General features: G+C 44.1%; 1 protein-coding gene and 1 long non-coding RNA gene across 5 annotated transcripts; one reads left to right on the top strand and one right to left on the bottom strand.

The window, feature by feature from the left end:
* Positions 1 to 3,138: 3,138 nt before the first annotated feature.
* On the bottom strand, positions 3,139 to 24,843 carry LOC132407047 (uncharacterized). 2 transcript variants are annotated; one of them, XR_009516361.1, is made up of 4 exons: positions 24,696 to 24,843; positions 24,084 to 24,266; positions 13,422 to 13,600; positions 3,139 to 4,535 (listed from the first exon to the last, which is right to left on the bottom strand). It is a non-coding gene; the product is annotated as an uncharacterized LOC132407047 (long non-coding RNA). The 2 variants fall into 2 exon arrangements; XR_009516360.1 differs by lacking the exon at positions 24,696 to 24,843 and adding an exon at positions 24,478 to 24,667 and having other exon boundaries at positions 3,140 to 4,535.
* On the top strand, positions 24,264 to 118,617 carry LOC132407045 (cadherin-10-like). 3 transcript variants are annotated; one of them, XM_059993286.1, is made up of 12 exons: positions 24,264 to 24,465; positions 37,876 to 38,053; positions 41,703 to 41,994; positions 47,680 to 47,799; positions 51,756 to 51,923; positions 58,746 to 58,924; positions 62,887 to 63,128; positions 77,341 to 77,474; positions 91,302 to 91,414; positions 95,194 to 95,302; positions 101,945 to 102,196; positions 114,944 to 118,617. In XM_059993286.1, exons 1-11 carry the CDS (start codon positions 24,434 to 24,436, stop codon positions 102,163 to 102,165), a joined length of 1,788 nt encoding a protein of 595 aa, XP_059849269.1. In that variant the 5' UTR covers positions 24,264 to 24,433; the 3' UTR covers positions 102,166 to 102,196; positions 114,944 to 118,617. The 3 variants fall into 3 exon arrangements, with proteins under 3 accessions (XP_059849269.1, XP_059849268.1, XP_059849270.1); XM_059993285.1 differs by lacking the exon at positions 114,944 to 118,617 and adding an exon at positions 112,471 to 112,641; XM_059993287.1 differs by lacking the exon at positions 114,944 to 118,617 and adding an exon at positions 110,186 to 111,650.
* Positions 118,618 to 120,668: the final 2,051 nt, after the last annotated feature.

Raw genomic sequence — 120,668 nt, 5'->3', positions numbered from 1 at the left:
ATCCCGCCCTCCACAGGCGGGAATGCTGTAGGGGGCACGTATTCACAGTCCCGTCCCGCGAGTGGGCTTTTCCCCTTGCTGGTGAAGCAGACTTGGCGCCCTTTTTGGAACCGGCCTCTATGCCGGCTCGCGCCACTTTGTGAGCCGGTTCGAGTGCGCTGGGAAGTGGGTCGCCACATAACCCCCCCCCCCCCACCTCCAGAACTGGCAATACACCCCCCAATGTCCACAGTCTGGGTCGGACTCTGTTTGGGAGGTCGGCCTCTGCGCTGCGGTGCCGGAATCTTGACCGGCTGCGCCACGTTCACATGGGCCGGTTTAAGTCGGTCCACTGTGAAGACCTCCTCTCTCCCCCCAATGTCCAGCACGAATGTGGACCTGTTGTTTCTGATCACTGTAAACAGCCCCTCGTAGGGCCGCTGTAGTGGTGCCCGATGTCCGCCCCCTCGTACAAAAACGAACTTACAGTTCTGCAGGACTTTGGGTACGCAGGTCGGGTTCTGCCCATGCTGTGAACTGGGTATGGGGGCCAGGTTACCGAGCCTCTCGCGTAGTCTGCCCAGGACTGCTGCGGGTTCTTCATCTTGCCCCCTTGGGGCTGGTATGAACTCTCCTGGGACAACCAGGGGTGCGCCGTACACCAACTCGGCTGACGAGGCGTGCAGATCATCTTTGGGCGCCGTGTGGATGCCGAGTAGGACCCAGCGAAGCTCGTCCACCCAGTCAGCTCCTCGCAGGCAGGCCATGAGAACCGACTTAAGGTGACGGTGGAAACGCTCCACTAGTCCATTCGACTGTGGGTGGTAGGCAGTTGTGTGGTGCAGCTGAGTCCCCAAAAGGCTGGCCATAGCTGACCACGGGCTGCAGGTGAACTGGGCACCTTTGTCAGAGGTAATGTGGGCCGGTACACCAAAGCGAGATACCCAGGTGGCAATCAGTGCCCGGGCGCAAGATCCGGAGGTGGTGTCGGTGAGCGGGACCGCCTCTGGCCATCTTGTGAACCGGTCCACGACTGCCGTGTTGGATGCGTCCACTGTGAGAGCTGTAGGGACGTCCATTCTGGGGTGCACTAGCATCATGGCGTTTGCCAAGGCTTCTTTGGTTTTAATGAAAGCGGCGGCGGACTCCTCATCCCAGGTAATGTCCTTGCCCGGACCCAACATCAGGGCAAACGGGGCGCATGATCCGGGCAGCTGAAGGGAGGAAGTGGTGGTAGAAATTGACCGTACCTACGAATTCCTGAAGGCCTTTGATTGTGGTGGGTCGGGGGAAATGGCGGACTGCGTCTACCTTAGCGGGCAGAGGGGTTGGCCCGTCTTTAGTAATCCTGTGGCCCAGGATGTCGACGGTGTCGAGCCCGAACTGGCATTTGGCCAGGTTGATTGTCAGGCCATACTCACTCAGTCGGGCGTGGAGTTGACGGAGGTGGGACAGATGTTCCTGACGACTGCTGCTGGCTATGAGGATGTCGTCCAAATAGATGAAAGCGAAGTCCGGGTCGCGTCCCACCGCGTCCATTAACCGCTGAAACGTCTGTGTGGCATTCTTTAGGCCGAACGGCATGCGGAGGAATTCGAAAAGGCCGAAAGGGTTGATGAGTGCCGTTTTGGGGACGTCATCCGGATGCATCAGGATTTGATGGTATCCCCGGACGAGGTCTACCTTGGAGAAGATCCGTGCACCGTGCAGGTTTGCTGCAAAGTCCTGAATGTGCGGCACAGGGTAGCGGTCCGGTGTCGTTCAGTCTGCGGTAGTTGCTGCATGGTCTCCAGCCCCGTTGCTTTGGGCACCATGTGCAGGGGGGAGGCCTATGGGCTGTCGGACCGCCGGATGATCCCCAATTCCTCCATCCCCTTGAACTCCTCCTTTGCCAGTTGGAGCTTGTCCAGGGGAAGCCGCCGAGCACGGGCGTGGAAGGGTGGTCCCTGGGTCGGGATGTGGTGCTGTATGCCGTGTCGGGGCATGGCTGCCGTGAACTGCGGTGCCAGAACCAATGGGAAATCCGCCAGGATCCTGGTGAAGTCGTTGTCGGACAGCGTGATGGAGCCGAGGTGAGGGGCCAGCAACTGGGCTTCTCCCAGGGAGAACGTCTGAAAGGTCTCGGCGTGGACCAGTCTCTTCCTTGGCAGGTCGACCAGCAGGCTGTGAGCTCGCAAAAAATCCACGCCCCGGTGCGGTTGGGCTACGGCGGCCAGTGTGAAGTCCCACGTGAACCTGCTGGAGCCGAACTGTAGCTGCACCTGACGGGTGCCATAGGTCCTTACTGTGCTGCCGTTCGTGGCCCTCAGGGTGGGACCCGGTGCCCTGTTGCGGGTGTCGTAACTCGGAGGTAAGACACTGATCTCGGCTCCGGTGTCGACCAAAAAGCGGCGGCCCAACCGCTTGTCCCAGACATACAGGAGATGTTTCCCAGGAACTTGTAGGGCGGGCTACAGCGGTGGGCTTCTGCGCCCAACCACTGGTGGTAGAAGCACCATTGTTCATTGGCCTCCTCACCCCTGCCTCTGGAGTTAGCGGGCTCTGTGGCCAGGCCTGGTCTGGTTTGCTGCTGGGAGCATGGCCTGGTGATCTGTGCAACGGACGCCCCACTCACCTTCTTGGTTTTCCACAGCATGTCCGCCCAGGCCGCCACCTTCCAGGGATCGCTGAAATCTGTGTCAGACAGCAGCAGGCGTATGTCCTCTGGCAGCTGCTCCAGGAATGCCTGCTCAAACATGAGGGAGGGCTTGTGACCTCCGGCCAGGGAGAGCATCTCGTTCATCAAAGCCGACGGTGGCCTGTCTCCCAAACCATCCAGCTGCAGTAAGCAGGCAGCTCGCTCGCGCCGTGAGAGTCCGAAAGTCCTTATGAGCAGGGCTTTGAATTCTGTGTATTTGCCGTCCGCTGGGGGCGACTGTATGAACTCCTCAACCTGGGCAGCTGTCTCCTGGTCGAGGGAGCTCACCACGTAGTAGTATCGTGTAGCATCTGAGGTTATCTGCCGAATGTGGAATTGGGCTTCTGCTTGCTGGAACCATAGGTGAGGTCGCAGTGTCCAGAAGCTTGGCAGTTTTAATGAAACCGCATGAACAGATGCGGCGTTGTTCATCTCCGGTCCAAATATCGTTTGGGCCATCGGGGTCACCAATTGTAGCGGTGTGCTACACGCAGCGCTAAAATAACGACACGGAGTTGGTGAGCTGCAGTTGCAAAAGAGATTTATTCAAACTTCGCAGCCTCGCTTTAAAGCCTTCCTGATCCCGCCCTCCCCAGGCAGGAATGCTGTAGGGGGCGCGTATTCACAGTCCCATCCCACGTGCGGGCTTTTCCCCTTGCTGGTGAAGCAGGCTTGGCGCGCACCGCTTTGTGAGCTGGTTCGAGTGCGCTGGGAAGTGGGTCGCCACAACCCCTCAATTTTGAGGCTGTGCCCTCCAGTTCTGGATACTCCCACCAGAGAAAACATCCTCTCCTCATCCACCCTATCTTATCCTTTCAACATTTAGTAGGCTTCAATGAGATTCCCCCACATTCTTCTGAATTCCAGTGAGAACAGGCCCAAAGCTGCCAAACACTCCTCATGTTAACCCCTTCATTCCTGGAATCATCCTCGTGAACCTCCTCTCTGCAATGACAACCCATCCTTTCCACATTGCTGCACAAACATAACATGCCCAATACTTACTGACCTTAACTTGTACGTCTCTTTGGAATGTGAGAGCACTCGGAGGAAACCCGTGTGGTCGTGGGAAGAATGCAGACAGTGTTGGGCTTTGAACCCTGCTTGGTGAGTGCGAGCACTGTAAAACGGTACACAAGCCATTGGGCTACTGTGCTACCTCTTGGCTTGTTCCAACCTCTTAAATGATAAACATGGCTAAGGATGCCAGTGGTCTACTTGGATCCTGATGATTAAACCCAAGGTTCATTCAGAAGTCAGGAAAGAGGCACAAAACTTGTTGCTTTGCAATTATTTCATTAAGCTTTGATAAAACAGGGAGCCAAGTCTGTGGGTATATTGCAGGGAAAGCTAAGATCAAGAATTTGAGACTAAAATAGAGCTGGTTTGTGCTTAGCTATTTTATACCCATAGATAAGGAAAAATTCCATTCAAATTTGTAGATAAGAGTTAATCAATTAGAAAGCCATTATTCAAATAATACAGAACAAAGAGTCTTTCAGGGCTTTCCAGAATTATACCAATATAACCACTAGGGTTTTATTAAACTTTCATATACATATATAATGTCCTAGTGGTGGAAATATCCGTAATTATATAAAATACAAGTAGACAATTATTGGCGTGCCACAGTAGCGTAGCGGTAAGTCTGACCTTTATGGCTCTGGGTGTGCCGCAGTTCAGAGTTCAATTCTGTAAGGAGTCTCTGTATGTCCTCCCCTTGGAATGTGTGGGCTTTCTCCAGGATCTCCGATTTCCTTCCACAGTCTTGGTTATTGTAAATTGTCCCATGATTAGGATAGGATTGAAATTGGAGTCGTCAGGGATTGCTGGGCTGTTTGGCTCAAGAACCCGGAAGGGCCTATTCCATGCTGTATCTCTAAGAAAAATAAGATATTTTAAGTCAGTAAGAAGCTATCAATTAAACAGTCTAATCTGAGAATTAAATATTCAGACACCAGTATTGACACAACCCTTTTGAGTTAGTAACAATGGCCAGCCTGGGGTGCATATCCCATTGAAACTTCATCCCCTTACCTCAAATATATACCTTCTGGTATACAACATTCTGTCCCAAGAAAAAGCCTCTTGATCTCTGAATGATCATGTAGCCAATGGCTTACTTCCACTGGATCACCTACCAGCCAGAGGATTACTCGTGGCCAGCTAATCGTTCGATCCTTGATTCATAATAAATCCAACAGTTGATCTGAGCATATTGTATAAATCCTTATTTTTATTAAGGTACTTTACACTTGAAGGTATCCAATTTACTAGGTTAACCTGCTCATTAATGCAATTATCTAATCATCTTGCAGCAGCTCAATGCATAAAAGCATGCAGACATGGTCAAGAGGTTCAGTTGTTGATCAGACCAAACATCAGAATGGGGAAGAAATGTGATCTAAGTGACAGAATGATTGTTGGTGCCAGATAGGGTGATTAGAGTATCTCTGAAACCGCCAATCTCCTGGGACTTTCACGCACGACAGTCTCTGGAGTTTACAGAAAATGGTGTGAAAAACAAAATGAAAAATATCTCATGCAATGAATGGCAGTTTTGTGGGTGAAAACACTTCGTTAATGAGAGAGATCAGAGGAGCATGGCCAGACTGGTTCAAGCTGACAGGAAGGTGACAGTAAATCAAATAACCACTCGTTATAACAATGGTGTGCAGAAGAGCATCTCTGAATGCGAAACACATTGAACCTTGAAGTAGATGGGCTAATCAGCAGAGGACCACAGGAGGTATCTAATGAAGTGACCACTGAGTGAACTTCTTAAGTGTTCAGTGAGCTTGTGTTTTTCACAATTCCCCGTTCAATGTGGAAGGCCTTTACTTCACTGAGCAGGAGGCAGTGACTGATTCTGGGCTTGTAAGGTAGGGCAAGGTGGGAGTTGTGCTGGAGAGGGGCACAGCAAAATGTTTGGTGTCAATAATAGTTGGGGAGGGAAGAAGATGTCCACCCAAGAACATCGAACACTACCGCACAGTACAGCCGCTTTGGCACACGATGTTGTGCCAAACTTTTAACCTACTTTCTAAGATCAATAACACTTCTGTCCTGCATTGCCCTCTATTTCTCTCTCTTCCATATGGATTCTCTTAACTCTCCCTAATATATCTGCCTTTATACCACCCCTGACAGAGCATTCCACGCATCCAGCACTCTTTAAAAACTTACCTCTGACACCACCCCCCCCCCCATACTTTCCTCCAATCATCTTGAAATTGTATTAGCAATTTCTACCCTGGGAAAAAGGCACCAGCAAGAAGCACACCTCCATCAAGTCACTTCGCACACTCCCTCACTCCAAAGAGGAAAGTTCGAGTTTGCTCAACCTATCCTCGTATGACAAGCTGTCTAATCCAGGCAGCATCCTGAAAAATATCTTCTGCATGCTCTTTAAAGCTTCCATATTCTTCCTATAATGAGGCACCCCAAACAGAATGGAATATTTTAAGTCACACGAGTGAATCTGCAGATGCTGGAAATAAATAAAAACACAAAATGCTGGCAGAACTCAGCAGGCCAGACAGCATCTATGGGAGGAGGTTTCTGATGAAGGGTTTTGGCCCGAAACGTCATCACTACCTCCTCCCATAGATGCTGTCTGGCCTGCTGAGTTCTGCCAGCATTTTGTGTTTTTAGAATATTTTAAGTGCGGTCTAACCAGAGTTTTATACAGATGCAATGTTACCTCTCAACTCGTGAACTTAATCTCCTAACTAATGAAGGCCAGAACCCTGTTCGTTTCTTGTGCTGCATCCTTGAGGGATCGATGGACATGGACCTCAAGATCCCTCTGTTCCTCCACACTGCCAGAAACCCCGTTATTAACCCCGTATTCTGCCTTTGAAAGGGAACCACTTCACGTTTTCCAGACTGAGCTCCGTCTGCCACTTCTGAGCCCAGCTCAGCATCCTATCAAAGTGCAGTCAGATTCAAACCAGATGACAGCATCACTTCCTGCAAGCAGATTGGCCACAATCTGCAGTGCAAACTACCACTGGTAATGGAGTTGGCTAAATCGAGAGATTTCTCACTGCAGAGAAACAAGGGATCCCGGCAGTTTCTGGGGATTCCCGTACTCTTGCCCCTCTTTCCACCTTCATATTCTGGCTTCCTCCCCTCCCCCCTCTTTTCCAGCCCAGTTGGAGGGTCTCAGCCTGAAACATCAACTGTTTTTCCCCTCCATAGATACTGACTGACTTGCAGAGTTCATCCAGCATTTTGTATGTGTTACTCTGGATTTCCAGCGTCTCTTGTGTTCGAGTCACTGAGTTCCTCATCTTCGGTTACACATTTGCCGTCAGTGATTCCTTGACCCTCAGGTTACTTCTTCAGAGAAACCTGCAGAGCTGGGAAACTCAGATTTCAGGTATTTATGAATAAAGTTCACCTAAATCTTGTGGTTTGTTGTTTGAAGTGTACAGGAATTTTAAACCATCCTTCAGCCCTTTGCTTCTTCCACTTATCACCAGCTAGCTTCTCACATTATTTCCAATTTCCCCCCTCCCAGCTACCTACCTCTCAACTGGAATCACCCATCACCCACCCGTTATTGTTCCTTTCCCCCCCCCACCCTTTCATTCTGACTTCTCCCCTCTTCCTTTCCAGTGCTGATGAAGGGACTCTGCCTGAAATGTTGACTGCCCTTTCCCCTCCATAGATGCTGACTTCCTCCAGCGTTTTGTGTGTTGATCTTTATATACTCCTCAACATAAATTCTGACTTGGGGAAATATTTTACACTTGTGGATTATTATTCACTCTGCATCTTGATGTCACAATATTTCACATTGGCTTAGAGTGTTGGTCAGCATGGACTCGTAGGGCTGAAGGGCCTTTAACCATGTTGCGTTGCTTGAAAACTCAAGTATAATTAAGAAATTTATTTTAATTTTCTAAGCCTTTCAAAAACATTATTTCACTCTTAGAAATGTTTAAAATTATACTTAGATGATGTATTTGTTGTTTGTGCATTCTTTTTGGTAGAGTTGTGGATGAAGATGGGGGAAGCAATGGGTAGAGGATGGGGAGGGGAGATGGAGTGGGTGGAGGTGGGGTGATGGGTGAGCTCCATCATGGGCACTAGCCTTCCCACCAGCAAGGACATCTTCAAAAGGAGATACTTCAAGAAGATGGCTTCCATCATTAAGGACCCAAATCATCCAGGACATGCCCTCTTCTCATTGCTACCATCAAGGAGGAGGTACAGGAGCCTGAAGATACACACTCAATGCTTGAGGAACAGCTTTTTCCCCCTTTCCCACCAGTTTTCTGAACGGTCCATGGACACTGTGTTATGCACATATGTGTGTATATTTCTCATTGTACCTTATAAAATGACAAGCAGGGTTCGGGGGTATGGCAGCATGTGGAGTGCTGGGGAGGGGATTGTGGAAGTGGTGGTTTGAAGTTGGGATGTTGATAGGGGAGGTAAGATCATTAGACACAGGTGCACAATTAGGCCGTTTGGCTCATCGAGTCTGCTCTGCCATTCCACCATGGCTGATTTATTATCCCTCTCAATCCCAGTTTCCTGCCTTCTCCTGGTAATCTTTGACACCTTGACTAATCAAGAACCTACCAATCTTTGCTTTAAACGTACTCAATGACTTGGCCTGTCTGTGACAATGAATTCCACTGTTTAGAAAATAATCTATACCTTTATTCCTTCCACCAAAGTGCATGACCATAAACTTCCCAACACTGTATTCCAGTTGCTACTTCTTTACTTACACCCCCAATCTGTCCAGGTACTTCTGCAGACTCCCTGCTTCCTCAGCGCTACCTGCCTCTCCTCCTATCTTTGTACCATCCACAAACATGGCCACAAAGCCTTCAATTCAGTCATTCCATCAATCATTGACATAGAAAATAGGTGCAGGAGTAGGCCATTCGGCCCTTCAAGCCTGCACTGCCATTTGGAATGATCATGGCTAATCATCCAACTCAGAACCCTGTACCTGCTTTCTCTCCATACCCCCTGATCCCTTTAGCCACAAGGGCCATATCTAACTTCCTCTTAAATATAGCCAAAGAACCGGCCTCAACTGTTTCCTGTGGCAGAGAATTCCACAGATTCACCACTCTCAGTGTGAAGAAGTTTTTCCTCATCTTGGTACTAAAAGGTTTCCCCTTTATCCTTAAACTGTGACCCCTCATCCTGGACTTCCCCAACATCAGAAACAATCTTCCTGCATCTAGCCATTGACATGCAACATGAAAAGAAGTGGGCCACGATAACAGCCTTTCATTCATTGTCACCAACAGTAAGGAGTTGCTTATTGACTTAAGGCGAAAGAAACCAAAGGTAGTGTCAGCATGATAAACTTATATAGATGCGTGGTGGAGAGAGTATTGTCTGGTTTCATCACAGGCTGATATGGAAACAGCAATGCCTTTGAATGGAAAGTCTTATGAAAAGTGGTGAATAAGTCCCAGCCCATCACAGGTAAATCCCCCTCTGCCATTGAGCATATCTACATGGAGCACTGTCACAGGAAAGCAGCATCCATCATCAAGGTCATTCTCCCTCTTCTCTGCTGCCATCAGGAAGAAGACAAAGCTATCTCAGGGCCCACACCACCAGGTTCAGGAGCAGTTATTAGGCCTCATTTGACAGGGGGATAACTTCACTCGCTTCATCATTGAACTGTTCCCTGTGGACTTGCTTTCAAGGATGCGCCATCTCATACTCTTGATATTTATTGCTTATATTTTTGTATTTAACAGTTTGTTGTCTTTTGCTGATTAGTTGTTTGTCTATCCTGTTGGGCTTGTGCAATCTTTCACTGATTCTATGATGTTTCTTGGATTTACTGTGTATACTTGTAAGAAAATGGTGATATCTATGTAATTTGATTACATTACCTTGAACTTTGGTGAGGGTTGTGGTGGGATGGGGGTGGGTATTAGGCATGACAATATCCTTTGGGGGCTCGTGTTTATTGGGTTTGGGAGGAGCATTTTGGGCTCTTGTATAGGATGGGATGGAGTGGGAGAAAGGGAGGGTTGCAGTAGGAACAATGTGGAGGTGGTGGGAGGTGAGGGATAGGAAGGTGATGGGCAATGATATTGAGGATCTTTCCCTCCTCATTGGATCACTTTAGGTAGGCACCTGGTGCCTGTCTTGGCAGAAGTGACCCCAGTGTCCCATCAATGGAAACAGAATTTGGGAGGAGCTTCTACAGTGAGGTACAGATAATTATACCCTCCTCCAACCAACCCAATCCACCCCTCACATTCCCTCCACCAACCCATTAACTCCAAAGCCATTGTCCCCATCAGCCAATGGTTGTGTTCCTCAATACCATTCCACCCCTCACCCTATCACACTACTGACCCAACATCATCCCTCCCTCTCCCATGAACACAATCCACCCCACCCCTCACTCCATCACACTCCCTCCCCACCAACCCAATCCAACCTCTCACCCACCCCATCCCTCACTCTATCACTGACCCCTCAGCCCACCACACTCCCTCCCCACCAACCCAATCCACCCCTCATCCTATCAACTGACTCCTCACCCCATCACACTACTGAACTACCATTATACACCCCCTCCCCACCAACCCAATCCACCCATCATTCCATCACATCCCCTCCCCACCAACCAAATCCACCTCTCACTCACTCCATCCCTCAACCCTATCACACTACTGAACCACCATCATCCCTCTTTCCCACCAACCCAATCCACCCCTCACCCCACCCCACTCCTCACTCCATCACCTGACCCATCACCCCATCACACTACTGAACCACGATCACACCCATTCCCCACCATCCCAATCCAACCCTTCACCCACCCCGCCTCCCTCCATCAACCCCTCACCCACTCCACATCATCCCATACACCCCTCACACTCCCTCCACCACCTCACCATCATCTACAAACACTCATATTCATACACATCCACACACACACTCACTCACACAATGTTCACACAGACATAGACAGACTCACACACAATGTTCACCCACACTCACTCATTGCTTGTGCATAAACACACTCTCTCTAACATACACATTTATATACGTGTGACCGATGGAATACAGTGTGGGATGACATTGTAGAGAGTTCAGAGGAAGTTGCTGAGAATGATCCTGGGAATGAAAGGGTTACCAATGACAACTGATCGATAGTTCTGGGTCTGAAATTCAGAAGAATGTGGGGTGATAACATTGAAACCTATCAAATATGAAAAGGCCTCAGTAGAGTGGATGTGGAGGGAATGTTTCCTATGGTGGGGGAGTCTAGAGTCAGAGGGGACTGCATCAGAGTAGTGGGATGTCCATTTAAAACAGAGATGAGGAGGAATTCCTTTAGCCAGAGAGTGGTGAATCTGTGGAATTCCTTGCCACAGGCAGCTGTGAAGGCCAAGTCTTTGCATATATTTAAGGCAGAGGGTGATAGATTCTTGATTAGTCAGGGCATGAAGGAATTCAGGGAGAAGTCAGGAGATTGGGGAAAATGGATCAGCCATGACGAAATGGTGGAGCAGATTTGATAGGCCAAATGTTCTAATTCTTCTCCTGTATCTTATGGTCTATATAAAAGTATATGTATTGTGTGTGTGTGTGTGTGTGTGTGTGTGTGTGTGTGTGTATATAAATACATATATATATATATACATACACACACACTATATAAACTGTTCAGAAAACTGATGGTGGAGGGGAAGAAGCTGATCATAAAATTTTGAGTGTGGGTCTTCAGGGTCCTGAACCTTCTCCCTGACAGTAGTGTTGAGAAGGGAGCAAGTCCTGGTCGGTCTGGAACTTCAGTGGATGCTGCATTCCTGAGCCGTTTGAAGATGTCCTCAATGGTTGTACCCATGATGGAGCTGGCTGAGTCTTAGGACATGTCCCAGATTGGAAGGCTCCTTAACAAAGCCAGGAGAGATAAACTTCTTGATAAACGTGGGAACTTGGATCCGCTTGTAAAATCAGAAGTAATGAGCCTATGTGTTATTTTTCATTCAGATTTGAATTTTAAATCCCACATAAAGAGAGAGACCAGAGCAGCATTTCTACACTTTAGAAATATTGCAAAGGTACATCCATTTCTCTCACATAATGATGCTGAAAAACTAACTCACACCTTATATCGAATAGACTAGACTACCGCAATGCACTTTTTACCGGTCTTCCAAAGCAATCTGTTGGGAAACTTCAACTCATTCAGAACACCACTGCTAGACTTCCAACTAAAACCAGGATGAGCGAATTGCATTCCCGTTCCAGCTACTCTGCATTGCCTTCCTGTATCTTTTAGAATTGATTTTAAAGTTCTCTGATTTGTTTTTAAAGCTCTCAATGGTCTGGGACCAGAGTACATCAGAGAATCATTTTTGTTTCCTAATCCTGCTTGAGCTTCCTGCTCTTCTGCTGGTCTTTTAAATTTAAACAAGCTCCCTCGAAAGATAACTGGCAGCTCAGCTTTTTTGAGTTGCACTCCTGAACTGTGCAATTCAATACCAAAGGAATGCAGACCCAACTGACACTTTTAAACATCAGCTCAAAACCGATTTATTTAACTTTGCTTTGAACTAGCATAATTTTATCTTTTATTTTCATGTTTACTTTTACATTTATTTCTATTTTTTATTTCATTTTTCATATTTGTATTTCTATCTCATGCAAAGTACTTTGAACTGCATTATCTGTATGAAAAGTGTTCTATAAATACATTAACATCTTCATTATTATTAGTGATGGATTATTGATAATAGTGCAGATGAGATTGACATCCAGCAAACATGAACGCCTTTGGTTTCTCGGGATGGAAATGTCAAATACCAGCGGGCATCGCTTTTAAGGAGCCTCGCAAAGTCCAGAAGTTTAATTTTACACTGATTTGTTTCCACTAACTTTACACATAGTGAGTTCCAAAATATAACCTGACTCTGTACACAATATTTTTCCTCAAATTCCACCACACCCTCTCCAACTCCACCTTTTGTCATAGAGGACTACAGCACAGAAAAAGGCCCTTTGGCCCATCTACTCCATGCCAAACTATTATTTTGTCTAGTCCCATTGATCCACACCTGGACCATAGTCCTCCATCCCCTTCCCATCCATGTACCCATCCAAACTTCTCTTAAATGTGAAATCAAACGTATATTCACCACTTCCACTGGCAGCTCGTTCCACCGTTGCACCACCCTCTGAGTGAAGATTTTACTTATTTAGAGATACAACATGCAACGGGCCTTTCCAGCCCACTGAACCCACCTACTTATCCCGAGCCTAATCAGAGGACAACTTACAATGACCGATTAACCCACTAACCGTCTGTCTTTGGACTGTGGGAGGAAACTAGAGCACTCAGAGAAAACCCATGCAATCATGTGTTCCCCTCCTGTTCCCCTTAAACACTTCACCTTTCATCCTCAACCCATGACCTCTCATTCTAGTCTCGCCCAATCTCAGTGGAAAAGCCTGCTTGCATTGTCTAGGCTCACGTCAGCTCCGGTTGGTTTGGAAGTCACAGTAAATCTGTGCCCTCCAGCCACTGGGGCCATGTCGTGTGTTATTTATGGTCTCCAAACCTTTCATTAACTCCTCCATGGATGCTCCCAAACCCAGCTGTGAAAGGAGGAGGATTGGGCATAGGGCCAGGAATCCCAGAGCTACAGAAACGTCATTCGAAGCTCCAAGGACTTCATCCCTGGAAGAGGAAATACTTACACAGGAAGACATATGAAGTTGTGTGGTGAAAGTGAAAGCCATAAAGATGACTAACCTGCAACCCGGGAGAGAAGACTCTGGCGAGCTTCTATTGGCAGCCAGTAGGGGTGATGGGCTTAAGAAGAAGATGAAGCCTTTCATTACATCCGTCAAATCTTTCTGAATTGTGTTTGGCGGCGATGGAAGTTCCAGTGACCGGCCAGCGGACTCACACCTCCTTCCTCTTGCCTGCGCCTGAGGGAGCAGGGATAGAGAGATGAGGGGGAGGAAGGTGCAGCCGCATTAACAACATATGCACCACTCTCTTTTCCACTTATTCCTCCTGTTCACAGAGCAGCAAGTGTGCAGAGGCTCCAACGTCCTACTGTTCCCCCTAAGCAAGACCCTGTTGGGTAATGTCAGTGGGAAGGCCAAGGTGGAGATGCGTCTCAACCAAAGGAGATGTAAGGCACTGCTTTCCTCCACTAGCCTGAAGGTCACCCTTGGGCAAGGTGTAGCACCTGCTTAGCCCCTGATCAGGGTCACGAGAAACCATGGGAGCAGGTGAGGGAGGGTCGTATGGGCAGCTGGTACATATCACAAACCTTCATTATGTGACCGATAACGCCAGGCAGACAATCTCTGAAGAGTATTGATGATGGCTGGGGTTACCCATCTTGTAAAGATGCTGCCCAGAAGAAGGCAATGGCAAAATATTTTTGTTGAAAAGTTTGCCAGGAACAATCATGGTCATGGAAAGAGAAAAGAATAAAAGCAACAGAATGGGAGCGGAAAGTGGGGCATGGGAGAAAGGGAAGGAGGAAGGGCACTGGGGGAGATGAGGAGAAGAGGTAAGAGGCCAGAGGGCAGAATTGAACAAGGAGGAAGGGAAAAGAAAAAGTAAATACAGTAAATAAAATAATTTACCAGGAGAAATCAATATTCATGCTATCCTTAAACTGTTGTCTGTCCACCCAGCACTGGTCCCACAAGAGCTGCACGGGACTACAGATGCGGGAATCTGCAGTGACAAACAACCTTCTCCCACCCCAACCCACCCCCATAGGTTTAGTTCCTCCTGAAAAACGTTTGGTGCTCTGGTCTCCCATGGGTGCAGGAGTCATGAGCTCTGATCTGTGTAAGTGCTGAGTTCATGGAGGTGCTTTCCTACTGGATGTCAGACCTTGAACATCAGGATGGGAATGGGAAACCGGGAAGATCTGCAGACAGACTATGAACATCAGGATGGGAATGGGAAACCGGGAAGATCTGCAGACAGACTTTGAACATCAGGATGGGAATGGGAAACCGGGAAGATCTGCAGACAGACTATGAACGTTGGGAAGGGGATGGGAAACCGGGAAGATCTGCAGACAGACTATGAACGTTGGGAAGGGGATGGGAAACCGGGAAGATCTGCAGACAGACTATGAACATCAGGATGGGAATGGGAAACCGGGAAGATCTGCAGACAGACTATGAACATCAGGATGGGAATGGGAAACCGGGAAGATCTGCAGACAGACTATGAACGTTGGGAAGGGGATGGGAAACCGGGAAGATCTGCAGACAGACTATGAACGTTGGGAAGGGGATGGGAAACCGGGAAGATCTGCAGACAGACCATAGATGGCACATTAGCATAGCAGTTAGTGTAACTGGGGTGTATGGGGTGTCCAGGGAAGGGTAGCACCTCTGATGAAGGGGCTTGTTGGGTCCATTCTGGGCCAGCTCACTCACCTTTGGTCCCCACCAGACAGTCAGCTCTCACCTGTGGGTGCAAGTAACTGTTTGCGTGCAACAGCTGCCACACCCCCGGTACACCACTTCGACAGGCAAGCTAAACCAGGTGAGGGTAGCCGGTGGGCCTTGAACCCCAGTGAGACAGGGACGTGTCTCTCCTAACATGTGAAGACAGCTCTGGCGGACTGGGTGGATGAGGTCTACAATGAGATCCAATGGCCAGGAAGACGGATCTGCAACGCTTCGTGGAGAGTGAAAGGCATGACAAGGCACAGAAGACGTCATGGTCATCCACTGCAAACATGCCTAGTCGTACCACGGGACTTGGACTCCCAAGGTCGAGAGGGTGGAACTGCCCCAGTACAACGGCTTTTCACTTTAAAACTCTCCCTCACAGGACTCCTGTCATTGTTGGATATGATGGACAACCATGGTTATAGTGCCAGTGATCCAGGTTCGGTTCCCACCAATCAATTCCGTAAGGAGTTCTTACGTTCTCCCTGTGACCACATGGATTTCCTTGCACATTCCAAGGACCTACAGGTTAGTAGGGTACTTGGTCACATAGGTGAAAGGACCTGTTACCGTACTGTGTCTCTCAATAAAGACCCTTTCTGCTGCTGTGGGAGAGGTTTTCATCAACAGATCCTCCCACTGGTATTCATTGCCTTCATCCCACCAAGCACTTCCCCAAACCCACCACCTCGACTACAGAGTCATGAAGCACAGACTCAGGCCCTTCAGCCCAATTCATCCATGCTGACCACGATGGTCATGTAAGATAGTCCCATTTGTTTATATCTGGCCCCTGTTCCACTTATGGTCATCCATCGTGTCCTATTTGCTTATATAAGACGTAAAACCATAAGACAAAGGAGCAGAATTAGGCCATTCAGCCCATCAAGCCTGCCCTGCCATTCTATTATGGCTGATCCTAGATCTCACTCAAGCCCATACACTTCCCTTCTCCCCAGATCCTTTGATCCACTGACCAATCAGGAAACTATCAACTTCCACCTTTAATATACCGACAGAGTCAGCCTCCAACACAGTCTGTAGCAGAGCATTCCACAGGTTCACTACTCTCTGTCTAAGAAACGTCCTCCTTACCTCTGATGTAAAAGGTCTCCCCTCAATTTTGAGGCTGTGCTTCTAGTTCTGGATATTCCCACCCTAGGAAACATCCTCTCCACCTCCACATTATCTAGTCCTTTCAACATTCGGTAGGTTTCAATGAGATCCTCTTGTATTCTTCAAAATTCCAGTGAGTACAGGCCCAAAGCTGCCAAATACTCCTCATGTGTTAACCCCTTCATTCCTGGAATCATCCTCGTGAACCTCCAATGACAACACATCCTTTCTGAGATATGGGGCCCAAAACTGTTGACAATACTCCAAGTGTCGCCTGACTAGTGTCTTATAAAGCCTCAGCATTATCTCCTTGCTTATGTATTCTATTTCCCTTGAAATAAATGCCAACATTGCATTTGCCTTCTTTACCACAGACTCAACCTGCAAATTGACCTTCTGGGAGTCTTGTACGAGGACTCCCAAGTCCCTCTCCACCTCTGATGTTTGAACCTTCTCCCCATTTAGATAATAGTCTGCACTATTGTTCTTTTTACCAAAATGAATTATCATATATTCCTAACACTATATTCCATCTGCCACTTTTTTGGCCATTCTTCCAATATGGTGAAGTCCTGCTGCATTTCATTGGTTTTTCAACACTACCAACCCCTCCACCTATCTTCGTGTCATCCGTAAACTTTGCCACAAACCATCAATTCCATTATCCAAATCATTGTCAAACAATATGAAAAGTAGTGGTTCTAATACTGACCCCTGAGGAGCACCACTAGTCACTGGCAGCCAACCAGAAAAGGCCCCTTTTATTCCCACTCACTGCCTCCTGCCTGTCAGCCATTTCTCTATCCAGGTCACCATCTTCCCTGGAACGCCAGAGGATTTTATTTTGTTAAGCAGCCTCATGTGTGGCATCCAATCAAATGCCTTCTGAAAATCCAAATAAATGACATCCACTGCCTCTCCTTTGTCCACCCTGCTTGTTACTTCCTCAAAGAACTCTAACAGATTTGTTAGGCAAGATTTCCCTTCACAGAAACCATGCCGACTTTGACTTATTTTAACATTAGTCTCCAAGTACCCCGACATCTCATCCTTAATAATAGACTCCAACATTTTTCCAACCACTGAGGTTGGGCTAACCGGCCTATAATTTCCTTTCTTTTGCCTTCCTCCCTTCTTAAATAGTGGATTGACTTTTGCATTCTTCCAGCCCTCTGGGACGATATCAGAGTCAAGCGATTCATGTACGATCATGCCCAATGCATCCGTTATCTCTTCAGCAACCTCTCTCAGGATTCTGGGACGAGTCCATCTGGTCTAGCTGACTTATCTACCTTAAGACCTTTGCATTTGCCTAATACTTTTCTCTTGCAGTAGCAATGGCACTCTCTCCCACTTTCTGACACTCACAGACCTCTGGCACATTGATTGTGCCGTCCACATTGAAGACAGATGCAAAGAACCTAGTAAGTTTGTCTGCCATTTGTTTGTCCCCCACTACCACCTCACCAACGTCATTTTCCAGTGGTCCAAAATCAACTTTCACCTTCCAATAACTGAAAAACTTTTAGTATCCTGTTTCATATTATTGGCTATTTTTCCTCATATTTCATCTTTACTCTTAGAGCTTTTTTAGTTCCCTTCTGTTGGATTTTAATAGTTTTCCAATCATCCAACTTCCCACTCACTTTTGCTACCTTATATGCCCTTTCCTTGGTTTTTATGCAGTCCTCAACTTCTTTTGTCAACCATTGCCTCCCCCTGCCATTTGAGAACCTCCTCTTCTGAGGGACATATCTCTCCTGTGCCTTGTGAACTAGTCCCAGAAACTTCAGCGATCTCTGCTCTGCCGTCATCCCCGCCAGTATCCTCCTCCAATCCACCTGGGCAAGCTCCTCTCTCAGGCATCTGTGATTCCCGTTATTCCATTGTGATACTGATACATGTGAGTTATGCTTCTCCACCTCCAATCGCAGTATGAATTCAATCATATTATGATCACTATCTCCTAAGGGTTCTTTTACTTTAAGATCCCTAATAAGATCTGGATTATTGCACAACCCCCAATCTAAGATGGCCTTTCCTCGAGGAGGCTCAAGCACAAGCTGATCTAAAAAGCCATTTCATAGGCATTCAACAAACTCCCTCTCTTGCAATCTGACACGGACCTGATTTTCTCAATACCCTTACGTATCAAAGTCCCCCATTACAATGACGTCACAACTGTCATTGGTGAGTATTACCAAGGCATTCTATCCAGTCTGGTCTTGTGCACACTGTTCCAGCTGCCTTGGACTGAGTCCAACATATGCAATGTTAGCTATGTCTGAACCTCTTGCGAGGCATACCTTGGTTCCTCTTGCCCAGAGATAGCTCACCGTACAGTAGCTGTTTGGGGAATCTGGGTCCCCGTGTGATTGACATGTCCTGTCCATCGAAGCTGGTCTTTCAGAGTCACAACCTCCATGCTCACCGTCTCTGCTCCGTCAAGGATTTCCAGCTTTGTAACTCAGTCCTGCCAGGATCGGAAGCCTCTAAACCTTTTCTCTCTACGTACCTGCCCAAGTGTCTTCTAAACGTAACTGTACCCCCCTCTAGCACCTCCCTGACAGCTCGTTCCACACGCCACCACTCAATGTGAAAAAGTTGTCACTCAGGCGCCCTTTAAATCAAAGATCAAATTTATTCACCACATACATTTACATTGATTAGGAATTAACCGTGGTGTGGTCATCAGGGTGTGACATGCAACTAAAACAACTTCCAACAATTCTAAAGAATAAAGAATTAGTTAAAAAATGAAGAATTAAAAAATGAGGGATGTGGAGAGCATGTTTCCAATAGAAGGGGAGTCCTAATCCAGGGATCACCAACCTTTTTTGTACTGTGGACCGGTTTAATATTGTCAATATTCTTGTGGACCGGCTGACGGGGGGAGCGGGTGTTAATCATGACCGGATTACAATGATACTGGAAGGAGGTTCCTTATGTCCAGTCTCTTCTGCAATTTAGTTTACGTGGCTATCAGCACTTGCTTCTGTCCCACTTGCTCACGTCCTCACCTCCAATTAAATATTCAGCCTACCGTCCTCCCCTCCGTGCAATACAGCGCCCACCAATTATTAATGGCCTCCCCTATCTCACGTCAAATAAACCCAAGCAAATAAGCACAGCCCGACTGCCAGCTGCCATAATGGGCTGAGAGACCTCTAACGATATTAGTAACTGGGCCGCTCAGTCACTGCCCACACTGCCAGCGCTAGCATCACGCGCTGCGCGGTTCAAAATTTTTTAATCACGATCTCTCGCGGAACCCCTAGCGAACTCTCATTGAATCCTAGGATTCTGCGGAACACCGGTTCAGAAACTCTGGTTTGGACGGACTGTAAGAATTTAGCTTATGTCCAGGATGCCAAGAGACTTATCTCACGAGAAGCCCAATGGGCGTCGTTTTTAACCGTTTTGAAGAATCTGGGTTCCAAGAACCTAAAGTCTGATGCCCTTCTGGGCAAATTGATCTCCTTCAGTCGATAGATAAGCCGGAATCGATAATTTCGGAGAATAAACTTCTGGCTCTTGTCACTTGGGATATTGACTCCCACGTCAGCCGAGCACTCGAGGGGAGTACTCTAGTTCCCAGTAACGTTCCGTTAGGTCGCCCTTTTGTGCCACCCGACGTCCTCAGATGGAAGCATGCGTCCAAGATAACAGTACACCCTGGGATTTCATGCATCCAAGATAACAGTACGCCCTGGGAGCTCACGCACCCTAGGATTCATAGGAAGACGTTACTATGGCCTGGTATTAATAGGGAGGTCAAGTCATTTGTCCAAGCCTGTGACCTGTATGTCATTCCAAATATTGAAATTTTCCTCCCCAGGGTCTTCCCCATCCCCTCCCGCCCCAGTCCCACCTCTTGCTGGATTTTATCACTGCCCTGCCTCCTTCACACTCCTCCACTGTTATTTCAGTCTTGGCTGATTGATTTTCCAAGCCCAGTGAAGTTTTCCCCCTCATTAGATTGACCACAGTCCTTGAAACTAGGGAACATTTATGGCAGCAGGTCATTGGGTAGATGGATTTCCTTCCTGCATTGCCTCTGACAGAGGTCCATGTGGTAACTTATACTTTACGAAAAGACCACTTGACAACTTGATGGCCAAAAGAGCATCTTTATCTGGGATGGCAAATGATATTTACAATACAGAGGCTTTCCGGTACCTCGTGTGGCATGGGTGGTGGAACGATATACAATGCACACTGGGAGTAAAAAGAGCGGAAGTAAAGACCCCGCCAACCCCGGATCCCGCCTCTTGTTACCAACAGCTTCCTGATTAGTATTAACTTACTTTTAATAATACTCACATTACAACACTTCTCCCCCTTTAAAATCCAACATTCCCCAAATATAGAAGAACTGGGAAATAAAAACAGTGGTGTCATTAGCAACAGGTTACTAATACAAAACACCTAAAAAAAATGGCAAATTCAACATTCAATCTAACAACAAAAGAAACTATCCAATCAAAGATTCAGTCTGTCAGGAGGTTTGCGAGGGTGCTGCGTTCTACGCATTACCCCCGGTGACCCAGCAGGCACCGCTGGGAGGGAGTTTTGGGTGGATCTAGAGTTGGGGACACGAGAGGGGTCTGCGTGTCTGCATGAGATTGTCCATCCTCTTCAGGGGACTCTGCCCCCTCTGCCAGTGTCTGTCCCTCTAGCAAAGTCACTGGTGGACATGCTTCCCCAGTAGTCTGTCTCACCATTGGAAACTCCATGGAACTGTCTGCCTCTGAGCCGGAATCATGACGCAGGCGCACATGGTTCTGATGTCTGCGGAAAACATGCCCATCAGTCAGCTTAACAACATAGGAGACTGGACCACTCTGCTTAAGAATAACCCCAGGTAGCCATTGCTGATTGTTTCTCATATAGACATTGTCATCTGGTTCTAACTGTCTGTCTCGCGCATGTTGATCATGTCCCTCCTTCTGCTTTTCCTGCTTTCTCTCCACTTTTGTCTTCTTGTCTGGGCGCAGCAGGTCCAATCTTGACTTAGGCCTACGCCCCCATCAGCATCTCTGCTGGAGTGCGTGTGGTCGTAGTCTGTGGAGTGAGGCAGTGTTTAAACAGGAAATGTGAAAGCCAGGTACTAAGAGAGGCCCCTGTCATCCACTTCAGACCTTCCTTCACTGTCTGAACAACCCGCTCAGCCAAACCGTTTGAGGCTGGGTGGAAAGAGGCCGTCCGAATGTGACGAATGCCATTTTGCCGCATGAACTCACTGAACAGCTCACTGGTGAACGTTGGGCCATTATCAGTGACCAGAGTGTCAGGCAACCCGTGGACTGCAAACACTTTCCTGAGCTTGTCTACGGTTGAGGGGACTGTGATGTTGCTCATGATGTGAGCCTCGATCCATTTGGAATGCACATCTACCGTTACAAGAAACATCTGCCCCATAAAGGGGCCAGCAAAGTCCAAATGTAGCCTAGACCAGGGGCAGACTGGCCACTCCCATGGGTGCAAAGGAGCTGGTGGTGGCATGTTCTGACTGGTCTGACATTGCGTGCATGATTTTACCTTGTTCTCCAGATCCTGATCCATTCTTGGCCACCAGACGTAGGATCCTGCAAGGCTTTTCATTCGAGACACCCCTGGATGAGTCTCATGAATTTCCTCCACAACCTGTGAACGGCCAGGGGGAGGCACGATGACCCTCGCCCCCCAGAAAATGCAGCCATCCTGCAGACTCAGTTCCGTCTTGCGCTTGGCATAAGGCCTCAGTTCCTCTCCTTCCACAACTCTGGGCCAACCTTGTAAAAGGAAAGTCTTGACTAGAGACAGGACTGGGTCCCTCTCTGTCCATTGCTTGATCTGGGTCACCTTTACAGGTGTCTCGGACAGTCTCTCCAATGAAAACACAGTCTCTGGAGGCACATATGTAGTAACAGGCGTCTCAGGTAAAGAGAGTCGACTCAGCACATCGGCATTTGCATTATCCCCACCCGCTCTGTACACGGTAGTATACTGGTAGGCTGATAATGTGAGAGCCCAACACTGTATCCTGGCTGAGGCTAGCGGTGGGATGCATCTGGTCTCCCTAAATAGGCTCATCAGTGGTTTATGGTCTGTATAAATCGTGAATGCACGTCCATAGAGGTACTGATGAAAATGTTTGACCACAAAAACAATGGCTGGACCTTCTTTGTCTAGCTGTGAATATCCCTTCTCAGCAGCCATCAGGGTACGTGAAGCAAAACCAATAGGCTTCTCTGAACGGTCCTCCGTTACGTGTGAGAGAACTGCCCCGACTCCACAGGGCAATGCGTCGCATGAAAGGGTGATCTCCTTGTCTGGGTCATAGTGAACGAGCAGCTTCGCTGAGTGCAGGAGTTCTTTCACTTTCTTGAAAGCTTCCTCCTGCTCTTCACCCCACCGCCACTTAGTGTCATTGTGAAGCAGCTTATACAGTGGGGCCAAAACCTTTGAGAGGTCCGGAAGAAATTTGCCACAATAATTCACCATGCCCAAAACTGATCTGAGTTCAGTGACGCTCCTGGGGCTTGGGGCCTCCTTGATAGCTCCCACTTTTTCCTCCACTGGGCCAAGCCCCTCAGCTGTAATCTTGTGTCCCAGGTAGGTCACACTCGGAGCCAGGAACACACATTTTCCACGTTTCAACCACAGCCCGACATCTGAGAGTCTCTTCAGCACCTGTTCTAAGATAGCCAGATGCTCCCCCTCCGTGGCTCCTGTGATCAAAATATCATCAAGATACACTTCTTGATGGAATCCCCTGAGCAAAGACTCCATTGTCCTTTGGAAAATGGTGGGGCTAGACGCCACTCCAAACACCAGGTGATTGTATTTGAATAATCCCTTGTGCGTATGGATGGTGACGTACTCCTTTGAATCCTCGTCGAGCAGCAGCTGTTGGTAGGCGTGGCTCATGTCCAGCTTCGTGAACAGCTTACCCCCTGACAGGGTAGCAAACAGGTCATCCGCCCGTGGCAATGGGTACTCCTCCAGCTTAGAGACCTGATTCACCGTAAGCTTGTAGTCCCCACATATCTCACCGTTTAATCTGCCTCCAAAACTGGAACAATAGGAGCCACCCACCTTGAAAACTGGACGGGCTCAATGATGTCCAGCCCCTGTAAACATTCCAGCTCCTTCTCAACTTTGCCTTTCATGGCAAAGGTCACTGACCTGGGCTTAAAAAAACGTGGTGTGGCCGCAGGGTCGACATGGAGTTTCACGGTCACGCCCTTCAGCGTGCCCAGCTCGTCCCTGAAAACGTCTCTATACCGCTGCAGGATGTCCTCCGTCGTGCGTGCATACTTAACTTCATGCCAGTTGAGCCGGATTTTGCAAAGCCAATCACGGCCCAAAAGAATGGGCCCACTGCCCTTAGTTATCACCAGCCTGGCTTCAGCCTTCTGGCCCCTGGCTGAAATATCCACATATAACACCCCTAAATGAGGTATGGGCTGCCCCGTATAGGTCCTGAGTTTGAGCTTAGACGGCCTGATATGGGAGGCAGGTTGGACCCCCATGTCCTTGTCACCAAAAACATGTGGTAACTTCTACTTTACGAAAAGACCACTTGACAACTTGATGGCCAAAAGAACATCTTTATCTGGGACGGCAACTGATATTTACAATACAGAGGCTTCCAGGTACCTCGTGCGGCCTGGGTGGAGGAACGATACACAATGCAGACCGGCAGTAAGAACCCGCCAACCCCGGATCCCGCCTCTTGTTACCAACAGCTTCCCGATTCGTATTACTTCTAATAATACTCACATTACAATAATACTCACATTACAACTTACAATAATACTCACAATAATACTCACATTACAACTTCCGTCCAAGTTTGGCAAGCGTTTTGAAAACTTACCGGAGCTACTTCCAGCCTTTCCTCCGGTTTTCACCCGCAAACGAATGGTCAGGCCGAAAGGACTAATCATAAATTTGAAACGCACTCTTCGAGACCTTGTTTCTTGTATGACCATTTAATCTGGCCAGAGATTTCCTGTAACACCTGTCAAGTCAAACTTGAGTTTCCAGAACGTATTGGGACCTAGAGGCAAAAGAAAACAAAATTTAAAAGTAAGAGCAAGAATTCAGTGGGAGACCTGAGGGCGGCTTCTGCCCGGAACATCTGGGCGGACCCCGCAGAGTCACAGCGACAGTCCAGGGAGCAGCGCTGGAAGTTGCTGAACTTTGAATAACTTTGGAGACTGTTTCATGGAAAAGAGCGCGGCTGTCGCTGCGTTTGGGTAAGTGCTAACCTCGCCACGGGGATCATAGCACTTCTCGGAAACGGTGCGAGGCTCGCGAACCTTCCAGAGGGTTCGCCCGCTTTGAAACCATAACGGTCGGAGGCCATAACGGGTCCGTTCGGGGTGGGGTGGGGAGTTCTGTCACAACCGGGGGTTGTCTTTAATGGAAAAAAAAACAAGGGATCTTTTTTCCAGTCAGTCTATGGGTTGTATTTTCTCAGTGTAACCTTGTGGGTACGCAGTGTTCCTTGCATTGTTTGCATTTTGTATCTAAAATGCCTGGTGGTCGTGGATCCTTGTCTGGAGAAACTCTTGAGTTCTGTATGCCATGCGTGACTTCAGTTCTTCAAGATTCTGCACTTTCCCTCAGTTTTGCTTTGTTGGCTAATTTCTGTAGTGAATCTTTTGTTAACAGTAAACAGTTGACGTTTTGGGCTGAGACCGTACAGCATTGGCTGACTGGCAGGAAGCAAAGGGAGCCTTTTCTGACTGGCTGCCAGTGACTAGTGGTGTTCCACAGGGGTCTGTATTCAGACCACTTTTTATGATATATGTCACTGACATGGATGACAGAATTAATGATTTTATGGATAACAAAAAAATAGGTGGAGGGGCAAGTAGTTTTGAGGAAGTAGAGGGGCAATGGAAAGACTTAGACATTGGGAGAATGGTCAAAGAAGTGGCAATGGAATCCAGTGTCAGGAAGTGTGTGGTCATGCACTTTGGTAGAGCTTGCCCAGGTGGACTGGAAGAGGATACTGGCGAGGATAACAGCAGAGCAGAGATGGCTGAAGTTTCTGGGAATAATTCTCAAGACGCAGAACAGATACGTCCCACAGAGGAAGTTGTTCTCAAATGACAGGGGTAGGCAGCTGTGGCTGACAAAGGAAGTTAAGGACTGTCTAAAAGCTAAGGAAAGGGCATATAAGGTAGGCTGCCAATGACTAGTGGTGTTCCTCAGGGGTCAGTATCGGGACCACTGCTTTTCAAATTGTTTGTCAATGATCTAAGTAATAGAATTGATGGCTTTGTGACAAAATTTACAGAATAGACCAAAATAAGTGGAGCTGAGGAAGCAATGTGATTGCAGCAGGACTTAAACAAATTGGAAGAGTGGGCAATGAAGTGCCAGATGGAATTAAGTGTTGGAAATGTATGGTAATGCAATTTGGTAAAAGGAACAATAGTGCAGACTATTATCCAAATGGGGAGAAGGTTCAAACATCAGAGGTTCAGAGATCTGAAGGATTATCCAAAGTGGACTGTTCGTTTAAAGAGAGGGAGCAGACAGCGTGTGTGCTATTTCAGGGAGAGAGAGAGAGCAACAGAAAGTCTGTGAGTTGCCTTGGAAACTGAATGCTGTCTATATGATGGACAGCTGGTGTTCACACTTGTGGAATATATATACAAGGTCAGCTGGCTTTGTAATCAGACACACGACATGTCAGACACCAAGGAAGACACTGACACCGGTTGAGCTTTGTGTGCCCACGACAAAGGTGGGGTTTTTGCTCACAGTGTGGACAAAGGAGGGACCGGTGATGAGCTCTTGGTGTGTTTAACCCTGGTCTGGGTTGATAACTTCACCACAGATGACGGTCTCCTTTTTGTGATCACAGTCGGTGACTTTAATAAGTTTCGGGAGCAGGAGGACGACGCGGAAGATTTGATGGTATCGGCATTAGGAAGACAAAACAATTCTCTCTCTCTCCCCAACTCTATTCAATTCAAATTCCAGAACTGAACATACCACTGTAAGACTGTATCATCTAATCACCTGAGCTGGGAGAAGCTTGGGAACTTTATTTACTGACTTATACTCTGCTAACCTGTTTTGCATTATCTTGTTTTGTATTACTTTATCAGTAGTTACTAATAAAATAGTGTTTATAATGGAAGACTCAGGCTCCAGGTGTGTCCATTTCTGCTGGGCCTTTTTAACCCATTACGGGGTACATAGCAGTGGGACTTGGGACGTCCACTCTATCTCGTCAGCATCTATACGTTTTGTTACGTACCCCGTAACTGGGTCACTTACCAGCAAAGATAGAGAGGTCCGTTGAAGTCTGATGGTACTATTTTTAATAGTAGTTATTGATAAAAGTACACAAAAATAATATCAATGCAAACGTACAGATAATATACGTCATCAATACTAAATCTAAAAGCACGGGTATAACAATAATCAATAAGAGATAGCTCTATCGTTGTCTAGGGGATAATGTATTGTCCGATGGAAATATAAAAGTCGCTCAAGTTCATTCAAGCTGCAGCTTTTTGTTTGGAGAGAAAGTCGGAGGTTTACCTTGCCCATTCCTTTTATGATGTCAATCCTTCGAGAGTCGTTGGGGGCTGATTTCCCCTTTGTGGTTAGCTAAAGCCGTGCTTTAAAGACCCACCAATTCCGAGGCAAATGGAAAAGGACGCACGTGGGCTTTTCCACCGGCTTTCGCTATTACGCTGTTACAGGAGTTCTAGCGTTTCTTCTGGTGCGTCTGAAGGGGCTGTTCCCCAGACCCTCTTTTATCCTGACTCACAGGGTCTCAGATGTCAATCAGGTTGGGATGATGCAATCCCTCCACCAACCCCCCCCCCCTCGGTTCATTGCCTGGGGGCTTCGATGCATTGTACAGGATTCAATACACAGTTCTGTCTCCAAGAGTCAATAGCCGTTATCAATGGTTCCGCCTTTCGGAAGCCAGGACACATTCCAACTCTTTGTGGATTCTGCATGTCTTTCTCTCATTTCCTGGGTCTCCTGAACCGACTTAATAGTGATCTTGCGATTCTCAAAAAGGAGGGGGCCATGGGCGTAACCCCCTTTCTTCAACACATTTTTTACCATCGGAAAAAAACAAAGTAATACAGAGTCTTCCAGGATTTTAGAATCTAACACAATACCAAAGTTTTTTTTTTCTACAGAGTAATACAGGTATACATTCAATTCAGTATCTAGATGGTTACCGATTGCATTGTCACTTCCTTTAATACCTTAACATCTTGTACCTTACTAAAGTCTTGTAGCATCAGACTCCAATTTAGTAACCAACTATTTGTAGGTCTTATTTTTCTTGAGCAAACAAAAACTAAAGAGTTGTGATCTTAGCTTACAGGTATACTCCAAGAGTTCATGCAAATACTAATCTTTATGTTGCTTTCAAACTTAACAGGCAGGCTTCCATGGGGTTGTCTTTATTATTCACATGCTTTATCGAAATCCCGTAAAACCGGCTTTTGCTATTTAAAAATGGCGTCGCCATTAACCCTCGCCTCTCTTCCGGTTAATTCCCACGTGGGGAGCTTGGGCACCCTGGCGAAATAGGCTTTCGTCCGCTCCTTCCATAGGAGTTATTTTATCAACAATGTGTCCCAAACTTAGACCATCTTCTGAATTTCCACACAATTCTTTAATTTTACGCAAGTTGCTAGTTTTCTCTTCAGGACCCTTCAGGCTATTAGTTTTCAGTTCGAACTCTTTGTTCAAACAGCATTTCAAATTCTGCCTTTTCACACCACACTCTGGAATAACAATAACTTGTGGGGCCCTGTTACCTTCCAACTCAACCTGTAATTGATTCGCAGGCTTTGTGGTACCGCACCATTGCCTGGTTGCTGCCTTTGATATCAATCCAGCCTTTAAATTTTCTTCATTCAATTTGGGAACTACATATTTCCCTTCTCCTTCAATAATAATATTCATCTCCCCACTTTTGATCTCCGCATTAACTTTTAACACACCTTTGAGCACAAACACTTGGGAACTCTCACTTCCCACTATTACCAAGGTTAACCCTTTCTTCACTGAACCAAGTCTATCCGACCCACAAGGATTGCATTCCTTTTCAACTGAATCAAATACCTCAGACTTTTTCTGAGCTCCATTATCTTGGATACACTCAAACGAGACATTTGCCTCTTCCAGGCTTTCAATACCCGTACTCGGTCCAAATTTTAAATTCCGCTGATTCTCCCAGCTACTCTCTGGGCAACTCCCTTCCGGAGTAAACTCAACCCCGCGGGCTGAAACATCCTCATCTGCCACCCCAGCAGACTTCTTCAAGGTAAGGGCACCCTGTTCATCTAGGACTGCCCTCATTTCATTATCGGGAACACCTTTAGAATTTTCAACTTCTTCAAACAGTTCTGCCAAACCAGACAGATCATCCATGTCCAACTCTGGACCTTTTAACAGCTCTATCTGTTTCTCATCTTTATTTTCTGCCTCTAGAACTTTTCTCCTTGCTAAAGGCAGGTCTACCTCCTCTCCCTTACTCTCTTTCACTTTACTACTCTTCATTTTACCACCCTCTAAACCCTCGTGGTACAGGGTCGGTAAAAATGTCTCAGCCAAATCGATACTGGCCGGATTTAAACTGCTCCCTTTCTCAGCTGCCTTTCTCGACATGCTGCGAGTGATCGCGCATGCGGGATAGATCTTGGAATCTAGGGGCGGAGCCTCCACTGGCTGTCTGGTCAGCGCCATTGCTGACCAAACCTTACCACCGGCTAAATCATTATGCAGAAGGACGTCCGCGTTAGTTCTCGGGAATTCTGATCGCACCTCTATTTCAACAGGTCCAGAACCGAGCTCACAATTCAGAATGATCCTATGCAAAGGTACCATTTCCGTCCCTCTTCCTATTCCTTTCACAGCTACCATTCCTGTCTTGCGACCAAAATCTAGTACCTCACTGCTGATCAAGGATAGTTCAGCGCCCGTGTCTCTCCAGATCCGCACAGGAACTGGTGGGTCTCCCTCCCTCACAGACACGGTTCCGTTTGACATACAAGTCTCAGACCCTTCTCGTACTCTGTCTACCCGGGGCTCTCTTGTTGATTTACTTATTACCACGGCACATCCAAAATGGACTGCTGCTTTCCCTTTTCCTGTCTCCTTCCTCGGAGCAAAGCACCTAGATGCAATATGTCCACCCTTTCCACAATTAAAACAGGTCAAGCCCGGAAATTTCTGGCCGTCTGGCCTTTCCCCCTCAATCTTACCACTAGCTCCTGGCGGGACCTCTGCCTCAGGCGGAGGGCTTTCTCTATCGTTCCCACGGTCTCTTTGTGAACTTTTATTGGAGGAAGACTTTGTCTTGTGGGTTAGGGCATATTCATCTGCAAACCTAGCAAAGTCTGAGATGGACTTATTCGGCTTCTCATTCAAATACATCCGGATATCCTCTGAAACACCTTTAAGTTCCTCAATCAGAATTATCTCCCTGAGACGCCAATAATCCTCGTCCACTATTTCTGCTGTACACCAACGGTCCAAGAGCACACCCTTCTCATAGGCAAACTCAGTATACGTCTGATTCCACCCTTTCTTTAAATTTCTGAACTTTTGTCTATACGCTTCAGGTACTAACTCATAACTCTGGAGAATGGCCACCTTTACTTTGTCATAACTCTCCTCCTCTTTCTCCTCCATGGACAATGCTGTATATGCCCGCTGTACCTTCCCTTTTAACACACTTTGTAACAACGCCACCCACTGCTCTTTGGGCCACTTCTAATTCACTGCCACCTTTTCAAAAAGCAAGAAATAACTATTAACATCCGTCTCCTTGAATGGAGGTACTAACCTCAACTCCCGACTAACATTAAACCACTCCTCTCGGTCTGACCCTTGATCTCTCTGCCCTTGCCTTAACTTCTCCATCTCCAAGTCATGTTTCCTCTGTTTCTCTGCCTCCCCATACTCTCTCTCCTTCTCTTTCTCAGCTGCTTCCAGCTATTTTAACTGAATTTCATGCTCTCTTTGTTTCTCAGCTCTTTCTTGCTCCTTCTCAGCTGCTTCCAGCTGCTTTAACTTAATTGCATGTTCCAACCTTAATTTCTCCAACTCTAACTGAGCCGTCCCACTAGCTGGTACCTTTTCAGGGATATCTTCAAATAACTCAGCTGCAAGCACATTCTTCCCACTATAATACTGAGTTATGGCCCTTCGCACCTCCCGCTTTTTCATGGACAACCTCACCTCTGCGAGGTTTAGCCCTTTTGCCAGATTTATCAAGTCCGATTTGGTGGCCGCCTCTAGCGCCTCTAGAGTCGGGTTTTCTATAAATTCATCCACATCCATCTTTGCTGGTTTCCTGTCTGGCTACCCGTGTAACCAGATCCAATTTTGGACTTACAAGCCCGATTCACTGGCCTCCCAATTTGGTGTCAAATCCCGGACGAGCCCCCCAATTGTTACGTACCCCGTAACTGGGTCACTTACCAGCAAAGATAGAGAGGTCTGTTGAAGTCTGATGGTACTATTTTTAACAGTAGTTATTGATAAAAGTACACAAAAATAACATCAATGCAAACATACAGGTAATATATGTCGTCAATACTAAATCTAAAAGCATGGGTATAATAATAATCAATAAGAAATAGCTCTATCGTTGTCTAGGGGATAATGTATTGTCCGATGGAAATAAAAAAGTCACTCAAGTTCATTCAAACTGCAGCTTTTTGGTTGGAGAGAAAGACGGAGGTTTAACTTGCCCATTCCTTTTATGATGTCAATTCTTCGAGAGCCGTTGGGGGCTGATTTCCCCTTTGTGGTTAGCTAAAGCCGTGCTTCCATGGTAAAGACCCACCAATTCCGAGGCAAATGGAAAAGGACGCACATGGGCTTTTCCACCGGCTTTCGCTATTACGCTGTTACAGGAGTTCTAGCATTTCTTCTGGTGTGTCTGAGGGGCTGTTCCCCAGACCCTCTTTTATCCTGACTCACAGGGTCTCAGATGTCAATCAGGTTGGGATGATGCAATCCCTCCACCAACCCCCCCTCCCTCGGTTCATTGCCTGGGGGCTTCGATGCATTGTACAGTATTCAATACACAAGTCCGTCTCCAAGAGACAATAGCCGTTATCAATGGTTCCGCCTTTCGGAAGCCAGGACACATTCCAAACTCTTTGTGGATTCTGCATGTCTTTCTCTCATTTCCTGGGTCTCCTGAACCGACTTAATAGTGATCTTGCGATTCTCAAAAAGGTGGGGGCCACGGGCGTAACAGTTTCGAGTGACACTTCTTCTGATGGTTCTTGGGGTTTTAGACTTGGGGCTATTTGCACTTTCTAGAGTGGCTGAGCATCCCCACTGTAGAGTGACAGTCTCTTTCACTGCAGCTGAGGTGGTGGAGGAAGGTGCTATGGTGATGTATCTCTGGCTTTTCTTCTGGCTCTCTTATTGATGAACATTTTGGTCCTTGCTATCTCAGCACGTTGTACACGGCTTTTGACTGCGGCCCTCCATGTCGTCCTGTCTTCAGCTGTCTCCTCCCAGGCACTGAGGTCGATGCCTGCCAGCTTCATGTCGCGCAGACATCCCTGTAGTGGAGACATAGTCTTCTTTGTGGGCGGTAACCCTCACTCAGCTCGTCACACAGCACGTCCTTGGGAATGCGTCCCTGGTCCATCCATTTGACATGACCCAACCATCTGAGGTGTCTGTGGCTGAGTACTGCATCGATGCTGGAGGTGTCAGCCCACTGCTGAACCTCGGTGTGGGTGATTCTGCCCTGCCGGGAGATGTGCAAGAGTGGAATGAGTTTAGCCTCTTCTCTGGGTTAATGTGTGGCATCCAAGCCTCGCTGTGTAGAGGAGTGTGAACTCACACAGCTTGGCCTTCTTTGTCAGATGTCTCTCGGTCAGCCCAGCCATGGCAGCTGCCGCTTTGGCAATCCCACTGTTCAACTCTGCTTCGAGGGACTGGGAACTGGTGATGGTCAACCCGAGAGAGGTGATGCAGTCAAGAGAGCAACCATCAACAGTGATGTTTGGGGAGATTCTGCACCCTGGGCCATGACGCTTGTCTTCTTCAGACTGATGGTTAACCCAGACTCCTTGCAGGCGTGGGCAAAGCAGATAATCAGTTGTTGGAGTCCGCCTTCAGTGTGTGACATCAATGCTGCATCATCTGTAAACGGTATCTCACAGGTGTTGACTGTCCTAGCTTCGGTCTTAGAGTACAGGCGAGTGATGTTGAACAGCTTGCTATCAGCTCCTGTGTGAAGGTACTCTGCGAAAGCATGGAGAAGAAAGTTCCAGAGAGGGTCGGTGTCTGGACACAACCTTGTCTCATTCTGCTGGCATCAGAAGTCCCTTCATTGAAGCAGACAGTGCTGTGCATGTCTTTATGGAAGGATGATATGAAGCTGTGTAGTCTTGTGAGGACAGCCAATCTTTAGCATGAGTTTCAAGAGACTGCTTCTGCTGATGAGGTCGAACACTTGGTCAGATCAGTGAAGACTGAGCACAGTGGGTTCAGCTGACGAGGTCGAACACTTGGTCAGATCAGTGAAGACTGAGCACAGTGGGTTCAGCTGACGAGGTCGAACACTTGGTCAGATCAGTGAAGACTGAGGACAGTGGGTTCAGCTGACGAGGTCGAACACGGTCAGATCAGTGAAGACTGAGCACAAGTGGGTTCAGCTGACGAGGTCGAACACGGTCAGATCAGTGAAGACTGAGCACAGTGGGTTCAGCTGACGAGGTCGAACACGGTCAGATCAGTGAAGACTGAGCACAGTGGGTTCAGCTGACGAGGTCGAACACTTGGTCAGATCAGTGAAGACTGAGCACAGTGGGTTCAGCTGATGAGGTCGAACTCCTTGGTCAGATCAGTGAAGACTGAGCACAGTGGGTTCAGCTGACGAGGTCGAACACTTGGTCAGATCAGTGAAGACTGAGCACAGTGGGTTCAGCTGACGAGGTCGAACACTTGGTCAGATCAGTGAAGACTGAGCACAGTGGGTTTTCCTGACGAGGTCGAACACTTGGTCAGATCAGTGAAGACTGAGCACAGTGGGTTTTGCTGACGAGGTCGAACACGGTCAGATCAGTGAAGACTGGGCACAGTGGGTTTTGCTGACGAGGTTGAACACTTGGTCAGATCAGTGAAGACTGAGCACAGTGGGTTCAGCTGACGAGGTCGAACACTTGGTCAGATCAGTGAAGACTGAGCACAGTGGGTTCAGCTGCTCTCAACACTTCTCCTGCAGCTGGCCCAGAGAGAAGCTGATGTCCACTGTCATTCTGCCTGCTCCGAATCCGCACTGGGACTCTGGGTAGACAGATGCAAGGCTCTGATGTCGTGCCAAGATGACGCTGGCGAACACTTTCCCCACAATACTGAGAAGAGAGATGCCATGGTAGTTGTTACAATCACTTTGGTCACTCTGGATTTTGTACAGTGTGACAATGTTGGCATCTCACATGCCATGGGGGGCATGGCCTTTCTCCCAGCAAAACACAGAAGCTCGGGTAGATGACGTAGCAGGGAGACTTCCTGTTCTTCAAGACATCTGGGAGAATTCCATCTGGCGTGGGTGTCACGTGTGCTGGTGCAGGGTTTCACAGACCAGCAGCTCGGGGGGTGTCACGTGTGCTGGTGCAGGGTTTCACAGACCAGCAGCTCGGGGGGTGTCACGTGTGCTGGTGCAGGGTTTTACAGACCAGCAGCTCGGGGGGGTGTCACGTGTGCTGGTGCAGGGTTTTACAGACCAGCAGCTCGGGGGGTGTCACGTGTGCTGGTGCAGGGTTTTATAGACCAGCAGCTCGGTGGGGGGAGGTGTCACGTGTGCTGGTGCAGGGTTTTACAGACCAGCAGCTCGGGGGGTGTCACGTGTGCTGGTGCAGGGTTTTACAGACCAGCAGCTCGGGGGGTGTCACGTGTGCTGGTGCAGGGTTTTACAGACCAGCAGCTCGGGGGGTGTCACGTGTGCTGGTGCAGGGTTTTACAGACCAGCAGCTCGGGGGATGTCACGTGTGCTGGTGCAGGGTTTTACAGACCAGCAGCTTGGTGGGTGTCACGTGTGCTGGTGCAGGGTTTTACAGACCAGCAGCTCGGGGGGTGTCACGTGTGCTGGTGTAGGGTTTTACAGACCAGCAGCTCGGGGGGTGTCACGTGTGCTGGTGCAGGGTTTTACAGACCAGCAGCTCGGGGGGTGTCACGTGTGCTGGTGCAGGGTTTTACAGACCAGCAGCTTGGTGGGTGTCACGTGTGCTGGTGCAGGGTTTTACAGACCAGCAGCTCGGGGGGTGTCACGTGTGCTGGTGGAGGGTTTTACAGACCAGCAGCTCGGGGGGTGTCACGTGTGCTGGTGCAGGGTTTCACAGACCAGCAGCTCGGGGGATGTCACGTGTGCTGGTGCAGGGTTTTACAGACCAGCAGCTCGGGGGGTGTCACGTGTGCTGGTGCAGGGTTTTACAGACCAGCAGCTTGGTGGGTGTCACGTGTGCTGGTGCAGGGTTTTACAGACCAGCAGCTCGGTGGGGGGAGGTGTCACGTGTGCTGGTGCAGGGTTTTACAGACCAGCAGCTCGGGGGGTGTCACGTGTGCTGGTGCAGGGTTTTACAGACCAGCAGCTCGGGGGGTGTCATGTGTGCTGGTGCAGGGTTTTGCTTGTTTCCAGCAGCTCGGGGGGTGTCACGTGTGCTGGTGCAGGGTTTTACAGACCAGCAGCTCGGGGGGTGTCACGTGTGCTGGTGCAGGGTTTTACAGACCAGCAGCTCGGGGGGTGTCACGTGTGCTGGTGCAGGGTTTTACAGACCAGCAGCTCGGGGGGTGTCACGTGTGCTGGTGGAGGGTTTTACAGACCAGCAGCTCGGGGGGGGGGGGGGTGTCACGTGTGCTGGTGTAGGGTTTTACAGACCAGCAGCTCGGGGGGTGTCACGTGTGCTGGTGCAGGGTTTTACAGACCAGCAGCTCGGGGGGTGTCACGTGTGCTGGTGCAGGGTTTTACAGACCAGCAGCTCGGGGGGGTGTCACGTGTGCTGGTGCAGGGTTTTACAGACCAGCAGCTCGGGGGGTGTCACGTGTGCTGGTGCAGGGTTTTACAGACCAGCAGCTCGGGGGGTGTCACGTGTGCTGGTGCAGGGTTTCACAGACCAGCAGCTCGGGGGGTGTCATGTGTGCTGGTGCAGGGTTTTGCTTGTTTCCAGCAGCTCGGGGGGTGTCACGTGTGCTGGTGCAGGGTTTTACAGACCAGCAGCTCGGGGGGTGTCACGTGTGCTGGTGCAGGGTTTTACAGACCAGCAGCTCGGGGGGGTGTCACGTGTGCTGGTGCAGGGTTTTACAGACCAGCAGCTCGGTGGGGGGAGGTGTCACATGTGCTGGTGTAGGGTTTTACAGACCAGCAGCTCGGGGGGGGGGTGTCACATGTGCTGGTGCAGGGTTTTACAGACCAGCAGCTCGGGGGAGGTGTCACATGTGCTGGTGCAGGGTTTTACAGACCAGCAGCTTGGGGGGTGTCACGTGTGCTGGTGCAGGGTTTTACAGACCAGCAGCTCGGGGGGTGTCACGTGTGCTGGTGCAGGGTTTTACAGACCAGCAGCTCGGGGGGTGTCACGTGTGCTGGTGCAGGGTTTTACAGACCAGCAGCTCGGGGGGTGTCACGTGTGCTGGTGCAGGGTTTTACAGACCAGCAGCTCGGGGGGTGTCACGTGTGCTGGTGCAGGGTTTTACAGACCAGCAGCTCGGGGGGTGTCACGTGTGCTGGTGCAGGGTTTTACAGACCAGCAGCTCGGGGGATGTCACGTGTGCTGGTGCAGGGTTTTACAGACCAGCAGCTCGGGGGGGGGGGGGTCACGTGTGCTGGTGCAGGGTTTCACAGACCAGCAGCTCGGGGGGGGGGGTGTCACGTGTGCTGGTGCAGGGTTTTACAGACCAGCAGCTCGGGGGGGGGGGTGTCACGTGTGCTGGTGCAGGGTTTTACAGACCAGCAGCTCGGGGGGAGGGGGGTGTCACGTGTGCTGGTGCAGGGTTTTACAGACCAGCAGCTCGGGGGGGGGGGGGTCACGTGTGCTGGTGCAGGGTTTTACAGACCAGCAGCTCGGGGGGGGGGGGGTCACGTGTGCTGGTGCAGGGTTCTTTTTCCTGCGGGCATACTTAGCAGATCTATAGAACAGTAACTATGAACTGTAGATATCAGGAACTGTTAACTGTAAACAAACTATGGAAATGCTGATAAAAACAAATAGCAGTAAGTAATGAGCTTGAAATAACAATATAACAGAGTCCTTAAATGAGTTTGGCTATCTCCCTTTGTTGAAGAGCCCAGTGGTTGAGTGGTAGTAACTGTCCTAGGCTCCTGTACCGTCTCCCTGATGGCAGTGGTGAGAGAAGAGCAAGACCTGGGTGGTGAGGAACTTTGATGGATGCTGCTTTTCTTCGGCAAAGTTTCATGTAGATGTGCTTAATGGTTGGGAGGGTTTTACCCGTGGTGTACTGGGCCGAATCTAATTCATTTTGTAGGATTTTCCACTCAAGGGCATTGGTGTTCCTGCACCAAACACAGCCAGTCAGCGCACTTTCCAACACGCATCTATAGAAATTTCCCAAAGTTTTTGATGACATGCCAAACCTCCGCAGGCTGTTGAGGAAGTAGAGGGAGTGTCGTGCTTTCTTTGCGATAATATTCATATGATGGATCCAGGTCAAGTCTTCTGAGATAGTGACACGCAGGGATTTGAAGTTATTGACCCTCTCCACCCCGATCCTCCAATGATTACTGGCTCATGGACCTCTGGTTTCCCTCTCCTGAAGTCTACAGTCAGTTCCTTGGTCTTATTGACCTTGAGTGAGGAGTTGTTCCTATTACACCACTCAGACAATACAGGCCCAGAACCATCAAATGTTGCAACTTTATAAAACTCTGGTTAGGCCACGACTGGAGTATTGCGTACAGTTCTGATCGCTCCACTATAGGGGCATATTGAGGCTTTGGAGAGGGTGCAGAAGAGGTTTACCAGGATGCTGCCTGGTTTAGAGGGTGTTGCTATCACAAGAGGCTGGATAAATTTAGGTTGTTTTCTCTTGAGTGCCAGAGGCTGAGGGGGAATCTGATAGAGGTTTATAAAATTATGGGAAGCATAGACAGGGTGGACAAAGAGTATCTGTTTCCTAGGGTTGAAATGTCCAGTGCCATAGGGCATGCATTGAAGGTGAGGGGGGTAGGCTCAAAGGGGAAGTGACAGTTTTTACTCAGAGATCATGGATACCTGGAATGCACTGCCTGGTATGGTGGTAGAGACATTACAAACTGTTAAGAGACCTTTGGATAGGCACATGGATGTAAGGAAGATGGAGGGATAATGACAGGTAGGAGGGATTCGCGTTTGGGTGTTTTTGGCTGGTAGGGGACAACATTGTGGGCCAAATGGCCTATTCCTGAGCTCTACTGTTCTATGTTCTAAATGCTGCCATGGGAGGGACGAGTGGGCAAGGGAGTCATATAGAGAGTGATCCCTATTTAAAGTGGAGAGTAGGAGAGGACAGGGAAGAATCTACATATTGGCCTTTCCAACGATGCCCATTTCAACAAAACGGATGAGAGAAAAACACACGGTTCCATTGTGACCTCTGGCAACCACTGTATAGTTTAAAGTAACCTCTGCCCTGTGTTGTTTCAGGTTTGTAATCAGCATGTTCAGAGCGGGTGTCTCGGTACTGCTGGTGATCTGCTCTGTGGGCTCTGCAGCAGGGCAAGGCTTCGGACTGAGCAGTAATAACAGCAAGTCTCCATCGGACTGGATTTGGAACAAAGTGCACTGCTGGGAGGGCATGAAAGAGCCCATACAGATTGGAAAGGTGAGTCTACTCAACCCCAATCCGCTGCTCCTGTTCAGTCAAGAGTAAGTTGGTAAATGGGTAAATCAGTTCATGATTCTCATTTGTACTGAGGGGCAGTAGAAAAACACACACAAAATTCTGAAGGAACTCAACAGGTCAGGCAGCATGTATGAAAGTTAAAAAGTAGTCAATATTTTGGGCCGAGACCCTGCATCAGGACAGGGGAGAAGATGCCAGAATAAAAAGGTTAGGGGTAAGGGAAGGGGATAGCTAGAAGGTGACAGGTGAAGCCAGGTGGGTGGGTAAGGTAAAGGGTTGAGAAGAAGGAATCTGATAGGAGAGGAGAGTGGACCATGGGAGATGGGGAAGAAGGAGGGTACCAAGGGGAGGCGATAGGCAGGTGAAGAGAAGAGGTAAGAGGTCAGAGTAGGGAATAGAAGAAGAGGGACGTAGAAGGGTAAGATTACCGGAGGAATTTATATTCATGTCATCCGGTTGCAGACTACCCAGAGAGAATATAAGGTGTTACTGCTCCACCCTGAAGGTGGCACAAGAGGAGGCCCTGAACAGATATGGCAGAACAGGAATGGGGATAGGAATTAAAATAGTTGGGCACTGAGAAAATCCACTATTGGCAATGGAGTGGAGATACTCACCAGGAAATTCTGCTTTTGGTGGATGGAACAGAGGAGGTCACCGCTTTTGCAGTGTAACAACATTTTTGCATGCAATTTTTGAATTGAATTGAATTGATTTTATTACTTACATCAACATGAGGAATAAAAATCTTTACATTACATCTCCATCTAAATGTGCAACGTGCAATTTATAGTAATTTGTAATAAGTAGTATGTACAACAGGACAGTCAGTATAGCATAGAAATATAATTGTATCAGCGTGAATTAATCAGTCTGTCTGGTGGAAGAAGCTGTCCCGGAGCCTGTTGGTCCTGGCTTTTATGCTGCGGTACCGTTTCCCGGATGGTGGCAGCTAGAACAGTTTGTGTTTGGGGTGACTCAGGTCCCCAGTGATCCTTTGGGCCCATTTTACGCACCTGTCTTTGTAAATGTCCTGAATAGTGGGCAGTTCATATCTACAGATGTGTTGGGCTGTCTGCACAGTCCTGTGATTGAGGGAGGTACAGTTCCCATACCAGGCAGTGATGTAGCCAGTCTGGATGCTCTCAATTGTGTCCTTGTAGAAAGAAATTGCATTGTCTGTAGGAGAAAGGGAGTGAGTTAGATTTGTAGAGCAAGAGACTATTTATGGTATGGAAAGATGAATTAGCAAATTGAAAAACACATAAATACCTAACAAGAAATAATGTCAGTAAACAAACTACTTTCTTTGTAATTTATAAGCTGTAGTAGGTTTAGGAATCATGTCTGTGTAAACAATTTATATTTTCTAATGGAAAAGTGAGGTGTTGGGAGACACTTGACACTGGTTCCTCAATGCGAGCATGGATGCAGATTTTTTTGTCAGGAAAAAATCTGACACTGGCCTGGAGTCAACTGGTTTTGTACACTGACCTGCAGTTAACAATGACAAAGTACACCTTCAATGAGGTCAGGAGCAGGAGGTCAGAGTCCCATGAGCCAGTCCTCATCAGAGGTGGAGAGAGTCAGCGGCTTCAAATTCCCAGGTGTTTTCATTCAGATGATCTACCCAGGTTCCAGCACATCAGTGCCATTACAAAGAAAGCACTTACATTCTTAGAAGTTTGTGAAGGTTCAGCATGTCGTCTAAAATATTGACATCTTCTACAGTGTTGGAGAGTATATTGGCAGGTTGCATCATGGCCTTGTATGGAAACACCAAAGCCCTTGAACTTGTTAGATCTCTGTTTATTTCCTGACCCTTGGGGTTCTTCCAGAACTCAGGAATGATGTGCAGTCTTATTTCTTACAATCGTTTATTTTAGACTACAAACAAGTATACAAAATGATGGTGCCTCTGAAAAAATCCATCATTTTTATAGATGAGAAAAATTCCTTCGATAAACTAAACCAATCAACAGTTGCACAATTATGTCATGTGGGTAATGTGCTGATACTTAGCCAATGAAAAATGAGGAAGGTGATAAACCGTTAGTTTAGCTGCTGTACTGCTTTATGCAAGTAAGTGGGGATGAATCACTACACACTGTGAAAAATACATAAGTTTATTAAAAAGGACAAATCTTGGTAAAAGTATTATTCAAAAACAATGGTTTCCAATAAATGGAAATGTCTACAAAATGTAGTGCAACATAGAAAGTGCTGGAAGATCTCAGCAGATCAAGAAGTTCTGGCCTGGTCCTGCTGCGTTCCTCCAGTATTTTTGTTTGTGTGTGTGTGTGTGTGTGCGCGCGCGCGCGCGTGTGTGCGTGCGTGCGCTGCTCTAGATTTTCAGCATTTGCAAAATCTCTTGCATTTAAACAGTAGTGGATGTGACTCATGGTAAAGCCTCTCCACCATTGAGCACATCTACACAGAGCGTTGTCACAGGAAAGCAGCAGCATCCATCATCAAGGACGCCCACCATCCAGACCATGCTCTCTTCTTGCTGCTGCCATCAGGAGGGAGGTACAGGAGCTGCAGGACCCACATCACCAGATTTAGGAACAGTTATTACTCTTCAACCATTTGGTTCTTCAATCAGAGGGATAACTTCACTCAATTTCACTTGCCTCATCACTTCCAAGGGCTCTTTGATATTTATTTATTTATTTATTTATCTATCTATCTATCCATCCATCCATCCATCCATCCATTCATTCATTCCTTCCCTTTCTGTACTTGCACAGTTTGTTGTCTTTGCACATTGGCTGCTTTTCCGTCCTGTTGTCGGGTCTGTCACTGATTCTATTGTGTTTCTTGCATTTGCCCACAAGAAAATGAATTGCAGGCTTGTATATGGTGAAATACTGTATCAGTAGAAACATAGAAAACCTACAGCACAATACAGGCCCTTTGGCCCACAATGCTGTACCGAACATGTACTTATTTTAGAAATTACCTGGGGTTACCCATAGCCCTCTATTTTTCTAAGCTCCATGTACCTATCCAGGAGTCTCTTAAAAGATCTTATTGTATCCGCCTCCACCACCATCGCTGGCAGCCCATTCCATGCACTCATCACTCTCTGGGTAAAAAACTTACCCCTGACATCTCCTCTGTACCTACTGTACTTCCAAGCACCTTAAAACTGTGCCCTCTCGTGTTAGTCATTTCAGCCTTGGGAAAAAGCCTCTGACTATCAACATGATCAATGTCTCTCATCATCTTATACACCTCTATCAGGTCACCTCTCATCCTCTATCACTCCAAGGAGAAAAGGCCGAGTTCACTCAACCTATTCTCATAAGGCATGCTCCCCAATCCAGGCAACATCCTTGTAAATCTCCTCTGCACCCTTTCTATAGTTTCCACATCCTTCCTATAGTGAGATGACCAGAACTGAGTACAGTACTCCAAGTGGGGTCTGACCAGGGCCCTATAAAGTTGAAACATTACCTCACGGCTCTTAAACTCAATCCCACAGTTGGTGAAGTCCAATGCACCGTATGCCTTCCTAACCACAATCAACCTGCGCAGCAGCTTTGAATGTCCTATGGCACTTTGATAAAAATATTTGATAATAAATATACACTGAACTTCAATTTTTTAAAATCCTATTTTCCAGATCCAGTCAGTTTGGCACAAGGAAGGAAAAACTAAATATCAAATCCAGGGTGAGGGAGCCGGCACTATATTTAAGGTGGACCCCGACACTGGCGATATTGTTGTCTATAGAGAGCTGGATCGGGAGACGAAGGATCATTACAAATTACAAGGAACTGTGATTGACAAGAAAACTTCGCAGCCAGTTGGCCCTGTCACCAACTTTACCATTCAAGTAATGGACATCAATGATAATGCACCCATATTCATCAAAGATCCATTCAATGGAACCGTCGCTGAAATGTCCAGCAATGGTAAGGACCTGGCCACATCCACAGCAGTCAGAGAGCAAATGAAGCTTGATCTACTTGCCCCTCCATCAATCCCCAGGGCAGGGAGATTACAGGTTCAAAAGCCAGTACAGCTCCTTCCTGGGGCTTTTATTGTTCAGACCGTTTTTGGAGTATTCTGAGCAGTTTTGACCCCTTATCTAAGAGGGGAACTGCTGGCATTGGACAGGGTCTAGAGCACAGGTTTGTAACCCTTTTTGTGCCATAGATGCCTACAATAACTGAGGGGTTTGTGGACCCCAGGTTGGGAATCCCTTGTCTAGAGAGAACATCAGAGAAGCGGCTGGGCTATGGAGACCCAGGAAGGCGTTGGACCCATCCGCAGCTGACAACTGTGGAAGTCTAAGGATCTCCTTTCCCAACGCACTCACCTCTCCTCCAGCTTAAAATAAGTATCACAGGAGTGGAATGACTATTTTTGTATAGTTCCTGTGGGGATCTTCAATGTTCCCATTTAGAACTACTAGAGCTGAAATCTGTAGTCACAGGTACGGCAATAATCAGAATTGTTTCAACCCAGTCAGTAAGCTACAACTTCAAGCCCTGTCGCCATCAGATTTCTGAATGGCCCATGAACCCGTGAGCCCTACCTCGCTATTATTGGAAATATTTATTTGTGTAACAAATAGCATTTTATCTCTGTTAACAGAAAAGAACAAATTTCACATCAGATGTCAGTGATAATAAACCTGATTCTGGTTCTGATAGTGATACCAATCATCTTAGACAGATTCATATTGAAATTGTTTTATTATTGTTACATGTGCCAAGATACAGTGAAAAACTTTCCTTGCATTGTATTTATACAGATCGGATCTTTACAAAGTGCATTGAGGTAAAACAAGGTAAAATAATAACAGAATGCAGAATAAAGTGTAACAGCTACAGCCACAGTCCAGGTAAATGCTAAGGTGAAAAGTGGAAATGAGGGTGTGAGGTCAAGAGTCTACCTTAGATCAGAAGACCATAAGATATAGGAGCGGAATTAGGCAATTGACCCATCAAGTCTGCTCCACCATTCCATCAGGGCTGATTTATTATCCCTCTCAACCCATTCTTCTGCCTTCTTCCCTTTGACACCCTGGCTAATCAAGAACCTATCAACCTCCACTTTAAGTATACTCAATAACTTTGCCACCACAGCTGTACAAGGGCAATAAATTCCACAGATTCATTACCCTCTAGTTAAAGAAATTCCTCCTCAATAATAGAAGACATCCTTGTTCTAAATGGCTGTCCCTCTCTTATGAGGCAGTGCCTTCTGGCCCTAGATTCACCCTCTAGGAAATGTCCTCTCCACATCCACCCTATCTAGGCCTTTCGAGAGACTTCAGTGAGATTCTCCCTCATTTTCTAAATTCTAGAGAGTACAAGCCCAGAACATCAAATGCTCCTCGTACATTAACCCTTTCATATATACAGAAAGGTGCCAGAAAAGGGCCAGCACCATCATGAAGGATCCCATCGACCCTGCTCATGGACTGTTTGTCCCACTCCCATTAGGGAGGAGGCCATGAGCATCCATGCCAGAAACAAAAGATGCAAAAGCAGTTCCTTTCCCCAAGCAGTAAGGCTGATCAACCCTTCCACCCTCTAACTCTACCACTACTTCATTATTTCCTGCCAGTCACCTTACAACCTAGCGTCACTTTATGGACGTACAATCATTGACGTGAAAAGAAGTGGTTCCAATATTGACCCCTGCAGGACACTTCTAATCACTGGCAGCCAACCAGAAAAGGCCAACTTTATTCCAATTCTGCCTCCTGCCAGCCAGTCGATCATCTACTTCCTACCCATGTAATACCATGCGTTTTTATCTTCTTAAGCAGCCTGATGTGCAGCACCTTGTCAAAGGCCTTCTGAAAATCCAAGGTAACAACATCCACTGACTCTCCTTTGTCTATCTTGCTTGCTATTTCTTCAAAGAATTCCAACAGTTTTGTCAGGCAAGATTTCCCCTCAAGGAAACCATGCTGACTTTGGCCCATTTAACCATGTGCTTCCAAGCTCCCCAAAACCAAAAGCCTCCATAATGCACTCCAACATCTTGCCAACCACTGAAGCCAGACTTCACTGGCCTAGAATTTTCTTTCTTCTGTCCGCCTCCCTTATTAAATGTGGAGTGACATTTGCAATTTTCCAGTCATCCAGGACCATTCCAGAATCTAGTGATTCTTGAAAGATCATTACTAACGCTTCCACAATCTCTCTAGCTAACACATTCAGAAACCTGGGGTGTAGTCCATCTAGTCCAGATGACTTAACTGCCTTCAGACCTTTCACCTTCTCCCTAGTAATAGCAACCACACTCACTTCTGTCCCCGGCACTCTCCAACCTCCCGCATTCTGCTGGTGCCTTCCAAAGTGAAGAATGATGCAAAATACTTAAGTTCATCTGCCATTTCTTTATCTCCCATTACTATCTCTCCAGCATCATTTTACAATGATCTGGTATCCACTCATACCTCTTCTACTCTTTATACTGTATATCTGGAAAAAAATGTTGGTATCCTCTTTTATATTGGGTAATTTGCATTAATTCATATTTCATCTTTTCTCTCCCCATAACTTTTTCAGTTTGTTTCTGTTGACTTTTAAAACATACCAAATTATCTAACTTCCCACTAATTTTCACTCTATTATGTCTTCTCTATTCCTTTGATTTCCTTTGTCAGACATGATTGCCTCAGCCTCTCTTTTAGAATACTTCTTCATCTTTAAGATGTATCTATCCCACGCCTTCTGAATTGCCCCAGAAACTCCAGCCGTGGTTTTCTGCCATCGTCCCCTTCCAATCAATTTTGGCCAGCTCCTCTCACATTCCTCCGTAATTCCTTTTACACCATTGTAATACTGATGCATCTGAGAATTCCTTCTCCCTCTCAAACTGGAATGTGATTTCTATCATATTGTAGTCAAAGGCCCCTAGGAGTTCCTTTACCTTAAGCTCTCTGATCAATTCCAGTTTATTGTACAACACTCGATCCAGAATGGCCTTTCCCCTAATGGGCTCAACCACAAGCAGCTCTGAAGAACCATCCCATAGGCATTCTGCAAGTTCTCTCTCTTGGGACCCAGCACCAACCTAATTTTCCCACATTGAAATCCCACATTACTATCATAACATTGTTCTTTTTACATGCGTTTCTATCTCCCCTTGTAATTTATACCCCACATCCTGGCTCCTGTTTGGAGGCCTGTATGTTACAGTAGGATAGAAACTGTCCTTGAAGCTGGAAATATGTGTTTTCAGGCTTTTGTATCTTCTGCCGGATGGGAGAGGGGAGAAGAGGGCATGACCAAGGTGGGTGGGGCCTTTGATTCTGCTGGCTGCTTTACTGAGGCACTGAGAAGTGTGGAATGAGTTCATAAGGGAAGGTTGGATTCTGTAATGCCCTGAGCTGTGTCCACAACTCTGCAGCTTCTTGCAGTCACGTGCAGAGCAGTTGCCGTGCCGACCCTTAATACACCCAGATAGGGTGTTTTCTGTGGTGCCTTGATAAAAAATGATAAAGGTCCACAGGGACATGCCGAATTGTTTTAACCTCCACAGTACCGTGGAAAAGCTTATCTTGCACACTGCTCATACAGGTCAATTCATTACACAGTGCATTGAGGTAATGCAAGGTAAAAGAATAAAATGCAGAATAAAGTGTTACAGTTACAGAGAAAGTGCAGGCAATAAGCTGCAAGATCATAACGAGGTAGATTATGAGGTCAAGAATCTACAATGCCTATAAAAAGTGTTCAACCCCTTAGTTTTCATGTTTTATTGTTTTTACAATGTTGAATCACTTTGGACTTCATTTGGCTGTTTTGACACTGATCAACAAAAAAAAAGTCTTTTATGTCAAAGTGAAAACAGATCTCTACAAAGTGATCCAAATTAATTACAAATATGAAACACAAATAATTGACTGTATAAGTATTTGCCCCCCTCCCCTTAATATGACACACCAAAACATCACTGGTGGGGCCGATAGGTTTTAGAAGTCACATGATTAGCTAAGGTGTCCTATCTATATATTAATCTGTGTGTAGTCAAGATGCTTCAATTGATTGTAGTAAATGTACACCTACACTTGGAAGGTCCAGCTGCTGGTGAGTCAGAATCCTGGCAAAAACTACACCATCAGGACAAAAGAACACTCCAAGCAACTCCACAAATAGTTTTTCTATGTTTCTATGTTATTGAGAAGTACAAGTCAGGAGATGGATACAAGAAAATTTCCAAGTCACTGAATATCCCTTTGAGTACAGTTAATTCAATCACCAAGAAACGGAAAGAATATGGCACAGCTGTAAATCTCCTTTCAGCAGGTCATCCTCAAACACCGAGTGACTGTGCAAGAAAGAGACTAGTGAGGGAGGCCGCCAGGAGACCCAAGACAACTCCAGAGAAGTTGCAGGCTTCAGTGGATGAGATGGGAGAAATCGCTCATACAACTGTTGCCTGGATGCTTCATCAGTCACAGCTTTATGGGAGAGTGGATAAGAGAAAGCCAGTGTTGATAAAAGCTCACATGAAATCTCAGCTAGAGTTAGCCAGAGGAGACTCTGAAGTTAGCTGGAAGAAGGTTCTATAGTCTGAAGATACCAAGATTGAGCTTTTTGGCCATTTGATTATCACTGTTTTTGCCGTAAGCCAAACACCATCAAAAACACACAGTGAAACGTGGTGGTGACTGCATCAGGTTGTGGGCTGTAGGAGACCCTGGAAGTCTTGTAAAGTAGAGGGTAAAATTAATGCAGCAAAATACAGGGAAATCCTGGTGGAGAACCTGATGAAGTCTGCAAGAGAACTGCGACTTGGGAGATTTGTTTTTCTGCAAGACAATGACCCCAAGCATAAAGCCAAAGTTACACAGGAATGGCTTAAAAACTAACAAAGTTAATGTCCTGGAGTGGCCAAGTCAGAGTCCAGACCTCAATCCAGTTGAGAATTTGTGGCTGGACTTGAAAGTGGCTGTTCACTCACGTTCTATGCAATCTGACAGAGCTTCAGCAGTTTGGTAAAGAAGAATGGTGAAAAATTGCAGTGTCCAGATGTGCAAAACTGACAGAGACCTATCCACACAGACTCAAGGCTGTAATTGCTGACAAAGGTGCATCTACTAAATACTGACTTGAAGGGGTGAGTAATTATGCAATCAATTATTTTGCGTTTTATATTTGTAATTAACTTGGATCAGCTGTCTTCACATTGACACAAAAAAGTCCTTTTCTGTTGATCAGTGTAAAAAAGCCAAATTAAATCCACTGTGATTCAACGTTGTAAAACAATAAAACATGAAAACCTCTGAGGGGGGAGAGTGAATACGTTTTATAGGCATTGTGTCTTATTGTACTCGGGGATTGTTCAGTAGTCTTGTGTTGACACAGACATGCCACACTTCTTTACCCTCCTCAGGAAGTAAAGGTGTTGGTGAACTCTCTGGGCCATGACATCAATATGGTTGGACCTGGATAGGCTATTGGTGATATTCACACCTGGGACCTCAACAGAAATCAGAAATGATAGAAGATGGGAGTTTGGTATATATGCATTGAGTATTTCCCTGTGCCAGAGGTGTCTGACTGTGGCAGTTCGGATCTGACTATCATCAGCTTATGGCAGTTCTGATTTGATTTCTTTACCCACCACAGGAACCTCTGTTCTGACTGTCAGTGCTCATGACCCAGATGATCCAACAGTTTACAAAAATGCCAAAGTAACATACAAAATTCTGAGCAAGCAGAAAGATTTCGTCATGGACCCACACACTGGTAAGTAGTACACATGATCTGATCAGAGCATTTCTGTCTGATGAGCAGGAAATGAACTGGAACTATTGATTTAGAGATACAGTGCAGACTAGGCCCCCAGGGCTTTCAAGCCACACTGTCCTGCAACCCAAGCATAATCATGGGAGAATTTACAATGACCAATTAACCTAATAACCAGTGCTTTGGACTGTGGGAGGAAACTGGAGCACCTGGAGGAAACCCACACATTCCATGGGGAGGATGGGGATGGGGTTTTGGGGTTTGCTGTTCTTGGTGTTGTTTGCACAAACTGTTTGGTTTTTTTCACAGGGATGGGGTTTTGGACTTTGCTGTTCTTGGTGTTGTTTGCACAAACTGTTTGGGCTTTTTGCACGAGGATGGGGTTTTGGGGTTTGCTCTTCTTGGTGCTGTCAGCATGATTTGCTTTTTGAACTTGGGAACGTCGGTGTGTTTCTTTGAATTTTTTTTATTTTGTAGCTGTGTGGCGAAGACGAATTTCAGAGATGTACACTGCATACATACTTCGGTAATAGATGTAGCTTGAAGTATTGTGCACAGCTTTGGTCACCGTGCTATAGGAAAGATGCCATTGATCTGGAAAAGGTGCAGAGGAGATTTACGAGGATGTTTCCACACTGGCAATATTGTGTTCAGTTCTGGTTGCCACGTTATAAGGCAGGGATCATAAGATGCTGCATTTCGAGGGGATGCAGAGATTTACCAGGGTACTGCCTGGATTAGAGGACATGTCTGATTCAATACAGTGAATAAGGGACTATCTAAAACAGACTAGACAATACCAATTTTGACATTATTTCCCAGCCATTTAAACCTCTCCGCACTGCCCAACAACCCACCAATTTAAACCTAGTTTAATCGCAGGACAATTTTCATTGACCAGTTAACCCAGTAACTGGTAAATCTTTGGACTGTGGGAAGAAACCCATTCAGTCACAGGGAGAACGTACAAAATTTCTTATGATGGATGCCGGAATTGAACTCTGAGCTCCCACACACCAAGCTGTAATAGTGTTGCATAAACCACTATGCTACCGTGACACCCATGTGTTTTCTTATCAGTGACTGATGCAGTACCTCCGTGTACAATCTGTACTTACACTAATACTGAGGGGCAATGAGCAGGCATAGGTCACAGGTACACAAACATCCTTCAGCTAGCGCTGCTCCAGGTGAACGAGGGAAGGTGCAGCATGTTGTCTGGACTAGAGAGCATTCTTAAGTGAGGGTAGGTTTGCTGAATGAGGGCTTTTCTCTTTGGAGCAAAGCAGTATGAGAGGTGACTTGATAGAGGTGTATAAGATGATAAGATCAAGGGGATGGACAGACTTTTTTCCCAGAGTGGAAATGGCCAAAATGAGGGGGTATAATTTTGAGGAGATTGGAGGAAAGTATTAGGGGGATGTCAGAGATAAGTTTTTTTACACAGAGTGGTAGAGATAAACACTTTCTCAGTATTTTCCATCTCTTTTTCCGCTACTTATTTACTTTTTTAAAAATATATTCTTATTGTAATTTATAGTTTTTATTACTATATATTTTAAAGCACTGATGCCACGAAACAATAAATGATGATGATATTAAACCTGATTCTGATACATTAGATAGATGTAACTTGTAGATAGGCATCTGAATGATAGAAAAATGGAGGGCTATGTGAGAGGGAAGAGTTAAATTGATCTTTAGAGTAGGGTAACGGCCATTGCCTTGGGGCCAAAGAACCTGTACTGTGCTGTAATGGACTAAGTTCTATATTTGATGTTATAGGCACAATAAGGAGATGAGTTATGGAGATAGGTAGAGTATGCTGGGACTTTATTCCTTAGACCACAGCAGAATGAGGGGTGATTTAATCTGATGTAACAATCATTGGGACATAGATAGGGTGAACGCACCTGCAGCCTATTTAAACCTAGTTCTCATCCACAGTTCTTGGTCATTCCTCGAGCCAGCCAGCCACAACCAGCTGCTCTGAGCTTTCACTCTCCCTGCCTAAAGCTGACCTTGTTGCTTGTTGTGCTTTCCTCTGTGCCCATGGTCAAATTTTTATACAATCAGTAGCTAAGTAGCCAGGATAATTATCACACTGCAGTCTGCAAGACATTGCTTCATGTTAGTTGGTTAGTGAGGCATCGGTTACTTCATTCACAGAAGGTAGATATTGCTGGCAAGGCCAGCATTTATTATCTATGCTGGGTACCTTTGAGAAGATGGTGAGCTGCGTTCTTTGGGCCATATGGAAAAGATTGGAACTGGAGGCCGGTTCAGCTTGCTGCTCCACAAGGTTTACTCACCTCCATGCTGAACTGAAGCTGTCGCCTGCAACGAACAGGCTACTGGGTTTGCAGCAGTGATATCTGGCTTCGCAAATGTGGACTCGCTTTCATGAATTTCAGTTTGCACAATTTGTTTTTTTCTGCCCTTGGGTGTTAGATGGTATCTTTTTTTAATGGTTTCCTTGGGTTTCATTGTTTTGTGGCTGCCTGTAAGGAGATGAATCTCTCGGTTGTACACAGTATAAATACTTTGAGATTAAAGGTACTTTGAAGTGGAGGTCCTCCCCTGGTGTTATTGGGCAGTAGAGTCCTGGATTTAGACCCAGTGTGGAAGTTGCGGTAAGGCAAGGGTCAAAAACAACGTCCAAATAAGAATAGGTTGTGAAATGCACCCAACAACTCAGGGACAAATGCTTTACCAACTCCAAAATGTCACTGGTTGTCAGCTTGTAGTTTCTATTGACTTTTTACATTTCTACTGTGAATGGCGATTGATCTTGCAAGTAAAGAATTCAAACATACATAATTTACCAAATGGTCAAAATCCATAACTGGTAAGCTAATTCTGTATAGAAATAGCAGTTTTCAAGTTCAAATTCAAATTCCAGTTTAATTATCATTGAACCATCCATGAACTAGCTGGTGGTGTTGTGGGTTCCACACCAGAGTTTGAGGCGACTGATCTGGCTGTCTCCTTGCATGCTTTCCATCTGTGCTGAGCGTCGAACTAGCAACCTGGCCGCATAAAAGAGCAGACAAACGCTAAAGAAATGGCAAGGTTGCTGCCTGGCGCAGAGTGGAACAACAAATACAGGAATACCAATGAATATAGCGAAAAGAAACAGCGTTCCTCCGCGGCCAAGGTGCAAAACACAGTACCAGATGCACACAGCACAAAGCACACATAACCCGTATAAGATAGCAATTAAACATACCATGGCATACGCACGCATGCAATCCAGCTTATCATTTCACCAATCGAATAATGGAGGGCAGCAGCACCAGAAGAGGCCAGCCCCCCCCAACCCAGCATAGACGTCGCACTACACCTCCTCCGACATCTTCTGTCCTGGCTTCTGAACAGTGTGGATGACAGGGACCATGCTGTGCTCCTTGTGCACGAGTAACTAAAGTATGTCTGAGCCATTTGTGAGCATGCATTCTGGGCACAGTTATTTCAGTTAATATCGATGACGACGCCAGCAGTGAATGATAGCTTCCCAAGGTAGGATGCTGTTTAACTTGGAGTGGACATGTGTTCCATGCACACGCTGACTTTGTCCTTCTTGGTGAAAGGTTGCTGGTTTGGGGAGATAGTGGATGAGTGACTGCAGTAGTTTATCAATAATATACACTGGTGATGGGGCGGGGGATGCAATTGAATGGGGCGCCAATTAAACAGGCTGCATTGGCTGGGCTGGTGTCAGGCTTCTTGGCCAACTTGTGCCAACTCCACACGAACAGAGGCCGGGGTTGAACCCGGGTCTCTGCAGGCGAGAGACAATGGCCCTGCCAACTGGTGAGAATGTTGAAGCTTCTTGAGAACTTTCTAAAGTTTTTACATAAAGATGGCCTTCCTTTGCAGAAAGTTTTGCCTGTGAAGAATCCCACATTCAGAATCATAAAAGGAAACTCTTAATTAATATATTTTTTTTAACCTAGGAATCATATATGTACACAACTCAGAACTGGACAGAGAAACGAAGAAAAATTATCAGCTGGTAGTACAGGCCAAGGACATGGAATTTGAAACAGGAGGAAGGAGTTCTTCAGCAACTGTGTACATCTCTCTGACCGACATCAATGACAACGCACCCTACTTTGAGAAAAGTACGATCTATTTCTGACTACTGGTGACCAAAGTCAGGGACATAGCATGCAGCATCTCCTCATGCATGGCAGACCTTAACTTTAGTTCCACTGCTGAAATAATTTGTATCCACAGCTGAGAAATACTATAGAATTCAGGCTGTCAAAGTCCAATTAATACCCCAGCATTCCAAAATCACTGAGGAAAGATAAAAGCAGAAAATGCCGGAAACAACCAACAAGTCAGGAAGTATTTCAGGCTGAGGATTTTTAGCAGTGTGGAGGTATGAGGGATCTTGGGGTCCAAGTTCATAGATCTCTCAAATTTGCCGTGCAAGTTGATAGGGTTGTTAAGAAGACTTGGTGTGTTGGTCCTGATTCGTCGGGGGATTAAGTTCATGAGCCACAAGGTAATATTGCAGCTCTATAAAAATCTGGTCATACCGCACTTCAAACATTGGAGAGCCTGCCTTAAGGTTAAGTGAGCTAGGTCTTATAAAGCAAAGGAATTTGAGAGGCAATTCGATAGAGGTATGCAAGATGATAAGCTACATAGGGTAGCAACCAATGCCTTTGTCCCAGGGTGGCAATGGCTAATAACAGTTGACATTCTTTTCAGGTGATTGGAATATCAGAGGTAGGTGTTTTCTTCCACAGAGAGTGGTGAGTGCAGAGAATGCTCTCCCGGGCTAGTGCTAGAGGCAGACACAAAGTACAAAGTAAATGTATTATGGAAGTACATATATATCAGCAGCTACAACCCCAACATTCATTATCCTGTGGGCGTGCTCAGCAAGCCTACAGAATAGTAACTATAACAGAATCAATGAGTGGCCAACAAACTAGGACCATAAGACACAGGAGCAGAATTAGGCCACTCAGCCCAGCGAGTCTGCTCCACCATTCCATCATGGCCGATCCTGGATCCCACTCAACCCCATACACCTGCCTTCTCACCACATCCTTTGATGCCCTGACCAATCAACTTCTGCTTTAAGTATACCCGCAGACTTGGGCTCCACTGCAGTCTATGGCAGAGCATTTCACAGATTCACCACCCTCTAGCTAAGAAAATTCCTCTTTACCTCTGTTCTTAAAGGTCACCCGGGAGTCTTGCACAAGGACTCCTAAGTTTGATGTTTGAATTTTCTCCCCAGTTAGATAATAGTCCGTACTATTGTTCCTTTTACCAAAATGTATTCTCATACATTTCCCAACTCTGTATTCCATCTGACAATTTTTGCCCATTCTTCCAAGTCCTGCTTCAATGACATTGCTTCTTCAGCACCACCCCTCCACCTATCTTTGTATCATCTGTAAACTTTGTCACAAAGGACTTTCAACCAGAGTGCAGAAAACAACAAATTGTGCAAACACAAAAAGAAGAAGCAATAATATCAATAAATAAGCAATAAATATCGAGAACATAAGATGAAAAATCGATATTAAGGATTTTTAAGGAAGTCTTAGCTAGGCATATGGATAAATGAAAAATGGAGGGTTATGTGAGAGAAGCATTAGATTGATCTTGGAGTAGAGTAAAAGGCCATCACAACATTCTGGGCTGATGAACCTGTACTGTGCTGTACTGTTCTGTGTTTTGTGTTCAAAAGGACATTTCACGTCAACAGATTTTTCATGTTCCACTTTTGATATCCAATCTAAGTTCTCTGGTTTAAGGATATTAGACCATAAGACATTGGAGCAGAATCAGGCCAACTGGCCCATTGAGGCTGCTCTGCCATTCCATCATGGCTGATCCTTTTTTTTCTATCTCCTCCTCAATCCCAGTTGCCTGCCTTCTCCCCTTTAATGCTATGTCCAATCAAAAACCTATCAATCTCTGCCTCAAATACACCCAATGACCCGGCCTCCACAGCTACATGTGGCAACAAATTCCACAAATTCACCACCATCTGGCTAAAGAAATTTCTCTGCACCTCTTTTATGAAAGGAAACCCCTCTATCCTGAGGCTGTACCCTCTTGTTCTAGTCTCTCCCACCATGGGAAACATACTTTCCACATCTACTCTGTCTAGGTCTTTCACCATTCGAAGGGTTTCAATGAGATCTCCCTCCCTGTCCTTCTGAATTCCAGCAAGTACAGACACAGAGCCATCAAACGTTTCTCATTCGATAACCCTTTCATTCCTGGAATGATCCTTGTGAACCTTCCCTGGACCCTCTCCAATGCCAGCGCATGTTTTCTAAGATGAGGGGCCCGAAACTGTTCACAGTACTCAAGGTGAGGCCTCACCAGTGCCTTATAAAGCCTCAGCCTTGTTGCCCTATTACAGATTGCCAGGTCTGATGTGGTGGCCATCACTCAATCGTGGTTTCTAGTTGGGAGCTGAATTTCCAAGGTTACATGCTATATAGGAGGGATAGGAAGGTAGACAGAGGGGTTGGTGTGGCTGTACTGGTAAAGAATGGCATCAAAGCAGTAGAAAGACGTGACATAGGATTGGAAGATGTTGAACCCTTGTGGGTTGAGTTAAGAAACAGCAAGTGTAAAAGAACTTTGATGGCAGGCCTTCCAACAGTGGCTGGGAGGTGGACCACAGGTTACAACAGGAAATAGAAAAGGCGAGTCACAAGGGCAGTGTTATGGTAGTCATGGGAGACTTTAACATGTAGGTTGATTTGAAAAATCAGGCTGGTAATGGACCTCAAGTCAGTGAGTTTGTTGAACGCAGAAGAGATAGCTTTCCAGAGCAGTTTGTCATTGAGCCTACTAGGGGATCAGCTATACTGGATTGGGTGGATTGTAAAGAACCGGAGGCAATTAGGGAGCTTAAGGTAAAGGAACCCTTAGGAACCAGTGATCACAATATGATTGTGTTGAACTTGAAATTTGATAAGGAGAAAGTAAAGTCTGATGTAAAGTCAGTATTTCAGTGGAGTAAGGGAAATTACAGTGGTATGAGAGAGGAGTTGGCCAAAGTATTTGGAAGGAGCTGCTGGCAGGGATGTCAGCAGAGCAGCAATGGTGTGTGTTTCAGGGGAAAGTGAGGAAGGTGCCAAAAATGAAGAAATATTCAAATAGCAAAATAGTACAACCGTGGCTGACAAGGGAAGTCAAAGCTATTGTAAATGCAAAAGAGAGGGCATACAACACAGCAAAAATTAGTGGGAAGATAAATTTTAAAAACCTACAGAGAACAACTAAAAAAATCATTAGAAGGGAAAAGATGAAATATGAAAGCAAGCTAGCAAACAATATCTAAGTGGATAGTAAAAGTTTTTTCAAGTATGTTAAAATAAAAGAGAAATTAGAGTGGATATAAGACTGCTAGAAAATGAGGCAGGAGAAATAACGGGACAAGGAGATGGCTGCTGAACTAAATGAGTATCTTGCGTCAGTTTTCACTGTGGAAGACACAAACAGTATGCTTGATGTTGTAGTGTGTAATGGGAGAAGTGGGTGCAGTCACTGTTACAAGAGAAAAGGTACTCAAAAAACTGAAAGACCTAAAGGTACGTAAGTCACCCGAACCAGATGAACTGCACCCTAGGGTTCTGAAAGAGGTAGTGTTAGGTTGAGGTGGCATTAGAAATTAACTTTCAAAAATCATTGGACTCTGACATGGTGTCAAAGGACTGGAAAATTGAAAATGCTACTCCACTCTTTAAGAAAGGAGGAAGTTAGCAGAAAGGAAATCATAGACCTATTAGCCTGACCTCAGTCGTTGGGAAAATATTAGAGTCAATTGTTAAGGGTGAGGTGATGGAGAACTCGGTGACACAGGACAAGGTAGTACAAAGTCAGCATGGTTTCCTTCAGGAACAGTCCTGCCTGATGAATCTGGTGAAATTATTTGAGGAGATTACAACTAGGATAGATAAAGGGAATGCAGTGGATATTGTATATATGGACTTTCAGAAGACCTTTGACAAGGTGCCACACATGAGGCTGCTTACCAAGTTAAGAGCCCATGGTGTTACAGGAAAGTTACTAACATGGTTAGAGCATTGGCTGATCGGTAGGAGGCAGCAAGTGGGAATAAAAGAATCCTTTTCTGGTTGAGTGCCAGTGACTAGTGATGTTCTGCAGGGGTCGGTCTTGGGACCACTTCTTTTCATGCTGTATATAAATGATTTAGACAATGGAATAGTTGACTTTATTGCTGAGTTTGTAGATGATGCAAAGATTGGTGGAGGGACAGGTAGTGTTGAGGAAACAGGTAGGCTGCAGAAGGACTTAGACAGATTAGGAGAATGGGAGAAAAAGTGGCAAATGATATACAATGTTGGAAAATGCATGGTCATGCACTTTGGTAGGAGAAGTAAAGGTACGGACCATTTTCTAAACAGTGAGAAAATCTGAAAATCTGAGATGCAAAGGGACTTGGGAGTCCTTGTGCAGAACACCCTAAAGGTTAACCTGCAGGTCGAATCAATGGTGAGGAAGGCAAATGCCATGTTAGCATTCATTTCAAGGGGTTTAGAATACAAGGTAGGTAGTGGTGTGGAAGTGGTGTGTAGGTAGTGGTAGTGGTAGGAAGTGAGGTAGGAAAAGGCTTAGAAGCCTTATATTCAGTTGGGAGGAGACTTTCTGTGTGTGACTACCAACACAGAAGACATGAGCTGCACCAAGATGTGGACACTGGACCTCTGGTGTGGAGATGTGTAGAGATTGGACCTCTAATGATGCAGACCGTAATGAATATCGATGCGGTGAGATGAACCTTCAGTGGAACTGTGAGCTCAACAATTCAGACTGTTCCCTCACCACAAAACAAGGTTAAGGATGAGAATGAAGCGAGTTTGTCAATCGGCTAAACTTGCCCAGCATTCTACTGAACCAAGAATATTTTGTTTTGTGGAAAGTCAAAGCAGTTGTGTGGGTCAGGGTTCGTTTTGGTCTGATAGAGATACACATCACTACTGGTGTATTCACTTTGACTATAAGATGTAGGAGCAGAATTAGGCCATTTGGCCCATCGATTCTGCTCCACCATTCCATCATGACTGATTATTTATCCCACACAAGCCCATTTCTTGCCTTCTCCCCATAAAACAAGGAGGAACCTATCAACCTCTGCTTTAAATATACCCATTGCATTGGGATTTGTTAGCATTGGAATTAGGGCTTTTCAACAAGTGATAAAGATCAGCTATATTTATCACATGTTCATTGAAATACTGAAAGATGAGTTGTTTCGTGCCCAGTCAGCGGGGATGCTGGGAGTAGCCCACACTTTGCCATGCTTCCGACACCAACTCAGCATGCCCACAGCTCACTAACCTGAAACATATACCTTTGGAGTGTCGGAGGAAACACACAAAGACACAGGGAGAATAGTCAGACTCCCTACACAGAGTGACAGAATTTAAACCCTAATCAGTGATCGTTGGCACTGTAAAGCAATGAGCTAACCACTACGCTACTGCGCCACAAGCAGTGATGATACAAAGTAATTTATCAAAGAACTACATATACGACAGACTAGCGCCATGGCAGATTGCAACATCCAAACAGCCAACTGTTGCTCTCCCCTCTCGCTGTTGCAGGAGTGATATCTGTCTCTCCCCTCTAGTGCGAGAGAGCCTGTCTGAGATGTCGACGTGTTGGGATGGACAGTAGTTCTTGCTGGATTCTAGATTACGGTCTCTGGGGGCTTTGCTGCTGCTTGTTTGGTGGGGGGGGGGTGATGCTTTTACTGGAGCAATTGGGGGAGGGAGTGGGAGGAGGGTTAATGCATTTGATCTATTGCATCTGGTGCTCTCCTCTACATCCGCGAGACCCGACACAGATTGGGGGACCGCTTCGTCGAGCGCCTATGCTCCGTCCGCCACAACAGACAGGATCTCCCGGTTGCCACTCACTTCAACTCTCCTTCACATTCCCGTTTGGATATGTCCATACATGGCCTCCTCTACTGCCATGATGAGGCCAAACTCAGGTTGGAGGAACAACACCTCATATACTGTCTGGGTAGTCTCCAGCCCCTTGGTATGAACATTGAATTCTCTAACTTCCAGTAATTCCCTCCCTCTCCTTTCCCCCATCCCACTTTCACTCTGTCTCCTCTTCTAGCTGCCTATCACCTCTCTCATGATTCTGCCTTCTTCTACTACCCATAGTGCTTTCCCCTTCTTCACCTCTCCTGCCTATCCCCTCCCTCCTTCCCCTCCCTCACCCCTTGATCTCTCTTCTGATTGGTATTTCAACCTCCCCCCACCTTCTTTATAGGGCCCCTGCCCCCTCCTTCTTTAGTCCTGACGAAGGGTCTCGGCCCGAAATGTTGACTGCTCCTTTCAACGGATGCTGCCTGACCTGCTGAGTTCATCCAGCTTGTTTGTACGTCTTGATTTGACCACAGCATCTGCAGTGTACTTTGTGTTGATGCATTTGATGCTGCTTTTGCATGGGAGGGGGATGAAGGGCTTCGGGGGTCTAACGTTTTCAGTCATTCATTCTTCGGGGATATTTTTTCTGTTTCATGGATGTCTGTGAAGAGTAGAAATTTCAAGTTGTAAACTAGACATTCTTTGATATTAAATTGAACCATTGGACCATGTACAGTAATGTCCTGAGATTCATTTTCTTGCAGGCATTTACAGTGGAACAAAGAATCAGAAGTACAATAGAATGAATGGAAAACTACACACAGAGTGATGATCAGTGTCTCCTGCCCCGTAACCCACTTACCGTCAGTAAACAAGTACTTAGTATTTTCCAGTCAAGCCCCAGCCCTGATTAATGTGAGCAACACATAAAATGCTGAAGAAACTCAATGGGTCAGGCAACAACTATGGTGGGGAATGGACAGTTGACATTTTAGGTCAAGAGGTCTCTTTTATGGGTCTGAGTAATGTGGAGTTTTGTTGTCTGAGCAGGCGAATATATCTATAAGGTGCCAGAAAACACCTCGGTTGGAGTTGAATTTGGACGAGTGGAGGCAAAGGATCTCGATGAAGGAGAGAATGCGAAGATTTTGTACACAATTGAACCTAACAAAATGCTTCAGATCACAACCCATCCAAGTACACAGGAGTGTGTGATAATGCTAAAAAAGGTAATTTTTCATTAATGATAAAATTCTAAAACTTATTCTTTACTGTCTCTGCCCAGAGACCGTGTAACAGGACAGTGTAGAGGAAGATTTATCCTGTATCAAATGAATGTTGTCTCTGCCCTGAGATTCTGTGACAAGGCAGAGTAGAGAGAGCTTTACTCTGTCTCTAATGGGTGCTCTTGGACTGTGTAGAGGGAGCTCTGTCCTACAGTTTCTCTGTGCTTAGATATGAAGATTTATGACACTGGAAATCTGAGAATGTGAAAAGGCTCTTTGCTCTGGGATGCTAAGAGACAATTTCATAGAGATCTTGAAATGAAGGGCGATTTTGATGGTGTTAGTTCAGAGGGAATGTGTTCAACTGAAGACCACAGCAGGAAACCATCAATGAAAGAGAGTCACCAGGAATCGCAGTGGGAATTCAGAAGAGATTTCTTTGCCCAAAGAGTGTGGGGAATATGGTATTCGTCCCACAGGGTGAGATGTGCAAGTGGAGATCTATTTAAGGGGAGCTTGAGGGAGATGGAAAGTGATGATTACCCTAGTATGATAAGACCATAAGAGGAGCAGATTTAGGCCATTTCACCCATTGAGTCTGCTTTGCCCTTTCATCATGGCTGATCTTCTCAGCCCCAGTCTCCTGACTTCTCCCCGTATCCCCTCCTGCTCTGGCTAATCAAGAATCTATCAACCTCTGCCTTAAATATACCCAATAACTCTGCCTCCACAGCCAGCTGTGGCAACGAATTCCACAGATTCCCCACTCTCTGACTAAACCCAAAATGGGAAAGACTGCCTTGGACATTAGCGTTGACTAGATGGGCTGCATGGGTTATTGGAAGCACTAAGAGGTGATTTTTTTCTTTGTTTTTGCTCATGGCGGGGCTATGAGACCGTAAAACTACGTCCTCTCATTTTAGACTCTGCTATTCTGGGAAAAAGATAAACCATCCACCCTATCAAGTTCAAGTTTATTGTCACCTGACTGTACATATATACAACCAAATGAAACAATGTTCCACCGGATCATGGTGCACCCACAAAACATACATCACACACAGACATGAAACAAAATTTTACCATAAATAAGTTAATAAAAGATAATTCAACGTGCATGTAGTACAGAGCACAGGTAAACAGTGAATGTATATACAACCAAATGAAACAACATTGACCAGAGTTATCATCATCATTTTGTGCCATGTGGTATGATGTGGGTGATCCATGGTCTTCCATTGGTCTTTAATCTGAGAAGTTCTAACAAAGTCTTCAAAACTTTTGTCTGTCCGTCTCCTCGATGTAACTCATGAATGTCATGTGCTATGACCCTAACTTTTTCTTCCGTTAATTTTTCCCGTCACTGCACCCACAAAACGTATATACAACCAAATCAAACAACATACCGTGACCGGCAGTCTTGGTCCTGATGTCCCGGTACTTCTTTCCTGGTGGTAGTGGGTCAGCGAGATTGTGGGATGCCTGGTAGGGATCCTCAATGATGCTCTGGGCCCCTCATCAGCAGCACTCCTGGTAAATGGCACAAACGGGGGGGGGGGGGGGGGGTGGAGGGTTGAGACGCAGGTAATCCTGTCGTGTGTGCCTTTCCTAATTTAATTAACTTCTAGCTATTCACTCCTCAGTCTTGGACACTGCAGTGAAATCAACCCAATTTTGTCCAACCTCTCCTTATGGCTAATACTCTCTAATCCAGACAGCATCCTGGTGAACCTCTTCTGCAGCCTTTCTAAAGCCTTCTTATCCTTTCTGTAATGGGGTGACCAGAACTGAAAACAACACTCCAGAAGTGGTCTAACCAAAACGGTATCATGATTCCTTCACCCTTGTACTCAGAGCCCCATCTGAAGTAGGCAAGCACACCAAACGCAACCTTCAGCACCTTGTCTACCTCGTTCTCCATATTCAGGGAACTATTCACAGTACTGTGCAAAAGTCTTAGGGACCCTAGATTTTTTATATGGCTTCAGATGGTATAGCCTCCACAGGTCCCTGTCTGGATTACCTGGAGAGAAAGCCAGAGTCTGCAGAACTGTGAACAACCTCACAGCCGATTTTCTTATAAAACTGTACAACAGTGTACCTAAGAGAACTGATGCAGTTTTTACATGTGCTTAAAACTTTTGCACAGTACTGTAGCCATATCCCTAGCTCCATCTGTTATACAAACAAAGCCCAATTGTTTGACGTGTCCTGACCTGATGTAACTTTTCCCCTACACCTGGGACATATTTAAGTTGATGTTGCTGAGACTTGTGGACCTGAGTTATAGGGAATGGTTGAGTAAGTTAGGATTTTATTCCCTGGAGTGTAGGAAAATGAGAGACGATCTTATAGAGGTATACAAAATTACAAGGGTGCAGATAGAATAAATTCCCCTGAGGTTGGGCAAGACCAGAACTGCAGGTCATGGGTTAATGGTGAGAGGGGAAATACTTATGGAGAGTTAGAGAGGAACTTCTTCATTCAGAGGGTGGTGTAATTGTGGAATGACCTGCCAACGGAAGTGGTGGATGTGGGTTCAGTTATAACACACAAGAGATACTTTATATTTCTTATTGTAGCTTTTAGTTACTTTTTATGTATTGCACTGTTCTGCTGTCACAAGAGATTTCACGTGATACAGAAGGTAGGTGATAATAAATCTGATTCTGTGAATTTGGATTGATGTGTGGATGGGGGGGGTATGGAGGGCTATGGTCAGGGTGCAGGATGATGTGATGAGGCAGAAGACCAGGCCAGCACAGTGAGATGGGCTGAAGGTCCTGTTTCTGTGCTGTATTGCTCTATGGCTCAACGACTACATGACTAACATAGAATAGTACAGCATGGGAACAGGCCCTTCAACCCATCATGACTGTGCTAGCCATGATTCCAAATGAAACTAATCCCATCTGACTGCACATGATCCATATGCCTCCACTCACACCGTCATTTGTGTGAATGCCTCTTAAATGACACATTGCATCTGCTTCTACCACCTTGCTGGCAGCCTGTTCCAGTCACCCAACACTCTCTGAGTAAAACAGAGTTGCCCCATACATTTCCCATTAACTTTTCCCTTCTCACCTTCAATCTGGACTCTCCTAGTACTTGATATATCTACTCTTGGAAGAAGACACGTTTTTCTACCCTGGTCTTGCTTCATAATTGTACATATATCTGTCAGGTCTTCCCTCAGCCTCTGATATCCCAGAAAAAAAATGACCCAATTCTGTCCAACCTCTCCTTATTGTTTATACTCCCTGGTCCAGGCGGGATCCTGGTCAGCCTCCTCTTCCAACCGGAAATCCACACACTTTGAGAGCAGCAGGACCGAAGTGTCACACAAACCTGCTTCCCTGGCCTAGCCAGAAGACCAGAGGACATGAGAGCAGAGTTAGGCCATTCAGCCCATTAAGTCTGCTTTGCCATTCCATCATGGCTGATTTATTATCCCTCTTAACCCCCATTCTTCCGCCTTCCCCATAACTTTTGGCACACTTACTAATCAAGAACCTATCAACCTCTTTTTTAAATATACCCAATGACTTGGCCTCCACAGTTGTCTGTGGAAATGAATTCCAAAGAGTCACCATCCTCTTCATCCCTGCTGGAAAGGGACATCCTTCTATTCTGAGGCTGTGCCCTTTGGTCCTGGACTCACTCACTATAGGTAACACCCTCTCCACATCCACTCTGTTGAGGCCTTTCAATAGTCAATAAGTTTCAATGAGATGCTCCTCATTCTTCTAAACTCCAGCAACTACAGGTCCAGAGCCATCAAACACTCCTCATACATTAACCCTTTCATTCCAGGGATCACTTTCGTAAATTTCATCTGGGCTCTCTCCAACGCCGAGGGAAATGTTCATAGTTGTCTCTTTAGAGAATTTGTTCTCCTGCAGTACAAATCTTTCTCCTTCATTGAATTGAGCTGAGCTGATCACTGCTTTCGATCCTACCAGCCCCTAGACTTTGAGACCAAGCGACTACACCGTGTGCGAGTGGAAGCAGAGAACCCCACGCCAGTGAAGGGGAAACGGTACAAGGACAGCACCACACTGGTGATCGAGGTGCTGGACGTTGACGAGCCTCCAGTGTTCATCCATTCTCCGTACCGCTTCCAGGTGCGTGAGAACCGGCCCAAGTCCACTCGCGTGGGACTTGTTTCTGCAGAAGACCCGGATCAGGCAAAGAATCGCATCAGGTGAGAGGTTAAACCACGATGCAGTCAACTTTCAAGTGCAAGTTCTTGTCTTGGGCATTCACCCAGGGTATAAATGTCAGGAAAGTTGCCTGTCTCCAACAGCAGAACACTATTGGTCTAGGTGCAGGTCAATGGGACTAGGCCGGGGGTCGGCAACCTGCGGCTCCCGAGCCATTTGTGGCTCTTTCACCTCTGTGCTGCGGCTCCCTGTGGCTTTGGGAAATAATTGGTCAGTATTTAATTAAAATGTATTTTATGTTAGTTTGTTAGCTTTTGAAATGTAATTATGGTGATCTTGTACAACCTAAGTGTAGCGACACATTTCCTGCCACATCCGAAACGGCTCACAATTAGCCAGCATTCCGGCTAAGGGAGATAGCCTACGGGGGTTTGTGAGTACGCGTCTTTTGCAGCATCTGCGTCCATGGGGGCTGGGTTGAGGGAGGCTTAAAAGCAAGGCTGTTTAGTTCGAATAAAGCTATCTTTGACTGCAGTTTACTGACACCGCTACGTGTTTTTATCGCTGGCTGTCCAGACGGAAAGTGCTGAAACGCTTTGTCGCGTGTCTGGAAGAAGTGAAAACTTTCCTGGGCAGCAAAGGGCTCACCTTTCCTGAGCTGGAACAGCCAGAGTGGCTGGAAAAGCTACACTTCATGGTAGACATGACAGCGCACCTGAACACGCTGAACACAGCTCTTCAGGGGAAAGGACGAACAGCCCTGCACATGTTGGAGGATGTTTTGGCATTCGAGCGCAAGTTGACAGTGCTTGCCAGAGATTTACAGAAAGGCACTTTGTCTCACTTCCCCAATTTGAGAGAGTTCAAACAAGGTCACGACATGATAATTTCGGAGTATTTACATTCTGCAATCATCGCAATGCAAACATCGTTTGGGAAACGCTTCTGTGAGTTCAGAGAGGAAAAAAACACATTATCCTTCCCGGTCACTCCCTTAAGCATCGATCCTTCCCTACTGAATACGACTGCATTGGCAGGTGTGAGTCAACCTGATCTTGAGATGGAACTGGCCGACATAGCCGACAAAGACATATGGGTGTCCAAGTTTAGACGCTTGACAGCAGACCTTGAAGATGTTGCCCGTCAGAAGGCCGTTCTTGCTCAGAAACACAAATGGAGTGATATTGAAAACCTCACAGATGACAGCTTGCGATCCTGTGTAAAGATGAAGGTGACATCATACAGCCCTGATGTGCAGACGCTGTGCGCTGAGGTCCAGGAGCAGAAATCCCATTAACCAAGTATGATAAATATTTTAATTGCCTATTATTTTACTTATATTCATATTTTTTCATTGTTCAGTGAAATAGTCCTTTCATTTTTCAGGATGACAGCTGGCTGACGTTATTTTTGGTTTGCTGCTGGCGGAAAATTTAAGTTCGGCGTTTTTCATAAATACAAGAAGGACTCAAATAGACATTGAATATTTTACTTAAAAGTAACTTTCAACCCAACGTCTTTTTTTCGGAGTTCAAAATGTTTTTGTTGCATGCAGAAATGTAATTTCGTTTTCTCTGCAGGAGTTCATCAATTTCATAAATGCAACACATTATAGTTTGTTTATACATAGCATAAAGGCAAAAAAAACGTTGTATGCAGTGTTATTTCATTTTAAATGTCAAACGGGTTTTGCGGCTCCCAGTGTTTTCTTTTCTGTGGGAAACGGGTCCAAGTGGCTCTTTCAGTGGTAAAGGTTGCTGACCCCTGGACTAGGCAGTTTAAAAAGTCTGACATGGACTGGAAAGGCCAAAGGGGCAGTTTAGTTTTCTAACACTCTGCACTGCAGACATGACAACTGAAAGTTAACATAAACTTAAATTACCTTGAGGCCCTCCGTTAGTTGGGGTCAACCATGGATGCTGCGTCCCATCTGTCTATGTGATATGCAAGCCAGAGCAGTATGGCGTACAAGCTGTCGCCAGTGCAGCAAGCCCTCCGTCTCCACGCAGCTGATGAATCCAAAAGAGATGGTGGAGACCGATACAGCTTGGCACCAGCCGTGTCACAGGAGTTTGCCAGTCGGCATAGAACTCAACGTAGGACCGTCGTAGGGACTCCAGCTCCGGATTTTTCCTCGGGGTTTACTCCTGAAGCTTTCCCCATGAGAGGGTATAGACACAAGGGAATGGAAGTTCGAGATCAGAGTTTTCCTTCATCTAGATGAGCTGCCGACAACAGCTGATGAGCCCCATCTGCCTGAGGCGGCTGGATTTAAGGCGCCAGTAACCCACCTTTGCCACTTCTCCAGTCAGTAGAGACAGTTCCGCGCACGTGAAGGCCAGGAACTGGATTTGGTTGTCAGAGGCTATTCGAGACGCAGGGCATTGAGAGCATTTAAGTTTCCCACTGCCCTCTAGCCCGGCAATGCAACCTTAAGGAACCTCAAATTAACCAAGTTAAACATCAAAGTTCAAAGCACATTTATTACCAAAGTATGTATAAATTGTATAACCTTGAGATTGGTCTGCTTACACAAAGCAAGAAAGTCGAAAGAAGACAATTTAAAAAAAAGACCAACACCCAATGTGCAGAGAAAGAGGAGAAAAATCATGCAAACAGTAAAATCAAGCAACAGCATTCTGAGGCAAATTAGAGCCGAATCCTGGAGCAACTGAAATCGGCCTACTGCCTCAGTCTCAGTTCATCATATAGCAGGGCAAATCGCTGTGAACCTTAATCAAACTAGTTCAGGTTGAGAGAGAGAGAAAAAGAAATCCTGTCCCAGAGTTTTTCAGGTCATTTCAAGAACCTGAGCACAAGGGATTCTGAACCTGAGCACAAGAGGTTGTGAACACAAGAGAAAATCTGTAGATGCTGGCAATCTTGAGCAGCACACACAAAATGCTGGAGGAACTCAGCAGCAGGTCAGGCAGCATCTATGGAGGGAAGTAATCCTGATGAAGGGACTCAGCCCGAACGTCAACTGTTTATTCCCCCCCCCCCCCCCCATAGATGGTGCCTGATTTGCCGAATTCCTCCAGCATTTTGTGTGTGTGGTTCAGAACCTGATGGAAGAGAGGAAGAAGCTGTCATTGAACATTGGGTCTTCAGGGTCCTGTACTTCCTGCCTGATGTAAATGGCTCTTTCTTCTTTAAGAATACAATATTCTCACAGAATGTGAATCACAGGGAAACAAGCAACGTAATTAAGGTGCTGCATGGAGTTGCAATTATTATTACTGGCCACTATACAACTCTGCTCTACACCCACATGCTGACCGAAATGGCCTAGCAACCTATTGTACTGTCCATGGTTCACCATCATTTTCTGATGAAAATATTAGTAAATAAAATATCCAGAATAGCAACAGAAGGTGCTGCAGGTATTCCATAGTTCAGACACAGGCAGAGAGAAAGAGGCAGGGGAGGGGAGGAGGAGGATGCTGATGTTGTTTACGTTTCAGACTGGCAACCTTTCATCAGAGCTGGAATATGTTGACAATTTTAAATTTCAAAAAGTGGGAGGGGAGAGGGAGAGAGAGAGAGGGGGGAGAGGGAGAGAGAGAAGGAGGGGAGAGAGAGAGGGTGAAAGGGAGAGAGTGAGGGAGAGAGAGGGAGAGTGAGAGAGAGAGAAAGAGAGGGAGAGAGAGAGGGAGAGAGAGAGGGTGAGGGAGAGAGGGAGAGAGGAGAGAGAGGGAGAGAGAGAGGGGGGAGAGAGAGAGGGAGAGAGGGGGGAGAGAGGGAGAGAGAGAGGGAGAGAGAGAGGGAGAGAGGGAGAGAGAGAGAGGGAGTGAGAGAGAGGGAGAGGGTGACAGGGAGAGAGAGGGGGTGAGAGAGAGGGAGAAAGAGAGGGAGAGAGAGAAGGAGGGAGAGAGAGGGAGGAGAGAGAGGGAGAGAGAGAGGGGGAGAGAGAGAGAGGGAGGGAGAGAGAGGGGGTGAGAGAGAGGGAGGGAGAGAAAGAGAGGGAGAGAGAGAGGGAGGGAGAGAGAGAGGGAGAGAGAGAGAGGGAGAGGGAGAGGATTACGTTTCAGGTCGATGACCTTTCACCAGAACTGGAATTAGTCATTGTAAAATTGAAAACGATGTGCAGAGACAGTAAAAGGGAAATGGGTGGGAAGAGCAGGAGGAACATGATGAAAGGTCACCCACCAGATCACTGACCCTTTCTCTCTGCACAGGCACGTACTGACTTACTGAATCATTAGACAGTAAGAGAAAGGAGCAGAATTCAGCCCATCGAGAGAGCTCTGTCATTCCATCACAGCGATTTATTATCCCTCACCCCATTCTCCTGCCTCCTCCCCATAACCTTTGACACTCTAACTACTCGTCCTCCACTGTAAATATACCCAATGACTTGTCCTCCACAGTCGTCTGTGGCATTGAATTCCAGAGATTCACTACTGTCTGGCAAAAGAAATTCCTCTCCATCTCTGTTCTAAATGGACATCCTCTATTCTTAGACAGTGCCCTCTGGTCCTAGACTCCAGGAAACATCCTCTCACAGTCCACTCTATCTAGGCCTTTCGATATTCGATAGGTTTCACTGAGATCCTCCCTCATTCTTCTAAACTCCAGTGAGTACAGGTCCATTTGTTGATCCTTCAGGAACATTTAGTCAAGACAGCTTCATTTTACAGTGTGCTGTTGTAAACGACCATGTCGGAGATAGAGACAATGACCCTGTCCCCTCACCCTCTGAACCATGGCCACTGTCAACTGCACTGGGAGCGAAATGGCAAATTTACATTTAAAATAAAACAAATTAAAAATCAGAGTTAGATCCAGGAAATGTACATTTCCACTAAAGGGGAAGGAGATTACTTCATGTCGTTGCTTGGCAGAGTGGCCATTCAGTTCTATACAACCAGGAAGCACACTGGAATATAAAAAAAACATTGAAAAGGAGTCTCGCACACAAAATGCTGGAGGGACTCAACAGGTCAGGCAGTAGCTGTGGAGAGGAACAAAGAGTCAACGTTTCGGACTGAGACCCTTTGTCAGGACTGGAAAGGGGAAAGAGCTAGAGGGAAAACAAAAATGGAACCTGATAGTGTACTTCATTAATTCACCAGAAACATTGGATTAAAACTCGTGAAACCATAAGACATAGAAGCAGAAATAGGCCATTCAGCCCATCATGCTACTCCACCGTTCCATCATGTTTGGTTTATTTTCCCTCTCAGCCCCATTCTCTTCTCTTCTCCCCATAACCTTTGCCACCCTGACTAATCGAGAACCTCTCATCTCTGCTTTAAAGACAGAGCCTCCACAGTCATCTGTGGCCGTGAATTCCACCGATTCATCACCTGGAAACCCCATCTGGAACTCTCTTCCAGAGATCTATCGTTCTATATATGAAACCCAAAATCCACCAATTAGATTCCAGTCTTTAATTCACTCTAGGGAACCTATTATTTTATATATAAACCCAGAATTCCTCGATTAGATCCCAGATTGTAACTCCTTCCCTGAGATATGTTGTTCCATATATAAATCTCAAAATTTATGCATGGAACAACTCACTCCTGGGATTCAGAACCTTTCTGTTAGAACTCAGACTGTAACACAAAATCAAAGTGTACTTTGTTGTCACGTGTGCAAGTATATTTATTTTCATTTTGAAATACAGCACAGTAACAGGTCCTTCTGGCCCAATAAGTCCACACTACCCAGTTGCACCCATGTGACCAATTAACCTACTAGCCTGCACACCATTGGTCTGTGGGAGGAAACCAGAGCACCTGGAGGAAACCCACACAGTCACAGGGAGAATGTACAGACTCCTTACAGACAGCGGTCTGACTCCTGGTCTGATCTCCTCTACATTGGTGAGACCCGACCGACAGTGCCTATGAAAAGTATTCATGCCCCCTTGCAAGTTTTCATTTTTTTTGTTTTACAACATTGAATCACATTGGATTTGATTTGGCTTGTTTGACGCTGATCAACAGAAAAGACTCTTTATGTCAAAGTGAAAACAATTTTTTACACATTGGTTTCAATTTATTACTACTATTAAACACAAAATAATTGATTGCATAATTACTCACCCCATTCAAGTCAGTATTTAGTAGATGCACCTTTGGCAGTAATTACAGCCTTGAGTCTGCGTGGATAGGTCTCTATCAGCTTTGCACACCTGGACACTGCAATTTTTCCCCATTCTTCTTTACAAAACTGCTCAAACACCTGTGTCTGGAAGCTCCCACTGCTGGTGAGTCAGTATCCTGACAAAAACTACACCATGAAGACAAGAACTCCAAGCAACTCCACGAGAAGGTTATTGAAAAGCACAAGTCAGGAGATGGATACAAGAACATTTCCAAGTCACTGAATATCCTTTGGTTAATTCAGTCATCAAGAAATGGACAGAATATGGCACAGCTGTAAATCTGCTGAGAGGAGGCCGCCTCAACAACTGAGTGACCGTGCAAGAAGGGGACTAGTGAGGGAGGTCACTGAGAGACCTGTGACAACTCTGGAGGAGTTACAAGCTTCAGTGGCTGAGATGGGAGAGACTACACATACAACAACTGTTACCCAGGTGTTTCATCAGTCGCAGTTTAATGGGAGAGAGGCAAAGAGAAAGTCACTGCTGAATAAAACTTATGAAATCTCAGCTAGAGTTTGTCAGAAGGCATGTAGGAGACTCTGAAGTCAGCTGGAAGAAGGTTCTATGGTCAATGAAACCAAAATCAGACTAAACACTAAGTTTGCCATAAGCCAAACACTGCACAACATCCGAAACACACCATCTCTACCGTGAAGCACGGTGGCAGCTGCATCACGCTGTGGGGATGCTTCACTGCAGCAGGGCCTTGGAAGGCTTGTGAAGGTAGAGGGTAAAATGAATACAGGAAAATCCTGGAGGAAAATCTGATGCAGTCTGAGAGAAATGCAACTTGGGGGAAGGTTTGTTTTCCAGTAAGACTGTGATCCCAAGCATAAAGCCAAACCTACCCAGGAATAACTCAGAAACAATAATGTCCTGGAGAGGCCAAGTCAGAGTCCAGACCTCAATCCAATTGAGATTTTGTGGCTGGACTTGAAAAGTGCTGTTCACTCACGATCCCCATGCAATCTGACAGAGCTTGAGCAGTTTTGTAAAGAAGAATGGGGGGAAAATTGCAGTGTCTAGATGTGCAAAGCTGATAGAGACCTATCCACACAGACTTAAGGCTATAATTGCTGACAAAAGTACATCTACTAAAATCACTGAATTGAAGGGGGTGAGTAATTATGCAATCAATTATTTTATGTTTATTAATTGGAATAAATTTAGACCAATTTGTAGAAATTTGTTTTCATGTTGACACAAAAGATTCACTTTGATTAGTGTCAAAAAACTGAATTAAATCCATTGTGATTTAATGTAAAACAATAAAACATGAAAACTTCCAAAGGGGGGTGAATACTTTTTTATAGGCACTGTAAACTGGGGGACCACTTTGTCGAGCACCTCCACTTCATCAGAAAAAAGCAGAATTTCCTTGTGGCCATTTCCTCTCCCATTTCCTGTTCAGACACAATAATCCATGGCCTCCTCTTCTGCCGTGATGAGGCCACTCTCAAGCTGGAGGAGCCAACTCATAATCTGTCTGGGTAGTCTCCAACCTGATGGCATGAACATCGATTTCTCCTTTTGGTAATGTTTTCCCTCTCCTTCCCTCATCTTCTGTTCCCTACCCTGCTCTCTTTCTTCTTTTCCTCAGTGGCCCATCACCTCACCCTGGTGCCCCTCCTCCTCCCCTTTCTCCCATAGTCCAATCTCCTCTCCTATCAGATTCTATCTTCCATCTTGCCTTTTCCACCAATCACCTCCCAGCTTCTTACTTCATCCCCCTTCCCCCACCCACCAGGTTTTACCTATCACCTTCTAGCCTGGCCTCCTCCCCCCCCCCACCTTATTAAGGCATCCTCCATTTTCCTTTCCAGTCTTTTTTTTGTAATTTATTTTTTTATTGAAGTTCATCATTAAACAAACATTTCCATAAGATGTATTTCAGACATTGTACATATATATATAATGTAATCATATAAATCACAAATCTCCACAAAGTATTTATCTGAGGTATACACTTATAGAAAAGAGTGGAAAGAAAAAACAAGCAAAAGGAAAGATCTATGTACAAGTAGGGAGTGATCTTTTGTTTTACAGCAGATTCATTGATTTGTGAGAATAAAATCAGGCCTATGAGGCATTATGTAGTTAAACCATTTTTCCCAGTATGAATCAAATTGTTCCAGCTTATGGTTAACAGATGCTGTTATCTTCTCCATTTTGTAAATGTCCATTGTAATTTCCATCCATGTATTTAAAGTTGGGCTCTCCTGTGATAACCACTTCATAGTAAGAGTCTTTTTACCAGCCACCAACAGTATATTCATTAAATATTTATCTCTTTTTAACCATTCTTAGGGTATATATCCAAAATATATGGTCTTACTCACTAAGGGTATTTCACATTTAAAGATGTCTTGTAGGGCATTGTGTATCCCCCTCCAATAGTTTTTGATAACAGGGCAGTCCCAAAAAATATGATAATGATTTGTATTTTGATTTCCACAATTTCTCCAGCAAACAGGGAGGTTACCATCATAATGGGATTTCTGAGAGAGTGTAATAAAATATCTTATCAAGTTTTTCCATCCAACCTCCCTCCATTTCTGTGAACTGGTACACTTCCATTGATATCTCCATATTGTTGTCCATTCTTCCTCAGATATAATTATCCCTCCTTCCTTCTCCCATTTTGTTTTAATGTATGAAATTGAATGTATTTTAAGATTTGACAACCCCTGAGACATGCTTGAAACGATTCTACTACCATTATCTGAATTATATGCTTTTCTAAAGAGCTCTATCAAGCATGTATTTGCCTTGGTTACATTTTTAAATGTCTTATTAACATATTGTTGCATCTGCAAATACCGATAAAAAATCTTGTTTTCTAATAAGTGTTTCTCTTCAAGCATTTCAAAACTGAAAGGTGTTCCTTCTTTTATTATGTTGCAAAGAACTGTTATTCCTTTAGCTGTCCAGACCTTAAATCTAGCATCCAATTTATTTGGTGTAAAATCCGAGTCATATGCACACCATTTAAGAATTGCAATATCTCCCTCTAGATTATATTCTTTTATAGTAGTTTTCCATATTTTAAGAGTCAATTTCACCCATGGGTTTTCAATAGTATTTATGTACCTTTGCAGGTTGTTATCAGCCAAAATTGCTTGTATGGGGATGGGAAGTACCCGCTCCTCAGTGTTTTTCCATTGAGCGTCATATGATGGGTTACACCAACGTATCACAGCTCTTTCCAGTCATGATGAAGGGTTTTGGCCTGAAATGTAGACTATTTATTCCCCTCTTTGAGATGCTGCCTGATCTGCTGAGTTCCTCCAGCAGTTTGTGCACGTTACTCAGTCATTGAAGTATTGCTAGTTGTGTTGTGTCTGTGCACACACATGGGAGATGACTCTAACTGGTGTGTTCAAATTGCAATGAGAGAGAGAGCACAATGCACATTCGCAGACAACAGATCATTATGTAATGCTGGGGGGGCAGGGTTATTATTCTAAAAGAAATAGTTCCATGTATTAAACTTGTTCCCCTTTAGATTAGTGCAACATAAAACCGTATATGTTCAAAACATTCAATTTCCCTTTCATAAACCCTTATTCCAAATAAACATGCTTTCACAGTAACAGTCCATAACTAACTTCACTATACTAAAGATTCAGTCTTTTGGGTTCTTTAAGGAAAGTGCCTTTGGACCTGTGGTGTGGCATCAGGTCTGGTAGGTATCTTGTCCAAGACAATGTTCTCGGTTTCTGTGTCACATTGCTGTCAGTGACGCGACCATCACTGAGAGGCAAGTCCGGTGCTGTAATCTGTCATCTTGTTGGAAGCAATCAGCTCACTTGTGTTCTTCGGTTGAGCATCCAGTATCTGGTACGTAACGTCTCCATGTCTGATGTCCAGTATCCACTGTGTAGATCAGTACCCACTTCTCATAGCTATCCTACCGGGTGCCACTTGATTTCTCGGTAATCATGCGCTAGGACTTCCTGTCCAATCTCGAAGCTCCTTGCTGCTTCACTTGGCAATGGGCTGAACTGTTCATTCTGCAATTCCCTCCATAGATCTGGTTTCAGGATGTCTACACGAGATTTCAGATTCTTGTTCATGAACAGCATTGCAGGTTTTTGATTTGTTGTCGCATGAACAGAGCTCCGATACAGAAAAAGGAAGTTGTCCACCTTCTGATGTAGAGAAATGTCCTCCTTGTCCATCGCTTCAATGGACTTCTTTAATATTTGGATAAACCTTCAGCTAACTCATTCATTGCTGTGTGGTGAGGAAATGACTTGAAATGCCTGATGCCATTTTTCTTCAAGAACAGTCATAATTCCTCTGACGTGTACTGTGGTCCAATGTCACTCACAATTTGTTCTGGTAAGCCATTTCTACTGAAGATGGTCCCCATAGCAGAGACAGTCTTTACTGAGGTGGTTGACTTTATTGGTAGAAGCTCTGGCCACTACGAATGAGCATCCACAGCAATCAGAAACATGGAGTCCATGAATGGCCCAGCAAAGTTAATATGTGCTCTTTGCCATGGTGAAGTTGTCCACTCCCACAGGTGTAACAGTGTCTGTTAGGATGCACTTTGAACTTATTGGAATCCTGAACAACTTTTGGCCAAGTCTTCAATCCGTTTATCAATTCCTGGCCACCACACGTAGCCCCGGGTGAAACTCCTCATCTTGACTGTACCCAGGAGTCCTTCATGCAGATTTTCTAACACTCTGGTTTAGAGGGAACCGCAGCATGTGATCCACACATCAGTGTTCTTTGACATACCAACAGTTGTTCTCATCTCATTGAGAATTCTGTAAGCATAGAATTACCATGAGCTGGCCATCCTTGCATGGTGATTTCATAGACTTTTGACAATGTCAGGTCATACTTTGTTTTGCTTTGTGTTTTGGAATTTGTTACAGGCCACTGGTCCACCAATGCTGTGTGGAACACCTCAATTGGTCAGAGTATGAAGACTTCTCTTCTTTAGTTGGTATAGTAGAAGATGTGACAAGTGTTTCTGTGTAGCTTGGTACCCATGAAGTCTATGTCACAGAGTGGTTAAGGCATTGGTCTAGTGATCTGAAGGTCACTAGTTCAAGCCTTAGCTGAGGCAATGTACTGTGTCCTTGAGCAAGGCACTTAACCACACATCGCTTTGCGATGGCACCGGTGCCAAGCTGTATGGGTCCTAATGCCCTTCCCTTGGACAACATCGGTGGCATGGAAAGGGGAGACTTGCAGCTTGGGCAACTGCTTTGCCCTGGCCTCAGTCATCACTGAAAATCAATGGACAGCTAAAGAAGATGTCATAAGAATGAGCTCTGAGGAATAGTGGCCAGCGTTGTAACCAGGTAGCAGTTGGCTCTGAAATTCCCTTTCAGGGTCTGAAAGTGGCCGCAAGGGGCTGATGGTCTGTTACTAGTGTAAACTTTAGTCCATAGAGGTAGTGGTGGAATTTCTTTATTCCCCATACAAGACTAAGGGCCTCTCAGTCAAATTATGCTTAGTTGTGTTCTACACTTGTCAGTGATCTTAAAACAAACACAATCAGGCGTTCAGATCCATCTTCCACAGTGTGTGATAAACTGGCTCCAGTGCCATAAGGGGATGCATCACATGCCAGTCTGATGGGCAGAGATGGGTAATAATGGGTGAGCAGTTCATCAGATGTTATTAGTCTCTTTGTTTCCTTGAATGCTTTTTCACATCTTTCTGACCATTCCCACTTTGCTCCTGTCTGAAACAGTGTGTTCAATGAGTACAGCACTGTAGCAATGTCTGGGAGAAATCACAGGTAGTAGTTTACAAAGCTCAAGTATAACCTGAGCTGTGACACATTTTCCGGTTTGGGTGCCTGGAGCATTGCTTCAAAGTTCTCTTGTGACTTCTATAAGCCAAGCTTGTCAATGACATGTCCACAGTTTGAGATTTCATTCTTGAAAAACTCACATTCTCTCTCTTTGCATGCAGACCATATTCTCTCAGCCTATTAAGCACTTTACCAAGGTTCTGTGGGTTTTCTTCATCAAGGTAACATTGTGTTCCTGGGATATCTTGGAGCACTTGGTCCATTCTCTTTGCCAAATTGCTGGAACTGATGCAACGGATTATACTGGAACAGTCCCTTGTGAGTGTTGATTGCGAGGAACTTTCTGCTTGACTCCTTGATCTCCATTTGCAGATAGTCTTGTGACAAGTCAATCTTTGAAAACCTCTCCCTGTCTGCCAAAGATGCAAAAATGTCTTCTATCTGAGGCAGAGGATACTGCCCGGTACGCAGCACTGGGCTGATGCTCACTTTGAAATCCCCACATAACGTGAATGGCTCTGGCCTTCCCTTTCTTGATCACTGGGACAATGGGCATGGCCCAATCACTCCACTCAGCCTTGGAGAGAATTCCAGACGCCTCTAAGCTCTGCACTTTAGCATCCACTTTAGGATGTAGTGCGTAAGGCACTGGACACGCTTTATGGAATGTTAGTGTTGCTGTTTCATGCGGTTGGATTCTGGCCTTGATGCCTTTGAGTTTACCAAACCTCTTCTCAAACTCCTTCTCACTAGCATTAAGCAGCTGACCAGTCTCTGCTTAGTGCTACTGTTTGGGCTGCATTTACCTGTTGATGTCACACTGCAAACTTTGACTGAGTGCCAGTCTAGTTGAATTTTTCTCAATCATTCACGTCTGAAACATGCTGGCCCTCCTCTGTTCAACACATAAAGCTCTAACTGCTGTGTTTGGCCTTTGCACTTACTTTCAGTTTGCCTTTGCGAGACTCTTTTTCACCCGTGTAAGTCTTTAGCACCACTGAGGTCTTCTCTGATGGGATCTTAGAAAATAGTCTGTTGTAGTCAGCTTTGAGCATTACGGACAAAGCTGACTCTATTTTCAGTTCCATTTTCAGTTTTACAACAGACACATCTATTGCAGCCCTGATAATTTTGTGATCTGCTTCAGTAATACTAAGTAGTTCTAGGCATGACAGTTCACCTTTGCCAGACTCTATGTTGTCTGATTCTGTTTTACATTCAGTAACTTCATGCATTTGCTTAGTTTTGCGTTTGAGATTTTTCACTTGCTTGTGCTTTTTGTTTGTCTTGCACACTCTCTCTATATGACCTTGTCTGTGACACTTCCTGCAGATATTTTCTTTGAACCAATAGTCATTCGCATCGAAGGGGATTTGCCATATGAATAACATTTTTGGCTTTTTGCACCATTTGGGGATATTTTGTGCATTTCACATTCTAACCTCCTTTTCTGTAGTTCTGTTGCATCCTTTGCTGCAGTATCTAATGATATTGCAATGGTCAATGCCCGTTCTGAGGTTAGGTCTCTTTCGGACAGTAGCCTCTTTGGAGTGCTTTAACTATGCATGCCACATACAATCCTCTCCCTTAATGCATCAGAAAGTCCATCTCTGAAATCACAGTACTGGGAAAGATCTGCAATGTATTCAGAAATGCTTTCATCCTTTGGCTGATTCCTTTTGTAAAATCTAAATTTCTCAGCTACTTTAAAACTGTCACAATTGTAAAACTGTCACAATTTTGTCAAACATCTTGCTTGTTGGCTTTTCAGGGGTTACTAGGTTGCAATATCAGATCGTACGTTCTTGGGTCCATTAAGCTAAGAAGAGTAGGGTCTTTGTTTTGCTCCTCCACGTTGTTCACATTACAATACAGTTCCATTCTCTCCATATACGACTCCCAGCCTTCATTAGCACTATCAAATTCATCAGCTTTTCAACTGAAGCCACATTATTTTCACCCAGTTACCTATTGTTGTATATAAATCAGTCGTGGGTATAAAGAGAGTAGAACAGTGAGCTAAGCAGCATTCCTGAGGGGTACCAGTGTTGATTGTCAGCAAGGAGGAGATGTGATTTCCAACAATGATCTCCCAATGAGGAAGTCAAAGATCCAGTTGAGAGGGAGGTACAGAGGCCCAGGTTTTGGAGCTTGCTGATTGGAACTGAGGGAATGATTATGTTGAGCACTGAGCTGTAATCAATAAATGACAGCCTCGTGTATACAGTATATATAAATCCCAACATTCATCAATTACATTCAAAGATAACACACTGTGACCTTGTTTCTTTACATTATGGCTTGTTAGATATATAATTTAACTGTTTTTAGTTTTGACAGTGTTATTTGTTCCCAGGTATTCTTTACAGAATGGGACAAACCTATTCAGAATTGATGATAATGGAATAATTTACACCAGCGAGCCACTGGATCGAGAAGAGGCTGCGTCGTACAGCATCACAGTGGCTGCCAGTGAAGTGGGCAAGAGTAGTAAGTGGTTTTCCCTACTGAAAATTCAAAGTAAATTTATTATCAAAGTATCTATATGTCACCATATACAACCCTACGATTCATTTTCTTTTGAGCATTCACAGTAAATACTGTTACGTATCCCGTAACTGGGTCACTTACCAGCAAAGATAGAGAGGTCCGTTGAAGTCTGATGGTACTATTTTTAACAGTATTTTTTGATAAAAGTACACAAAAATAATATCAGTGCAAACATACAGATAAAATACGTCGTCAATACTAAATCTAAAAGTGCGGGTATAATAATAATCAATAAGAAATAGCTCTATCGTTGTCTAGGGGATAATGTATTGTCCAATGGAAATATAAAAGTCACTTTAGTTCATTCAAGCTGCAGCTTTCTGGTTTGAGAGAAAGACGGGTTAAAACTTGCCCAGTCCTTTTATGATGTCAATCCTTCGAGAGTCATTGGGGGTTGATTTCCCCGTTGTTAGCTAAAAACCGTTCTTCTGTGGTAAAGGCCCACCGATTCCGGGGCAAATAGAAATGGGCGCACGTGTCCTTCCCACCGGTTTTTGCTATCATGGGATCGCTAGCGTTTCTTCTGGTGCGTCTGAGGGGCTGTTCCCCAGACCCTCTTTTATCCTGACTCACAGGGTCTCAGATGTCAATCAGGTTGGGATGATGCAATCCCTCCACCAACCTCCCCCTCGGTTCATTGCCTGGGGGCTTCAATGCATCGTACAGGATTCAATACACAAGTCCGTCTCCAAGAGACAATAGCCGGTATCCATGGTTCCGCCCTTCGGAGGCCAGGACACATTCCAACTCTTTGTGGATGCTGCATGTCTTTCTCTCATTTCCTGGGTCTCCTGAACTGACTTAATAGTGATCTTGTGATTCTCATAAAGGAGGGGCACCCTTCGGCCCCTCAGAGCTGTGGTACATTCGTAACACCCCCTTTCTTCAAAGCGTTTTCACCAGCGGTGAAAACGAAGTGATACAGAGTCTTACAGGATTTTAGAATCTAACACAACACAAAAGTTTTTTTTTCTACAGAGTAATACAGTTATACATTCAATTCAGCACCTAAACAGTTAACGATTACAGTATCACTTCCTTTAATATCTTAACATCTTGTACCTTACTAAAGTCTAGTAGCATCAGACTTCAATTTAATAACCACCTATTTTTATTTCTTCAGCAAACAAAAACTAAAGAGTTGTGATCTTAGCTTACGTGTATACTACAAAAGTTCATGCAAATACTAATCTTTCTGTTGCTTTCAAACTTAACAGGCGGGCTTCCATGGGGTTGTCTTTATCATTCACATGCTTTGTCGAAATCCCGTAAAACCGGCTTTTGCTATTCAAAAATGGTGTCCCCATTAACCGTCGCCTCTTTTCCGGTTAATTCCCACGTGGGGAGTTTGGGCCTCCTGGCAAAATAGGTTTTCGTCTGCTCCTTCCATAGGAGTTATTTTATCAACAATGTGTCCCAAACTTAGACCATCTTCTGAATTTCCACCCAATTCTTTAATTTTTTGAAAGTTGTTAGTTTTCTCTTCAGGACCCTTCAGGCTATTAGTTGTTAGTTCAAACTCTTTGTCCAAGCAGTATTTCAAATTCTGCCTTTTCACACCACACTCTGGAATAACAATAGCATGGGCGTCCCGCCATCTTCCAACTCAACCCGTAAGTGATCCGCAGGCTTTGTGGTACCACGCCATTGAAATGACTGGAGCCTGGTTGCTGCCTTTGATATTAATCCAGCCTTTAAATTTTTTTCATTCGATTTGGGATCTACATATTTCCCTTTTCCTTCAATAGTAATATTCATCTCCCCACTTTTGATCTCTGCATTTTTAACACACCTTCGAGCACAAACACCTGGCAACTCTCACTTCCCACTATTACCAAGGTTAACCCTTTCTTCACTGAACCAAGTCTATCTGACCCACAAGGACGGCATTCCTTTTCAACTGAATCAAATACCTCAGGCTTTTTCTGAGCTCCATTACTAGGTTCAGTACCACGTGCATCCACATCTTGGACGCACTCAAACGGGACATTTGCCTCTTCCAGGCTTTCAATACCCGTACCCTTTTCAAATTCTAAATTCCCCTGATTCTCCCAGCTACTCTCTGGGCAACTCCCTTCCGGAGTAAACTCAACCCCGCGGGCTGAAACAACCTCATCTGCCAACCCAACAGACTTCTTCAAGGTAAGGGCACCCTTTTCATCTAGGGCTGCCCTCATTTCATTATCGGGAACACCTTTAGAAGTTTCAACCTCTTCAAACAGTTCTGCCAAACCAGACAGATCATCCATGTCCAACTCTGGACCTTTTAACAGCTCTATCTGTTTCTCATCTTTATTTTGTGCCTCTAGAACTTTTCTCCTTGCTAAGGGCAGGTCTACCTCCTCTCCCTTACTCTCTTTCACATTACTACTCTTCGTTTTACCACCCTCTAAACCCTTGTGGTACAGGGTCGGTAAAAACGTCTCGGCCAAATCGATACTGGCCGGATTTAAACTGCTCCCTTTCTCAGCTGCCTTTCTCGACATGCTGCGAGTGATCGCGCATGCGGGATGGATCTTGGAATCTAGGGGCGGGGCCGCAACACTCACCGGCCGGTTTGTCAGCGTCATTGCTGACCAAACCTTACCACCGGCTAAATCGTTACCAAGAAGGATGTCTGCGTCAGTTCTCGGGAATTCTGATCTCACCCCTATTTCAACTGGTCCAGACACCAGCTCACAATTCATAATGACCCTATGCAAGGGCACCATTTCCGTCCCTCTTCCTATTCCTTTCACAGTTACCATTCCTGTCTTGTGACCAAGATCTAGTACCTCACTGCTGATCAATGATAGTTCAGCGCCCGTGTCTCTCCAGATCCGCACGGGAACTGGTGGGTCTCCCTCCCTCACAGACACGGTTCCGTTTGACATAGAAGTCTCAGACCCTTCTCGTACTCTGTCTACCCGGGGCTCTCTTGTTGATTTACTGATTACCACGGCATATCCGATAGGGACTGCTGCTTTCCCTTTTCCTGTCTCTTTCCTCGGAGCAAAGCACCCAGATGCAATATGCCCCCCCCCCTTTCCACAATTAAAACAGGTCAAGCCCAGAAATTTCTGGCCATTTGGCCTTTCCCCCTCAATCTTACCACTAGCTCCTGGCGGGACCGCTACCTCAGCCGGCGGACTTTCTCGATCGTTCCCACGGTCTCTCTGGGAACTTTTATTCGAGGAAAACTTTGTCTTGTGGGTTAGGGCATATTCATCTGTGAACCTAGCAAATTCTGAGATGGACTTATTTGGCTTCTCATTCAAATACATCCGGATATCCTCCGAAACACAACCTTTAAATTCCTCAATCAGAATCAACTCACTGAGATGCCAAAAATCCTCTTCCACTATCTCTGCTGTGTACCAACGGTCCAAGAGCACACCCTTCTCATAGGCAAACTCGGTATACGTCTGATTCCACCCTTTCTTTAAATTTCTGAACTTTTGTCTATACGCTTCAGGTACTAACTCATAACTCCGGAGAATGGCCGCCTTTACGTTGTCATAACTCTCCTCCTCTTCCTCCTCCATGGACAACGCCATATATGCCCGCTGTGCCTTCCCTTTTAACACACTTTGTAACAACGCCACCCACTGATCTCTGGGCCACTTCTGATTCACTGCCACCTTTTCAAAACGCAAGAAATAACTATCAACATCCGTCTCCTCGAATGGAGGTACTAACCTCAGCTCCCGACTAACATTAAACTGTTCCTCTCGGTCTGACCCCTGAACTCGTGGCTCTTGCCGTAACTTCTCCATCTCCAAGTCATGTTTCCTCTGTTTCTCTGCCTCCCTTTCCTTCTCGGCCCTTTCCTTCTCTTTTTCAGCTGCTTCCAGCTGTTTTAACTGAATTTCGTGCTCTCTTTGTTTCTCAGCTCTTTCCTGCTCCCGTTTCACCTCTAACTCCTTTAGCTGGAGCGCATGCTCCCTTTCTCTCTTGGCCCTTTCCCTCTCTTTCTCTCCCTCCTTCTCAGCTGCTTCCAGCTGCTTTAACTTAATTGCATGTTCCAACCTTAATTTCTCCAACTCTAACTGAGCCGTCCCACTAGCTGGTACCTTTTCAGGGATATTTTCCAATACCTCAGCTGCAAACACATTCTTCCCAATATAATACTGAGTTATTGCCCTTCACACCTCCCGCTTTTTCATTGACAACCTCACCTCTGCGAGGTTTAACCCCTTCGCCATATTTATCAAGTCTGATTTGGTGGCCGCCTCTAGCGCCTCCAGAGTCAGGTTTTCTATAAATTCACCTGTCTGTTTCCTGTCTGGCTACCCGTGTAACCAGATCCAAGTTTGGACTTACAAGCCCGATTCACTGGCTTCCCAATTTGGTGTCAAATCCTGAGACGAGAACCCCAACTGTTACGTACCCCGTAACTGGGTCACTTACCAGCAAAGATAGAGAGGTCCGTTGAAGTCTGATGGTACAATTTTTTAACAGTATTTATTGATAAAAATACACAAAAATAATATCAATGCAAACATACAGATAATATACGTCGTCAATACTAAATCTAAAAGCGCGGGTATAATAATAATCAATAAGAAATAGCTCTATCGTTGTCTAGGGGATAATATATTGTCCGATGGAAATATAAAAGTCACTTTAGTTCATTCAAGCTGCAGCTTTCTGGTTTGAGAGAAAGACTGGTTAAAACTTGCCCAGTCCTTTTATGATGTCAATCCTTCGAGAGTCATTGGGGGTTGATTTCCCCGTTGTTAGCTAAAAACTGTTCTTCTGTGGTAAAGGCCCACCGATTCCGGGGCAAATGGAAACGGACGTACGTGGCCTTCCCACCGGCTTTTGCTATTACGGGATCGCTAGCGTTTCTTCTGGTGCGTCTGAGGGGCTGTTCCCACAGACCCTCTTTTATCCTGACTCACAGGGTCGCAGATGTCAATCAGGTTGGGATGATGAAATCCCTCCACCAACCTCCCTCGGTTCATTGCCTGGGGGCTTCGATTCATCGTACCTGATTCAATACACAAGTCCGTCTCTAAGAGACAATAGCCGGTATCAATGGCTCCACCTTTCGGAGGCCAGGACACATTCCAAACTCTTTGTGGATTCTGCATGTCTTTCTCTCATTTCCTGGGTCTCCTGAACTGACTTAATAGTGATCTTGCGATTCTCACAAAGGAGGGGGCTACCCCGCACCCTTCGGCCCCTCAGGGCTGTGGTACATTTGTAACAATACTCATAATAATAATATTAATAGTAATAATAATAATAAATATATATTGAGAACATAAACATTTGGTGTTTACTGCTAAACATCTCCATGCTGGAGTCTGAACAGTCCCTAAGCCATGAAAATTGGCTCGTTATTTATTTTGGGACTAACTTTTGTCTTGTACTGTATGGTTACCGCAAAACAACAATTTTCATGACACAAGAGACTCTGCAGATAATGGAAATCCATCATAACACACACAATATGCCGGAGGAACTCAGCAGGTCTGGCAGCATCAATGGAGAGGAATAAACAGTTGATATTTTGGGTGATACCCTTCATCAGAGCTCAAGTCTCACCCGGAAACATCGACTGTTTATTCCTCTCCATAAATTTCATGACATACCTTAGTGAGATTAAAACCTGATTCTGATTCAATGCTCACTTGCCCAGACACCAGAGAGACATTGATATATATATATCTGAAAATGGGCCCGCCATGTCCTTGTCATGATATAACGCTTCTCTCATGTGAGAGTGGTTACTCGTATTCATTAACACGAGAGACTCTGCAAGAGTCAGCTGGAGACGCTCATGGAGTGAGTACTGTTTTGGATTCGCTCCATAACCTTTACTTTTTTTTAACCTTTCATCACCCTTATTCAGTTTATTTTTACCTATACCGAAAGTTTCTTTGTTAATTTTTTTTTTGAACTTACTGCCAAGAGTTTGTTGTGAACTTTTGAAGATATGCAAACAGAAATGTCTCTCAGGTCTAAGGGATGGGATCCCGGACGTAATCCGAACGGTAACGGAAAGAAGCAGGCTCCGCCACAATTAACTTATGAATTGTTTATGGAGGTTTTGGATAAAAAATTTGATGAACTACAACAATTTTTTAAAGAAGATATAAAGGCTTTTCAAGAGTACATGGTTAAGACGGATTCAGTAATTAAACAGCAACAAGCTCTTATTGCGTCTCTGCAAGAAGATGCTCGGAAGCGAGATTTGACATATTGAAAAACTGCAACAGGATTTAATTTCGACCATTAAGCTGATGGAAGCCCTTAAAGCCAAGAGTGACGATTTTGAGAATCGGTCCAGAAGACAGAACTTACGTATACTTGGTCTTCCAGATAGCATAGAAAAAGATGACCCTTCGAAATATTTTGCTCAACTTTTAAAAGAAGCGTTTCCGACGATTTTCCCGAATAACCCTCCTTTATTGGATCGGGCACATAGAATTCGGCGTCGATCACCGAGTGCTACAGACAAACCTTCGGTGGTAATTGTCTGGTTCCATTATGTACATGACAAAGAACAACTTATAAGGGCAGCTCGTCGGGCAGGAATGATTAAATTCAAAGAATTCTGCTTCCGCCTGGTCAAAGACTTTAGCCCTGACCTTTTAAAAAGAAGGCTTCTTTTTAAACCGTTGATGGCTGAATGTTATGAGAAAAATCTGAAACCTGCGCTCCTATACCCTGCGAAGCTTCGAATGCTCCACGACAGGTTTTCATTTCAACTTCAGAAGCGAGAAATTATCTGGAGGAGAACTTCCCTACTGCTACAGACACCGGTCTCTAATAAATGAACGATTCTGATCGTGTAAGATGGTTCTCGATCTCTTAAACCAGAATTAAAATCTGGTTATTGGTGTAGGTTCATCCTATACTTTATACTTAAAGTGTGTTTTCGTCATATTAATTGTTCTGCCTTATACACTTAAACATTATACTACATTCTTGTCCATTAACTTTGTTCCTTCGAAGGTATATTTTTAATTCTTTGAAGGTGAATTTTTCTTTGATTAAGATGGTGGTTTTTTGAAAAAGATTTTTGGTTTTGCTTAAGATGGCGTTATTTTTTTTCTTTTTTTCGTCTTCTTCCTACAATGCATCGCTTATCATAGCTTAAGTATTTTTTGTTTTGTCTGGGCTAGAGCCCGATTTATAATTTTTTTTTTAGTGACTATATTCTTATTTTTTTTACAACTAACTATACTTAGAAATATGGTTTTTATTATAGCGATTTCAATTTCTAAAGTTGGGGTGATTCTTTCATATATATCCTTTATATACGGAGTGTTCTTCAGCTGACATGGGGGTAGAATTAGTCTTACTTTTTCCTTTTTTAAGTCATATTTTGGCTTTTTCTCTTTTTCTTGGGGGGTGGGGGGATGGTCTGTTTTCTAATTCTAACTTTTTTGCATCAGTTTGTGTTAGTTTTTTTATTTGGGCTGTTTTTGAACTTCAAATATGTCTGTGTTGTCGTCACTTCCGGGTCTTCTCTTTACTTTTGTTCCTCTTCCGGGTGCATGAGTTTATAAGTTGGTTAACCCTTTCTATACCAAAGGGTTGATTTTAGAATTATGGCTCAGACCATTAATTTTGTGTCTTGGAATACTAATGGTTTAAATCATCCAATTAAACGAAAGAAGATTTTCAAAGTATTCCAAAGACTTAATGCTCATATCATTTTTGTACAAGAAACTCATGTGAGGAAGGAGGACAGATTTCGTTTTTTTAGATTTTGGCGGAGTCAACAGTATCACGCAAATTCGAATGCTAAAGTAAAAGGAGTTTCAATTTTTATTGACTCCTCTATTCCATTTGTTCAACATGATATTTTTTCTGATCCGAATGGTAGATTTTTCTTAATTATGGGTTTACTTTGTAATAAAAAGGTTGCTTTGGTTAATGTTTATGCTCCAAATGTGGATTGTCCTGACTTTTTAAAGTCCTTATTTACCTCTTTACCCAATCTAAGTGAACATAAGTTAATAATGGGTGGTGATTTTAATTGCTGTTTAAATCCTTTGATGGATAAATCTTTCTCTATTCAGACTTTACCTAATAAGTCGGCCACTTGTATTAACTCTTTTTTGACTGACAATGGAGTTTTTGATATTTGGAGATTTCGGCATCCTAAAGACAAAGAGTTTTCTTTTTTCTCACATGTTTATCACTCTTATTTGAGAATTGATTATTTTTTTGTAGATTCTTGTTTTATTCCATCGGTAATCGGTTGTAACTATGATATTATAGCTATCTCTGATCATGCTCCATTATTACTTTCTATGAAATTTACGGATACAGCTTCTAATGCCAGACAATGGCGATTTGACTCTACCTTATTGCAAGACTCTGACTTTATAAAATTTATGGAGGAGCAGATCGACTTCTTCTTTTCAACTAATTCTACAAATGATATCTCCTGCGGAACACTTTGGGACACTTTTAAAGCGTATATACGTGGACAGATTATTTCTTATTCTGTTGGTTTGAGGAAACGTACTAAGATGGAAACTCTTTTATTGGTTGGTAAAATTAAAGAGATTGATAAGAAATATTCAATTGCTCCTAGTAAGGAGCTTTACAAACAAAGGGTTGAACTTCAAATGGAACATAGTTTATTACTTACATCCTCGATTGAAAATCAACTAATGAAAACTAGATCTGATTTTTATATACACAGTGATAAATCTGGTAAACTGTTAGCTAGTCAATTGAAGAATGCTTTGGTTAAACGTCAAATCACTAAGATTTGTCAGCAGAATGGGAATCTGACTGTTAACCATGATGAGATAAGTAAGGCATTTCAAGACTTCTATACCTCCCTGTATCAATCTGAATTTCCTCAAGATCATAATACCATGTCTGATTTTCTTGGGAAATTAAATTTTCCAAGATTATCATCCGATGATCTTTTAATATTGGATACTCCTATTACAGATGTAGAAATTAAAGGGGCAATTTCCTCAATGAATTCTGGGAAAGCACCGGGTCCAGATGGTTATACAGTTGAATTTTTAAAAATTTTTTCCGCTACTCTTTCCCCTTGGTTATGTAAGGTTTTTGAGGAAGCCATTAGATTGGGGAATTTGCCACAATCTTTTTATAGAGCTTCCATTTCTCTAATATTGAAGAAAGATAAAGACCCTACTAACTGTGCTTCCTATAGACCAATATCTTTATTGAATGTAGACTCCAAGATTTTTTCCAAGTTACTGGCATCTAGATTGGAGAAGGTATTACCCAAAATTATTTCAGATGATCAAACCGGTTTTATTAAAAATCGCTATTCTTTTTTTAACATTAGGAGATTGTTGAATATTGTTTATACTCCCTCACATGACGCTTCAGAATGCGTGATTTCATTAGATGCGGAGAAAGCATTTGATAGAGTTGAATGGCCTTACTTATTTAATGTGTTGGAGAAGTTTAATTTTAGTCCGATATTTATATCATGGATTAAATTGATTTATCATACTCCAGTAGCCTCAGTGTTTACCAATAATCAAAGATCTCCCTTTTTTCGCCTATTTCGGGGCACTAGACAAGGATGTCCTATTAGTCCATTACTATTTAACATTGCCTTAGAACCTTTGGCAATTGCCATCAGACAATCACAGGATATTTTGGGTATTAGTCGTGGGACAGACATTCATAAGTTATCTTTGTATGCAGATGACTTATTACTATTCATTTCTAACCCGGAGAAATCCATCCCAGCAGTTTTATCATTATTGGCTCAATTTAGTGAGTTTTCTGGGTATAAGTTAAATCGAAATAAAAGTGAATTGCTTCCTTTGAATAGACGGGTCCCAATTTATGGAAATTTACCTTTTAAATTAGTTAATGATTCTTTTACTTATTTAGGGATCAAAATCACAAAAAACCATAAAGATTTATTTAGATTTAATTTTTTACCCTTAATTGATCAGATTAAAGATTTGTTTACTAAGTGGTCACCATTATCTTTATCCCTAATAGGTAGGATTAATGCTATTAAGATGGTTATTTTACCTAAGTTTTTATATATTTTTCAAGCGATACCAATTTTTATCCCAAAATCTTATTTTACTAATGTTGACTCTAAAATTTCTTCATATATACGGCAGAATAAAAATCCCAGGTTAGGTAAAATATATTTACAGAAGACAAAAAAGGAAGGCGGGTTAGCATTACCTAATTTTAGATTTTACTATTGGGCAGTTAATATTAGATACTTGTTATGTTGGTTGAGAGATGGGGTTGGATCTTTTGGCCCTCGTTGGGTGAGTTTAGAAACTAAACCTGTATCAGCTTGTGCTCTGGGTTCTATTTTAGGGACTTCTCTCCCCTTTGCTCTTTCTAAATTGCCGAAACGAATTGACAACCCGATAGTTAAACATACTTTGCGTATATGGTTTCAATTTCGGAGATTTTTTGGGTTGACTCAATTCGTTTTAAATAGTCCTATTGTATCTAATTGTTTTTTCCACCCTTCTATTATAGATCAAGCCTATTCGGCTTGGAAAACTAAGGGATTACTAAGATTTTCTGATTTATTTTTGGACAATTGTTTCATGTCTTTTGAGCAATTATCCAACAAATATAACTTGCCTAGGTTTCATTTTTTTAGATATTTACAGATTAGACATTTTTTAAGTTCTGTACTCCCTACGTTTCCAAATTTGTGCCTTCAGATATTTTGAAGAGCTTATTTGAATTAGACCCTTTTCAAAAAGGGCTTATTTCAAAACTTTATAATATAATTATGAGATACGTTCAGAGCCTCTTTATAAGACTAAAAAGGATTGGGAAAGAGAGCTTAGCCTTATTATTTCTAGTGAGAATTGGGATGGAATTCTTCAATTAGTTAATACATCATCGTTATGTGTCAAACATTCATTAATACAATTTAAGGTCGTAAATAGGGCCCATATGTCCAAGGATAAATTAGCTCACTTTTACTCTCATATCAGTCCTATTTGTGATAGATGTCATTCTGAAATTGCGTCTTTAACTCATATGTTTTGGTCTTGTTCATTTTTGGAGAAATATTGGAAAGATATTTTTGATATTATTTCTGCGGTTTTGAATATCGATTTACAACCTCATCCTATTACCGCAATTTTTGGTTTACCAATGTTAGACTCACTGCATTTATCTTCTTCTGCCCGTCGAATGATTGCATTTCTAACTCTGATGGCTAGAAGATCTATATTGTTGAATTGGAAGGAAATTAACCCTCCCACTGTATTTAATTGGTTCTCTCAAACTATGTTATGTTTAAATTTAGAAAAAATTAGAAGTGGTGCTTTTGAGACTTCTATTAAATTTGAAAAGTTATGGAGACCATTTATTCAACATTTTCATATGATGTAATATGACCCTGTTCCAAGTTCATTTGATTTCCCAGCTTTTAGCTTATGTATGTTGAGAGGACCGGAAGTGACAGCATTGATGAATATTTATTTTTGTGAGATATTATAAACAGCCCCCCCTTTTTTTTGCTTCTTTTTTCTTCTATATTAGTTATTAGATTAGTAGATTAGCTCGTTTTGCATTATATATATATATATATATATATATTTCTTTCTTTTTTCTGTTTTTTTTATATCATATATTATGAAATATTTAGACTTACCATGTTCATACATATATTGTATGGCTTATGTCTTGGTAAACTCATTTAGATTGTAACTATTATGTATGTTTTTTTTCATATGTAATGGAATTTATATGTTGGTAATTTCTTTATCAATATATCATTTGTATTCTGTCCATATTACTAATAATAATAAAAAGATTTAGAAAGAAAGAAAAGACTCTGCAAAACGGGAGATGGTAGGAATTACCGGCAGGCAGAGAAATTGATGTTCGTGCCATTAAGTTGGAGGCTACCAAAATGGAATACCAGGTGTCTTCTCCTCCAACTTGGCCTCATCATGGCAGCAGAGGAGGCCCTGAATCGACATGTCAGTGTGGGCATGGGAAGTCAAGATGAAATGGGTGGCCGCCAGGAGAACCTGGCCTTTGTGGCAACAGAATGAACCTGTTTGATGAAGCAGTCCCCCGTGTCAGGTAGACAGTCTCACTGACCAAGGATGGATTTTGACATCTTCCCATCGGAATCAGATTTATTACAAAGAAAAGAGATTCTTCAGATGCTGGAAACCCAAAGTAACACACAAAATGCTGGAGGAACTCAGCAAGTCAGACAGCATGTCTGGAGACGAGGGAACAGTCAACATTTCAGGCTGAAACCCTTCATGAGGACTGGAAAGGAATGGAAAATAAGCCAGAATAAGGAGGGAAAGGGGAGGAGCAGGTGAGACCAGGTGAGGGGAAAGGTGGATGGGTGAGGGAGGTGAAGTTGAAATAAGAAGCTTGGAGGTGAAAGGTGGAAGAGATAAAGGGCTGAAGAAGAAGTGTTTAATAGGAGAGGAACGTGGAAGGAAGGGAAGGAGGAGAAGAACCAGGCAAGTGAGGGGAAGAGAAGAGGGAAGAGAGTAACCAGAGTGGGGAATGTAAAAAGAGAGAAGGGGAGGGGAGAAATAGCCAGAAATTCGAAGTCGTTCTGGTTGTTGGGGCTGGGAGCTGGCCTTGCTGACGAGTACACTCTGTCACGATGTGCGCAGGCAATGTCGGAACCCAAGTCTGGAGGAAAGACAGACTCTGATGCAGAGATGGCGACTACAGTTTATTCATAATAATTCCCAAAAGCATTGGTGGCTCAGCCCAGTGACACTGTGAGAAGTAACATTCTCTAAACTAGGACCTGGCAATTAGTGCAAATCGGGTGTCTGCTTAAATAATACAAGTAACCTGCATCCCCTGCTCTATCAAAATAAACTTATGCAAGTTTATATAGAAAGCACAAGGAGAGCAGATTACAAAGAGCAGGTTGCTTGTGAAAAACACAAGGAATTCTAAATGATTAACAACTCTCATTAAACAACAATTAATTAATTCAGGTCCTCTCAAAACCTCAGAGCCCACTGCTCTCCAGTGCCCCACGCAGGTCCAAAGCGTTCACTACCCACTCACCTTGAAGTGACCTGCAGTTATCCCTGGAACCGATAGTCCTAGAACACAACTAACCTTTATCCTTTCACCTTCTTTAACCCACAGGACAAAACAGAGATATACTGTGAGCAATCAAAACTACCCAACGTATCACCAGAATCAGCCTACCTGCCCTCAAGGACATACATACAGAAAGGTGCCAGGAAAGGGCCAGTAGCATCATGAAGGATCCCACCCACCCTGCTCATGGACTGTTTGTCCCACTCCCATCAGGGAGGAGGTTATGTAGTATCCAAGCCAGGACCACCAGACTCAAAAACAGTTACTTTCCCCAAGCAGTAAGGCTGATCAATACCTCCACCCACTAACTCCACTACTACTTTATGATTTCCTGACTGTCAGCCTAGCACATTACTTTATGAACATATAATCTATCAATGTATAGTACTGAGCTCTAATGCCCCTCCCTTGCACAACATCGGTGGCGTGGAGAGGGGAGACTTGCAGCTTGGGCAACTGCCGGTCTTCCAAAAAAAAGCCTTGCCCGGGATTACGCCCTGGAACCCTAACCTTGTATATATCTAAGATTTTTGCACAATATTGCATATAAGTTATCTTATGTATTTATATTTATTGTGTTCTTTATGGTATTGTGTTTTTTTGTGCTGCATCGGTTCTGGAGTAACTATTATTTTGACCTCCGTTACAATTGTCTAAGGAAAAGACATCAAACAATGTGCCTGTTGTTACTGCAGATGTCTGGACATTTCAGAATGCTTCTCTTCATTTGTTTTACAGATTCGGTATCCAGTACATCTGTACTTATTGCAGTTCAGGACGAAAATGACAACGCACCAACGCTTGCAGACAGTTACTCTCCCCAAGTGTGTGAGAACGACCCAATTGGAACTGTAAGTGGAACTTGTGTGGAATGGTAGCACCGTGTTAGCACATTGCTTTAAACTACCAGTGATCGCCAATTACTCTCTAATCCAGGCATCAGCCTGGTAAACCTCTTCTACACCTTTTCCAAAGCCTCCATGTCCTTCCTGTAGTGTGGTACTAGATCTACACTCTCCAACCAGCTGCACAGGACAGCATGATAGAGGGATGTCACGGTAGCAGAGTGTTAGTGTAATGCTTTAGAGTGCCCCTGTATGTCTTTTGGCTTTCATTTGGGTGCTCCTGGTTCCTCCAATGTTCCAAAGACATACAGGTTAGAGTTAGTAAGTTGTGGGCATTCTTATTTGGACTTGGAAGCCTGACGACTCTTGGGGGCTGCCCCCAGCACATAGATAGATTATGTTCATAAAGTAATGTGTTTGTTGCTGATGCAAAATGACACATTTCACTTTATGTCTCGAAGCTTCAATGTACATGTGACAAATAAAGCTAATCTTTCCTCTTCCTTTTTTTTATTATTGGGTACTGCAAGATCTACAACCAACCACTCACCTCTCCATCTCACACACTCTCTCCCTTTGCCCTTGCTCCTGTCTGTCTCTTTCAGTTGGTCTTCCCCGCACTTTACCCCCCACCCCCGCACCTGATTTTGCCCCATCTCTGCTCACAATAAATCTCCGATAATATACTATGCTTAGACCTTGTTGGTAGCGCTCTGGCAGAATTACCAGATTATTGGATGTCATGCCAATTACTAATCCAACAAGGGCCTCTGCCTGAAATGTCGACCGTTTATTCCCATCCACAGATGCTGCCTGACCTGTTGAGCTTCTCCATCCATTGTGTGTATTGCTCTAGATTTTCACCTCGTGTCTATTCTTTCAGTTTGCATGATTTTAGGAAAATACAGTACAGTAATACAATAAATTTTGCAGTGAATTTGGTAAGTTTCAAGGGAGTGTAGGAAATGATACCCCAAGGGGTTAGTGCAGGAGCTATGCCGTGAACCCCTATCAATAACCAAAGGGTCTGTGTTCCCCAGGTTGGGAACCCCTGGTCTAAAGGTTAATTGGTTTAATTATCTCATTATTTTTGTTGCCTGTACCGAGGTACTGTGAAAATCTTTGCTTTGCTTGCCAGCCATACTGATGTTTTCTTTGCACAGATCAATACACTGAGGTGGTACAGGATCTGAATCTGATGGGCAGACAATAACAGAATTGAAAATACAGCGTTAGATTTACTGGGAAGATATAGTCTAGGTAGACAATGAGGTGCAAGGCCATGAGGTAGGTCGTGAGGTCCGAAGTCCATTTTATCATTCAATAGTCTAGTAACTGGGGTAGAAGCTGTCCCCGATGAGAGAGGAGAGAAGAAGACTATGTGCCTGGTGCGATGGGTCTTTGATTATGCTGGCTGCTTCACCAAGTAGCAATAAGTGTAGATGGCTCCTGTGATGTGCTGAGCTGTGTCCACAACTCTGTAGTTTCTTGAGGTGATGGGCATCTGAGTAGGATGCTTTCTAAGGAGTTTTGATAAAAATTGGTGAGGGTTGATGGGGACATGCCAAATTACTTTAGCTTCCTGAGGAAACAGGGGTGCTGGTGAGCTTCTGGGCCATGGCTTCTATGGGGTTGGACAAGCTGTTGGTTACGTTCACTCCTTGGAACTTGAAGATTTCAACAAGATTGAGGACGTAAGGACAAGATAGCTGTATCGGAGGGAAATGAGGAATTGCTGCGTTCTGTGTTTTCCGGAGGCATGGCTCACTCTGGACACTCCGGATGCATCAGTAAGACCCCAAAGCTTCTCAATACATGGGATGGACCAGACTGTTGATTCAGAGAAAGCAAAAGGTGGGAGTCTGTGTTTCGTGATAAACAGTGGTGCTCAAACCTGGTGGTCTTGCTCTTCTGATCTGTAACATTTAATGCTAAGTGCTGACTAATCTTCTTAACAAGAGAGTTCCTCCTTCATGATCCTGACCATAGTTTACTTACTGCCAAAAGCCGACGTTAACCAGACAATCAAGACATTCAATGCTGCCGTCACCAAACAAAAAACAGTTCACCCCGTGCACTTCAATTCATTGCTGGGGATTTCAGTCAGACCTGTTTGAAGGAATTTCTGCCCGATTTTTATCAGCATGTAACCTGCAGCTCCAAGAGTCCCAACACTGGACCACTGCGGTACTACGATAAGAAGTGCTTACTGCACCGTGCCTAGGCCACATTTTAGGAAATCTGATCACAGGGCTGTCCTCCTACCTGCATACAGGCAGAGGTTAAAAAGCAAAGCTCCAGAGATAAGGACAACGGGAGGCAGAGAAGTGGCTCTGAGTCGGTGGGTTCATCAGAGGGTCTGAACGAGTACACCACTGTTGTCACGGACTTTATAAAGAAACAGATGTGGACAAATGCGTGTCCACAAAATTATTCTGTCTTCCCCAACCAGAAGCTCTGGATGAACCGTGAGATCGGCAATCTGCTAAGGGCCAGATCAGTGGCATTAAGGTCTGGTAATCCAAGTGAAGAGGCAAGGGGTCCAGATATGATCTCTAGAAAGCAATCTCATGGGCAAAGTGGCAATTCCAGTCCAAACTTGAATCACTATGTCTCCTGTGTAGGTCCCACCTTCCCTGCAAGAGAGCCCAATGATCCAAAATCTTATGCCCTCCCTCCTACACCAACTCCTTAGCCACGTATTGAACTGTATAATCTTCCGAGTTTTAGCCTCACTAGCATGTGGCACAGGTAGCAATCCTTTAACCAGATTTCTATAGATATATGTTGGAGAATATATTGACTGGTTGCATCACAGCCTGGTATGGAAACACCATTGCCCTTGAATGGAAAATCCTACAAAATGCAGTGGATATGGCCCAGTCCTCCCCACCACCGAGCAGATCTACACAGAGCTTTGTTACAGGAAAGCAGCGCCCATCACTGGGGCCCTCCACCAACCAGGCCATGCTCTCTCCTTGCTGCTGGCATCAGGAAGAAGGTACAGGATCCCCACGACCCACACCACCTGATTCAGGAACAGCTATTAACCCTCAGCCATCATGCTCTTAAACCAGAGGGGATAACTTCACTCAACATCACTCAACTCAACACTGAACTGTTCCCACAACCTATCGACTCACTTTCAAGGACTCTTCATCTCATGTATTTATTTATTATTATTTTTTCCTCTTTTGTATTTGCAGTTTATTGTCCTTTGCACATTGGTTGTTTGTACTGATGGGTGTGGTCTTTCATTGATTCTATTACGTTTCTTGGATCTACTGAGTGTAAGCCACCTTGACTGATTTGACTGACTCGATCAAAGTCACTTATGTTAGAATTCTTCCCTGTTCTGATGTTTGGTCTGAACAACATCTGAACTTCTTAACCATGTCTACATGCTTTTATGCACTGAGTTGCTGCCACATGATTGGCTGATATTTGCATTAATGAGCAGGTGTACATAATAAAGTGGACACTGAGTGTAAACATATTTTATTGACTTATAACTTTTGAAATATCAAGTCACCTCTCATCCTCCTTCATTCTAAAAAGGAAAGCCCCAGTGGCTGTTGAGTGTGTATATCTGGGAGCCTGTTATACATGATATATTACTGAGAATTTATTTCTGGGAATCTCAGCTCACACATACAGAGTTACTGATTAAACTATTTCTTGTACATTACTTAACAGTCCACCACAAGTCGCTGGATGGAAGCTGTCAGTACTATATTGAAACATGCTGCACCTGAGTGGATTTAACATTGCAATTTGATTTTCAGGTAATCGAAATGATCTCTGCTGTTGATAAGGATGAAATGACATCAAATGTTAAATTCTCCTTCAGTATTCCACTGAAGGTCAGCAACTTCTCTGTGAAAAACAACGGCGGTGAGTAGATTACACTGGGAACTGAGATCAAACTATGGGATGTGATTGTTTGATGTAATTCTAGTGAATATTCAACTGTCTAATCCTGGTCTGTGGAGGCCAGAAACAAAGGCTGACAGTTCTGGAAACACTTGGTGGGCCATGCAGCGGCTACAGTGGATGTAACAGTTGACTTTACAGGTGTGGGACCTTCATCAGAACCGGGAAAGTGAGAAAATGCTGGTTTTCAGAAGCAGAGAAGTTGGAGGGGGTGCAAACAGCAATGGAATATCGCTGATAGGGCAAGACCAGATAAGTAAATGCCATAGGTGAGTACTAGGAAGGATACCTGTGTAATTAAAAAGGAGTTGCTGGAACATTGCCCTTATAGAATCTTAGCAACCTACAGCACATTACAGGCCCTTCAGCCCACAATGTTGTGCCAACCATGTAACCTACTCTAGAAACTGCCTAGAGTTTCCCTATCACATAGCTCTCTATTTTTCTAAGCTCCGTATACCTATCTAAGAGTCTCTTGAATGACCCTTTTGTATCTGCCTCTACCACTGTCACTGGCAGTGCATTCCACGCACCCACCTCTCTGTGTGGAAAACTTACCTCTGATATCCCCCTTGTATCTATTTCCAAGCACCTTAAAACTCTGCCCCTCGTGTTAGCCACTTTAGCCCTGGGAAAATAACCTCTGGTTATCCACGTGAACAATGCCTCATCATCCTCTCTCCAATCACAGTCCCTGGCTCATCTCTGCTCCAGTCACAGTTCCCAGCTCATTCTCTCTCCAATCACAGTCCCTGGCTCATCTCTGCTCCAGTCACAGTTCCCAGCTCATTCTCTCTCCAATCACAGTCCCTGACACATCTCTGCTCCAGTCACAGTTCCCAGCTCATCCTCTCTCCAATCACAGTCCCTGTCTCATCTCTGCTCCAGTCACAGTTCCCAGCTCATTCTCTCTCCAATCACAGTCCCTGACACATCTCTGCTCCAGTCACAGTTCCCAGCTCATCCTCTCTCCAATCACAGTCCCTGGCTCATCTCTGCTCCAGTCACAGTTCCCAGCTCATTCTCTCTCCAATCACAGTCCCTGGCTCATCTCTGCTCCAGTCACAGTTCCCAGCTCATTCTCTCTCCAATCACAGTCCCTGGCTCATCTCTGCTCCAGTCACAGTTCCCAGCTCATTCTCTCTCCAATCACAGTCCCTGACACATCTCTGCTCCAGTCACAGTTCCCAGCTCATCCTCTCTCCAATCACAGTCCCTGTCTCATCTCTGCTCCAGTCACAGTTCCCAGCTCATTCTCTCTCCAATCACAGTCCCTGACACATCTCTGTATTATTCACAGACCTGGATCAGAATCAGAATCAGAATCAGGTTTATTATCACCAGCACGTGACGTGAAATTTGTTAACTTAGCAGCAGCAGTTCAATACAATACATAATATAGAAGAAGAAGAAAAAAAAGTAAGTAAATAAATTACAGTATATGTATATTGAAAAGATTAAAAATCGTGCAAAAAACAGAAATAATATATATTTAAAAAGTGAGGTAGTGTTCAAGGATTTAATGCCCATTTGGAATCAGCTGGGAAAGGGGAAGAAGCTGTTCCTGAATCACTGAGTGTGTGCCTTCAGGCTTCTCCTCCTACCTAATAGTAGCAGTGAGAAAAGGACATGCCCTGGGTGCTGGAGGCCCTTTAAAATAATTGCTGCCTTTCTGAGACACCGCTCTTTGAAGATGTCCTGGGTACTTTGTGGGCCAGTACCCAAGATGGAGCCAACTAAATTTACAACCTTCTGCAGCTTCTTTTGGTCCTGTGCGGTAGCCCCAACCGCGCCCCCCCTCGCATACCAGTAGCCTGTCAGAATATTCTCCACAGTACATCTATAGAAGTTTTTGAGTGTATTTGTTGACATACCAAATCTCTTCAAACTCCTAATGAAGTATAGTTGCTGTCTTGCCTTCTGTATAACTGAATAGATATGTTGGGACCAGGTTAGATCCTCAGAGATCTTGACACCCAGGAACTTGAAGCTGCTCACTCTCTCCACTTCTGATCCCTCTATGAGGATTGGTACGTGTTCCTTCATCTTACCCTTCCTGAAGTCCACAATCAGTTCTTTTGTCTTACTCACGTTGAGTGCCAGGTCGTTGCTGCGGCACCACTCACTCATTGGCATATCTCACTCCTGTACGCCCTCTCGTCAGCATCTGAGATTCTACCAACAATGGCTGTATTGTCAGCAAGTTTATAGATGGTATTTGAGCTATGCCTAGCCACACAGTCATGGGTATAGAGAGAGTAGAGCAGTGGGCTACACACACCCCTGAGGAGCACCAGTGCTGATCGTTATCGAGGAGGAGATGTTATCACCAATCCGCACAAATTGTGGTCTTCCAGTTAGGAAGCTGAGCATCCAATTACAGAGGGAGGTACAGAGGCCCAGGTTCTGTAACCTCTCAGTTACAGTTGTGGGAACGATGGTATTAAATGCTGAGCTATAGTCGATGAACAGCATCCTAACGTAGGTGTTTGTGTTGTCCAGGTGGTCTAAAGCCGTGTGGAGAGCCAATGAGATTGCGTCTGCCATTGACCTATTGTGGCGATAGGCAAATTGCAATGGGTCCAGGTCCTTGCTGAGGCAGGAGTTCAGCCTAGTCATGACCAATCTCTCAAAGCATTTCATCACTATAGATGTGATTGCTACCGGGCAATAGCCATTAAGGCAGCTCACATTATTCTTCTTAGGCACTGGTATAATTCTTAAAACAAGTGGGAACTTCCGCCCATAGTAGTGAGAGGTTGAAAATGTCCTTGAATACTCCCGCCAGTTAGTTGGCACAGGTTTTCAGAGCCTTACCAGGTACTCCATCGGGACCTTCTGCCTTGTGAAGGTTCACTCTCTTTAAAGACAGCTTAACATCGGCCTCTGAGACAGAGATCACAGGGTCATCAGGTGCAGCAGGGATCTTCACAGCTGTAGTTGTGTTCTCCCTTTTAAAGCAGGCATAGAGGCATTGAGTTCATCTGGTAGTGAAGCATCAGTCATTCATACTATTGGGTTTTGCTTTGTAGGAAGTAATGTCTTGCAGACTCTGCCAGAGTTGCTGTGCATCCGATGTTGCCTCCAACCTCATTCAAAATTGTCTCTTCACCCTTGAAATAGCCCTACACAAATCACACCTGGTTTTCTGGTACAGGACTGGGTTGCCAGACTTGAAAGCCACAGATCTAGCCTTCAGTAGATGACATACCTCCTGGTTCATCCATGGCTTTTGGTTTGGGAATGTGCAGTAAGTCTTTGTGGGCGCACACTCATCCACACAGGTTTTAATGAAGTCGGTAACAACTGCAGCATACTCATCCAGATTCCTGGATGAATCCTGAATACTGTCCAGTTCGCCGATACAAAGCAGTCCTGTCGGTGTTCCTGTGATTCCCTTGTCCATTCCTTCTTGGTCCTCACTGCTGGTGCTGCAGACGTCAGTCTCTGCCTATACTCAGGGAGTAGAAGTACAGCCAGGTGATCAGACTTCCCGAAGTGAGGGCGTGGAATAGCACAGTAGGCAATCTTGATGGTAGTGTAGCAATGGTCCAGTGTGTTGTCTCCTCTGGTATTGAAATGGATCTGTTGATGGTAATTGCTTAGTGATTTTTTTCCTGGCCAGGTTAAAATCCCCCAAGACGATGGTGAAGATGTTAGGGTGCGCTGTTTCGGCATGTTGATCCCATTGCTCAGATCATCTGAAGCCTGCTTGACATTGGCCTGAGGTGGAATGTAAACTGCTACCAAAATGACCCCAGAGAACTCCCGTGGTGGGTAAAAAGGATGGCTCTTTACTGCTGGATATTCCAGGTCTGGTGAGCAGAATTGGGACAGCATTGATATATTTGTGCACCAAGAAGAGTTGATCATGAGGCATACTCCACCACCTCTGTTTTTGAGAAACTAGAGATCTATCCTGATTGTGTATAGTAAACCCACCAATCTGAATTGCTGCATCCGGTACAGAAGGGGTAAACCAGGATTCTGTGAAACAAAGGACACACGTGGTCCTAATGTCCTTCTGATTCAGCACCCGAGCTCTGAGATCATCGATTTTGTGTACAAGGTATACAATATCCTTGCTTTCATTGATTATAGAGTATAAATGTTGGGAAATCATGTTTCAGTTGTATAAAACTTTGATTAGGCCTCAATTAAAGATTATATTAAATATTAGCTTTATTTGTCACATCTATATCGAAACATCTGTGAAATGTGTTGTTTGTGTCAATGACCAACCCAGACTGATGAAGTGCTGGGGGCAGCCCACAAGAGTCTCCTTTCTTGCGGCGCCAACGCAGCATGCCCACAGCCTACTAACTGGTACATGTTCAGACTGTGGGAGGAAACCAGAGCACCCGGAGGAAACCCGTGCAGTCATGGGGAGAACGTACAAACTCTGCAGACAACGGTGGGGTTTGAGCTTGTGTCAGTGGCACTGCGTAGCGTTGCGCTAACTGCGATGCTACTGCTAAAAGCCCGGAAATCATGTTGCAGCTGTCTAAAACAGGCCACACCAGGCGTATTGTGTGCAGTTCCTGGTCACCCCATTGCAGGAAGGATGTGGAGACTTTGATGAGGGCGCGGCAGAGTGCTGCTTGGATTAGAGAGCGTCACCGATACGGAGAGATTGGACAAATCTGAAAAGCTTTCCCTGGAGCATCCAAGGCTGAGGGGAGGCAAGACGTTACAGGAGGCACAGATAGTGTCTTTTTCCCAGGATGAAGATACAGGTATTAGAGGGAACATTACAGGTTAGGTGAGTTTAAAACTAGAGATCATAGGTTAAAGGTGAAAGGGTCACACACTCAGCAAATCAGGAACAGCATCTTCCTCTCTGCCATCAGATTTCTGAATGGACATTTTTTCTCTTTTTGCACTATTGAGTTAATTTACCTTCTTAAAAAGAGAGATACATACTGTAATTTGCAGTTTTTGTTATGACAAATTACAATGTACTGCTGCCATAAAGCAACAAATTTCACAACATATGCCAATGATATCAAACCCGGTTCTGAGTCTGGGGGGAATGTTTTCACTCAGGGGCAAAATATAGGGTGAGTGGTCGTTTTCTTGGTAGAGTGGAGGAACAGAATCCATGTCCATTTTGTTCCAGCATTGAATGACTTGTCATAGGAAGAGCACTTGATGGCTCGGGGCCTGTATTCACTGGAATTCAGAAGAATGAGTGTGACCGCATTGAAACCTATCAAATGGTGAAAGGCCATGATAGAGTGGATGTGGAGAGGATGGATCCTATGGTGGGGGAGCCTAAGGCCAGAGAAAACAGCCTCAGAATAATATACTTTTAGAACAGAGATGAGAAGGAGTTTCTTTAGCCAGAGAGTGGTGTATCTGTGGAATTCTTTGCCACAGGCAGTTGTGGAGACCAAGTCCTTATGTATATTTAAGACAGAGGTTGATAGATTCTTGATTGGTCGGGGCATGAAGGGATATTGGGAGAAGGCAGGAGATGGGGAGGAATAATGAATCAGCCACGATGAAATGGCACAGCAGACTTGATGGGCCAAATAGCCTAATTCTACCCTTACACCTTTATGGTCTTATGGCCTTATCCCTCAAAGTTGCTATGCAACTTGATAGGGTTGTGAAGAGAGCATATGGCATTAGTCAGGGGATGGAGTTCAAGAGCTATGAGACAGTATTACAAGGTAAGATTTGGTTAGACCATACTGGGAATATTGTGTTCAGTTCTGGCACCTCATTACAGGAAGGATGTGGAAGTTTCAGAGAGTATGTAGAGGAGATTTACCAGGACGCTGACTGGATTAGAGAGCAAGTCTTATGAGGAATGTTGTGCAGTCTAGGGCTTTTCTCTTTGGAGTGATGGAGGATGTGAGGTCACTTGATAGAGGTGTACAAGGTGACAGAGAAATCAATAGAGTGGACTTCCCAGGACAGAAATGGCTAATACAAGGGGGTATCATTTTAAAGTGACCGGAGGAAAGTATAGGGAGGTATGTCAGAGGTATGTCCTTTACACAGAGTTTGATGGGTGAGAGGACAGTCCTGCCAGGGGAGGTGGTAGAAGCAGATACATTTGGGTCATTTAAGAGATTCAGCTACCACATGGGTGATTGAAAAATGGAGGATTATGTAGGAAGGAAGGGTTAGATTGATCGGAGAGTAGGTTAAAAGTTCAGCACCACATTCTGAACCGAATGGCCTGCTGTGTCTTGACTGTTGTATGTTCAACATTTGTTTACTGCCTGTTACACTGCTGATGTTTAGGGACCAATGAAGGTCCTCCAGCTGTCTGTATAGAAGGATTCTTCTCTGCTGTTTCCATAACCACTGTTTTCTGACCACTCGGGGGTGTGAGCCCTGAGCTGAACCTCTGAATCTTGAGGACTGGTGGACCACTCTCCATCTGGCCTCCAACCTTTGAGCTGTCTGGCATGGATGAACTGACCAAGAGCCAAAGCACCAGGCTCTGACCAGCCAACGTAGCTCTCCTGGTCATTGAAGCATGCACACCTGCAAACGCTACGGCAAGATGGTGGTCTTTTTAGAAGTCTACGTTCAATTTTCTTAAAACAAACATTCATTATTTTCTCCTCTCTCTCTGTTGCTCTCCAGATAACACTGCCAACATCACCGTGAACCAGGCTGGCTTCGATCAAAATGAGGTTCGAGAGTACTTCGTCCCCATCATTGTTTCCGACAACGGATCACCAAGCTACAACAGCACCACCACTCTAAAAATTAGAGTGTGTCCCTGTGACCAAGACCGGAACCCAATCTATTGCAACAACGGCCCCAGCCCCCTCGTCTCAAGCGTTACCGTCACCATCTTGTAGATAATCTTTCCCTGTTTCATCGTTATTCTAGGTGAGTCATCCCAAGCAGTAAACCCTCTTTGTGTTTCCATGGCGACACTCTCCATCTTTTCTCTAACTTTGTGTACAGTTTCAGTCACCTACCTACAGGAAGGATGAAAAAAAGTTCAGAAGTAAATTTATTATTGAAATGGAAACATAGCAACATAAAAACATAGAAAACCTACAGCACAATAAATGCCCTTCGGCCCACAAAGTTGTGCTGAACATGTCCATACCTTAGAAATTACTAGGCTTACCTATAGCCCTCTATTTTACTAAGCTCCATGTACCTATCTAAAAGCCTCTTAAAAGACCCTATCTTATCCGTCTCCACCACCGTTGTCAGCTGCCCATTCCATGCACTCATCACTCTCTGAGTAAAAAACTTACCCCTAACATCTCCTCTGTACCTAGTCCCCAGCACCTTAAACCTGTTTCCTCTTGTGGGAACCATTTCAGACTTGGGAAAAAGCCTCTGACTATCCACAGAATGCAATGCCTCTCATCATCTTGTATACCTCCATCAGGTCACCTCTCATCCTCCATCGCTCCAAGGAGAAAAGGCCGAGTTCACTCAACCTATTCTCATAAAGCATGCTCCCCAATCCATGCAACATCCTTGTAAATCTCTTTTGCACTCTTTCAATGGCTTCCACGTCCTTCCTGTAGTGAGGTAACCAGAACTGAGCACATTACTCCAAGTGGGGTCTGACCAGGGTACTATATAGCTGCAACATTACCTCTCAGCTCCTAAATTCAATTCCACGATTGATGAAGGCCAATACACCGTACACCTTCTTAACCACAGAGTCAATCTGCGCAGCTGCTTTGAGTGTCCTAAGGACTCGGACCCCAAGATCCCTCTGATCTTCCACGCTGCCAAGAGTCTTACCATTAATACTATATTCTGCCATCATATTCGACCTACCAAAATGAACCACTTCACACTTATCTGGGTTGAACTCCATCTGCCACTTCTCAGCCCAGTTTTGCATCCTATCAATGTCCCGCAGTAACCACTGACAGCCTTCCACACTATCCACAACACCTCCAACCTTTGTGTCATCAGCAAATTTACTAACACATCCCTCCACTTCCTCATCCAGCTAATTTATAAAAATCACAAAGAACCCGGGTCAGGTCACAGATCTGTTAGTGGGTGAGCATCTGGGGGACAGTGATCACCGCTCCCTGACCTTTAGCATTATCATGGAAAAGGATAGAATCAGAGAGGACAGGAAAATTTTTAATTGGGGAAGAGCAAATTATGGAGCTATAAGGCTAGAACTTGTGGGTGTGAATTGGGATGATGTTTTTGCAGGGAAATGTACTATGGACATGTGGTCGATGTTTAAAGATCTCTTGCAGGATGTTAGGGATAAATTTGTCTCAGTGAGGAAGATAAAGAATGGTAGGGTGAAGGAACCATGGGTGACAAGTGAAGTGGAAAATCTAGTCAGGTGGAAGAAGGCAGCATATATGAGGTTTAGGAAGCAAGGATCAGATGGGTCTATTGAGGAATATAGGGTAGCAAGAAAGGAGCTTAAGAAAGGGCTGAGAAGAGCAAGAAGGGGGCATGAGAAGGCCTTGGCGAGTAGGGTAAAGAAAAACCCCAAGGCATTCTTCAATTATGTGAAGAACAAAAGGATGACAGGAGTGAAGGTAGGACCAATTAGAGATAAAAGTGGGAAGATGTGCCTGGAGGCTGTGGAAGTGAGCGAGGTCCTCAATGAATACTTCTCTTCGGTATTCACCACTGAGAGGAAACTTGATGATGGTGAGGACAATAAGAATGAGGTTGATGTTCTAGAGCATGTTGATATTAAGGGAGAGGAGGTGTTGGAGTTGTTAAAATACATTAAGACAGACAAGTCCCCGGGGCCTGACGGAATATTCCCCAGGCTGCTCCATGAGGCAAGGGAAGAGATTGCTGAGCCTCTGGCTAGGATCTTTATGTCCTCATAGTCCACGGGAATGGTCCCAGAGGATTGGAGGGAGGCGAATGTTGTCCCCTTGTTCAAAAAAGGTATTAGGGATAGTCCAGGTAATTACAGACCAGTGAGCCTTACGTCTGTGGTGGGAAAGGTGTTGGAAAAGATTCATAGAGATAGGATCTATGGACATTTAGAGAATCATGGTCTGATCAGGGACAGTCAGCATGGCTTTGTGAAGGGCAGATCATGCCTAACAAGCCTGAAGGAGTTCTTTGAGTAGGTCACCAGGCATATAGATGAGGATAGTGCAGTGGATGTGATCTACATGGATTTTAGTAAGGCATTTGACAAGGTTCCACATGGTAGGCTTATTCAGAAAGTCAGAAGGCATGGGATCCAGGGAAGTTTGGCCAGGTGGATTCAGAATTGGCTAGTCTGCAGAAGGCAGAGGGTTGTGGTGGAGGGAGTACATTCAGATTGGAGGGTTGTGACTAGTGGTGTCCCACAAGGATCTGTTCTGGGACCTCTACGTTCTGTGATTTTTATTAACGACCTGGATGAGGGGGTATAAGGGTGGGTTGGCAAGTTTGCAGACAACACAAAGGTTGGTGGTGTTGTGGATAGTGTAGAGGATTGTCGAAGATTGCAGAGAGACGTTGATAGGATGCAGAAGTGGGCTGAGAAGTGGCAGATGGAGTTCAACCCAGAGAAGTGTGAGGTGGTACACTTTGGAAGGACAAACTCCAAGGCAGAGTACAAAATAAATGGCAGGATACTTGGTAGTGTGGAGGAGCAGAGGGATCTCAGGGTACATGTCCACAGATCCCTGAAAGTTGCCTCACAGGTAGATAGGGTAGTTAAGAAAGCTTATGGGGTGTTAGCTTTCATAAGTCGAGGGATAGAGTTTAAGAGATGCGATGTAATGATGCAGCTCTATAAAACTCTAGTTAGGCCACACTTGGAATACTGTGTCCAGTTCTGGTCGCCTCAGTATAGGAAGGATGTGGAAGCATTGGAAAGGGTACAGAGGAGGTTTACCAGGATGCTGCCTGGTTTCGAGAGTATGGATTAGGATCAGAGATAAAGTGAGCTAGAACTTTACTCTTTGGAGAGAAGGAGGATGAGAAGAGACATGATAGAGGTGTACAAGATATTAAGAGGAATAGACAGAGTGGACAGCCAGCGCCTCTTCCCCAGGGCACCACTGCTCAGTAGAAGAGGACATGGCTTTAAGGTAAGGGGAGGGAAGTTCAAGGGGGATATTAGAGGAAGGTTTTTCACTCAGAGAGTGATTGGTGCATGGAATGCACTGCCTGAGTCAGTGGTGGAGGCAGATACACTAGTGAAGTTTAAGAGACTACTAGACAGGTATATGGAGGAATTTAAGGTGGGGGGGGGGTTATATGGGAGGCAGGTTTTGAGGGTCGACACAACATTGTGGGCCAAAGGGCCCATAATGTGCTGTACTATTCTATGTTCTATAAGGGTCCCAGAACAGTTCCCTAAGGCACTCCACTGGTGACCGACCTCCATGCAGAATATGACCCATCTACAACCACTCTTTGCCTTCTGTGTGCAAACCAGTTCTGGATCCACAAAGCAATTTCTCCTTGGATCCCATGCCTTCTTACTTTCTCAATAAGCCTTGCAAGGGGGTACCTTATCAAATGCCCTGCTGAAATCGATATACACTACATCTACTGCTCTTTTTTCATCAATGTGTTTAGTCACATGCTCAAAAGATTCAATCAGGTTCGTAAGGCGCGACCTGCCTTTGACAAAATCATGCTGACTATTCCTAATCATATTATGCCTCTCCAAATGTTCATAAATCCTGCCTCTCAGGATCTTCTCCTTCAACTTACCAACCACTGAGGTAAGACTCACTGGTCTATAATTTCCTGGTCTATCTCTGCTCCCTTTCTTGAATAAAGGAACAATACCTGCAACCTTCCAATTCTTGGTAACCTCTCCTGTCCCTATTGATGATGCAAAGATCATTGCCAGAGGCTCAGCAATCTCCTCCCTCACCTCCCAAAGTAGCCTGGGGTACATTTCGTCCAGTCCCGGCAACTTATCCAACTTGATGTTTTCCAAAAGCTCTAGTACATCCTCTTCCTTAATATCTACATGCTCAAGCTTTTCAGTCGGCTGCAAGTCATCACTACAATCATTAAGATCCTTTTCCATAGTGAGTACTGAAGTAAAGTATTCATTAAGTACCTTGGCTATTTCCTCTGGTTCCATACACACCTTCCCACTGTCACATTTGATTGGTCCTGTTCTTTCATGTCTTATCCACATGAGACATGGTACATACACATCACCATATAGATTCAGTGCCTTGTGGGCATTCACTCTAAGTAGCAAGAGAACACTGAAGGAAGAAATCGAGGTTGGGGGGGTGCTAAAACAAGGCAAAACAATCCATATTTCATGAATATTTGCCCAGGTGCATACCCGTGGATTCTTTACAAGGGTGTTTTTTTCCTTCATTTGATATCTCCCATTGTCATATTCTCATCCTCATTTTTTGTCTACTGCAAAGTATGCAGAGGAACGTTGGTTAGCTTACTAAATGCGTCCAGCAACGTGGACTACAGACCTGTCTGAAGCCCACCTACTCATCCAATTCAGATTAGTATACACTCAGTGGCCAGGTAGGGGAGTGGAACCCGGTGTGGTCTTCTGCTGCTGTGATGTGTTGTGAATCCAGAGATGCCCTTCTGCACACCACTGTTGTAACTGTTGCCTTCCCGTCAGCTTCAACCAGTCTTGCCATTCTCTGACCTCTCTCATTGACAAGATATTTTTGCCCACACGACTGTCACTCACTGGATGTTTTTTTGTTCTTCGCACCATTCTCTACAAACCCTTGAGACCGTTGTGCCTGAAAACCCCAGGGGAACAACAGTTTCTGAGATACTCAAACCACCCGGTCTGGCACCAACAATCATTTCACAGTCAAAGCCACTCAGAACACATTACTTCCCCATTCTTGACCATGTCTGCATGCTTTAATGCATTGAGTTGCTGTCACATGATTGGCTGATTAATTATGCGTTGTTCTGCTGATGTTTCACAACATATGCCAATGATATTAATCTTGATTCCGGTTCTGGAAGATCAGAACGGTTAGCTATGAGTGAAGCCAAAAGAGATTTTGGGGGAGATCTTAAATGGATTTTTCCCATCAGTATTTACTTGGGAGACAGACATAGATTCTATCGAAGTGAGGCAAGGCAGCAGCAAGGTCATAGGCCCAAACAGATTACTGAGGAGGAGATGTTTGCTGTCTTGTGGCAAATTAGGGTGGATAGATCCCCAGGGCCTGACAAGGTGTCCCTTTGGACCCTGCAGAGGAAAGTGCAGCAATTGCAGGGGCCTAGCAGAGTTATTTAAATCATCCTTAGTGACAGGAGAGGAGCCTGAGGGCTGGAGGATCACCAATGTCGATCTATTGTTTAAGAAGGGCTCTAAGAATAAGCCAGGAAATTGTAGGTCGGCGAGCCTGCCGTCAGCAGTGGGGATGTAATTGGAAGGGACCGGGTATATAAATATTTGGATAGACATGGCTTCGTACATGAGAGGTCATGTCTAACCAATCTTATAGAGTTTTCGAGGAAGTTACCGGGAAAGTTGATGAAGGCAAGGCAGTGGATGTTGTCTGCATGGACTTAGTAAGACATTTGACAAGGTCCCGCATGGGAGGTTGGTTAAGAAGGTTCAGTTGCTCGCCATTTAAGAGGAGGTAGTAAATTGGATTAGACATTGGCTTTGTGGAAGAAGCCAGAGAGTGGTAGTAGAGAGTTGCCTCTCTGACTGGAGGCCTGTGACTAGCGGACTGCCGCAGGGTTCAGTTCTGGGTTCATTGTTGTTTGGCGTCTATTATCAATGACCTGGATGATAATGCAGTTAGCCGGATCAGCAAATTTGCGGTTAACACCAAGAGTGGGGATGTAGTGGACAGTGAGAAAAACTATCAGAGCTTGCAGCAGCACCAGAACCAGCTGGAAAAATGGGCTGAACAATGGCAGATGGAATTTAATGCAGACAAGTGTGAGGGGTTGCATTTCAAGAGGACCAGCCAGGGTGGGGCACTGACGTGTGCAGATCTGGGAATACAGGTCCGTAATTCATTGAAAGTGGCCTCACAGGTAGACAGGGTTGTAAAGAAAGCTTTTGCCACTTTGGCTTTAATAATTCAAAGTATGGAGAACAAGAGATGGGCTGTTATGTTGAAGTTCTATAAAGTGTTGGTACGGCCTATTTTGGAGTATTGCATGCTGTTTTGGTCACCTGCCTTCAAGAAAGATATCAATAAGATTGAAAGAGTACAGAGAAAATTTACAAGCATGTTGCTGGGACTTGAGGATCTGAGTTATAGGGAAAGGTTGAATAAGTTAGGACTTTATTCCCTGGAGTGTAGGAGAGTGACAGGAGATTTGATAGAGGCATACAAAATTATGAGGGGTATAGATAGGGTAAATGCAAGAAGGGTTTATTCACTGAGGTTTGGTGAGACGAGAGTTAGAGGTCATAGGTTAAGGGTGAAAGATGAAATGTTTAAGGGGAATTTGAGGAGGAACTTCTTCACTCAGATAGTGGTGAGAGTTTGGAACAAGCTGCCAGCAGAAATAGTGGTTTTGGGTTCAATTGAAATGTTTAAGAGAAGTTTGGATGCGTATCTGGATGGGAGGGGTATGAAGTGACATTGTCTGGCTGAAAACAGTTGGGACTAGGCAGACAGGTCAGCATGGACTAGATGGGCCGAGGGCCCTCTTTCTGTGCGGTACTGTTCTAAGACTCCCTGATATGTGACAACAGTTACACTAAAGTTTAACTTGCAGCAGGCAATTAACCTTTCAGAACTGGCATAAGGAATGGAGTGCCCAGAGGAAGGCTGTGTGATCACAGGGTGAGCATTCAAATTCCACACTTACAGTGCCCGAGGTCGACGTCGAGCCCAGCTCACCGGGGATCGGGGCTGTGAGCTGTAATTACTGCAGCACCTTGTTCACAGATACAGGTTCGATAATTGTCCAAAGAGCAAGCAGGTCTAACTAGAACATTCCTTTTCAGCTTTAACAGAGATAAACTCCTTTTCAATTCCGTCCCTCTGGAAATGAACACAAGTGTTCTGTTTACATAGTTCAAGATTATAAAAGGACAAATTGTAGTTTTCAACATGAAGGCAACACTGTAATATGAACAGACCAAATTGTCTCTCCCACCTTACAATTAAGTTCACTGGCTTAAGATGAAGGTTAGTTTTATTTGTCACATGTGCATCAAAACATTGAAACATACAGTTAAATGCTTGCATCAATGACCAACACAATCACAGAATGCGCTGGGGGCAGCCCACAAGTGTCACCACTCTTCCGGCTCCAACATAACATGCCCACAACTTACTAACTCTGATCTGAATGTACAAACTCCTTACAGACAGCAGCGAGATTTGAACCCACTCACAATTGCTGGCACTAGGCGACCATGCCGCCCGTAACAGGGAGAGTTGTTAAGAAAGTTTTCTCTTTGTCCCACATGTTCCTTTTTGAACTGACTATCTGTTATTTGTATACTTTCCTTATTCTTTGCATGATTTGTTCTTTTTTCACACATTGGGTGTTTGGCAATCTTTGTTGTGTGGGATTTTTTTCTTAATGGATTCTATTGTGTTTCTTTGTTTTGTGGCAGCCTGCAAAGAGACAAATCTCAGGGTTGTATACTGTATACATAATTTGATAAATGTACTTTGAACTTTGAGAGTAGAAACAGCTTCTGTTTTTATTCTCCAGTGGATCCCCCAGTTAACTGAACACCAGTGTTAAATCTCCCCATAAACTTCACTGACCAATGCTGCCTGATACAAGCTCTTCACTCAACTGAACCCCCTCAGCCCTGCCCCTAAAGTACTCTGCATTATTTCCAAAGTCTTGACAAAATTGGCTGCAGTCCTCCAGCTGTGACCTAAATCGAGATAAATTATTTAATCTATATTTATAAAATATTTAAAATTTATCAATAATGTATAACTTTGTAAGCTCTTTCACTTTTGCAAGAATTTCATCTGCCTTTCCTACAACTAACTGCAAGAACTGGCACCCTCAGTCGACTCAAAAGAGTGTCAAATCAGGGCTCAAAAGCTTAAAGGAAATGGACTGAGAAGAAGGGAGATTTCTTCAACATAACATGGCTGTGGAGGCTTAATCCTTGAAAACTGAGGACAAGGGACAGGACAAAGGATGAACTGAGCTGGGTGACCAGATGTGACTTTATTGATTGAATCAAAATCTGAATCCTTTTTATTATCACTGACATATTGTGAAATTTGTGGTTTTGCAGCAACAGTACAGAGCAATGCATTAAAAATATTATAAATTGCAAAGAAATTAAATAAGTGTGCATAAAGAGAGCAAAATTAGTGGAGTAGTGCATGTCACCCTTAAGCAAGGTGTAGCTCCTGCTTAGCCCCCCTCCCCACCTTGGATTAGGGTCACTTGAAGCCGTGGGACCAGGTGGTGGATGGTCGTGTGAGCAGCTGGTGCACATCACAAGTCCTGGTTATGCGACTGTTGACACCAGGCAAATTTTTCTACACAAGTGGTGTCCTATTGTCTTCTTCTGGACAGTGTCTTTACAAGATGGGTGACCCCAGCCATTCTCAATACTCTTCAGAGATTGTCTGCCTGGTGTCAGTGTTCACATCGCAGGTCTTGTGATATGCTCCAGCTGCTCATACAACCATCCACCACCTGCTCCCAGGCTTCATGTAACCCCGATCAGGGGAGGGGGCGAAGCAGGTGCTACACCTTGCCCAAGGGTGACCTGCAGACTAGTGAAAGGAAAGACAGAAATAGAGATAGAAACATAGAAAACCTACAGCACAATACAGGACCTTCGGCCCACAGTGCTGTGCCGAGCATGTACTTACTTTAGGAATTACCGAACTTCACTCCAATCACCTTTGAAGTATATTATGTTGTATTAGCCATTTCCACCCTGGGAAAAAGGCGTTGGTTGTCCTCTCCATTTATGCCTCTTACCATCTTGTACCCCTCTCATCACCTCTCATCCTCCTTTGCTCCAAAGAGAAAAGCCTTAACTCTCTCAATCTCTCCTCATAAGACATGCTCTCAAATGTAGGCAGCATTCTGGTAAATCATTTCTGCACTTTCTCTAAGGCCTCCATTTCTTTCCTATAATGTCGTCGTTCCTCTCCCCACCCTGTGGCTCATCGGGCGGCAGCCTTGCCATTTCTTCAGCATTTGTCTGTCTTTTATGAGGCCAAGTTACCAGCTTGATGCTCAGCCCAGCACGGATGGAAAACGTGCGAGGAGCTGGCTGGGTTTGAACTCAGGACCACTCACGTCTGACTCTGGTGCGGTTGCCACTACACCTCTGACCGGCTTTTGCTATAAACAGGTTACCAGAACTGAACACTACACTGAATATGGAACATAGAACAGTCTCCTAAATGTATCTGCCTCTAGCTCAGGGCCAACAGCCCTGGACGGTCAAAAAGAAAGTGTTACAGCGATGAGGAATCATCCTATATCTGTGTGTAAATGTATGGACAGACAGAGTTGGATGATCTTCCCTGTTGCCCCTAAATGCCAACAGCATAACGGGCAGCATGAGTAAGTACCTGCCTCTACCACAAGCCCTGGCAATAGGTTCCAAATACCACTGTCTTGTGTTTAAAAAAACTACCTCTGATACCCCCCCATATGTTTCTCCAATCATAAATGTATGCCCTCTTGTATCTACCACAAGCCCTGGCAATAGGTTCCAAATACCACTGTCTTTTGTTTAAAAAAACTACCTCTGATACCCCCCCATATGTTTCTCCAATCATAAATGTATGCCCTCTTGTATTGGCCATTTCCATCGTGGGAAAATGTCTCTGGCTATTCTCCCGATCTATGCCTCTTAGCATTTTACACACCTCTATCAAGTCACCTCTGATCCTCCTTCATTCCAAAAAAAAAGCTCTAGCTCGCTCAACCTCTTGCACAGGATGTTGTTGAAACAAGTTGTACATTGAACACAGGTCAGGCAGTATCTATAGAGGGGAATAAACGCACGACATTTCGGGCCAGGATCCTTCATCAAGATCTCATGCTCAGTGTCATGAAACCTGATAAAGGGTCTTGACCCAAAATGTCAATTGTTTATTCCCTCCATAGTTGCTGCCCGACTTGCTGAGTTCCGCCATCATTGTGTGTGAGTTGCTTTGCATTTCTAGCATCTGCAGAATCTCCTGTGTGTATGATTGTTGTATGTTTGTCTCTTTTGGTAGCACCTTCCCAAGTTCATAGCCTTCCTCTCTCTCTTTCCCCGCTAGCCATGGTCTTGTGCAGAAAATGCATAAGAAGAGTGCCTTGGCAGGTTTGGTGAAGGCGCCAGTTGAGATCCGTGAGCAGCTGATTCAGTACGATGAGGAGGTGGTGGAGAGATGGACACTGTTTCGGTATGACTCTGGCAACAATGAATATGAAATTGAGAGGTCACCAGGAGGTGCTCATGGTTAGATTTGCTTCATAACCTTTACTTTTTTAACCTATGATCACCCTTATTTAACTTATTTTTATCTACACCAGAAGATTCTTGTTACTTTTTTGGACATCTTTAAGAGGGTACTGTGAATTTTGAAGAAATGAGTACAGAAATGGCTTTAAGATCTAAAGGGCGAGACCCTGGGAAAGATTCTAACGGCAATGGAAAAAAAAAGACTGATCCTAAGTGTACTGAATTGACTTATGATATGTTATTGGAGCTCTTGAATGAAAAATTTGAAGAACAACGACAAACTTTCAAAGCAGATTTAAAGGCTTTCCAGGATTCTCTGGATAAGATTGGTCATGAAGTTAAACAGCATCAAGCTTTAATCGCAACTCTGCAAGAGAACGCTCGGAAGCGAGACTTGAAAATCGAGAAACTGGAGCAGAAATTATCTTCGGTGATTAAACAGTTGGAAATACTTAAAGCAAAGAGTGTTGATTTTGAAGATCGGTCTAGAAGACGGAACTTACGCATACTTGGTCTCCCGGAAGGTATCGAACAAGGGGACCCCTCGAAGTATTTTGCTCAACTTTTAAAGGATGCGTTCCCTTCTGTATTCCCAGATAGTCCTCCGTTACTTGATCGCACCCATAGAATTATGCGCCAATCACCAAGTTCTTCATCTAAGCCACCTGTTGTAATTGTTCGATTTCATTATGTGCATGTTAAAGAGCACCTTATTAATTTGGCTCGGCATTTAGGGATGGTTAAATTGAGAGAATTCCAATTTCAGCTTGTGGAGGATTTCAGCCCAGAAGTGATGAAGGCGCGGCTAGCTTTTAAACCTTTGACGTCCGAATGTTATGAGAAAAACCTAAAACCAGCGCTTTTATACCCTGCGAAACTTAGAATCTCGCCTTTGAATGCACCACGTCGTGTTTTTCTCTCCACATCTGATGCTCGAAGCTTTCTGGATGAGAACTATCCTACTGCTTCGGATTCTCATCTCTAATATATGTATGGCTTTGATCGTTACAGGATAGTTTTTGTTTCCAAAACCAGAATTTGTTTCTGACTATTGGTGTAGGTTTATTTTACATTTTATATTCCAATTAAAGTTTTTCTTTATCGACATACTAATCTTTTCAATTTACTTACTTTAATCATTGTATTTTATTTTTGGTCATTATTATTAATCCTTTGAAGGTAAATTTTTTTTAATGTTTTGATATATATCTTTTTCATTTTTTGTGTAACTAATATTTCTCGCTTTTTTAAAAATTTCGCTATTTTTTTTGTTGTCTTCTTCCTATAATGCCTTTCTTATCACATCCTAACTTTTATTTGTTCGGGTTTTAACCCGATTTATAAGTTACCAGTGTTTATATTCTTTTTGTTTCTTTTTACTAGCAATTATGTTAAGAAGTCTGTTTTAGTATAGTATTAATTACTTTTTAGGATTTTGGGTGGATTTTTTTTACTCGTTTATATATCTGGAGTCGCCTTCTGGAGACATGGGGGTAGATTTAGTCTCACAAATTTTTTTCCTGGCCTCCTTTAGGCTCAGGAGGATCTCTTTTCCGTGGGTGGTGGGTGGGGGGGGGGGGTTCCCTTCTAATTCTATTGCTCTTTTTATTAGTTTTTCTAGTTTTTTCATTTGGGCCGATTTCAAACTACTAAAATGTCCACCGTGTCGTCATTTCCGGGTCCTCCCCTTATTTTTTTTTTCCTCTTCCGGGTGCATGAGTTCATACTTTGGTTAACTCTTTATATACCAAAGGGTTGATTTTAGAAATATGGCTCAGACCATTAATTTTGTCTCTTGGAATACTAATGGCTTAAACCATCCGATTAAACAGAAAAAGATTTTTAAAGTATTTCAAAGACTGAATGCACATATTATTTTTGTACAAGAAACTCATGTGAGGAAAGAGGACAATCAACTTTTTTTAGGTTTTGGAAGGGTCAATAGTACCATTCGAATTCGAATGCTAAAGTAAAAGGAGTTTCAATTTTTATTGACTCCTCTGTTACATTTGTTCAACACGATATTATTTCGGATCCGAGTGGTAGATTTTTGTTAATTACTGGGTTACTTTTTAATAAGAAGGTTGCTATGGTTAATGTTTATGCTCCAAATGTGGATTATCCTGATTTCTTTAAGTCTTTATTTACTTCTCTACCTAATCTAAATGAATATATGTTAATAATGGGTGGTGACTTCAACTGCTGTTTAAATCCTTTGCTGGATAGATCTATATCCGTTCAGACTTTACCAAATAAGTCGGCTACTTACATCAATTCTTTTTTGACAGATAATGGAATTTTCAATATTTGGAGATTTCTGCATCCTAAGGACAAAGAGTTTTCATTTTTCTCACATGTTTATCATTCTTACTCGAGAATTGACTAATTTTTCATTGACTCTCGTTTTATTCCATCTGTAACTGATTGTAATTATGACATTATAGCCATCTCTGATCATGCTCCAATGAAACTTTCTATTAAATTAATGGATACAGCTTCTAGTACTAAGCAATGGCGATTTGATTCTACTTACTGCAAGATCTGGATTTCATTAAATTTATGAAGGAACAGATTGATTTCTTCTTTTCAACTAATTCCATGAAATTTCCTGCGGAATACTTTGGGACACTTTTAAAGCATATATACGTGGACAGATTATCTCCTATTCTGTTGGTTTGAGAAAACGTATTAAGAAGGAAACTCTTTTATTTGTTGATAAGATTAAAGAAATTGACAAGAAATATTTGATTGCTCCTAGTAAGGAGCTTTACAAATAAAGAGTTGAGCTTCAAATGGAACACAGTTTATTACTTACATCTTCAATTGAAAATCAATTAATGAAAACCAGAACTGATTTTTATATACATGGTGATAAATCGGGTAAACTGTTAGCTAACCAATTGAAAAATGCTTCGGTTAAATGTCAAATTATTAAGATTTGTCAACAGAATGGTGAACTGACAGTTAACCATGATGAGATAAACAAATCTTTTCAAGATTTTTATACCTCCCTGTATCATTCTGAATTTCCTCATGATCATAATACCATGCATGATTTTCTAGGGAAATTGAATTTTCCAAAATTATCATCGGAAGAACTTTTAAAATTAGAAACTCCTATGCGGATGCAGAAATTAAAGGTGTTATTTCCTCTATGGATTCTAGGAAAGCACCAGGTCCAGATGGGTATACAGTGGAATTTTTAAAGTGGTTTTCCTCTACTCTTTCTCCTTGGTTATGCAAGGTTTTTGAAGAAGCAATTAGACTAGGTAAATTGCCACAATCTTTTTATAGAGCTTCCATTTCTTTAATATTGAAAAAAGATAAAGACCCTACTGACTGTGCATCCTATAGACCAATATCCTTATTGAATGTAGATTCCAAGATCTTTTCCAAGTTACTGGCGACCAGGCTGGAGAAGGTATTACCTCAAATTATCTTGGAAGATCAAACTGGTTTTATTAAAAATCGCTATTCTTTTTTCAATATTAGGAGATTATTGAATATTGTTTATACTCCTTCACGCAGCACCTCAGAATGTGTCATTTCATTAGATGTGGAGAAAGCATTTGATGGAGTTGAATGGCCATATTTATTTACTGACCTTGAGAAGTTTAATTTTAGTCCGACATTTATATCCTAGATTAAATTGATATATCATACTCCAGTAGCCTTGGTTTTTACTAACAATCAAAGATCTCCCTTTTTTCATTTATTTCGGGGTACCAGGTAAGGCTGTCCTCTTAGTCCATTATTATTTGATATTGCTATAGAACCTTTGGCAATTGCTATTAGAGAATCACCTAACATTTTTGGCATTACTCGTGGAATGGATATACATAAGTTATCATTATATGCAGATGACTTGTTATTATATTTTTCTGATCCTGAGAAATCCATTCCTGCAGTTATATCATTGTTAGCTCAGTTTAGTAATTTTTCCAGGTATAAATTGAATCTTGATAAGAGTGAATTGTTCCCCTTAAATAGACAGGTTCCAATTTATGAAAATTTACCTTTTAAATTAGTTAATGACTTTTTTATATACTTAGGGATTAAAGTTACAAAAAATCATAAGGAGTTATTCAAGATTAATTTTTTACCCTTAATTGATCAAATTAAATGTTTGTTCACTAAATGGTCACCATTGTCTTTATCTCTGATAGGTCGGATTAATGCTTTTAAGATGATTATTTTACCCAAGTTCTTATATATATTTCAAGCGGTACCAATTTTTATTCCAAAATCCTTTTTTGACAATGTTGATTCAAAAAATTTCCTCATATATATGGCAGAACAAAAATCCTAGATTAGGTAAAAGATATTTACAGAAGGCAAGGAAGGATGGTAGATTGGCATTGCCTAATTTTAGATTTTATTATTGGGCAATTAATATTCGATATTTGAAATGTTGGTTAAGGGATTGGGATTTATCTCCTAGCCCTCATTGGGTAAATCTGGAAACTAAATCTGTACAAGGATTTTCATTGGGTTCTATTTTAGGGACTTCCCTTCCCTTTGCTCTTTCTAAATTGCATAAACGAATTGACATTCCGATAGTCAAACACACTTTACGTATATGGTTTCAATTTTGGAATTTTTTGGGGGTTGAATCAATTTGTTTTAACTATTCCTATTGTATCCAATTTCTTTTTTCACTCTTCTTTTATGGACCAAGCTTATTCAGCTTGGAAGATTTAAGGAATACTACGATTTTCTGATTTATTTTTGGATAATTGTTTTATGTAATTTGAACAATTATCTAATAAATATAATTTGCCCAGATCTCATTTTTTTTAGATATTTACAGATTAGGAATTTCTTAAACACTGTACTTCCTACCTTTCCAAATCTTGATTCTTCGGGTATTTTGGAGAAATTGTTAGAACTAAATCCTTTTCAGAAAGGTGTAATATCAAAAGTTTACAATATAATTATGAAAATACATTCAGAGGCCTTTTATAAGATTAAAAATGATTGGGAAAGAGAACTTAACTTTACTATCCCTATTGAGAATTGGGATAAAAATTTTCAACTAGTTAATTTATCCTCTATAGGTGCTAAACATTCATTGATACAGTTTAAAGTTGTGCACAGGGCTCATATGTCCAAGGATAAATCGGCTCGTTTTTATTCCCATATAAATCCTATATGTGACAGATGTCATTCTGAGATAGCTTCTTTAACTCATATGTTTTGGTCATGTCTGCTTTTGAAAAAATATTGGAAAGACATTTTCGATATTATTTCCACAGTATTGAACTTTGATTTACAATCTCATCCTATTACTGCAATCTTTGGTTTACCAATGATGGAGTCAATCCATTTATCTTCTTCTGCTTGTCGGATGATTGCATTTCTTACATTAATGGCTAGAAGATCTATTTTGTTGAATTAGAAAGAAATTAATCCCCCTACCATGTTTCATTGGTTTTCTCAAACTATGTTATGTCTAAATTTGGAGAAAATTAGAAGTGTCGTATATGACCCTTCTAGTAAATTTGAAAAGATTTGGAGGCCATTTATTCAATATTTTCACATGATGTAATTTGACCCTGTTCCAATCCTATTTGTTTTTTCCGGTTTTGCTTTTATATATATATGTTGAGAGGATCGGAGTTGGGGACACTGATGATTTTGTAATTTTTTTTATAGATACTATAAACAGCCCATTTTTTTCTTCTTTTTTTTCTTTAATAGTGGTTAGTTTGTTAGTTTAGTTTTTCTTAGGGTATTAATATTTTTTTTCTTTTTCTCTTTTCTGTTTTTTTTTCAACATGATTTACTTAGTTTTTTTTGTTTCATTTATATGACATTTGTATCATTCATGATTTGGGAAGACAACTATATTGTACTTATTGCTTGTGTATCCTTTTATGTTCATTTTAATTTTGTAAGTTTGTAATCCCATTATCTATGTACTAATCTTATCATGTTGATATTAATAAAAAGATTGAAAAAGAAAAAAAACTACGAAATTGAGGTTTTTTTTTATAAACAAATAAACAGTTTATCAAACTCTGCTCAACAAAGATGAAAAGGAAACAAATGACTAACTTAACCAGAAGTTAACTGCTAGACAGCAACTCGAACAGTTCTTTAAGCAATAAATGCGAACACAGTTCTTAAAGTGGTAAATGTGAAAGTCCAAATGATTTATACAGTCAATTAGGAAAGACTTTCCTGAAGTAACGAATTCCTCGATGTCATGATGTTAATGCCGATCCCAGCCTAAGTATGCCTTGCCCGAAGAACTCACGGTGAAGGAAATAAAAATGGCTTAAAGGAACTGACCTTTTTCTTGGCAAATAACACTGCCCCCAACCATTTCTGCTCTTACAGGCAGGGGTTATCTTAAATGCAGGTTACTGTTTGCTGAACAAATAAGGTCAATCCTGTATTAAACCACTAATGACACCAACTTTACTCAATCCTTCGGATTTCCATACTTTCGATAAATTCTCCACTCTCCAACTGAATTGCAAAGGTCGATCAAACCAAAACTGGCAGTATTTGGCGAAACTGCGGACAATAACCTTTGAGACTTAAGATAGAAAGTAAAACTCCACTTATAATGAAACTGCATCATGAAACCGATTATGCAGCATAATGGAGTCACTGACGACTTAAATGACGTCTCAACACAAAAACTCCTGCATCACAGCAGGCTTTCCCTGTTTTATACCTGTTGGAACAGGCCATCACATGTCCTCAAACTGGTGGGAAAATTACATCACGGGACCTCACACTGGTGGGAAATTACATCATACCACTATCACAAGACCATTACATCATGCTCACTCAATTACATCATGGTCATAAAACAGTCACAAGATACCCACGGGGGTTGTAACACCTCACCTTAAAAAAATTTTTGTTCTGTCAAGAGCAAAATTTTAACAATTATTTACAAAAAATACAAATGTATAAAATCTACAACATACACAATATACATAGTATTATCATACAGCACCTTACAAATTAATATACAGTAGGAGTGTTACAAATGGTTAAATACCAGTCTGTAATAAAAAAAATTACATTTTACATTCAACATCTGGATAGACAGCAATCACATTATCTTTGACTTTAATATGAGTTATCAAAATATTATGCTTCTGTAACATCAAACTCTGTTGCTAAATTGGAGCTTGATTTATTTCCTTAACTATTTTCCTTAACCAAGCCCGGACCTACCAAGGAAAGTCACAGTGGCATAACCAAATTCACTTTTAGTTCAGTTAACAGTTAAGTTAGCTTTTGAAAGCCTTTCAAATAGTTTCTCCACCGCAGTAATGTGTGTTTCCCAAGTATCATTTCCTGTAACTAAATTGTTAATATAGGCATCTGTTTCTGTTACAGAATTCACCTTCCTGTAGTTAGTACAAAGCAGAATACTACTGTCTGACTTAGGCACCATAACACAGGGTGAACTCCAATTCGAATTAGAAGGTCTAATAATATTATTCTCTAACATATATTTAATTTCTTTCTCAGCAAGTTCACATTTTTCCGTGTTCAGCTGATATGGATGTTGCTTTATGGGTCTGGCATCTCTAACATCCACATCATGTGAATCTACTGTGGTTCTTTTAGGAACATCTGGAAATAAATCCCTATATTTAAAATTAATGGCTTCATCTGCTGCTTCTGCTCTGGCTGTAAATGAGCTAATTTCTCATCAATATTTTCCATAATTGTTGAGTTTGGTAATCTGGCAGAAGTAATATTGGGTTTAAAATGGATTTCAGATGAATCATCCATTAAGTTCCTAGTGAGATCAGACTCATCATTATTGACCAGAACAGTCATAGTAGCAGACTGTTTCTCATAATATGGTTTTATCATATTTATCTGACAAAGCTGGGTTGACTTCTTCAATCTGGTGTTTTTATCACATAATCCACATCATTAACTTTAGACATAATTTCATAAGGACCATGAAATCTAGCTTATAAAGGATTTGTTTGCACCGGGAAAATAACCAACACCTTATCTCCAAGCTTAAATGAC

The sequence above is a fragment of the Hypanus sabinus genome, chromosome 17 (genome assembly GCF_030144855.1).
Source record: "Hypanus sabinus isolate sHypSab1 chromosome 17, sHypSab1.hap1, whole genome shotgun sequence".
Taxonomy (NCBI): Eukaryota; Metazoa; Chordata; class Chondrichthyes; order Myliobatiformes; family Dasyatidae; genus Hypanus; species Hypanus sabinus.
The sequence above is the reverse complement of the archived record's forward strand: the minus strand, read 5'-3'. Positions and strand labels throughout refer to the sequence as shown.

What these genes read in the sequence shown, in the direction of transcription:
- LOC132407045 (XM_059993286.1), top strand. Translation starts at nt 24,434, where the DNA reads ATGGAAAAGAGCGCGGCTGTCGCTGCGTTTGG. An exon ending in CGCACCCTACTTTGAGAAAA is followed by an intron (nt 51,924 to 58,745) that starts GTACGATCTATT and finishes TTGTCTGAGCAG; the next exon opens with GCGAATATATCTATAAGGTG. An exon ending in CAGTGAAGTGGGCAAGAGTA is followed by an intron (nt 77,475 to 91,301) that starts GTAAGTGGTTTT and finishes TTTGTTTTACAG; the next exon opens with ATTCGGTATCCAGTACATCT.